Genomic DNA, 123,971 nt, shown 5'->3' with positions numbered 1-123,971 from the left:
TGAACACAAATTGCCCTCTATAGTCTGGGAGTAATGTCTTACTGTCAAGATATTTTGCAGGTGTTACTATAAAAATACCTTCTATCAGAAGTCAGTTTATGTAATTTGCATTTGAAGTTGTTTGGAGTGCAGCATTTGCCTGAAATGTGACGCATGGATTAATAATAGGGTTGCAAATCACAAGTTTCATATTTAAGTTAGAAAATGTGGACAGAAGCTGTAAGAGAGTGGTTTGTGAGGCCAGCAGCCAGTGAACAGCTGCATTCCTGTCTGGAATTTCTCAGGCAGAAGAATGTGCAGATGAATTGCATTGAATTGCTATTGCATGCCTTAGGTGGTTACTAAATGCATCAGATTTACTGTTCATGGGCAGTAATTTCTGTTTCTTAGAAGTCTTGGCTTGCTCACTATGCATCATGTACATATAGAGGTTCAGTCCAGACTTTTTTTATATTATTGGCTAACATGCAAATTCTTTCTAGGCAGGAAAAGTGAAAATGTTCAGGTAAAATCCAGGTCACTGCTGCCTTGCACTGTGTTTTGTATCTCTAGTTCAAATGGTCCTTGCTGTGAGACAGACCTTCTCTGATGCTTTGTGCTGACTGTTTCATATGTAAGTCTTGCTTTTGGTCGTATAATTAGAATTCCACTGTATTGAAGCACTTATTAGCAACATTTTTTTAGTGTGAAATAAATTTTGTTTATCTATGTATTTATCTCTCTCAAGATCACCTGAAGTTAAATAACACATGTATATCTGTATCTCTAAGCTTATTGCTAAGAAGGCTATTAAAAAGGTCTCAGGGTGTTACTCCATCTTATTTTCTGACTTCAGGTTATGTAATATTTGTAAATATACTGGGTCAGTGGGCATGCTTGGATTGTGGCCCGAATATCAATTTGTCTTCCCTTCACTTGAAACCAAGATGGGTATTCTTTGTTAAAATTCCCAGATCACGGTGACTTCATCAGGCCACAGATAAGGAAAAGAACAGCAATGTTACGGCATGGATGTAGATTTTTGATTTATCTAAAAGTATGAGTGACAAAAAGAGCAGCAACCAAAATGTGTAATGGGCTTATCATTTTATGTGTTTCCTTTTTAGTGTGCTGTCATCATTCTGTAGCTTCCAACACAATTTTGCTGAACTAGTGACTGAAAGGTTTGCCCCAGTGCAGTGTGTTTCTTCATCATCATTCTGAATTCCCTCTTTCCTCTGCCGTGGTTCAGAAGGATAACAAAAAAAAAGTTAATTTTTGAGATACAACTTGTCTTTTTCTGGCCTATCCTACTTAGCCCTAGCATCTGTACATTTCTGTCCTTATTATGTTTTACCAAGTCATACCACTGCTTTTTCAAATATCCTGTTGGTTTTCTTTTACATTATTCTATAAAGGTCTTGCAGGTGCTGGAAAATCCAACAATATGTGCAGAACACTGGCAAAGGAGGGCAACGAAGATGGTGAAGGGCCTTGAAGGGAAGTTGTATGAAGAGTGACTGAGGTCACTTGATCTGTTCAGTCTGAAGAAGAGGAGACTGAGGGGAAACCTCATTGCCATTACATCTTCCTCATGAGGGGGAGCAGAGTAGGTGTAGGTGTAGGGTCTCTTCTCACTCGTAACAGTGACAGGACTCAAAAAACCAGGATGAAGCTGAGTTGAGGGAGGTTTAGGGTTGTATATCAGGAAAAGGTTCTTCACCCAGAGGGCGGTTGGACACTGGAACAGTCCAGGGAAGTGGTCACAGCACCAAGCCTGACAGAGTTCAAGAAGCTTTTGGGCACTGCTCTCAGGCACCTGATGTGACACTTGGGGTGTCCTGTGCAGGGCCAGGAGCTGGACCCAGTGATCCTGATGGGTCCATCCCAACTCAGCCTAGTCTATGATTCTATGATAATATCGTCTGGTGCCCAAACAAATGACATTGTTCCTCTTTCTTTAATCTCTCCTCTTTCTAGAAATCTCTGTAGTGTTTCTAGTAACTGATAACAGTGGGAATTCCTGTAACTGTCTGTCCACTTTAGATGATTTAAAAATCCATTTGCCAAATGCATCCATTCACTGCAAATGTAAGGCGTTAAGGATACGGTTGTTAGCAGTGTTTTGGAACATGGAGTAAGTTAAATGGTCTTAATTTCTTCCTTCAAACAAAAATGATGAGTAGAAAGCATCATATGTTAGGTAGGAACTTTATGTAAAATCAGAATAATGTCAAAATTGGTCCTTGGGTCTGTTTGCAACAAATTGTAAAGTACAATTCATTGTACTTCTTATAATTTTTGTCTAATTTTATACTTTCAGCTAGATCACGATGGGTATTTATAAATATGGAAAAAATGATCACATCTATTTGACTAAAAAAAAACTTTATGGGCTGTAGAACATTAAAATGTCATTAGATGTAAAGTAGGCAGAAGTGGATGAAAAAACTGTAAGTGGGCTACTGATACAGTTTAGGCCTTAATTTCATAAAAGTTTTGGAAACCAACACTGTGACTGAAAGATCAAGTTTTCCTACTCCCCTGCCATACCCAGCTTGTTCTTCTCTGCCGAGTTCTCCCTTGTGCTGACTCCAGAATTTTACAGATTATGAGAAGAATTGGCTCAGAAAGAATGCAATAAATGTTAGAGAGAAGGGAAAATGCCTCACTTTTAGCTTGAATTTTTTCTCTCTTTTGGTTTACCACAGCTGTGCTGGATCAAGGTAGGGGCAGAATTATTTCTTTTTAAGGTTTACATTGGCTAAAATGTCCATGAAGCTGTAGCCTTAACTTAGCAAATTGCAAGGAAGGGAATGAGCACCTGTCACTGTGCATCCTTCTAGGGATTACCTCTGATATTGCTGACCAGAAACTTTATATATATAAAATGTCATACCAAGATATTTTCTTCAGGTTCATGCCTTAGTACTCATGTCTTACATCTATTCCTCTGCCCTTTCTGGTGTTCACCATGACCACTTTCCACAAGAACAACAGGGAGATAAGTGGCCTAATCACTGATGTTCCACAGCAGCCTTTGCGAAGTTTAATATTTTTTACTGCTTCTGTGCTGCCTTCTGCACAGCTGTGACAGCGTGTGCTTCCAGAGATTGGTGGCAGGGGTGGCACTGACTGGCTGTCTGCAGGCTGCAGCCACAGCATCGGGTCACACCAACATGGCCATCAGTAGCTTCTCCTCTCGTGAGGTAGTAGGGAAAGGCTGTATTCACACACACATTGAATTACCCAGACCTAAAGGTGAAATTCTTAAAATGTCTGCATAGTAACTTCCACTCTGGAAGGGTCTGAGTTTGTGTGTCCTTAGCTCAGGTGTTGAGTTTTTCCAAGTTAATAGAGACTTTATTGCTAAAGTGGTCACTGTTCACCTGCCTCTAACTTAATCCTGTGTCACCGAAGAGAACCAAATCAGTAAGTGTTTCTTACTAATATATGCCGGCAAATTGGTTGCCTTAAGAAATGCAATTACTGGATTTTTGCTCACAAATACTATCAGAGAAAGAGGTAGGAGAGGCCTTTTCTGTGTCTGTAGAAGTCTTTTGTTCAAGTCAGAGCTAACCATAGAACTACCATTAAAAATATTACAGGATGCCACTTTTCTGTTGAAACTAGGTCACTTTGTATAAAATAATTAAAGATTTATTGGTCCTTAGGGAAAGACTTAGATCTCTAGACTAATGTTTGGGGCTCTCAGTGGAGAAAAATGAATCAGTCATTTGCTGGGAAAGCATTGCAATCATTATAATTGTGTGAAGCCCTGTTACAACATGGTCTTTCAATTGCACCTAAAGATAAAAAAATCGACACCTGCATTATTTTTTAAGAAAACGCCATGGGGATCTGAACCACAAAAGGGGATTTAGAGCTGTACTTAGTGGAGATGCCTGCTGTAGGAAATCTTAGTCACAGAAATACATCTTACTGCCTGTTTTCCGCTGAGGTTTGTATAGAGAGGAAAAAGTAGACTTTCCCACTTGCTGTAGGAGCAGAGGAAGGGCCAGAGGCTGCATATTCTGGATGTTTTGTGACGCTGCAATTGCCAAACCCTCTGCAGATCTACTCTGAAATCATTAATTGAAGTGTAACACAATTAACCATTATCAGGTGGTGCACCTTCCAGCACTTCAGTGTGCTGCCACCTCAAATATTCACAATAACCTTTCCATTAGAAGCCATGTCTATTTTTTTCCTTCTCAGTAACAGCTTCTGGACAGTGTTGGAAACCATTCCCGTTTGTCTCTGAAATCTGCTTAAATGACAGTAACTTGAATGCTGGGAGTACTGATGACCTAAGATGTTTATTTACTTCTGACTGATCTTAATTCATGGGCAATTGCTGCTGTCCAGAAAAACTGCATTTTTTACCTGGTGTGAAACAAGCCAATAATTACACACTTGAGAGAGACAGTGACTATTTATTTCAGTTTCACAAGCCTGGGTGCTCAGTGGTATTCCACAAGTCAAGCACACTATCGAAACCTTTAACTATTTATCCATTTTAGCAAACAAAAGCATTAGTGTTCATTGGCTACAAGCTGCATAGTTCTGTTATTAGTTACTATTCTATCTTCTGTTGGTTAATGATTCTCTCACTTCTCATACTAATTAGTCCACATGCTCAGTCTTTCCCTTCTTTTGGGTCAGGGGGTTTCTTGGCACAGTGGTCTGTGAGTCGGTGGTCAGGATCTGCCCCAACCAGAATTACCTTTTACTCGGTTGGAGCTGATTCAGCAGTTTCTGAGTTGTCTTTATTAGTCTTTTCCTTTTCTTGGGAGTTCTGCCAAATGTCCTTGCAGCCTGTAAATTCTGAATTCTTTGTGTCCGCTATCAGTGGTACATCTTTCTTCCCAGGCTTTGTTAACCTCCTGCTAGGTCTGAGGTCGCTGAAATGTGTCAAGCCCTAGACCTTAACAAGGCAATTCTACTCTCAAGTAATTTGTCTAACACCTGGACATCACTTAGAGCTTTCTTGGTAGCTGCTCTCTGTTTCATGGATTAAGTCTTCCTTCTTGTTGACTAGGCTGGAAAGTAGACAAAGATCAAACATCAAAGAACATCCTTTCTTAAGAAAATTTTTACATATTCCACATTTTACAACACTGGAATAGCAGAAAACCATAATTATAACAAAACATCATGAGTTGTATCAAAAAACAGTGAAAAGTTTAATGGCAGCTTCTCTATCAAGTGCTCCTCATTCATTCAGTCATTAATTTGAAGTGTTTCATATTAACCACATTTAAAAAGACAGTCTACTAAGTGACAACAGTTGGAGATAGTTCTCAACTGTCACAGAAACTCAGAAAGTAAAACAAAGCAGCGTAACACTGTCCTTGAGAGAGGACTTGATTCTGTAATAAATTGTAAAGTTCTCTTTCTGCCCTGAACAGTGAAGCAATTAATTTATTTTCTTTTTGGTACCTAATGTCAAATTAATGGAGCTACCGATGTACATCAGTATCAAATACTTTCTCTGTGAAAGAATATATTTTAGGATTGTTTTGGAGTTTGCTTTTTTTTCCCCTCTAGCTGGGAACATCTCGTGTTTTTACCTGCAAAGCTAGTTGCCCCAGTTGAGTAACTGATTCTAGTTAGCTTTCTGAAATGCAGAAAAACCAGTAAATGTAATTCTTTGCAGGTCTTCAGAAACATGACACTAAAATATGTTCTCTGTGCATAAAAATGTAGCATTTTCTGGTATTCTAGCACTCCTCTCCTTTGAAGCACTGTATTTACTTCAGTTGTATCCTGCTGTAATAATTCTGTCAAGGTTTTTCTTTTCTGCAAATATTATAAACTCCCTGGACTGATGGGGAGGGCAGACAAGATGACTAAATTTTCATTTTCGGTTGTGTGTACCAGGTCACCTCTTCTGGGAGGGTTTGTGGACTGAAAGAACATTAGGTTTTTATTTTTGTTTTTTAATTTCTATTATTCTAAGTGGAACAATTTCTTTATTACTGGTTGTACTCTAAACTGTGGTGCTGTTGATACAACAGAAGGAAGGGATGCCATCCAGTGGGACCTAGACAAACACGAGAGCTTAAGTCCAAGTGCAAGGTGCTGCACCGGGGATGGGACAATACCAGTCATTAGTACAGGCTGCCAGAAGAACTCATTGAGAGCACCCTGCAGAGAAGGACCTGGGGAATGTGATGTAGGAAAAGCTGGATATGAGCCAACCATGTGTGCTTGCAGCCCAGAAAGCCAGCTGTATCCTGAGCTGCAACAGAAGAGGAGGAGCCAGGGCAGGGGATTCTGGCCCACTACTCTGCCCTTGTAAGACCAGACCTGGAGTGCTGTGTCCCGCTCTGGGGCCTCCAGCACAAGAAAGATATTGCCCTCTTGGAGTGGATCCAGAGGAGGCCATGAAGATGCTCAGAGGGCTGCAGACAGGCTGAGAGAAGTGGGGTTTTTAAGCCTGGAAAAGAGAAGGCTCCAGGGAGAGCACCTTCCAGTAACCAAAGGGGGCTTATAAAGAAGAGGAGGAGGGACTTTTTACATGGGCAGATAGTGATAGGACAAGGTGGAATGTTTTTAAGCTAAAAGAATATTTAAATTAGGTGCTAGGAAAAAATTCTTCACTGTGAGGGGGGTGAGACACTGGCATAGGTTGCTGTGAGAAATTGTGGATGCCTCATCCCTGGAAGTGTTCAAGGTCAGGTTGAAGGGGGTCCTATGCAGCCTGATCCCTGCTCATGAGAAGGTGGTTGAAACAAGACGTTCTTAAGTCCATTCCAAGCCAAGCCATTCTGTGATTCTATGATTTTATGATTTTAAGCTTTTTCTAAAGTAGGCAGATTTAAGAAGAAATATCAGTTGTGTATGGAACTGTAGATGGTAAGGGTCACCAAGTATATGCTAAGGGTGGTGCTGACATTAAACTTTGTCTTTTAGGACAAGGAGGAAGACTGCAAACAGACTCCTAAATAACTTTTCTTGTAGAATAAGAGTTGTTACTTCTTAATTTGAATTTTAAAAATACTTTGATTTATACTGTGTCATGATAATGTTGTATCATTTCATCGTTTTCCCCACCTATGATGTAATACAGAATTAAACTGTATTATTTAATGACTTAGAATGGTTCTTCTCCTTCCTACTCCTGAATATATCTTCCTGTAGGCAGATAGTGTGCAGAGTAGCGGCAGGTAGGAGTGATGCTGTGATACCACTTTCTTCTAGCCTGGTGCAGGCAACTGTCCCCACAGTCCATTGGAAAGCAAGGCAGGACTTGCAAGTGAGTGCCTGTAGCTGGGAAGGCCAGACAGAGTCAGGATGTCCCTTGCAAACGAGCACATGCAGTTACGCAAGGCTCTCCTGGTACTTTGTGTTGTCAGGAAGGCAAAACCAGTTCTGTTTCTGTCAGCGTACCACAGCAAAGCAGTCTTTCTGCAGGATGATAAATGACAAATTTTTAATACTTTTTGACACACATGCATTAATGCTGTTGCTGAAGTAATGAAAATAATTGGTTTTAATTTTGTTAGGTGAAATCACGTTATCGTGTAACAGGATTTGATTTAGATGGGAAAATTATATCATGTTACTTCTTATACTATTTATTCATCTGTTTGGGACATTGTTATTTTGATTTGAAGCATTTGACAAAATGTAGGTTCTTGGCTGTGGGTTGTGAGTATATAGATATTCGTCCCACAGTAAATTTCACTCTCTTTCTACACCTGAATTAATGCAGGAGAGAGTTATCTTCTGCTGTGATGACGTTCTGGCAGAGTAATAAACTCTCAGATCTTACAGACAGATACATAGAATAGCATTTTTTTAAATTGCTGGAGAACTCTGGTTATTCTTGTGAATAGTTGGAACATTGATGTATACTATAATTTATAAGGAAGAAAAAAAATGAGGATGCCTTTTGTCCTGTGGTTTACTGGAGTTTGAAGGATGGTTTGTGCAAATACATCAATTTTGTGACAATGAGGCATTTTAGGTAAGTAGTGTAGTCCTTCTATTTCATAACACAAAAATTTCATAGTGATTTTAGAAGTTGGTTTTGTAAGGCAAATGAAATATTTTCTTCATTTTTTCATTAAAATAAATAAATATACATTCAGATTTGTTAAGCCATTTCATACAAGTAATTGTTTTAAACTAAAAGAGGGTAGATTCAGACTAGACATAAGGAATTTATTTTTATTTACAATTAGGATGGTAAAACACTGGCACAGGGTGCCCACAGGGGTGGTAGATGCCCCATTCCTGGAAACATTCAAGGCCAAGTTGGAGGAGGCTCTGAGCAACCTATTCTAGTTGAAGATAGCCCTGCTCATTGCAGGGGGGTTGGACTAGATGAACTTTAAAGGTCCCTTTTAACCCAAACTGTTCTCTGTGGTGCACAGTGTTACTCCCTCACGTACCGAACAGCAGATACCAATAACCAAAATGAAAGGAGGAAAACAGTATTTTGTTCATCTGACTGCATTATCTCTTCCTAGTATTTTTAAGTTTCCCAGTTAACTGCCCAATGTCTTTACATCTCTTAGATCTTTTCCCACCTTTTCAGTTTGTGAAGAAACAAACTGCCTCCTGAGATAAAATTTGAGTCAGATACTCTGTTTAATTCTTAAATGGACTCTGTTGTAGATGCTTTTGCATAATGCCCTTGGGTCCTGTAGTAGCCCATCTGTTTCTCTGGAGTTGTGTAACAGGAAAGTTTGTCCCAGATAGCAAATGATTCCAGGCATATTTACTTCTACTAGGATTGGATTGGATTTGCATTCTTCAAAACACTCTTTTCTGAAAAAATAGCTTTGCTATTCTTGAAAAGCACAGAGCAGCTTTCCAACATGGTTCTGGTGTGTCTCATAGTCAAAAGGTAGTAATTCAAAGTGGTTCAGTGTTCATGTCAGTCACTGAGTGCTCTGAGGTGCAGCAGGGTTTCAGTTCCTGTTCATGGTTCTCACTAAAAGGGAGATGCACTCTTCCACAAATGAATGAAATGCAATTCACTCTTCTGCCAGAAAGTGTTCCTTTCTTGTTTTAAAGATAATTCAAAGCAAAGCACCAGTTCCAAGTATTTTTTTTCTCCAAATACATACATATCCTAATAATTCAGATAACTTCCCAACCTGATCATCAGACTATAATCACAGTGTTTTGTTGACAGATTTCTGAGATAGTTAGTCCCCTTGTAGTTGATATTTTCTAGAAATGCAGAAGGTTGCTCTTTCTTAAATAGTGCTTCAGGTGAAATGAAGTGTAACTGTTTAAAAATAGCAATACCCAACTGCTCTGAATTTCCTCTGCGATGTTGTACAATGACACTTTGTGCAATAAAGTATCATAGAAGTCTATAGCAAAGTTTTTAACATTCTTGATGGAGCCATGAAGTTAATGAAATTATTCGAAGTAGGATTTGTATACTGTCCAAAGGTAGCAGAGTAACCAGGATAGAAAATAGGGTCTTCACTAGTCTTTTCCTCCTACCTGGATTATGTCTGTCTGTAAGAAGATTTTAAATTAAAATAAGAAGCATTGTGAATCAAGTGTTTGGTTTTTAAAGATCCTTTACTGTAGGAATTCAGTTACTTACTCTAATTACCAGTATGATTTTAAGTGACAGAGGACTGTTTTTTACATCCCTCTGGTACTTCTTAGCTTAGGAAGCATTTATTTTTCTTTTTAAAGGATACATTTGGTGAGAAGAAAATCACTTTACAGAAATGCTGTATTGTAATTCTGCTTTTAAAATGTATTACATTTAAGTGTTTCATTTTCTGCAGTCAGGATATTTCTCACGAGTGCTTACCTTTTTATTCCTCCTGCACTTTAAAAGCAATAGAATTGATTATGTCCTATTGAAATACCAACGAAGGCTTTTGGGGGGGGTGTAGGGTGTGGCATTCTGTAGTGCATTCTGCATCTCAGCTGCATGCTGCTGTTCGAGAATGACTTGCCATTCTTGCCATTCAAAAGTGTGTGGTGTTTTTGTAGTACTGAGGTATTGATAGAGTTTTACACCAGTCACCTCAGTTGATTTTTGATATGATTAGGAAAGGCTAGAGGGATGTGACATTGGTAATGCCAAGGCCAGAAAGTGCACATAGAAATACCAGACCAGAGAACTGCTGATGCCTCACCTTGTGTGAGAGAATTGCTGTTTCCACTATACATAATAGCCTTAATTTCTTAGGACAGAGGATGTCTGATGATAACCCAGGATGCTTCTCAGGATTTAATCAGATTAATTCACACTTATGGGAAGTTTAGGGAGCCTTCCCGGTTATGCTGTCATATGTGAACTGTTCGATTACACAGGCAAATTGAAAGAAAACTTGGCAGGAGCAAAGCTGGAACAACACCTCTGACAATAATTATCTCCACCATAAATCATCAATAATGTAAAAAGTCATCAATTGTATGATTTTTGTTGCTGTTATTAGGAAAGCTTACTGATCTTCTAACATTTGGAAACTTAGATTTTTTTCCCTTGGGTTTTTTTTTAGTCTCCTGTCAGCTTATAATATAAGTGTCCAGTACCAGAACAGGGTTTTTTTCAGAGCTGAGAATACTCTCCAGATCTTCACAGGTTTTAAGAAAGAGTTAGAGAACCTTTTGTACTCACTAACATTTATATAGATTTTCTAGAGTTTTCTCAGGAAGACCAAATATAATGAGAAATAAATACGTTTAAGACATTGGAGAATAACAACTAAGAAAATACTACACTCAGTCAAGCAAAGTAAAGTTGTCAGAAGACACGAGACACCTAGTCAACATATTTAGAGATTTTGTTATTTAGGATATTTTTATTTGTCCATCTCTACCAAAAGAGGTAATTTACATGCATAAAGCAATCACAAAATAAGTTCTTATTAACAGCAGCCTTAACCTGACAGCTCTATGTGTAGATGGTTACAGGAAAATAGGAATAAATCTGCACAGCTAGTGAAAAGGGGTAATAATTAGACAAAGTATTCTAATATATTTAATAGAACTCCCTTTCACATCTTGCAATGAGTGAAAAGTCGGTAATGCTGCAGATACAAGTGTATTATGCGCTATCAGGATCAGTAATGCAAGAACTTAATTGAAAATTAGCTTCTGGTGTAAAGTGGAGCTTCTGAAGAGTTGTGAGATGAATGCATGCCAGACACTGCAGGAGGTCTTAAATGTGTGACTTGATTCTTATGGTGCTATTATGAAATAAAAAGAACTCACCATGTCAGGGGGCAGCCTGCCAGTGAAAAAGCAGACTGAAAATTATCTCATTAACCAAATTCATCAGCACCTGTTCTGGCACTTTTGGAGCAATTTTTAAAGCAAAGAATTAACCTGACTGGTTGGTTATTGTGGTTTCTTTGCCTTCAGGCTACCCATCTTCCCAGTTAGGAAAATCCTTATGCTCACAACAGCTGTCTGTCTTCCCCACTAAGCAAATCAACAAAAATTGTCCCCCCTAAACTCTTTTTTTCATCAAAGGGATTCCAGTTAGAAGTGCTGTGGAAATCCAAGAAACCAAGTCCATCTTGAATTGCAGAAATGCCGGTTGTTCAGTTGGTAAAATCCTTGGCAATAAATAATCTGTCAAGGTGCAGTGTGAATCTCCTTAAGCTTTTTGTTAGTTTGAAACACTCCGCTTTTTTTGTTACTTCTGTAGAAGTCCATTCTATATAATGTTTTCTACACAAAGGGAATTTTTTTTGTGTGCACACAGAAATGCACTTTTTGTTTAATAAAGAGAATTGGGTTTTTTTGATGTGTTTTTTTTGCTTCTTTCTTTTCAGGGCTGGCAACTAGTTAGGGAGAGCAGGAGGTACAAATGTGTGTTATGTGTATAAGGGGAAATAGATGAAATAAATTATTTGGGAAAAGATTTCAGGTTTTGTTACTGGCCTCTAATGAAAAGATGTTCTTATGTATTCCTAAATGCTACCACTTCAAAATTCCTATAGGAACTTAATATTTGGGGTCGGGATAAGTGCGTACGTGTTGCAGTGTAGTTCAAAGATTTATGGGCTTTTTATGTGGAAGGCTAGGTTTGTGATTTATGTTTGCACTGTATGAAGGGTAAGTGATCAAAGTATCAGTTATGTTTTTCTCTAGAGTACTTGTGACCTGATTATCCTTCAGTCATGCAATTCTGGTGCTTTAAATTGAACATCCTACCACCTGCACTGTAGCTGCAAATAGTAATTTGAACTCCAGAAAATGAGGTGTATATTCCTCTTGTTAGGGGATGATTTGTTTCCCTAAAATTCCTTTGAAGATGGAAGATTTTGATGCCTTGCCTTGCTACTTAGCAATGTTATGACTATTTTATATCCTATCTATAGCCTTGTAGGGAATACTGCAGTCTCCTAACTCTTTTCTTCAACCAGCTGAAGTTTGCAACTTAAGCAAAGAGATCAGCTTTAGTTTTTTTAGCTTTTTTTTTGTTTGTTTGTTTTAATTCTGCTGGACATGAGGATGAAAGCTTAATATAGTGTTGTAGATCTGTATGAAACCAGTAACTTAAGTATACTAGGGAATATATGCTGGTGCATTAAAGTTTCCTGGATACCACTGTTAGCTGCAAATACTAGCAGTGAGTTTGCTGGCTCTCACAGGACTGTCCAGGGGGACTTTCTCCTTTTTCTCCTTTCCAAATGGTAGATACTTTCACACCCTTACCTGCTCTCTCTCTCATGCTATCCTCCTTGATTTTAGCTATTTCACCAGCTCCACATTTTCTTCCAAGCACCACTGCAGATTCAGGAGTCTTTTACATAGTGGGAGATACAGGTCCTATTAAGTCAATGTATCCAAAACTTAAATGGCAACTTAGCAGAGATGCTGTATCTCTATTGCTTTATGGTCTATTTAATGTTGATGCAAGTTGTGCATGAAGATTGGGGACTTTTATTTTTAAAAAAGCGCAATTCTGCAAGCAAAAATATTAGCAAAAACGATATTGAAGAAGTAGCTAAACTTTTATGAAAAAGTGATATGATCTAATGATATGTCAGCAGGTGTGGGGTTGAAAATACAAGTAATTTGTTTTTTCGCTGGTAGCCCATAATCCTCCTCTGTAAAGAAAATGAAATCTTTGTAATTAATTCTTAAAAATTAGAGAGAATGGAATGGACTAAGCCTCAGATGTGCTCTGAGTTTTCAGGTTTTTTGCTATGAAATGGTTTGAGAGCTAAAAGTGTTCTCTATTTTTGACAGTGAGTTATACTACATCCCAATGTATGCCTTAGATTTTCCTTTGGTCCCAAAGACAGACTTTATAGTCATTGGGTGAGTTTATTCATAATGTGAAAAAGTAGTTAGAAATAAAATATGTTATCTTCAGACAAAAAAAACATCAACATGCCAACTTCTGAGACAGATTCTGAGTACCTTTACACTCTTACTTAGTGTTCACTGTAAAGTCTAACGGGATATTAAGAGAGGAAAGTTGAGGCAAATAAGAAATTCATGCCTTACCTCAAGCAAAAGATGGTGTTCCTGTAAAAGGCAGTATATATGCAAAAAATCATAGTCATGTTAGCCAATATCTCCATTGTAAGCCCCCCCTACAGTCTCCCTTTCCTAATCCCACCTTTCCCTTTTACCCTGTATCCTATTACCCCCAGTGTATTCCCAATCCGTTTTTTCATCCATGGTTTCCAAAAGTTAGGCTTTCATAATAAGACTAGTAGCAGTTGTTGATGATGAGATTTAAAGGGATTGTCCTAGTTCATTCTCTCACAGACTACTTGTATAATCTTGGGGAGGTTTTAAATTCTTTCTTTGCCTCAGTTCCCTATTCAGAGGATTCCTCATAGAAAATATAAGCAATGTCTTATTTTTTTTTTTTATTTGTTTTGTTTTGTTGAACCTTTCAGGAAAAGATCTATATATATATTTACATGTATATGTATATTTAAAAAACCAAACAACTTTTCACAGCTTTTCTCTCTTCAGTTCTCTTCTAGTGAAGTTTCAAGGTGTTACGGCTTAGGATTTCAGTAGAAATAGAGCGAGAGAAGCTATGAGACCGTGTGGTTTATATAAAAACTTGTATTTTTGGGTGATGCGATTTATGATAATTTTGCTGATTCTAATTATTGAGGTATGTGAATTGTTACTCACCTAACTGCGTTCATATTTTTTCCCCCATCAGCTCTGGCAATATGAGTTTTAAACTGTTCTGAATTTTTCAGAAAATTAAACAGCCTTGATAAATGTCATGGAGTAAGAAAAATGATGCCTTTCCTTAGCTAAGAATTTTCTTAAGCTTTCAGTAAGAAGTAGTTCCAGTGATCTTCAGAAAAAGGCCTTAAGGTATGAGTGGAAAAAACAAGGTGTATCAAACAGGACTTTTTACTCCTACAGCTTTAAGAAATCCGCTGTATAAATTACTGTCAAATTGCTTTTGCTTTTCTCTTTTGTGTTTTTTTTTCTATGCATTTCAACATGACAACTTGACATGATAATACAAAGATTGTAACCAGTCTTTAGGTAGTTATTTCATCCCTCCTCTTCCCAAAGTGTGCTTTAATGTCCATTATTATTTTTTTAAAACTAGAAATAGGCTTGTTCTCTATTCTTATCTAGTGAAAAAACTGTATAAAGAGTTTGCTTAGAAAGAAACTGACAGCACAGTTTTTTTCAAGTGGTACTTTTAAGAGAAAATTAAAACTTCACTTGGCAAAACTCTTATTTGTAAGAGATGTTCTAAAACAAAACTCATAAATGGTCTTCTAATCTCTCTGTCATCCAATAACTTATATCTTACTAAAATAATTATATTTATGGAAAATAAGACATAAATTAAGGTGAGGTTGCTGGGTTTTTGTTTTGCCTTTTTTTCTCTTTTAGTACAACACTGAATGTTTGCAGCTGAACCACTAGAATACTGGAAGCCTGTTCTTGCAGTACTGGCTGTAATGCACAGATCCTTAGTCTAATACCTGCTCTTAGATAATGACCAGAAACATGATGTTTCAGAAAAAGAATCAGAAACCTTAAGTCAAGTTTCATTGTAATCTTGAGCTGACCCATTTTTATATTTTTTTGTAATAATTAAAGAGAAGTTATACTGTGTAATAATGAATTTTTTCTTAACACGTGGTGTATCCTGAGCGTTGGTAAGCTGAGTCTGAGGTAAGAAAGAATTAAAGGCAGGACAAGAGTATGAGACACTTTCCACTTGCTCTTCCATTCTCCATCCAGCTCTTGCAGCTTAGTGGTTTTGTGTACTGAATGTGGTATATTTCTATTTAGGAACCATCACTGGATTGTTTTTCTGCAGAAATGTGTCCATTCTCCCTCTCAAACCATATACATTTCTAGAGCAACAGGTCCTTTCAACTATTTTCATTACATTGCTTCTTGTTCCTTGAAAAGCCACCTCCCTTGTTTTTTTTATAAGTCTACACCCTACTGTACTTTCTTCCTAGAAGAGAATGGCCTGTTGATTCTTAAACATCTATATGAATATCCTCCAAACTGCTTCTCCTCTGAGCTGAAGAGCTCTACAGAGATTTTTCTTGCATGGGAGCTCTTCCATAATTTTGCCGTGCTTTTCCTCATTTGCTTTGTTATTATGTTTATCCCAAGGTATCTGCTGTTGGATTAGTAGCCAGTTAATGTCAGAAAAAGTATGCAATGCTAGATGATCTTGGTCTGAGCCACTATGGTTATGCTTAAATTCTTCAACAGCCTGTGCTCTTGCCTACCATTGCATATTGCATAAACAATACAGCTGTTGAATCTGTGAGTAATTTAGAAAAATATGCTTGGAAGAAAAAAGTCTGGTTCTCCCACCTGCAGTAAAGTTTACCAAGGTTTATATTTGACAAGAATTCTTCAGGTGTTCACTGAATGCTCATGCTTGGGCCAACAGTTTAATTGACCAGACTGTTACTTGGATATTACACAGATTTCGGTCAATTTTTAAAGACATAGTATCCTAAATTGAATTCTTCTGACTTACTTTGCTGTGACAGAAAAATTTCTAGGGGATCTTTTTGGTGTGATAATTCTTAATGAATGTTGGTAATTTCTTTCTACCCTTTCTGTCTACATGTAAATGGCAGTAATGCAGTAAGACTTCTGGCAAGTTATACACAGACAACAAAGATCTGCAAGCTGTTCGTATCAGAAAAAAAAGATGTAAGATTACCTTTGTACTGTTTTTTTTATTCCTGTTGCATATCTTTCCAGTTTATGTCTTCATAGTGAAGATGCAATGTTTGTTTGGCTGGGGCTGGTGGAAGGAAGGGAATCCCTTGGACTCTGTGTACTTTGCATTCTGAAGCACTTCCAAACCTTTTTTTATTGTTTGGTATGTTGCTTTTTTGGTGGGTTTTTATTTTTTGATTCGTATTGAAGATCCTATAATGTCTCTTTTGCATTTATTGGCATTACTGTCGAACTGAGATAATTTCCTTAAGTTCAGAGCTCTTAGGCTTTATTGTGTAACTTCTGATTTTTAGGATCTCTCAATAAACTTTTTTCTCTTCAAATTAATTTTCTTCTTATAATTTGAAAACTAATTTGACTTAGAGCTTCAGGTGAGAAAGCTGCCTTAAGTGGTATTATAGTTATTAAAAAACAATGCTGTGCACCATTTGTTAAAATCCATTGCATATTTTAAAAAATACTATATAGTCTATATACTTAGTATGAAAATTCAGCTGTGTGATTTGACTGTCATACTTGCTGTTTTGACAGCACTCTTCTTTATATACCTGTGATTTGTTGACAACTGAATATCGGCATTCATGTGATAGAACTTACATCTTTCTAGTCATGCCCTGATGTTTCAAATGGCAATGTCTGGAATTTCCTTCAATATTCCAGATTATTTTAGAAGTCTGATTTTGGATTTCTTGAGATTTTTGGTTTAAAAGGCTATTTTTGCTTGTGTTAGAGACATTGTGGCAAGAGAAAGAAAATGAAGGAATTGGATGCCTGTACCACAGTTGGTACCAACGTGTGATGATCTTGCAGATGCCAGCTGTGAGCATTTTATTTTTCGTGTATCTATTCTTATACATTACTAACCTTTTTGGTCAGGGCGGAGTGGTTTTTACTGCTGCAGTCTTTGTAGGGGTGGTATAGGTTTCTACCATTCTCTCCATAAGAAAGAAGCAGAGCTTGATTGCTTATTTATTTATGTTTGTCTCTGCAGTTTAGAGACTAAGGAAGACCAAAGTGCTGCCAACATTATTGGCAGTATTTGTCCAGCTTCTCCCTGTCTGTTATTTTAATATCCAAATGCAGACATTTCATTTGCCAAAATCTTAGCTTTGAGCAGTGAGGAAGCATTAATGTCAGTAGTAAGTACTCAGATTTCTTTTGCATGTGGTAGATCCTTGTTGATCATAAGATCAGGAGCTTAACTTCTATAATGTTTCTTGTAAATGAGGAGATAGCTTTAAAGACTGAATTAATTACCTGGTTCTTTTCAGTTGGGTCTCTGATTCCCAAGTGTGTCTCAAAAGCCCCCTTTCTCCCTCATGTATATTAATAGAGAAACATGTTCTTTGATTAACAGTTTTACAATATGGGTTTCCTTAACAAAGATCGATTTATCCAGGCAGAAGTGCAGTGTGGTCATAAGATATACTTGTAAAACAGAGGAATATATAATAAAAGATGAAAAAGAAATCAGTATGGTGACCTGACTGATACACCATAATCAAGCTGTGTCATAAAATGTGCAAAAGCTGTTTGGAATTCAGTGTTTCCTTCTAATACCAGGAAGTAATACTGATATATAAGAAGCTTGGAAAGTGCAAAGTTGCTGTTAATTTTCTTTGTAAATCATGAACAAAGCAAGTAAGGTACAAAATCAGATCTTTCAATGGACCTTTTCTGTTTTCATTTTTTATCATGATGAATGCATGACCTATGAAAGTACCAACAATTTTCAAGTCCTTAATCCATGTATAAAATGCACTTTATGAAGGCAGATCTGTCACGCAAATGTGCTACTTCTCAACATGTCAGGTCAGTCCTGGGTGCTAGAGGATTTGGTTTTGGAAAGTCTTGAGTATTACCAAGTCTTTTGTAGTGAACAGGAGTTTGTGTTCTGTATCAAAGCTTCTGTAGTTGGACTGTAGAAATTTGCAGTTAGTTGAACAAACACAGCATTTAAGTATTCTCTTCAACCAGTGGAATTTTGCCATTTCCAGAGCAATTCCAGTTAAATTAGAACTCTGTGTGTGCCTATTTTTTTGTTTTTTTCTTTTCAGAAGTTACACTGCTGACGAGCTTGAATAATTATAGAGGAGTCAGTAGAATACTGATCAATTAGTTATTGTATAATCTGATACTTACAGAGCAGATTGTCTGTGCTGTCCTTGAACACATAACGAAAAATCACTGCTGATGCTTGTGCTAATAGGCCCACCACCATTTAAGACGATGTGATAAGGCAGGTGCTTTTTGAGTTGAACTACATACTGAGATGGAATACATTTTTAGCAGTTGTTTCAGTGGAGTGCTTATCTCCTCCTCTTTGCACTCTGCCCATGTATGCCCAACTATTAAACGTTCATGAGCTCTTTTGTCTGTGCTAATCTGCAAGGCTTAAGAATAACATCTCTCAAGTGGCTACACTGGAGCAGGATTTTTTTTCTTCTTCATTTGTATTTGATTTTTTTCTATTCAGATGAAGGATAAGACAGCTGGTTCTGACCCATCTTCTCTAAGACCTATGACAAAGTGGTGTTTTTTTCAGCAATAAAGCTGTAGAAATGTTTTAACATTTGGTTTTGTTAAAATGTTTATGGTGTATTTCAGAAGTGTGTGAAAAGTGATAGTTGTTCACCACCTAGGTGTTTATGCAAATAGTATTGTCTTCTCATCTCCCCTATCCTTTGACTTAATTGGCGAATTAAAATGGAAGGATAACGTGATCAAGTGTAATGATGAAAAAAGGTCAGTGAAACAAAGTGATTTGTGTTTGGTCTGTGGGTGTTCCCTTAGGCTAGGTTGTAGTAACTGCAGGTCCAGTATATAGTAGATTAATGAGGACTAAAGGAAGGCAAATACAGTCTGTGTTGGTTGTCTTGGAGGATACACTGTAGAAGGTCGGCAGGGTACATCCTTGCAGGTTTACAAGACAGACTGACTAAAGCCCTGAACAGTCTGGTCAGACCTCAAAGCTGCCCCTTTGAGCAGGAGGTTGAAATAGAGAACTCTTGAGGAAGCCATGCTTTCATCCTACCCTGTCACCTGGATAACCAGGAATTCTGTCCAACAGTACTGCGCACTATTAACCCTCCTGGCTATCCAAGCAGGTGAACACTGGTAGTACCAAAAGAATAAAAATAATCTTCTTTAATGATTTTTAACCATTTATCTGGTTCTATAATAGCAAACTTGACTTTTCCTTTCTACCCAGACCCTCGCACTGAAATAATCAGTTGATGCAGACCTGGTTCATTCAGATGGAGCCAATACAGAAATGCAGGAATCCAGCATTTACCCCAGGAGCGTTCTTCTTGATCTGCCCACTGCAGCTGTCGTGGTCTGGCGGGACTGGTGGTATCCAAACCAAATTACTAACATGAGGTTAACAACTCTGACAAAATGTTCCCTGCATTGTTAAATTGAGTGGAAGAACTGTGGTTTTTGTGCATATTCCTGTGAAGAGCAATGGCTTAAGAATAAAAAGTACATTTGATACAAAGTCAGTATTGTCAACAAGTGGTTTTCATTTAGTAGCTTCCCACTACAGGTATTCAACACCTGCTGCCTGACACCAGTTGTGAACTTTGAGGTGATTACCTGTCACATTAGGAAAACTCAGTCTTGCCAGAGACTTCCTGGAAAAGAAAAATGCAATAGTCCTAACGCCTGTTGGTGTCTTGTATCAGAGCAAGGTGTACTGTCAGAAAAACTGGAATTAAAAATGGGAAGGGAAAAAGAAAGACAAATATCCCACCCACCTAACTGCTTACTCAGTGGTTCCTTAAAAATGTGCCAGGATATGTGAGCACATCTATTTGCATGTATTTTGTATGTCATATGCAGCTGTTTTCAGAAGGTGTTGAAATTCTTGCTTTGCCCATGCTGTTTCCATCTTGATTGGCAGCTCATCAAAATATAAATAAGTAGTTCTCAGTTGTTCTGGTGTTCTGTCATTTATATGTTAATAGAATTCAAAAAAGCATATGCAAGGATAGGAAAACGTAGTGGATTTTCTGCCTCATTCGACAGTTAGTTCAGGGGGTAAATTTAAATCTGATTTAAAGTTTAGTTCTGTAGGTGTGAGGTACATAATGACATTCTATTTCTTGATGAATCTTAATCAGAAATTATTAAAAACAATTTAATGGAAACCCAAGGATTTTTAGTTGGTTGGGGTGTTTGGTTTTTGAGACATTCTTAATATTTTGAATTTAGTGAATACTTCTAGATTACTTGTTTTAGAAAAGCAAGATTTTATTTCTTGTGTAAGGTGTGCAAGCCCAGGTGAGTAAAGATATTTGGTCATAAATTAAATTGTTGAAACCATTGAGGAGACAATGTGTGGTTTAGATTGGAATTTGGTACCCTGGCTGATTTCTCCCCGTAAAAAGAGAGAAGCCCTACTCTGCAGTGCTGTGTTTAAAGCATGCACAAAAAATATTGCAAGTATGGTAATAAGGCCAGTGGAGTGAACATTAGATCATGGCCCTTTTGGAATGCCTTGAGAGTCCTCTAAACGATCAAATGATCTTAGCCTGGCATTTAAGTGACTCTTAAATTAGTGGAGAGGCATTCATGCCATGCAGAAATAAATTTATATATTCATATTGCTTTCCCCTCCATGCCCCCCTGAAAAAATTTGTAGAGGAATAAAAAATGGATTTGGACATGGTTCATTGTTCTTAGCAGTAGGATGGATAGATAAAGCACCACTATGTATTTGTTCATCTTGTTCTTAATTGCCTGCCTGATGGAGATGGCTTCTCAGAATGATTTAATAGGTCTTTTTAGGCTGCTTCTTTCTAGGTTCTCTCTCTCTGGTTAGCCAGTCTGATTGGTTTCCCTGTCTCCCTCACAGTATCAATCTCATCTTACTCCTTGATCATCTGCTTCCCAGTGAACCCAGTGAGGATTTTATTCATTTTTCTCTTGGTAACAGCCTTTTACAGATACAAAGACCCTTAACGCTTCTCTCTCTTCTTTTATTCAAGGTTAACAATTCCAATTATTTTCAGCCATGCCTTTTAGGCTGCTTCTTGTGGCCTCTATCTAGATGCCTTAAATGGCTTATTTCTGCACAAAATTGGATGCAGTACTTTAGGCTGATGGTAATGAAGGGAATCACCTCACATGTGCAGTTTATTCTTGAAAGATGGGAATCCAGTTCCCCAGTACTGAGCCCTGGGGAACGCCACTGGTGACTGGCCCCAGCTGGATGTAGCTCTATTCACCACCACTCTCTGGGCCTGGACAACTGTTCCAGTGCACCCATCCAAACCATGAGCAGCCAGTTTCTCTAGTAGGATGCTGTGGGAGACAGTGTCAAACACTTCCCTGAAGTCTAGGGAAACTGATGCGTGGCTTCATTTTGGCTTTCTTTGAAAGGAATTCCAATCTGGTGTCTTACACCCTACTGGCAGTCAGGTGAGAAATGGGAAAGCTGGTGTTAGGACTAATGAAAAAGATGTTTAGTGCCTTTGCTCAATATATTTGTTGGTTTACAGTTACCTGAATTCTCTAAGAATGCTCTGTTGTGTGTGATGCTGTGAGCAGTGGTGGGGATTTCTGGGTTGGAAAGGGCACTGAGGGGTGCTCCCTGAGCTGGGCAGCTGCCTTGGACACAGGGCTGAGGCTCAGGATGTTTGCCCAGAGTGGTGCCCTGCAGCTGACATTCACTGAAAAGTGCTAATGGTCCAACAAAGCCAGCAAGCTGCTGTGCTTAATACAGTTATCATCTGTGCTCTAGATTGGACTTTAATTAAATTTCTTAATTAGGCCAAAATCCAATAAATCTAGAAGTAGTAATTAGCAGGAGCCAGCTGTTTTATAACTTGTTATCCTGTTTTTGTAGTTTAGACAAGATCTGACTTGAATAAAAGTTGTTCTATCTGCTCATGTTGTAAAAAAAATAGTTACTTGCTTCTGTTGTTTTAATCCTTGCCTCATTTTGGAGGCCATAATTATTTAAAAAAAGGCTATAAATATAGTATGTTTTGTAAAGATATGTTTTGTGCTATATTAGAATACTATGTATCAACTTCTAACCTGGATTTTTTGTTGATTTACACATTCACATTACTGATTCATCAAGTGTCTTTTTATATCTTAGAAATCTATGGTGCTGGTTGTGAATAAAGACCTCAGTTCTAAATGTTCAATCATCAATTTTCTCAATTTCAACAATTTGTTACTGGGATTATGTAAATACTACTTAGAAAGTTTTCAATAAATCTGTTTCTTAACAAGAGTAATTGGAGATATTCTTCAGGTTTAATGCAATCCTAAAGAGCAGTTTAAGGGGGCTTATTAATTTTCCCATTTTTTGAGGGTGAAATTCTCAGAACCCAGGGTTCCAACAGGGGCTTCCATTTTATTTCATTCCTCCAGCCTGTGGAATTAGAGCAGATTGCACTGAAATTTCCAAATACAATTACAAAGTTTCATGGAGCTTAGAGTAACAAGTAGTGTATGCATAGGAGAATCTAGCTGTGTCTATGTAAGTCATTTTCCTCCCTCTGCAAACATGGTCATTGCTTGTGCCTGTACTAAGTTATATTTTATAAGCATCAAAACCAAATGAGAAGGGGTAATTTATCCTATTGCACCACAGCAGGAAGAGGATCTTGTGAAATAAAGTGATAATTTACTTTCTGTAACCCTTGGGGTGATACAGTACCGATTAATATTGATTATCTTATAGGTTAATTTTATTTTTTCCCAAATGCTGGTGTTTGGCTCGATGATAATTAGATGGCTATGTCACACATATCATATCCAATAAAGCTTGGTCAAATTACTTTTTTAAATTCTAAAAATACCTTTGGGTTAAGTATTCAGTGGTCTGAAATTAATTAGCTTTGAACTCATCCGATCTGAAATACAGTGACATTTCATACTTAGCAATATTTTAGTATAAAGTTTAATTGAATTTTGTTTGTTTTACAGCAGCTGCTGTGCTTTCAGCAAACAAATTGTGTTAGTTAAAGAGTATTGTGGGAGATCCCACAAGGATTTAAAAAAGCTTCTAGGTGAACATTGGCTATATGATAGAATAGATTTAGTGCAGGTTTTCTTGAAGTGATATATTTGGAAATGAAGAACTGTAATGTCTGTTGGATTTTAAATCATAATGGATATGTGCAACCTAGTGAACAGCTTCCTTAGAAGCCTTTGGGCTGTGCTGAAACAAAAAGAATGAACCCAGCAATGTGACCTTTAGATGGTAGGCAGAGAGTGGTAATTAGGACACCACCACATAAATGCTGATGTCCACAGCATTTGTCCTCTACAGGCCTACCTTTCAACAAACGAAATCTGTGCCAGAAGTAAAAGTTCAAAGTATACATCTTCCCATTTTAACCCCTTAAAGGACTTCTAAATGACACATTACTAATATGTTTTAGAGAGGAAATGTATAAGAACTGCCATATTGGTAAAAGAAAAATCTTGGATGTGTGTATGTATATATTTAAATATTGATATATCTTTATATATATAAATATATATATAAATTATTGCTGTGTAGATAAGGACTATAAGCCAGCTTTTGCATGGCTTCTTCAATATATTTTATCAGTAACGTGCACTTCTGCTGATGGTTGCACTTTCCTTGCCTTTACTGTTCCATTGTGCCTAATAAATATGGATACTTTGATGTAGTAGCATGCATATGTTAGTTCTCTTTTCTAGCATATCTTTGCTGACTCAAGCAGCAGCTTATTTCATCTGCAACTTTATTTACTGGGAGGTGCTTATTTAAATACACAGTAAAAAAATGGCTGGTATAAAGCTAAATGATTTATCCAGTGTGGGAAAACCAAAGGAAGAAAAACCCAAAAAACAAAGTTGAAACCAGACAAAGAATTTTTTCTTTATATTTCTGTTCAGTATTTAAGTTAGAGGTAGTAAGTAAGTGCCCAATTTTTTGACCAACCTGGTCTAGTGAAAGGTGTCTCTGCTCTTGACAGGAGGGTTAGACCAAGATGATCTTTCAAGTCCCTTCCAACCCAAAATGCTCTATGATTTTATGGTTATTTTATGCTTTCCATTAAAGATGGTATTATAAAGAAGGTGAAAAATAAATTATTTTTCAACTGTCCAGAAAACAGATCAGGTGATAGTATTGCAGATAATTTTATTTGACATAAACCGTCTTAACTGAATTGTAAATAAAAAATACTTGGTACAGTGTGTTTGGTATTGCAAAGAATTTCGCTTGATATTTTGTAACATAATGTTAGAATATTAATATTAAAATTAGCTTGCTATAGAGGAAAGAGGTTTGAAGCAAATTTCTCTTGGAACTCGACTTTAAAAGGGGAGTTCACTTTGCACAGGTCTGGAAATGACAAAACAGCTCTGGGCTGCAGTTAGGGAGGCTGGATTTGAACTTCATGAGCTGGCAAAGTAAAAGAAGCTGAGCTCTGTTAATGCAGTCAGTGCAGCAAGGATTTTAAGCTCAGCATATGTCACAATAATGAGAACACCCTTGTGGGAAATTAGAAGCAGGTTTGTGTCTGTTTCTGGCCCCCATACTGGTGTTGGTTCACCACAACACTGGTGTTCTTGAAAGGTGGGTATTTTGCGCATTTGTATGAAAAGGTCTCTGAAGTGCTGAAGGAAGTGTAACAAATGCAGGAACCCCCACCCCACCAGGGTATGTCCTGTATGCACAAAGCCCCTCAGGCTGTCTCCTACCCATGTCACCCCTGTGGAACATGGATGTTTTACTGGGATATTGCACATTCCAGCACAAGTTCTTCCTGACCCTGTGAACACCAGTGTAATGCTTTGGTGTGGTTGCTGTATCTGAGGCTCAGACCAGGGTGTTATGCATCCCAAAAGTGAACTTTTCCTGCCAAATCTGTAGCCTTTCTGGCTATGTCAGTTAATGACAGCATCCTGTTTTGGTGTACATCATATGTATTGCTGTGTGTATGTGAATTTTTATATATATATACAGGAGAAAAATGTGTGAGGAGAGGAAGGAAAAAGTATTTCAGACACCAGGCTTTTGGAGGTGCATTTCTACTTTTAATTTACTTAGTGGAACAAGATTAGTTTCTCTAATGTATCTTGAGAAGGCCTTGGCAGCCATATTTTGAGGACACTCAGATTTTCACAGCTGGTATTTTCATCTCTTGCTGGGGAGGCTAGAAGCAGAATTTGGTTATGTAATAGTGAAGGCAAAGCTCTGTCAAAATACAGCTTAGTGGATTCCTGTCTGTCTGTTCATTAATCACCAAAATTGCTCCAGCGTATTTTTCCCAATTCTGGTTGTCGATGTTTACTCCTCAAGAGAGCTCAGTGACTTTATATACTGGCAAGGCAATGTCTGCAGGCAGGGCCACTCACCTAGCCTTTGTTAAATCCAGCTAATGCCAGTGGAAGAGTTAGTCAAGGTCTTGGGCATGCAGCCTTTTAATTGGGTCTGAAACACAGGAGACCCACCTTCAAATGCCAGCTTATACTGAGTTAAGAAGACCTGTTCTGACTTTAATTAGATATATGTCAGCCAGAACATCTCTAGAAGAAAATGTATTTAGTACTCATGGCATACAAAAATATTAATGATCAGGATAGGAAGAAGTGGTGAGGTATTGTCTCCAGTAGGAAAAAGAGAGTTCATTCTCTGTGGAATCGGAGAATGGCAGAGGAGATGGGGCAGAGGAACAGTATAATCTCATATATTAAAAGAAACATATATTGAATTTGCAGGCTTGGTGTCAATAGTCTTGGGCTTTCCTTTTGACATGTGAGGTGTGGCTTTGGTGCTGCTAGTGGAAAATTAATTATGTTGAAGAACCGAGAATGTCAAAAGCCTTTGCTCTTTCTGTGCATAGGAGTAACTGGACGGTTAGTGTTCAGTCTTAGGGACTGAAAAATCTGTGGTAGATAAATTGCACTTACAAACATATATTGGTTGCCTATTTTAAGAAATCACACTATCGCTTTGCATCTCTGAGTATCTAAATACTTCTTGACTGGAAAATGCATTTTCAGTAACAGCTGCAAATTGTGGATGTTGTGAAGTGTGCCATTATCAGACATGAAATCCTCACAGCAAAGACCTCTGAGGAATTCAGCTGGGTAAATAACTGGACTGGAATTAACAGAGAACTAGCATTTAGCAGCCATCATGCTTACACATTACAGCACTCCCTTACAGTGCTCTTGGCAAAATGGCTGGAGAAGGATGTCACTTCATCGCTGGGTAATTGTTCTATAAAGGCAAGTACATGGAGAGCATCTGAGTTGATTTTTTTTCCTCCCATCCCCCATTACTATGATTTTAATTGGAAGCAGCTCTTTGTTCATGTAAAACTAGCATGAGGTCCTTTACTGAAAGATAGTGATGTCTTTGTATCAAACAGTGCCTGTTTCAAGCTGTTACACTTTTTTAATTGAACTGGCTGAGGTGTCTGGGAGAAGGAAACTTTTACCATCTCCTCCTGTGTTTTACCATCTCCTCCTGCGAATCACTTAACATGCTGTCTCTGAACAGAAAAATATCCCATTTATGAGTAGGTGGAATAATAGGCTATCTGGATTCTGATACTTATTAAATACTAAGTCTTTGTCAAAATCTGCAAGAGAGCACTGAGAAGCACGGAATTTGAAGCTTGTGTCATTTTTATTATCATTCTGAAATCTTTATTGTGCGCGCAGCAACTTGTGTGCCTCATAGAGAAAGTGTAGGCATTTGTAACTTTGCTGTTAGAACTGAAGCATTTACTACTAATAGGCTACAAACCTAAGGTCACTGGGGTTGCTCAGTTTGTGCCTTAGCAGAGCTAATAGATGCCGTGGGGTTGGGAGTGCAGGTTTCCTGCTGACGCTGAGCTGCTGCTGACATCGAGCGCAAGGCTGGGCTGCCTCGAGTCCTTTCCACAGTTTGTAGCTGAGTCACTGGGTGACCTTGTGTAAACCTCTTCCCTTGGCATGTGCTGCCTGCAAAGGAGGAGCACCAGCAATGACCTGCACAGTTATTCTTGGGTGAGGAGTTCAGTGAAGCTGCACATTCAATGTAAATGATTCGTTTTGTTTCTTGCTTTATTAATCTTATGATAGGCAGTGCGTATTGATAATAAAAAGGAAGATGGGGATATATGTGTTAAGGGACAGAGAGGAGAGAGCTGGGACAGAGGGTTGATAACGTCTGAAGACAGAGTGTCAAATGACCTTATCCTTGGCTACCTGATTTCAGAGTATGTGCTAGTTGACCCTGCAACACTGATTCAAAATTAAGAGGGCTGTGTTTAGAAAGCAAAAAGAGTAATAGGAAAAGCCACTGGTAAAATTTAAAAATGAAATTTCTCCCAGCTTAATGTTACTTCTAACTTTTGATATGGCTTCTTGTATGCATGCACGTCTGTTCTTAGGAATATACATATAGAAATAGAGATAGGAGCATCATGGTGGGCTGTCTCTGTAATGGATCTTTGAGATCTCCCCCCTCTTGACAGATAATTTTATGCTGTTCAGACAGAATATATTTTAGATTTACAGATATTTGATCTGTTTATATACTGATCTGCCTTTTTTTGAACTAACTTCCCACAAATTATTGAGTTGAAAGTGTTTGTAAACAGAGCAGCCCCTAAAGCCAGGGATTTGTCTAAAATGAATGAAAAAAATTAAAGGAAAGACTGTTTGATCCTATAAGATTTTGTAACATTGTAAAGCAAAAGCTTATACTTTTCCATGTTTTCACATGATACCAAATTCCAGCTGGTAAAGATCCTTGGCACAGCACTTGGCTTTCATTTGGGTTGAAATTTTAAATCTACTAATTTAAAATCTTCCCTTACTGAAAAACATATTTTAAGATTTCCGATAGCTCTAAGGATCTGGCTTATAAAGGGAAGACTTTTATATTGGTAGGCTTAAAGGACATAATTGCACATGGATAGCTTTCCCCCCCGTTGCTGCTTCATCCTGGTCATTACTTATTGAGAAAGTTTTTGTATAACTATTACATATAAGCACAGTGTAACACAGAGAATATAGATTTGCCTAATTCTGCATGCAAAGGCTACCCTATCCTGCAGTTTGCACACCGTATTTGTCACATAAAATCTAGTAAACAGTGTAACTAACTTTTAAATGTGTTTTACGGTTTTAAATCAAAGGTACAAGCAAGTCGCACTCACGGTCTTCTGAAACACATGCTCAAGAATTCCTATTGCCTCCTACTTCAGAGAAAAAGAGAAAGAATAGGAAGATTTTGCTTTGCATTTACAATCCAATTAAAACAGCAAGGTGTCAGGAATGATACCAGTTCCTCTGAAAGCACTGTTTCAATCATTGTTAGGCCCTCCATCTGGGAATTGTGGCATAGCAGTCTGCAGCAAGGCAGAAAGAACAACACGGAAAGAAATTTGAATTGTTGACCTAATTTTGGTAGTCTACTGTTGCTGCTAACGGAAGTTGAAATGATCCCAAAGGGTTCCCTATTATGGGGCTGCCAAAACAGAAAGATGTAATGTAAAGGGGGCAGGAAAGTGAGTGATTGCTTTTTTATCTGTCATTGGTTCTAGTATCGAAATAAAGGTTCTGTGTTTTGTCCACCAAAGATATATTTTGCAATAAAAACAAGAGATGAAAGCAGATCAGGAAAGTTTTCATCAGTATTCCCTGATAGCAATGAAAGAAGTATTTGTAGGCAAGAACTCTCTGCTTATCATGTCTTTGATTTCTGCTATATTAATTTCAAAGGTGATATTAAAAATAAGAATTAAGAGAAAGTTTCTGAAGTCCTTACATGCTCTTTAAGTTTGTTCACTACATGAAGAATGGAGATGGTGGTTGCACATTTTGCAAAGTGTGTTTTGCTCAGGATATATAGAATAGTCTATAAAAAGGTCATGCCACAGTATTTTCCTGCTGACAAGTCTTTGTGCTGAAAGGGCCTGATCCGTGCTATTTCTTCCTTGGGCCACAATGCATTCACATTGAAGCCTCCCTTTAGATTGTCTTTGCTTTCAGGGGACTGTTTTAAATACCTCTTTATTTCTTCTTCTTCTATTTTTTTTTTCTCCTTCTTTTTTCTTTTGTCCCAATCTGCTTTTGGTGCAGCCACAGCAGAAGACAGCACATTTCTGGTTGTACTACTGTGTATTAGGCAGAGACTGAATGGGTAAAGGAAGAGAGCAAGTGTAGTATATTGTTGCTGGCATGTTCTGGCTGTTGAAATGTTAGGTCTCATTCATGAAGGGCTGCATCTGTGCCATGGTTATTTATGTGTAAATAAATTTTTTGCTCTATTGGAAATCCCAGGGAATCTGGTACCAAAGTAAGTATCAGAGTCTTAGAAATAAAAGTGCAGGGGCAAGAAGGGGAAGATGCCGTCTCCTTGCATGTATTTTGGATGCCTGACAAATAGATCTCTTACTGAACAGTTGTAAATCAAACTATTATGGATAGAAAGCTTTAGAGTAGAATACAAGGCATCATAATAAAATGTCCTAGGTTTTTTTTAAAGAAATATGCCTTTTTAATCTTTTTGAACATTTGGTTGTACAAATGAACCCCTTCCCTTCCTCATCTAGCTGTCAGTTAGAATAACTTCTGACAAAAAGCCAGCGGTAATGTACATATTCCCATTACAAAGCATTTGCCAACCGAAATTTCTAGCAACTACTGCAGAGAACTCACAGATGTGTTCAGCACTGTTTTCCCAAAGAAATTGCCTTTTATTTGGGTCAGTCTTGTTTTATACTTAGTCATTTTGAAGCCAAAAAGCATTGTTTTCAAAAAGTCTTTAAAATGTGGATCAGCTGTATAAGGACATAGGGAGAACTTCCAAAACATTCAGGGAAACTGTTTTTCTATTGCCATATGCCAGTGATGGGATTGCTCTTTTTTCTGCTCTGAGGATTACAGTTAGACCCTGCCTGTTCCTATTTGAGGTGTGCAGGACAGAAGGAAGGTTTAGTACCACTCTTCTACAGAACAAGGTGTTCTTTTGAGATCCCCACCTCACCCCTTTAGTCCACAGAGCCTGCATATGTGGACTGTACACAACGTTACCCCAGTTGTCAGAGGAATTGTCCTCAGCTGTTCTTCTTTCTAAGAAAAAACCTGAAATATCTGTCCACCTTAGTAGTTATTTTTTAAACCTTCTGTAAGTAATGCACTCTGTTTAAGAGTTGAAATGGACTGAGATGTCCCATGTGAACAGATCTGGCTAAAATCTCTGAGAACCTGAGTGCTTTGCCTATTTTGGGAATCTGAAGGAAAGGGTGGAGGCTGGCATCAGTGTTTACTCTCTTACCTTTAAACTTACCTTGCTCTCAAGATGCGATGCTAACTGACATGATGGAGGTAAAAGTGTGAGAAACAGAACTTTCACTAAAGATTCCATGTATTACAGTTTGTGATTAAAAATCTGAACAATCAATCTGGAATACTTTCCAGCCTTTCCTAGCTATTTGGGAAATGTTGACAAGTATTGCAAGTCATTGCCATGTAAACAGAGAAAACCCTTCATTTTTGTAATACTGTCTTTTGCCTGGAGAGCCATGATATGATAAAGAACATAACTGAATCAACTTTCTTTATTTAGCATGTGCTGCCATAACTACAGGATATGAACATGTTGGTGACTTCATTGCACTGAGTGAAATTACTAATGTATCAAATGTCAGCTCATCTGTCAAGTTATTTCTATCATAGTTTTGGTTCTTGGAGGTTTTTTTGGTGTGTGTGGTATTTTCTGAATTCTGAATGAATTTGAACAGCTGTAGTTTATGCTCTATTTGTTTGTATATGAACAGATACATTTCCACAGTAATAGCTTCCCCTCTTTATCCTTCCTCTCCACCATTAGAAATAGATTTAGCTTAGCAGTTACTGGAAATGAGAAATTAAGTATCCAATTATTTTAAGTTATTTTTGTATTACCATAGCTTTTAAGAAGCTATAGGAAGATTACTGAAGGATTATTAGGTTGTAGTTTTCCAGGGGTTGCTGGTAATTCGTTGTGAATAGCACTCTAACAACTCGTACTGACTGGCATAATTAAATGTTTCAAATTTGCCCCAGTTTTTGCAAGATTTATTGCTAATTAATCTTCTTTTTTAATCTCACTGGTATGTTACGCTACTGAAACATCCACTTTCAGAAATAGATACTGTCATGTTACTATACTACTTCTTTTTATATGCTCTTATTACTGTAATACACAGGTTCTAGATCTCTGTTTCATTCTTCTCTCTGAACTTTTGTAAACACTGTTCTTACGTAGTGTGGCCAGCTTGCCAAAAGTATTATTAAGATAGTTTTTATTTCCAAATTTATTAGAGAATTCAAGTAAAACTATTAATCTTAACTACAAGCTTTTTAGGATCTAATAACTTACCCTTTAGAAGAATTGGTATTGCAGAATTAGTAGCTATGCTAAAGGATAAGTACATTATTCAATGTAGACAAATTACCCAGATAAATTTTGAATTTGGAGCTGTACTTTTTTGTCCTTTTTTTTTTTCCTTTTGATTCCTGTGGGTATTGGTTTGTTTTGTTATAATCTTATTGGCCTGATTGCTGTCTTCACTTACCTTTTACAAGTAAATTCTTGCTTTGTCTTTGGTGTTTTTACATTGCATAATATGGGGAAACGTTCTCTTTCTCTTTTATTCAAATGTATTCAGATTGCTAGCTGAAGGCCAGAAGAAAGCAGCAAAATGTTTTATGTGGAATAACAATGTTGGAATATTTAAGAATAGGGCAGCTCAAAAAGGATTAAGCTAGGTTGAAGTGAGACATATCTGACATCATAAAAAATAGAGGTTCTTGGCCTGAGGAGGTTTGTTACTATATAAATAAATTGAATTCCTCTTTTCCAGTGTTTTGTGCTACTTAAATATGCTGACTAAGCTGTTTCAGCACTTTGATCTGCCATGATCTGGCCCTAGCTGTACTTTCATCCTTTTCAGAAGTATTTCTCACAGCCGTGAATTTGGCCCTAAGGAAATGAGTATGCAGATTTCCTTTCTCCATTAAATACTACCTAGATGCCTGTCTTTATTGAACAAATAAACTAGTAAATTCCCTGAGGATTTAGGTTTTAAGCCACTAACAACACAATTCACTGCATCACCTTAAAGAAACCCCTGGAGAGAAATACAGTATTTGCCAGCAAGGAAAATGGTTTAGAAGTTATGTTTTTGGGACTGGTACTGTTGGATGCAATCCTGATGTATTACAAGTGAAATACAGTTTTTTGTGAAGATTTGAACATTGTACATGATAGTAGTTATATCCATCATGTTTCAGTGTTGTTCATATGTGCTATTCTGTCTGGCTTCCAGCTCTCTTGCCCAAAAGGCAGAGAGTTTGACCTGTTCTGTCCTCTGCTTTGGAGACCCCCGCATGGCCATGTCTGCTTAAGATAGTGCTGAAATCTGTTTGCCTTGTTCAATTCACTTGTCCTCAATCTCTAACACAAAGGGTATACCCTGAAAAGATTTAGTACTGAGGAGACTTTACTCTCTTTTCACTCTGCAGTGTAAATAAAGGTGCACTTAAAGGTGTTTAGAGACTCTAGGAAAATTGAGGTAGATGATACTCATTAAAGAACTTGAATTTCTTCCAGTCATTAAGCTTTCAGAGTGATATTTTCCATCAAGATAGCTCCATAATGATAATTTTATTTCTGTAAATTTTTCTGTGCATGGGAAATACCAATTCAAATTAACATGCAGTGAACATCAACAAAAATACAAATGCTTTTGTTGTTTCCCCTTGTGAACAAAATACACTGAAATATTATAAAGAAATATGAAGTAAGACAATATCAAGGCCTTGTCCATTGTCTTTTGATTGTTTGTTTTCAGAGAGGAAATTGTGATCATTGCCTTCAAGAACAGAATTCAGGTTTTCTAAAATTCAGTCTTGTCCTCCTTTCAATATGACGCATGATAACTTCCTTATGTAGGTATATTTTTGGTATTTATAAAGATTCACAGCATTGGCCAATCCATATGTGAAAATTTATAGGTGGCCACCATGACAGTTTAGGCCTGTATCCCAAAACCCAGTAACTTGTGTTGAAATGGAACACAAATTTAGTGATAGCTAAGCAGAGTTAACAGTCTGGATTGACCTCATCTGATTGCCAAGGAGCTTAGCAGCTTCCATCCTGCTTTCACTGAGGACCATCCAGCAAAGGCCACCATTTCGTATGCGTTCTTTATGGAAAGAAGATGCCACAGTTGCAATTTTGTATGATACTTTATTCTGTTGCATTTTGTTACCCTGTGTAAATATATTTCCGTTGCATTGCTACCGTCAAAGCTGTTAATCAAATCTGATTTGTATTAAATCTCTTCTCTTTTGTTTACCAGATGATGTCACTAATACTGCTCAGGAAGCCCTCCTTGCTGATGAAAATGAGAACGTGCCAACAGGACTAGGAGTTGTGGTGTGGAGAGTCCCAGAACAAACACAGCTCGTGACTTAGCTACTAGTGCTGCTCATTGTTCATCTCTTTAAATTAAAATCAAACACAACTGCCTCAGAAACCCGTGGACAAGAGAAAGGTACTGTGCATTGCCAGCATGTTGGTTGGGTAGGAAGAGAATGAATCTGCCATACAGATATGATGCTATCACTTTATTAGAGACAATATCATTTGAAGCTTCAAGTCTGAAAGTCTTTTTGTACTGTGAGACACTTTTAAACCCAACCAGATCTTGCAGTAAAAAAAATACCAAATCTATATGAAGCTTTTGTCTTTTTGTGAGGTGCTTTGGTTCTCTTTACAGAGATGCTTTCTGGATTCACTGAACAGATTCTTGGTAAAAACATTTCCTTACTTGTGTTTTCTTTTCTTCCTTAATTTTTTAAGTTGTTCCCTCCCCCCAGTGGCATCTAAGATGTGCAGTACAGAAGGATGCTTAGACTCTTATATTTATCATATGCTTGCTAGCTTGACCACTGTGTTACCTCAGTTATATCTGTCACCATTAATAAAGAAGAAGGGCTTTACTTACTTTGGTCTGAGTCAAGAGAGCTAAGCTCCTTTGACAGACATTCCCAACCTTCTGTTGACTTTTATGTGTTTATAATATGCACATGTCTGGGTATTCAGCAGGGAGTTATATGTGCCGTGCATAAACCCCAACACAATATTTTGTTTGCTTCAAGGATCATCTTGAAATTACTTGTTTCCTCCTATTAGAGAAGTATGGTAAGGATGACAGTTTAACACAATGCCTAATTTTTTGTTTTTTCATCTTGTGGTAGTCCTGCAGTGATGACAGAGTTGTAAGGATTAGAAATATTAGGAAATAGTAAACCCCCACTGTGTGTAACTGTCCTTTCTGCAGAAAAATGCCATTGGTCCCTAGAAAAGACATTTTTATCTAGAAAGATGTTGAGAATATAATCAAGGTTTGCCAGAAAACTTTAGTACAAAAAGAAAAGCAAAGCAGCCATAACCCAGGAAATACCCTTTCCCAATGGCTATTTTGTAGTTTGCATATTGAAATTGTTGTATCTTTGCTACTCACAAACTTTTCTTGATTATAAATATACCTTGTTATATTTAGTATAGTGCACAGTGAATACTTCCTTCTCAGTTTGGAATAGAAAAGTATGACACTAGATAAGGCAAATGCTATGGGAAGTGACAGCTGTAGAATGCATGATGATTAATGAAAAAGTCACAAAGAAGGAAAGAATAAAGTAAAAAATGCAGGATACAGAATAAGTCTGAAGGCCCATCTGTTTTCTATGACACTCAAATACAGCTACTAGTTCATTGTAGTATCTTTGATTTTAACACTTCAATGAATTTCACTGTAGTATAGTCATCATAAAGCAACATATAAAACCTGAAGAAGTATGTCTAAAACAACTTAATGTTTGTTAATATAGTTAGCTTTTACTATAGGGAATAATTACTCTAATTTGTAATTTCTAATTTGTAAGTGAATTTGTTTTGGGGGCAACAGATAAACTGATGTGACTCCTAAATTCTCTCTTCTGTACCTGGGAGGGTACTTCATCCCTTACTTCTGAGTGAGTTTAACACTTTATGGTAAATGCATGAGGAGCTTCAGTCATAGATGTATCTAAAAAAATTATCTCCATATCTGCTTAATAATACCAGAAAGTAAATGATGCTGATTTTGAAAATAATTAAAATGCTGAACTCTAAACCCATCTGATGAGTATTGTAACTTGGCTTTCTGTGAAGGTGAATGTATTTTAATTTTTAAATTTTGGAAGAATGCTATTTAACTATTATTTTCCCCGTTGTCCTTTAGACTGTTTTTTTCCTGTACGTCCAAACAGTTGAACATGGACTAAAAATTTGATTTAGACTTAATAGTTTGTTTAGCTGACTCTGCATAATAAAAATGAAGTGTTCCAAACATGAGTCTTCAACAGCCGATGTATTTTGGAAAGTGATTTTTTCATGTGCAAATTATCTAAATCTATCCGAATAGTTGGAACTGGCTTATGAGGATTTGAACAGTGGGTTTTCATCTTCTGGATTGCTTATGCTCATTTGCCCAATGCTACAGGAAAAAATTCTGCCTGTCTGGTTCCTGTTTCTCTTATTTGATCAGTCATATTTCTTGCATATCAATGTCTTGTTATTTGTCTAGACTGTTCCTGATCTCTTTCAGCTTGCTCCTCAGAATGGAAGTGTAAACACAAGCAGTCACGCAGGAGTGGTGCTGCTGTATCATGCACTTGTGAGCTGACACTTTGCTTTAGAGAATCACTGGCTGCTTCTATGAAAATTTAGGATTGCTGCAACATGCCTGGCCCTGCAGTAGGGCCAGGCACATTTTTTAAATGGCTCCTTCTTTCTTTTGCTTACTGATCATGAAATCTTCCAAAGATTGATATTTTTCCCCTTTCTTTGAATGGTGAACACTAAATTGAGATAAACTTCAGTAGTGCCCTCATGTTTCCATTTTTTCATAACATCGTTTGAAGAAACAATCTGTGCTGACTAATCCTCTGTACAAATATTACTCATGTTCGCTGCCATGTGATTACAGATCCATTATTCTCCAAACACAGAAAACAAGTACTATAACATGCTTATGTCTAAAGAGTTTCTCTTACTTGCAAATGTAACAAGGTAATACATTTGGGTGGCTGATAGCTGTGCAGCTGCTGGCAGAATTCCCACACATGTTTTGCCATTAGATAAGTCTGTGGTTGGTAATGGTCATGTTGAGATAAGGGATGTTGCACTTAGTCATCTGAAAGTAATCATCTATGTGCTGAGTGTTTGCAAGAGGTCTTAAAAAGAAAACTAAAAAAACTTTCCTGATACCATGGAAAGGGCTCTCAAATATATCAGACTTGCTGTCCAGTATTAAGCACAGCAGATCTTCAGTCTTCTACTCCTTGTATGTTCATAAATGAGTAGGAATGGGAAAAAAAGGTATGAAGTGTGAGAAACCTGCAGCCTATGTGGTGTGCATTCAATAAACAGTAGTGAGAGGCCATAAATTTGACGGTTCTGAAAATTCCTTAGGATATATCAGTTTTGCAATACCTGCTGCTTTTTCTTGATAAATATGCTTTCTCTTGGTTATGGTTGTCTTTCTAGATTTTTGTTTGTTTTTCTCAGCTCCTCAATTAAATTAATTTGTAATGTCAATAGCTCCAAGTGATGTTTTGAATATTAAATATCTTTGATAATGGAATTTTATTATGGCAGTATATGTATGCATGTGGAGAAAAGCCTGTTTTATGCATAGAATTGTGTAAATGTTGATTTCTAGTAGAAAAATCTTGAAGGACACTAATTTTAATCTCAACACCTGCAACTTACCCTGTCTGAATGAAATCCATCATGTGCACATATGCACATACTATATTTATACTGGTGTGCTGGATGTTATTACAACACAAGACAAAAATGTGAGATTTTGTAGTAGAGGGGAGGGGGAGAGTATTTGGGCATTTCAATTAACTTCCAACAATCAATGGAAGAATTAAAAATGCACACTCTGGGACAGTGAAAGGAAACACATAACCTTTTTATTTATTTGTGAAGACTTGCATATCTCAAAGAAAACATCTAGTAATTGTCAATTCTTAATCCCTTACAACATTTGGGAAGTGTTAGTGAAGATCTTTTTGATGTTTCCAGATGTCTATTGCAAAAAAAAATAATAAAGAGTATGTGTTTGTAGCATAGCCATTTGAATTGATATGCCCTGGGAGGCGAATGAGCATGGTTTCACTTAAGATCTCCCAGTTTTCACCTTGTTCACTGAAACAGGCAGCATTTCAGCATTTCTCCTTTCATGTACAAGGGCAATGTATGCAGGTAACAGCTAAGCCTTGATTTACATGTAGCTTTCAGTTTTTCTAGTATAGGTTTGCTCTGTAGGAGGTGAAAAATTGCAGTGTTACTGCCATAGCCATACTAACCTTAACCTTAAAGCAAAACCTTATTCACACTTTCACCTAAAGTTTAGGGAGATGATGTAGAAAGAATAGTTTTTGGCAATACCTATTTCCATATTTTTCCACTGAGTCTTCATTAAGACTAAGTTTGTAAAGCCACTGCTAGGACCCTAAATTTGAGGCTTCCCTCTGCCACCTCTTTTAGGGGACGAGGTGGGAAGAGGAACAGAACTGCACACTAAGATCAGTTCATAGCAGAAATTATATGAACATACTTTTACACAACTGGATTAATAGATAGGATTGCAGCTGTATCAAAATTGCATGATTGAATTGCAACTTGAATAAAGATTTTTGTCCATGGTCAGACACGATTTACAGAACCATTTAGACCTTCCAGAGGATAACCTTCTTTGCAGGAACCATGGCAGAGAAGGAGGTTGTATTCTGAAGCAATGAAGCATAAACATTTTTCTCTTCTTTTAAACATTGGGATTTCTATAGGTGACACGTCTTGGCTTCAACTTTATGCAAAACACTGTACCATCTTCACAGTCTCCTCTCTGAAACAGTGTTGTGAAATGAAGTCTTGATTTCTCAGTGAAGGAGAGATGTTATATAGGTAAAGAGAGATAAGGATGTTTTCTTCAGAGTGAACAACAAATCACTTTTTAATTCCCCTGAGTATCCAAATCAGCTTGACTATGACAACACTCAGCAGTTCAGGATACACTGCTAGTAATGCTGTGCCCCCATAAACTGGATACCCCCATAAGTTGCATACTCAACTTGCATACTAGAGAGCTCAAAGTTGCCTGTGCAAGTATTCTGGTTCTGTGTAACATTATCCCAAATTTAGAAAGATTTTAGGAAGCTTTATTTCCATAGATATATAAATGCATAAATTAATAAATAAATAAGTGTGCATTGATTAATTTCTGAGCTTCAGAATACTTTGGGACAGTCTAATCTGGACAACAGAAAGTATCACAGTCTATAGTGGTGTGTCACAGAGTATTTCTGAAGTTCTGTATTTATATCTACTTGCCTGTTTCTCTCTTTTTGAGGTGAACCATGACTAAATGTGTCTGCTTTTTAACATTCTGAGGGATGCTATCCTTAAAATTATGATGTTGATATATGTATCTGGATAAATATATTTTTTGCAAGTCTTCATGGCCACCACATTCAACTTTAAGTATCTTCAGGGAGCACATTTGTATTTCTGGTGGCCAGCATGCCAACAACATTTCCAACAAGTCTGGAATGGTTTGAATCAAATTTGCTGGCAGTTACTAGGAGAGTATTTTATTTGTAGTCTTCTCACGGTGGTGAAGCGTTCTCTATTTGTGGGTATTGGAAGATGGTTACAGAAAGAAAGCCTTTAGTTCAGAGTTTCTCTGTGCTTTTCTTGTGCTTTGTCCTGTTTGTCTCTGTCCTGTTCAACCAGAGAGAGAGAAAAAAGTTTGTCTCCAGGCTCTTGCTGTGTTAGTATCTAGCTGTGCTTTTTACTGTCTGTAGTTTGAAGCCCTTGCACAGCTTCTTTTCAGAGAGTTGAGAGAGGAAAGAAGCTACTGTCTGGCTGAAACACTCAGTTTAAATATTTTATCCCAGGTGATGCATTTGCATCAGCCAGTTACCAGAGTGACTTAAACTCTGTTCACTGCAATGAGCATTCACTCAAATACCAGTTTTAAATTTGAAATACCGGTTTTACCTGGCTGATTGTCAGAACACTGCTGTGAGAAAGTTAACAGATCTTCCGAGGGAATTGCAGTTTTGTGGGATACTAAATTTGATGATTCCTGCCAAAAAAAATTGCGAACTCTTTCTATGTCTCATAAGTTTCATTTCTCATAACCAGTATGCAGTATCCAGTCTCTTATTTCACGATACTGTCCTCAGAAAATATTTCTGATAGTCTTTCTGTAAGTGCAATGCCCACTTTACTGAGAGATTAAGTGATTTGGTAAAGAAAATACAAGGCATCTGTGACAGAACTGTAGGTGGAACCAAAATCCATCAAGCCTTAGCCTGTGTGTTGCCAATAAGATAATAATTACTATCCAGTTAGATTTGAAATTAGATTTGGATGTGGGGCTCAAGATCACTGAAGTTGAGCAGGAGTCCTTGATGCAGTAATCAAACACAAGGTTGAGGTCCTAAATTCTTGAGCACAGATAGGTACTTTTTTGGGGGATTCTGTGACTTCAAAATCTAAGCAACAGCACTGCTAGTTCTGTAGTGTATATATTTACTTTGATCTCTGGAGTTAAGGAACTTGGCAAAGTGGAGCACAATGGGAGCTTTGGAAAAAATAAAGCATGTTCTTTTGTCACTCTTCCTGTATTACTGGAATAGGCTGATATCTTCATTTTGGCTAAAAGTTGTGGTTCTAATGAGAAGTTGTGTGAAAGTTGAGCCGCCCCTTGGTAGGTGAAGAAGTGTCGTAATTCTTTTTTGTGCTGACTGATGTGCTCGTGCTGCTCTGCACAGAGCTGTGTGATTCTTCTGTGCTGGAGCAGTGAGGTGGCAATGTGGGCTGTGTGGCACAGTGTGAGGTAGCTTGCAGACTTAGTAAAGGTAGTCAACAGCATAAAATAGTTATTGACATCAGAGACAGTGGAATGAAATCATGCCTCCTCTGCTTCACCGTTCAGCTGGTAACTAATACCACATCCAGAAGCACCTTTTCTCCTCCATACACCTACCTGACCTCTCAAGTCTGTCCTGTTGATTTAAAAAATAATAAATATTCAAGATACAATGAAGTGTTAGGTTTCTCTCATTGAGGTTCCTCCTCTCTCTTGAGTCACCAAATTGGGAATCTGAACCTCTTCCCCCAAACCTGTCAGTTGCCTTGTACATTTACTACACAGCTGTCATCCCTGAATTTTTAATTTTTCTCATTTCAGGTTTTAGTTATTCTAGCTCTTTACAATAAAATAGCAATAATAATAATAATAATAATAATGATAATAATAGGTTTTAAAAAAACCTAAAGGAAGCTTCCTGCAAAAATCAGGTGAATAGCTAAACAAAGCTGGTCCAGTATAATCCAAAAGCCTAAATTTGACAGATTGATTACATCTGTGGGGTGTCAGTAATAGTCAATAAAGATATTAGAATCTGTCTCCATATTTGCTATTTATCTACCCTTAACTGAGAAATGCTATAACTTGCCCTTTCTTCCTCGTTCTATTTTTGCTCTTAAATGTTCTGCTTTACTGGGAATGCTGCTCCTCAGTGAGGAGCATAACACCCAGGGTACAATGAGAAGGTCCAGAGGCTCATGCACTGTGCCAGACAGCAGGCACTGGGTCTGGGCTCCTGTCCATGCTGGAAAGGAAGGAATTGGCCCCGACATCAGAGGAACAGCTCTGCTTAGAGCTGCCTCTCTGGAGTTGCAATGATCCCAGCAGCCTAAAGCACTCTGGCTGTGTAACAGAGCTGAGTTGTGAAGGTTGTGGAGGGAGGGTTCTGTAGTATCATTTTTAGTTGAGTTTGAACTTTGCCTTTCTGTGTTAGTGTCTCTTTTATTTTATATGTATCACAGGACTTCTGTTTGTAGCATTTTGTCTTTTAATAGGGCTAATAGAGCAATTTTAATGATTAATGATTTGCTAAATCTTTGGAACAGTGCTAAAAGTTAAATTGGGTAAATGTTAATAAAGAATATACATTCAGTGAAGCCAGTGAATATGTTTTATTTACTTGAAAATCCTGGAATCAAGCTCACATCTTGCTGAGAAGGGATTCAGGTTAAGTTATCAGTAACTCCTAGTGTATGAAAATGTTGTGTAGTGCAGAAGGGAGGTGCAGAATCCCTTCCCTTCCTCCTGCTGTGTCCTTTTCAGCTCAGAAGATTCTAAATCTAAAAAGATTCCTTTTTACTTGTGATAATTCCTTTTAAAGTAAAAGCTAGTTTTTTGGGGTTTTTTTTTGGTGGGCTGCTTATGTCCTTTCACTGGAATGAAGCTTTTAATATACTGGATGCTATCCAATTGCATGCAGTAATACCAATTAAATAAAAATTCTGTGTCACATGGTTGCTACTAGTAGGCACACACACATTTGTGTGTGTGCATAGGGTCTAAGTGAGTTTTATATACCTTTTTTGTTTTGTTTTTCTTTTTTATTTTTTTTGTGGTGGTATGCAGTGACTTGGATACATACTTTAGTTCCATGTGTTTTAACAGATGCATACGTGTCACAGGCAACCGATTCACTGAAGAGAAAATGAATACATTGGTGAAATTAATTCAGGAACTTGCCAAACTAGTTCTGTTAACTAGTTCAGTTCTGTATAAGGATTTGGAAGTCAGTGGTTCATGGTGAGAAGTTAAAATCTGGGTACTGATTCCTGAGAGCTTTGGGAATTTTCTGAAAGACTGTGGAGTGACAGAATCACAGATTGCCTTTGCTGAGATGCCACTGAAAAAAATACGGAAGCAATTACTAACCTGGACAGAAGATCCAGTGCTCATCCTCAGGATGTCACCTGCTGTGGAAATCTGAGCAAGTGTCAGACTCATGGTACGCTGTAATCTCTACCAAGGAAAGCTCAGTTCCACATTGCTCTGCAGGATTATGTTACTGTGAGGTCTTTTGGCAAAAAACCAATTAAGAAATGCGTATAGTTTCTTGGTGATTGCTTTCCATATTGTTTGACCCTATAAGGTGTATTCTTACTAAAGCAAGAATGGCTCAGGACTTTAGGCTGTGAATCTGAAAAAATGAATGTGGAGCTGTTAGTTAACAGTAAAGATGTTTCTGTTTTTTTCCATCAAAAAATTGCAAGTGACATTTACAAAGTGTTCCACTGTAAGGAAGCTCTGTATTTCCATAAGTGGGCTATGATTTAAAATAACCCTCAAAGGTTCTACTGTTACAGAAATAGATCTGTCTTTGTAGGTAACTAACAAAGGGGTATCAGTAAGGTGACCAGTCTACAATATACTTAGAAAATTATACTGATAATTTGTATTTAGATTTTTTGGCTGAGAAGAGTGTTATTTTACAGTCCTGTAGAGGTTCTTCTGCTTTTATCCATTCAGTCGTGTTTTATTACATAAAACTGAGAATTGAAGCAGTAAATGTAGGTCATCTGAACCTTATGAGAAATGTGCCTTGGGCAGCTATGAACATTGTCTTTCCCATACAGTAACTGGTTGATTAATGCTGTTTTTTAAAACTATAACAGAGGTGAACTGCAAGTTACTTCTGAAGTTAACATTGTACCTGTGTCAACTGCATTTACTATTGTCAGATGCAACAGTAATAAAATTTATTTTAAACTTCTTGAATGTACAGGATTGTGCTATGCTGAGAATGTACTTACATCTTATATTCACAAACACAGTGAGGGTTATGGGTAGCTTGCACCAGGCTCTGCAGAATCATAGAGAAAGGTTGAAATAAAAAAAGGTGAAGTAAAAGGGCACACTATTTATGTGGAGGTGTAGTGTCTAGATGAAGAAGCTTTATTATTTCTCTCCAGTACCGGAGTTACGGCTTGATGTTTCAGCTGAGATGACTCATTGACAATTTCACTTTCCAAAAATTTTATTGCAGCTGAATAATGTTGTTGAAGCCTGAAATAAGGCTGGAATGCAGAATTTTGGTTGATACAATTTAGTAAATTTTTGGTGTTATCATGTTATCCATATTTATTACTTGATTTTACTGGTGTACTTACTTTTCGTATTGATTACTGTTTGTTAGTGGAAGACTCACTCTAAAGATACAACCCTCTGCATATTTTTGTGTATTTCATACAGGATCATGTTTAAAGACTTGCTTTTCTTTAAATGGACTTACTTTTCAGTAGAAAGTATTGGGTTATTTTTTTCCTTATTCTTTGTAATCAAAATTCTTTGACATTACACTTTCACATTTTTGCAGTACTGATTTTTCTTATTTTTTCTCTTCAGTTTTATTAATCTTTAACATCTAGAATCATCGTATAGCAATTAATCACATAGTTTAAGGTCTTATTTGATAAAATCAGGGAAGAGATTGAGGTACTGATAAAAAGGATCGTTTAAATATGGTAAGCAAATAGAAGAGAAATTGGAAGTTAGGACATTGTTCAGCTGATTGGTTCTCTAATATGTTAAGAATTCAATGGATTTCCCAAAACACCTATAAGAGGAATTGTGTTAAATATTTTGATCTTTTACACCCCAGTCCCCCAGACTATTGAACAATTGATTCAAATCCAATCAAGTTTATTTATTTTGTTGTTTTTCTTCAGTGACAATTGCCCCTATACTTACCAAGTAAAGTGAGAAACTTGGTATGTTCCAGAGACTGCTGGAAACGTGACTTGTGCTTTAGAATCCATTACTCTTTCCTGTCCTTTTTTTTGGTGTGAAATATAAAATACATGCAAATGATTCCAAGATTTGCAAGAAGTGTGTAGAACTCAGAGTGCAGGAAGTGGCTATTTTTATACTGTATCCTGGTGGCGTCATGAATTTGCCTCTCAGCAGACATATGGTGAGTTAATAAATAGGTTGTTGGTTGAAACGTCTGCATCAGTAAAATTTTGTTAGAGTGGAGTATTCTTTTCCTTATTTTTTTCTCACTGTGTTTACAAGTTGTTTGGTGGGGGTTTTGTTTTGTCCTGACCTTTATCCAGACGTTAAATATGGGTAGTCAGCCAGAAGGGAATCTAGGCCCTCACTGGTTCTGTCCCTTTCATTTGGGAAGGAGAGGATGTACTCTCTGCTTCAGCCCTTGTATGTCTGTGCTCTGTGCCTCTCTGAGTATATAGATAGGCTTTGTGTTGCCATAGTTCCTGCTTTTGAAATAGGTAGGCTGGAAGATGTATCTAGGGAAGAGTGAAAATGGAAACTTTTTTTTATGCCCACCAGTGCAGCTTGATGGGTGGTTGTTTCTTGGTTTTCTGTTTTGTGGGGTTTTTGTTTATTTGGTTTGGGTTTTGTTTGGTTTTTTTGTTTGGTTGGGTTTTTTTGTTGGGGTTTTTGGTGCTTTTGTTTTATTTATTTATTTTGTTGGTTTGGGAGGGGGGTTGTTGATTCTTTTTGTTTTGTTTTGTGGTTTTGGAGAGTTTATTATGTTTAGTTTGATTGGGAGGTGGTGTTTTTGCTCCCCTCCCCACTCTCCTTCCTTCTGTGCCTATAAGAGAAGAGGGTGATTTTCTTCAGGTTCTGGGTCTAAGCTTTTATTTTACTTGAATGGTACACTTTTCAAATGTTGCAAGTTAAAGGAGAAAGACTGAGAGCAATGCCTTGAGAATTTTTTTAATTCTAAAGAGTGCTTTAAAGAGTAATTCTTAACTCTCTAATTTTTAAGGCTAATTTGAGTATTAAATGTAATTTGAACAGCTTTAAGTACTGCATATTATATTTAGAACTGCATGTTTTCAAATGCAGACAACAGAATGGTTCTGGTATGTGATTGTAGAACCATATTTTTTCAAGTCTCTGGGTGATGGTAACTCTGTGACAGAATATGAGCTTTGCAGCCATTGAGAGTTATGCCTGGCCAGTGCCAGGCATCCCCTGATGTACATAATGTAAGTTTAAATATTCACACTGAATGGCGTAGTATCTTCATGATATACTTGGGAACATGCTACAGTCAGGGGAAATGGTTATTACTGAACAAAATATACGTGGTAGCTCTGTTTCTGGATGTTGTCCATATTCACATTGAGCACAGTTACTTAACTTTTCTCATTTTTCTTATGGAGAAGCAAACGCTTAAATGTTGGGGTTTTTTTTCCAAACTGTAGTTTTAAAGGGACAGGGCAGGATCTAGTGAGGTTAAAATTCATGTTGCCAGGCCAGTGAGGTATGGTTTTGGTTTCCTTAACTAAGTTAATTGTCTACTGAATTAAATCATACATAATTTGGCTACATCAGAGATTTTGTTCTAGAGATGTTTTCAGGAATAATTCCTTGATAGAATCTGAATAGCGCAGATAGCCTTTGAGATAAGGAACAATTAATTTCCATTTTCACATTGTAAATACTGTGTAATTATTATAGATTGGATTTGCATATCTATGTTTTTTTAGTTATTCTTTACAAATTGTCCAGGAAAGTAACACTAGCAACTGATTTTGAATTCAGATTCTCCATACAGTTAAGGATTTTGGATGAAATACAGTGGTTTAATATAGTTTTAGACTTTAGTAGCATAGAAACTCCATAGATTAATAGCATGAAATTCCTTTATTAAGAACAGTAATTCTTCACATTTCTTCTATTCATTAAAGAGTTGCTTTTTGTAATTTACCGTAAGAATGTTCCTGATTTGTTTTTCTTGAATCAACTACTGTGTGTAAAATCACAATAGCACCAGTGTTTGTTTTGTAAGGTAGTTCTTTTGTAAGGTTGTTTTTATACATAATAAAATTAATATGTATTTAATTTCCTGTTTTTCATAGGTTATGTATTAAAATGCTCATATAATGAATATAAGGAACAGATACAATTTTATTGAATAGGATAACTTAATAGATTGTTATATTTTGAAGGAAAGATACCTGATATTAGAGCAAAACAACTATTTTGCTTAAGTTACGTCAGCAAATAATTGGTAAAGTTCATTTTTTTTTAAATTGCTTTCTATGAATGAAAGAACGCAATGGGAATATCATCAGACAGACTGAGACTTGGTGTCCTGAGTTCTGTTCACTCTTCATCTGATTTGACTTGTTATTCTGAGCAAGATATTTAATTCACCACCTGTTTACCAGTCCTTGAAGAGGAGAACAAAACTGAGCTGTTTAGTTTGTCACACCTGAGGTATTGGTCACTAACCCTTTAGAAAGTATGTGCTAAGGAATGCACGGGATTCTCATTCTAGTACAATTTCTAAAATAACTCCCTGGCAGTAGTAGGTTGGACAGAGCAGCTTATTGTTGAAGGCAATTTGATAGCAATTTTCGTGGAAATATAATACTCCAGTAATGTTGTTCAGTTTTAAAATAGTGACCTTTCTGCTTTGTTGACAATTTAATAATGAAATTATGTGGATATTTAAAATGAGCAGAGGACATGGCTTTGGAAACTAGTTCAGCATTGATAGCACTTGTTCCTCAGTTTGTTCTTGTGGAGCACCAGGTTAGAGGAAAGCAGAGAGGAAAAAAGGCACAGATTAATCTTCTATAACTACTCATGAAGCAAACTAATAATGGGATTTCTTAATTATCGGAATTAGGGTTCTTTGCTATTGATATTCTCTTTGAATATTACATAAAGCTGATTAAAATAATTGAATAGTTTTTAAGTTTAGAGCATGCTGGGAAATGAAAACGAAGTTAAATACCTTCTTGTTTCCATTATAGCTTTTCAAACAGTATCAGTCCTGAACATGAGCAGGTTACATATATGATATTTTAAGCAACATTTTACAGTATTTTTCCATTTTTGTGATACCTTTTTAATAGATGCTGAGGATGTGAAATGTGATGATAATTATGGATAATACAATTATGCATTATAACTGATACATTAGGGAGATAAAGGCTTTCTTCTTACTACAGGAAATAAACTATTCCCACTGAAATACTACCTCAATTAATTTATGGTTTTCTCTGTGCCTCTGTGCCATGGTTTTCCCATGCTCTGGGAATCCTGAGCATGGTTCTAGTCAGGTCTTGAATAAGATATAATTTCTGTTTATATGCTATATTCACCATAACTGTAAACACTTTTATTTCTGTGAACATCTGAATACAGTGGATAGAGTTTAGAGATGGTGAAATAATTGTGTAACTTCTTACCTGTTTCTTTCAAACTCTGGTACATTATGCGTTATAGTATAATTCAAGGAAATTCAGTGTGCTTTAAAAATGGATGTGAAGTCTCATGTTTGATTCTGATCAATGCTGTAGCCTAATTCTGTTCCCACCACTTTGCTTCTTCCAGGCCATGAGAGACTGCTCCCATGATGGCAGAGATTTGTATGAAAGGTTTTGTTGACCACTGCACGACTCTTAAATGCTAAAAGCAGAAGGCACTAGCTGGTAGCTCAGTGTGGAGCAAACATTTTATTTTAAACTTCAAAAACAATTATGTCAAAGAAAAGTCGTGCCAAGGGAGAGAAGTCCGACATGGAGACTGAAGCACTGCAAGCTGCTAATGAGGAGCTGCGAACTAAACTAACCAACATCCAGATTGAATTTCAGCAAGAAAAGTCCAAGGTATTTGTCTGTCTCTATTTTGTGATCATTCTTTTAACAGTAGCACTGCTAGAAACCATGAGTTTGATGCTAAAATCTGTTAGTCATAAAAGAAAAAAGATGACAGAGGAGTGAGATCAGAAGAACAACTGATAAACTAAAACTGATGCCAACTCTTTTAGTAGTGTGCAAAAAGAAGCAAATATCCCAAACACCCAGACACTGAAATGTGCAATCACAGCAATACAAATGGCATTATCTTACTGAAAATCACATGTTGTAAAAAGAATCATTTTCAAAACCAAACATCAGCACCTTATTCAAAGCATGTCACTTCAAATGCCTATGAAGAATATCAATTAACTGGGAACTGTCTGTCTAGGAGTCCTGATTTGATGTCCTGAGGTTATGTGTGGCATCATTCTGAGCTATTCAATGATGCATCTGATTGTTAATGAAACAGATCCACCAATATTTGTCTGTCTAGCATGTGTTCAACAGGTATTTGGGTAATCAAGAGGACACATAGGATAAACTATATTAATTCTTCAAATACATTCATATTTGTAAAGATTAGCATTTCCTTTTATATATTTCCATAGGTGGTTTACAATATGGACAAACCAGTAAGGTTATTTCTATTCTTTTAGTTTATTAAAATCAATTAGTGCATTTGAATTTGCACATGGCAGTTCTGGAGATTAATCCATGTGCAGGTGAATTTATCTGTGTTTGACTGGGGATACTGTAGTTACAAGAGTCTCAAAAACTTACCAAGTGGAGCAAGTGTGCACTGAAAATGTATTCTCTTTATATAACCTATCTTTGTTCTAGCCTTTTTTCTTTGTATCAGTGTAAAATGCGGAACACCTGAATAACAGCATTTCTGTACATTCTAGTTTCATTAACATCCTTGTGTGATACTCAGCTTTGAAAGGTCTTATATTTTACATTTTAATTTACAAAGTAAACCAAAAAAACCACGAACAAATGAACTTATTTCTTACAGAGGAAAAGGAAACCATAAAGCCTTAATTTTTGTTTGAGTGATGCAATAGGTTCAGAATGTACCAGTCAACTAAATTTGTGTTGCCTTGGAATTTTTTCTTCTTCACAGACTAAGGCAAAAAGCCAAATCTCTTATGGGTCAGGGGTATTGATGAATGAACAGATGAGTCAGGGGTTTTGCTACTGGCTTCCTCATTCACCTTCTCTTGCTGTTGATTGATATAATGACAACAAATTTTAAAACAAGTGGCACAAACTAATTGTGCTTTTTAAAACCACATACCATGAAATTTAGTAGTGACTAATACCCTTTATAATTTACTGGTCGATAAGTTGTATTATTTCACTGTCATTTTTAGTGTTTCAGTGTTTCTGTTTGGAGACCTAAGAGTTGATGGTAGATTACATTACACTAGTAAATTTTCCTTTTTAGTTATCTTATTTCCTATCTTGTTCTGTATAACTTTATATGTAGAAATATGGATGTGAATTTTATTATGCTTTTTAAAATTGAACTTAAAAGAGCACATAATTATAAAGTTATCTTACACCTTGGACAGAAGAATGAATTAATTTTGCATCTTTAAATAACTCTGATTAAAAAAAAAAATTACATGAACACTAGAAAGAGTTTAGCCCTGATACACTTCCAGTTTTGATGCTTTACCTGTAATAGCATCAAGTTTAACTCTTGATTCAACTAAGAATGAGGTGTTAGTACAAGACGATGACAGCTGCAGGAACATCTTCAATAACTAGACTTCTTACACTGTAGTCAGTCTAGGAAGATTTGCTTCAGTTTGGTTACTTCACCTTTCTTCAGCTTAAAAATTTAATATTTTCTTGTGTATTGAGGTTGTTACTGAAGACAGATCTGTGTATTGTGCACATATGTGTGCAGAGAAATGGGTGAGCTCCACATATGTAATCTGTGAAAGAGGAAATTACAGCCAGAGTGATCTAAAATCCTACTAAGTGTACATTGCAGTGTGCTGGAGTGCATTTCTGGGAGGATGCAGACGGGGGAAGAGATGGTCAACCTCTTTCCCTCATCTTTGCTGTGGTGCTTGCTCTAAATCATTTAACTAGAATTGAATGTGTAGTTTATTTCCCAGCCTCCTCCCAGTCTGTGCAGCAGTTACAGGATACCTTGACTGGCAAGATGAGTAAATCAAAGCCATAGAGATTTTTCCTGTTTAGATTGTAGTTCAAAAATAGTAACAAAACCAAGAGAAATTATTTCTTGGTATCAGAGAAGTAAAAACACTGTACCTAGAGAATTCTTAATAAATTAGATATCTTTACTGGCATAGAGGTAAGAATGAAGTATTGAAGCTGCTAAACAGACAGCTCTGTGACCCGTGGGACAGTAACTGTATTAGGGAAGGTAACAAACTCTTGTGGGGCCAATTTATTCAATTTAATTTTCCTAAACTATTTTTTCCCTCACGTGTATGCCTATATTAATGATTTGTCTGAGAAGGAACCTTCTAATTGATGAGAGACATCACAAATGGAAATTAGCCTTAACATACTTTAGCCTGCAGAGTACTGCTTTCTCAGAAATAAAATTTTACCCAAGAGACATTCAAAACTTTGTACATATTTTCCTAGTTCATCTTGTTTCGTTGGTTGTTGATCCACTTAAGGAAATTTCGTCTGTAAAGTTGTTCTAGTGCATGTTTATGCAATACCTGATCCAAAACTGTTGTTTGCAGGTCTTTGGATGTGCATCATTGTGGATCTTGCTGGTGGTGTTTTGGCCATCAGACACACGAGTAGCTGGGTTCTTGTATGTTGCCTAAGGGGTGAAGCAAAAGTTGTGGCCCTGCCTTGGTTCTCCGGTACTGTCTCTTGTTTTGGGAACACCTGTTTGTTAGCTTTGAGGAGCCTGTTGGATATAGGATGTCCTCTGGGACTGTAGGTTTGCTGCCACCTATGGAGAGCCTGGAGAAGGAAATGCATGAACTGAGCAGGGGCTCTCATACTACCCTCGCTCTGATAGTGAAAAAGCTTTGTTGGAAGACATCCAACCTTTGGGTAATGAGTAACAAAAGGAGTTGACCAGAGCGCAGAAATTATACTTATTTTAAAGTGAGTGGAGACAGGACTCCCTCTGACTGAACCTTAAAGTCCAGTGCTATGAGCACAAGGAGTTGCTGTGAATGAGCATGGTCTTGGCAGTCAGCTCAGTGGTTTTATAAATGCTTGTGCTAATATCCATGAATATTTAGGAACAAATATTCCAAAGTACCTATTCCCACTGGGATAGCTAGGAAAAATTAGAAGGTAGTCTTCTGATATTTCAAGTAATACTTTGTTCTTGATATCAAGGTATTATAGCGTTGGCTGTCACTCCATCTTCACCAAGTTCAGTTACTGCTTTTAAATATCCATATCCTATTTGTAAATGTACATTTGTAGGCTTCAGATCACATCTAGTAGTTAAGATAAATGAGATGTTTCATCTCAGTTTCCACTGTATCACCTCACTGCTAGGAAGGGGAGTGATAGAGCAGCTTGGTGAAGCTTCATGTGTTTTAGTTTATGGCCACTGCTCCTTATTCTGTCATTGAGCACCATCCTCTTGATACTCTTTGAGATATTTATATGTATTGACAAGGTCTCCTCTCAGTCTTCTCTTCTCTAGAGTAAACAGGCCCAGCTCCTGCAGTCTCTCCTCAGAGAGATGCTCCAGACCCCTTCTCATCTTTGTGGCCCTCCACTGAAGCCCCTCCAGTAGCTCCTTGTCCTTCTTGAACTGTGGAGCCCAGAATTGAACACAATACTCCAGATGCACCTCACCAGGGCCAAGGTCATTGATAAACAAGTTGAATAAGACTGGACCCAGTATTGATGACTGGTGCTCCCCAGCCTTCAGCTGGATTCTACTCTGCTGATCATGATGCTCTGAGCTCTGCCATTCATCCAGTTCTTCATCTACCTGGATCCACTGTCCATTGATCTAACCCGCATTTCCTGAGCTTACTATAGGATGTTATGGAAGACAGTGTCAAAAGCTTTGCTGAAGTCAAGGTAGACAGCATTTACTGCTCCCCCCTCATTGACCCATCCAGCCATGCCATTGTAGAAGACTATCAGTGGTCAAGCATGTTTTACCTTTGGTGAATTCATGCTGACTATTCCTGATCACCTTCTCTTACATTCAAGTTTGCAGTTCCTGGCAAAAAGCAGTGTGGAGAGTATTCGTCCTGTGATTGACTATGGTGCCACAAATTAAAACTCCCTGCAGTTAAATCCAAGAGAAAAAAATGAGGTAGTCCTGAGTAATTTCTTATCATAACATTTTTATTGGGGCAGTGGTTTGGTAGCACTTGGAAATAGATATGATTTAATAGGCTATTGCCTTTTAGAAATGCATAGTTTTAAAATTATTCCATTGACTCTGGTCATAAAGCTGAACTATTATTTTTCTGTCTCAAGTGTGCAAAGCACCTTGCCATAGAAAACAGCACAGATGCAAATATCCAAGGGCAATATAGTTATATTGTTTTAAAGGAAATCCTGCTTTCAGGCACTTTTTAGACATAAGGAAAGAAGAAGCAATGATGCTTAGCATTATTTCTTGAAGAAACGAACTTCTTCTTCTATGACAACAATATTGTATCAATGTGCACCAGTTTTTAAAGTTTTAATTTAGAATGGTAGAAAAGAACTGTTTTATTGGTGCCCTGATAGCCTGCTGGACTTTGTTTCTCTATTGGCTTCCTTTCTTCGATAGAACAGCTTTCTTCATGTAAAAAAAACCACAGAAAGAGTGCCGGAAATTAAAAAAGAGAAATTGCTTTAAAATTTAGGTTCATTTTGAAAGTGAGACTCAGACATATGGGAAAATGCCACACTACTATTTTCATTCAGTCAGTTGCCCTGGAAGCCAGACGTGTGCAGAGCTGCACAGGATGCAGGAGAGAGGGACTGAGGGGTGCAGGAAGGACAGCTTATGGCTTTCAGGGAAGATCTAACAGACAGATCTAACTTTCCACCTTCTCTGACAAAAAGTAGGAGTAAGAAAAGACTTTTTAAAGACCTTTAGAATTGGGATGCATCTCTTTTTTTGTGGGTCATGAGGTGTGATAAGCATTTAAGATGCTGTGTAAAAATCCGGGGTTTTTTGAGGGATTCTAATTCTTCTTGTTTAAATTGCTCTTGCTGAAGCTTTTAGGTAAAATTAGTAGTGATGTATGATACCACTGTTACTTTGAGTGGTTAATAAGTGTTCCCACAGACAGCAACAATGCATATAGGTGTTGCCTTGCCTTTCCTTAGTTCAGTGAAAGATGAAAAAAATTGTGCAAGTATGCTAATTTGTATGACTCAGTGCTCCTCCAAAATGTCAAAATCTATTTCTCATTTATTGAAAATGCTTTTAGGAAGTTATGCTCATGAATGTGTTGTTTTGAAAACTGCCTTTCAGTTGTATGCTTTATGTACAATATGACTAATTTAAAATTACTGTAGTTCTGGAGGTATATTATCTGTGTTTGTATGTGCCATTATACAGTTTGTTTCCCCAAGCTGTCATTACTAGGTTTCATTGCTCAGTTTAATTTCAATTTGCTTGGCTCATCAGTAAGGCAATAAGTAAATAATGAGTGTTGTTTCATTTGCGAATTTATCTATAAACTAGTGTGTTTACTTCTGATAATAAATAGGTAAGTGACTTAGCTTTGTTACAGCATCATGGAGTGGTGTTGCTTGGAAGGTACCTTTAAATATCATTTATTCCAACCTCCCTGCTGTGGACTCCCCTATGGAATTGGGTACCCTAATGCAAGCACTGAAAATCACTGCTATCCACTGTAGGCTTGGAACTCAGTGTCGGCCCACCAAAAGAAATGACACATGGATATATCCTGAAGATAATTTCCAATGGCCAGATTTACCATTTGGGGAAAAAAGCCCAACCTCTATCTGTCTTAATAAAGATATGTTCTCAGAATAATCCTGGAATAGAGTGACAATATCGATAAAATCTACTTGTGACAGTGTTTGATTCAGAGCTGCTACCTTTTCCACAGCTGTAATGACAGTGCTCTCCCAGGTGGTGTTTAGTCATCAGTGCATCTAGGTTACTCTCATTAAAATGTAGATACCTTTCCTCCCTCTCCTGCTCTAGTCTCTTTCTTTCTTTAAATCAAGGATAAGTTTGAGTTGGTTAATTCTCAAAGTTGCTGTTCAAAATAAGAGGATTGTAACATCTTCTGCATAGGAAAATTCTGCTGTCCCAGCTGTCTGAAGACTTCAGGTCAAGTTGTGATGGGTTTAACCTGACTGGACACCTATCTGACCAAGTTGCAATTCTGGCTTAATTTAGTGTAAATTAAATGTATAATGGGACTACAGATCACAGCATTGTGTAGCACAGATAGAAGCAGATGTGGCAGTGACTAACATTCTGCTGCTTGGTAGCCTTCTTTTACCATGAAGCACTGTTTGGTATGTAATGTGTATTGTCACTCAAGGTTAAAACACAGGGTTTTGAAACCTCTGCATCTGATAGAGATTTTGGCAGTCTCTGTAAATGGGGATAGTAGAAAGATGTTACTGAAACTATGAATGATGAAATACATTATAGCCTTTCTGGTATACTGCAATAGACAAGTGAGTCTTCTTCTTTTTTCCCCCTTTATTCTGAATTAACACGTAATCCCGCATGGAAAAAATATTGCTTTCCATGCAGCCTGCTGAGCATCATTTTATGATGAGGTTTCATCACAGTGGATGTTACTATAATAGGCTGTAACATTTTTCCACTACTCCTTCCCCAACCCTTAAGAGTCACTGGCCTATATTTTCTGAAATGTCTGGGGACATGAATAGTCTCAGTTGTGGGGTGAGATCTGAGGTCCGTTGAGTAGACTTGATTGTTCAAAAGGCCAATTCTTTTGGCTTATCTAATAAGGACTTCCCCATTAAAATAGCTAAGAAATTAAGAAATCCGAAATAAAAGCATTCCCAGCATAAAAAAAAAGTCTTTTCCCTTTTTGATTAATTTTTCATCTTGTAGAGCACAGTGGAGGGGTTATGGGTGCGAGTAGCCTGGTGTGGTTGGTACAGGAAATAAGGAGATAACTAGATGGTGTGTTGCTCAGTTTTATTTTATTCCCTAAAACTGTGAGAGCTCATTGCCAGTTGCACACCCCTGTAGCAGATTCCTTAACATGCACATGGCCTTTTTCCAGCCCTGGTTCTCTACTTGTTTACTGGAGAGAGGCATGCAGTCTTTGCTTTTGAATATACAGCATTGGTTTTTAATACCAATTTAGAAGCAGCTTCCTTGGTGACTTTTAAAAGTGGAGTGGTGCATGCTAATCAGTATTTTTTATTTTGTTCCAGGTGGGTAAACTGAGAGAAAAAATCCAAGAGGTTAAGCAAGAAAGGGAGCAGGAGCAGCATAAGCACACTGCCTATGTTTCTGAACTGAAAGCCAAGCTTCACGAGGAGAAAATGAAGGAACTTCAGAGTGTCAGAGAGCTACTGATCCGGCAGCATGAGCAGGAGGTGGCAAGAATGGTGAAAATCAAAGATGGTGAAATTCAGCGTTTGCAGTCAACAGTCAATGTCCTGCGGGACGGGGCGGCTGACAAAGTGAAGACGGCGCTGCTGAGTGAGGCAAAGGAGGAGGCTCGCAAAGCATTCGACGGGGAACGAATGAAGCTGCAACAAGAGATCTTGGAGCTGAAATCTGGCAAAAAGCAGCTTGAAGAAGCTCTGAACAACATTATGCAGGCGGACAAAATGAAGGCTGCGGACCTGCGTACGGCTTATCAGTCCCACCAGGATGAGATCAATAGAATAAAGCGGGAGTGTGAGAGGGAGATCCGCAGGCTGGTAAGTTCATTAAGTAATGCTGCTTATTTCACTTTATAGCAGATATTGATATATTGCTGTATGTGCCCATAAATACCAAAGCAGCCTTTGGCAGTGGTATCTTCCATCAGTACCGTTTGCTACAATAGGCCACAATTTCCACTGCTTTGTCCTCCTTACAGCAAAGAAGAACCTTAGGCTCCATAGCCTATCCAACATGGTCCAAAGCTTTGTGTCCCACCAAATAGAATACAAGTCAGCCAAGACTTGCCAGGATGAATTTTCTCAGCAGATCAAAGAAATAAACTTCCCCTTCCTAGTTGTACAGCTATACTCCTGGTGACCAAAACAAGTCAGGGATTGTTCATTTGACAATGCAAGAACGCCTTTGTGAGATGGCAACATTAAATTCTCGTAGAGTTTTTATGTTTAAATCGGAGGAACCAGTTGTGCTGAAACAAGACAGTCTCTTTGCTTCTTCTGCATCTTTATCCAGGTCATTCAATTTTAAGCAAAGTTGCCCTTTCAGAATTTCCGTATTTTCTCTATAGCAGCAGCAGCAAAGTTAGGGCCTAGGACAGCAGGCTTTTTTCACACTTCATAAACCCTAGGACTTCAGCACAGATGGCAGATTATGCTGTTTGTATAAAATCAAAATCCAGGCAATATTTCCTGTCAGTGGGTGCCCCAAATTATTCAGCTTTGTAAAATGTAAGGAATCTAAGATGGGCTGTACACAGCAATACATTTAGAACGGTCTTCATCAAGTGACACTTCTGTTTGATAATGCGATATTTTCTATATATATGTATACATCTATTTGTTTATCTGCACAAACTAGCAGTACAATAGCTATGCAAATAAAATCTAAAATTACAATAAGCATAATGTTTATATTATGTCAAGTAGTACAGACTTTGAATAGAACGAAACATCAGTTTCCTTAGGAAAATATCTTGTCAGTTTGAATTTGCACAGAAATGACCTCTTTTTTCTTGTGTTCCTTAGGAAAAATTATGGTGAGGGCAAGCTACAAACTGTAATATCTGTTTAATGCTGGTGATTTTCTGTCTGAGACAATGAAAGCTGTTAATGCAGTAAATATTTATGCTTTAAATTAATTGGATGTTGATCGAGTCTCAGGGGTATCATTTCGTTCATTAATTAAGACCACTGCAAAGACTGACAGTGTGGAGTTTCTGCAAACATAGTTTCTTTCATATTTTGTTCTGTATTAGAAAAGTAAAATTCTAAAATCATGGCTATGAAGTACAGGCCATTATAAAAAGTGTTAAAGAGGAGAGAAGGTTGATACATTCTGGCATGTGTTTTTCTGGAGGATATTTTCTAAATGAATTTAACCTCCTCTAAGAAAGGTTTCAAAGGAAACACTTAACTCTTCACTTTCAAGAGTAGAGGTTTTCAGCCTACTGTGGTGCAAAGGCGATAAAGAAAGGCACTCTTTTTTCTATATGGCACAAAAAAAATCCGGTGAAGTCATTCAAAATTTTAATTGTAGCCTTGCTGGGCCTCGGTGACTCAGTAGCTACATCTAAAATGGTGGATGTATTGGGAGAGTGTGTAGGTAACTCTTGTTTCCTTTTCCCAGTGCCAGAGGAAGCCTGCCCCTGGTCTCATGGGCTTTCTCAGGAAATGTTCATATCTTCCTCCAAGAGCCTGATGCTGCCTTCTAGTCCCTCCATTTCTTTCATATGATGAATTTCAATTTTTTCCTTAAATTCAGTGGTTTGTGGGGTTTTTTGAGAGAAGAGTTTCTTCTGGGAATTCTTAGGAATTTAGGCATTTGTTGTTGTACAGGGCATTCTTTAAATCTGGGACGAGGTAAAAAATACTGCGGGGTTCCTCTTTTCCTTTGAGAGAGCATGTGGGATTATAGAATCTGATCACTGGCATATTTCCCTCTCTCCTCTCCCCTCCATTTAATTAGTTCAAGGGATGCTTGCCTCAATTTAAGATTAACCCCACCAGCTCTGGATTTGGGGTTCTTAGTTGGTTTCTACCCTTGTGGGATGAAATGAGAAGGATGTGAAAGGCAGTGTTACTAATATTAGCACAGTTCTGTAACTGAGTTTCAATTAATGTGCTCTTTTGTATGTGTGCAGTGTTTTATGGCACTATTAAGAAACCAGCATCTTTGGGATTAATGACCTAAATGGGCTGGCCATAGTGTAATTCAAATTCAGACAGAGTAATTCAGGATGCAGTCTGATTGTCTTGTCAGACTTGGTTGATTTATTTTACATTTCAGATCACAGACTACTTTTGAGAATGTATTTTTTATAGATATTGCAGCTAGAAAAAAGATCTGTATTTTTGCCATTAACTTTAATAGCCATGACTAATCGAGTAAAATCTTATAATTCTTGGCTGTTATCAAAAAGTAAGTTATGAGAAAGGAAAACAGCAAAATCCATTGTCTGTGCATATATGGATACAATTATATTGACCATATAAACAGCTATGGTTGTATTGTACAAATGTCAGTATTTTAGAAATATGATTAGAGATTGTCTTCATGATTTTGATTTGAGCCATGAAAAATACCCAACAAACCTCAACAGAGACAACACTGAATGGGTCAGGTCCTAGTGCTTAATAAGAGAAAGTAAAATATGTATTTGGCAAAAAATATAACACACTTTTTCTCTGTGCAGTATGAAATGATACTGGAATTCGTCAGGTCCTGTAATTGAAAATGTAACAGTGATACAAATGTTTTCATTCATTTAAGGAATGCTAATTGCTGTGGATTTTATTCCCCCACCCTCCAAGAAAATACACCTTTGTTGTATAGATGCATCGGCATAATGTGCTGGCACCTATGAAACCAGAAGTAAAAATAGATAGTAACAAACTGGAGGGACAAATGAAACAGATGTCTTGAAAGTAAAGAGGCACCTTGGAGAATAAGATAAGAAAGCAAGAACAGCTATTAATTATTTTTTTCAGTCCCTATTTTCTGAGTAGTTGAGTCTGAACAGTTGTGTTGTTCCATGTACAAATGTACACAAAATAGCTATTTCAGCCAATTTTTCTTAGGCCTTGATTAAGCTTGCCATTTAACTGACTTACTTGGTGTTAAAATTAGATTTAAAAATCGTTTTCAGAGGTAAGTAAAGTTGCTCTTTTTTGCCTGACAATCCTGAAATAGCCTGTTCACATTGTTGGTGATCCGTGGAAACAGACCAGCCTTATTCTGTCATCAGCACAGATGGAAAGGAAGGCATGGCTATTGACTATAGCGTATTTGTTAGAGGTTACATTCATTTTGGGACAACTTGGACACTGTTTTTAAGCAGGCCTTTACATTGCAAGGCACATTTCTCTAAGCACTGTTTTTGCAGTGGTGAGATTAATGGACACTTTACAGTGCTTGCCTTGGAAAAGATATGCAAGAGCCCAGTCATTAAAAGGATATTGAATTATGACAATGATGTCACTAATTTTTAGTATTGGTTATATAAGAAAAAACCTTAATGTTTATTTTGTCAACACTTAATACAATATTTGAACACTTAATATAATATTTAAACTTTGTAACAAACAAATGACACTTGCACCCTGCATTTTGTGGTGTATGTTTTAGTAAACATTATTTGTTTTATTGGAAATATCTTTAACACTAAGCCTTTTACTTATTTTACAGCTAAATACCCTCCTACCCTATTAAAATCTTCACACATACGGTCTTCCTAAATATTCTTAAACAGCTTGGATTGAATTTAATTGAAATACTTCACTTTAATATAAAATAGACCAAATTTTCTTAACCACAAAATCATTATGAAAGATCACACTGATTGTATTAGATGCACAGTAAGGTTCCTGTTTTAGAGGGCACACAGTACACCAGATGAATTAAATTTGCATATTTCAATTTTATTTTCAAGTAGCCTTATAAAAATTGTCTAAAGAGCAATGTGACAGTACTGCACATTCATACTTGCAAGGCAAAAAATCCTTTTGCTGACAATAGAATCAAAGTAAAAGAAATTGTTTGCAAGGAGTGATTTTCAGAAGTTCCTGATCAGCCATGATTTATGAAGACAGATGCACTATTTAAGTGTCCTTAATCTCCTTAATCCTAATTATCTTGCTGCATAAATAAAAAACTCCTTCTAGTGTGGAACACTTCTTCTGTCTGGTGTTAGCCAAATAAATATAATGCAGGACATGAAATAATAGAATTTGAGCTAACAGATTAAGCAATTTTTAAAGGTAGAAATCCAGGCAGTTTCACTGAAACTTCTTGTCAAGTGAAAAACCCTTTTACGGAATAAGCTCATGTACCTTTTATATTGATTTTTTAAAAATACTATGATTGCAGCATTGTGTCTGTGTGTAACATAGCATCTAATGATTTGAGTGAAGGCTTCTGACAAATGTCTTTTCAGAATTAAGAATTAGGTTGTTCCAGTTCAGGACAACCAAAATTTCAGCTCACGTCCTTCACAAATTCATATTTTCTAACCTTGCATAGCTCTTAATATGCTTCTCTAAGTCCTCAGTATGGATTATACTAATAAGGTGTCCATAGTCTTTAGTATTATTTAGCATTGGGAGTATAATACAATTGTGGAAAAATTTTGAGGGTCCTCTCCAGGTGAGCTGGTCCAGTGTCCTGCTCAAAGCAGCGCTGCTTTGAAGGTTTGATCAGGCTGCTCTGGGCCTCCTCCAGTCCAGTTTGAAAACCTCCCAAGATGGGGTTCAACAGTGACAGCCTACCCCAAAGCCCTGTCACTGTGAAATTTCTTTCTTCTTTTGATTGTCACTGTTGTCCTTTTGCTGTGTATCTTGGGGAAACATGTGCTTTGTTCATCGCTGTATTCCCCTTTGGATGGCTGAATGGCTATCTGCTATTGGAATGCATCCTGCCTGCTTCCTTTGGTTGGCTCAGCAAGCCTGGCACCTTCACTGTTCCTTGAATGCTGGATGCTGCAGCCCCATAGTGGTCTTACTGGCCTTCCTCCAGTTATGTGGCACTTAGGCCAGTTTGTCAATACCTTCTTTTTTGTGCTGGGGAGCCCAAAAGTGGCTGCGGTACTCCTGGCGTAGTTTCACGTACGCTTAATAAAAGGCTAAATCTTTTTTGGTACACCCCTCCTGGTTTGGCCCAGTATCAAGTTAACTTCAGTCATTGCAAGCTCTCACCACTGACCCATATCCAACTTGCCCTACAGGACACAAAAATCTTTCATTTTGTCTTTCCATTTTTCCTCTTTTCTTTCTTCCCATTGCAAAACTGTCAACTTCACTTGGCACCCAACTGTTGCAGGCACTTGAACTCTCTCAGGGGCAGGACACTGTATCTTAGGCAAACTTTGTGAGGGTTTCTTGGCTCATTTCTCCAACATGTCAGAAAGGTCCTCTGAATGATGTTCCTATCCTGTAGTGTGGTAACAGCTCCCCCAAATTTGGTGTCATCCACAAATTTGGGGAGCAGTGCATTCCATTTCTTCATATGGGCAATTGACAAAGCTGTTAAAATGTGTTATTCCCTTCAGTTTTTAAGGGATAAAATTTTGATGAACAAATAAAATACTTCTGTGTTCTAAGAAATTCAGCAACTATTTTTCAGTAAAATGTGAAAAATAGTAGAAGCAAAAGTTTAATGCTCCACCAAATCCCAAATTACCTACTGATGGGAACAGTTTTCTAATAACATGCATGTTCTCCTGCATTCCCATTACTAGGATTTTGCCATTTTAAGGCAGTGGAATTCATATCTTTATGTTACTTTTATCCCTGGGGTCAATGTAGAGACATTTGTCTCTGAAAATTCTGGAGCAGAGGCACAGTTGGCTGTTGGCAGAGGCACTCCCTGATCCTCTGCTGGCCTGGGGAGAAGGGTGGAGCCTGGATTTTCTCACTTCACTTGTGCAGTGGCACGTGTGCATGAGTTTTGATTCCTAACCGAAGTCTCGAGTTTTGAGACTGGAAAGCTGAGCTTTGAATCATCCAAGGCAGTCGTGCATGGCTCGGTAGAGCTGTAGTGTGCTTCTTCTCGGCTGCTTAACCCTGCATGTATTTCACACACAGCTGCTGATATCAAATTGTAGGCTCTTCCCTGGATTTTGCCATCTGTTTGAGACGCGTGTTTCAGCTGCATTCCAAGGCTGAGCTAATCTGCAGCAAAGACCCACCACCTCCAGCTTTGTAGGACTGCAAATAATACTTGGCTTTCCATCCTCTGAAGATTTGTGCTTGTTCTCTTAGGAGCTAACTGGGCAGCATTCCAGCCAGACATTGTTTTTCCCTGGATCAAGTAGATCTAATGAAACCTTTTTTATAGTGCAGGCTTAGCATTTTGTGTTTGTTCTTAATATTTTCTAAAAAGTTAGGAAGGTCACAAATTTGACTTCTGTATCTCCTTACAAAATTTAGAACAGTATTAAACCCCACGAAAGTTACATATGGTGTAGCACCCAGACGAATAATCCCCTGAAGTTTGTATTTCTTAGCTTTGCTACATTTTTATGTTTTTGACTTCTTGTTCATTACAGCTCTGTCAATGAACACTTGGGATAGGTAATAGGAAAAATCTGGTAGTTGAGACTGTAGTTGGCTTTTGAGAAATATGTGGGAAACCTCTTTTCAGTAAGTTCTGGGATTTTCTGCCCATATGATGTTTCTTGTGTAATTTATCAAAACTTCAAATGAGATTTACACACTTCAGAAAAATATTTGGGAAACGCTGGTGGAGGAAATTATTGACTGTTGGTTTAGAAAAATTACACAAGAAATTAAGACTAAGTGCTATCCACCTCTGTCTGTGACTCTTATTTCTCAGCTGAATGGTTGGCATCTCTTGTCCCTTTTCTCTCTGTTACCCAAATAAGCAGCAAGCATTTATTTAAATAGCAGATGATGTCTCTTGTAGAGATTACTATGCACAAATCTGGAATATTTTAATTCTTCTCTTCAGGTGGGCTTTCAGCTTGGGATATTGTTGTTAGGTCTCAGTGTCCCTTTATAAATGTAAAAAATGTTAATTCCATTTGGTTGAATCTTTACCTGGGTTTTTTTTGAGTAGCATCTTCTTTTTGTTATTCATAGTAACCAGCAATTCTTCTGTCATGATAGCCCTATTTTCGGTGTCAGGCACTTAGTATAAAAGTTAATTAAATTTCTTCTGGAGAAGAGCACTGTAGAATTATTTTCTGCAGTTGGCTAGAAGATAGCTTTTACAAGGATGGCTAAAGAGGAAGGTCTTACACTTGGCAATGCAGCAGCTGGCTTTTTCCACTTTGGAAACTGAATATGTCATTGCCTTGATAGATGTGGCTTTTAATTCCCTGGGAATTTCTTTTTCAACTTCATGAGAGGCTAAAGTTCCCCCAAAGGTTTCTGAGTTTCTTTCACTGTAGCTATTGAAGTGTGGCATAATTAGCAGGGGATGCTTTTTCCAGTGACTGGCTTGGTTCCCTTTCATGTTTGATAAATATTATTAAAAAGACTCATTTCTGCTCGTTTCTTTTAGCTGTAAGGGGGCAGTTACATACCTGTTCTTAGGAACCTGGATAATTTTGACACAGGCTATAAATGCTAGCTCTTCATTGACATAATGCAGGTTGTGTCTCTCTTCAGCATCTAATATTTGACAGCACAAAACCCCTAAAGAAATGATACTTAAAAAGCTCTAATTTTAACCAGGAGCTCCAGAGTTAGTTACACTACTCAAGGTGATCTCTCAGTAATTTGCCTGTGCAGCTGCTTGTGAATGATCTTATTTTCTTTAAGTCCTCTTTCACAGGGTATTTCTGCTACTTTTCTTCTCAAGACATATGATTGAAAATGCCTTCTAGCCTCGTGTTGCTCCACTGCCTTCCTACCACAGACTTTTTGTACTGACTTGAACCACCCTTAAATGCATACAGAAAAATAATCAGTGCTCTAAAGTACTTTGAAATCCATGCAAAACAGAATGGGAAAGAGTTCATGTGACTCTGTTTTGCTTTGTAGCTGCAAAAAGTGGGTAAATTTGTTTTAAACTGAGAACAAATTTGAAACCTAAGCAGGCAGTTGGAAGGAATTTCTGGGATTGTATATTTGATTTAAACAGTATGTGTGAGCCCAGTGCATGATTGGGATGTCATTATGCTAAATAGGTTGGAAGAAAAGATGTTATCTCTCCTTTGTATCTATCTTAGTGAGAGGTCTCAAATGAGTTGCAGAACAGGCAGGAATCTGTGAAAACAGTGGTGGGAGTTAGTGCAAGCCAGGTTCCAGTTGCCACTTGTTGGTCCTTCAAGTACAATGCCATGGTAGAAAACATGAAAACGCTTCTTAATCTGATCTGCTGAAGGGCTTCTGTGCCTGAAAGCTTTCTTATCAGCTCTGTCACTCAATCTAATAAAAAATACTACTCTCTAAGACCATGTAGATTCTTAGACAGTCGGCTATGACAGTGTTGCTTCCACATGTGCTTGATTAAAATACCAAGCAACAGGGAACCTGGATTAATCCGTTTTGATTTTCATTTGCCTAAGGAAAGATATGCTTCTCCCCACTAAAATAGAGACCATAATACATGTGTCTAATAGACATACCTAATGCATGCCCAATTATATTAGGTTTTTTTCCTTTATGCTACCAACTTTTTTGCCTTCATGTAATGAACTGTGGCTCCAGTGGGGCAGAACTGGCATGGAGACTTCGTTTGATCTTTTACAATTATTAGAATATACAGTACTAGGCTAAACTAAAGTTGTCTTCTGTGGCAGCTTATGTTCAGTTTAAACCTAAACCATGTCTCTCTTTTTCTTAGTAATGTACCTCCTCTTTCATTCCCTCCTGGGCCCTTGACCGTCTCTCCCACATGGAACTGAGGGAGGTTGCATTACTGTAAAGCACTTCTCTTCCTTTTTTTCCCACTCTGCACGAATTTGTACTCTCTGTTAAGAAAGCAGGCAGGGAAGATGATCAAATTTGCTCTGCACCGTGCAAGGCTGAAAAAGATAGTAAGTCTTTGGGTCAGACTGCAGTTGTAAGATGTAAGAAAATTGATACATTAAAAAGGTTGATGCAGTTACATTGGATAAATATAGGGTGTAACTGTCCTCTTGAAGAGAGCACAATTGTATTGACCCCCATGCTTCTGAAGCAGAATTTGGAGGCATTCTTGGCTGCAGTTCTAGTCATGTTTATCAATTTGTGGTGAATTTGTTGCCTAGAAATTCTTTGTTCTGCTAGTTCGTGGTTATAAAAAATGAAACACTGTTGCACTGTTCTATGTATTTGTGTGTGTGTTTAAGAGGTTCTCTAGTGCATACCTGTAACTTAAAATAGAAACCCAAAATAAGAAAGGATCTGCAGTCATTGCTATTATATGGTATCAATGTTTCAAAGACTTTTATGATTGACTGAGACATGGGGCATTTGTTGTTTTCAGAAAGATTTGCCACATGTAGATTTTTTTATGGTAGGGAAAAGAGTAGTAGGAAAAGCAGAGGAGAATTATGCCTTTCCTTAACCCCCACCTCAAAGCCATGCTCTTTCATGGCGTTTCTTTCTAATTTGTGTGAGCTTGTGTGCTTTGATCTGTGGAAGTGTGGGAGGAGGGTGACATGGGCGTGGCTGCACTGGTCACATCTGTTCCAAAGGATCAGTTCTGCGGCAGTTCAGCAAGTAGCAGACCTACCAAGATTGTTGCTTTCCTTTTTTTCTTCCAGCTTAAACCCTATGACACTGCATTTCCCATTAAGTTGTGAGAATATGAAGAGTATGAAAATGCTCCTAATTGGGTATCTGAAATTAGGGCTGTTTGTGTAACCTTGGGTCTTCTTATTGAATGTGTGCCTTGCCTGGTCAAATTCCTGTGTCAGTTATATGGATGTTCAGTGTGAACACCTGTGTCGTTGAAAGCCAAACTGTCCACAGTATTTAGTTACATGACATTTTTTCCTCCCGAGGGCTCCCTGATACATCAGTGTGCATGACAGATAGCATTCAGTAAATGAGGCAGCTGCTTAATTTTTGTCATTGTTGTTCACTGCACAGTCCCTCTGAAACCCTGCACGTTGCAAATTCTTCCATTAACAAAACTGCATTCTTTTCTTGCAAGTCCTTTTTGGCATACTTGGAAGTCTCACAAATGTGAATTGACACACTGGGAAGTATTGGTTTTGTTTACTGTACGAGGAGTTGGGACACAGCAACTTTTCTAAATCAGGGAAGAAATCTCCATCAGAACCAATCTTCATCAGTTCCAGTTAGAACTTCAGAGTCATCTAGACCAGCTTATTAACTTCAAATCTGACCTTTTTATCTTTGATCATGGTTCAGCCAGGCCATCTCCTGCCAGTCAGGTTCTGTAGACAAACTAATTTTCACGTTCTTTGTAGCCTGTGAAAGGATTAAGGCAAGAATCCTGAAGAAGCAAATTGCATCCAATCATGTAATCTCATTGTGTTAATCCTGTAAATCACTTTGATTGAGCTATAAATTACTTCTGCAATTCTTGTGGACTATAATAAACAACAAATGTATGATTTAACAAGTTCATGATTTTATTTTATTTTTTTCAAGTAAGGTTATAATACTCTTACTTCCAGAATTCCATGCGTTTATGTTGGCCAAGAAAACAGTTTCTTAAACAGAAGGAAATACAGCACAGTTCAAATAAGTATATTGTTAATGGCTAAAATTCTTGTTAAGAAATCTGTTTCTACAGTAACTGCTGCAGATTGTCACTTCCTTAAGCATTTGGAATAGTACCAAAGTGAATTTAACACTGATGCTGCGAGGGACAAATCCTATGAGAGCCGCAGTAGATCACTGCGAGCAATGTGCTTTATTTGGTGTGGAGATGTATGAACACACAGTTCAGTAACCAGAGAGGGTGTTTAAGAACTATTTCTTCCTACCCTTTATTCTAATGGTCTGTGTGCACTTATTTTTTCCTTCTACACAAAGGCTATTCTTCATTTGAATCCTATAACAAGGGCGCATAAAATACATAGGTATGCTTAAGATTTTAAGTTTAAATATTGTGCATGTATATGCTACTAATTTTAAATGTCTGTGAAGAGATTCACCACACATGATTTTCACTAATAAAGAGGGAGTCAACATGGGGCAAATGTGTGGGGCTCAAGCTTTGAAACAAAACCCAGGTGAGTTTCAAAGGGTGTGTTGTCTTTTCTTGTACTAGCTGTGTTTCTTCTCTAAAACAATAGTGAAGAGAGATTTTTCTTCTCCTTTTCAAAGTGTGTATCCTCCGATGAAGTGGATATTTTCAGTGACTATGTATTCTGTTTCACTATGTTTGCATCTGGTTTTGTTTGTCTCTTGAGTTGAGACTGGACCAAGGAAACTCATGATCAAGCCAAGGCTGAAACTTGTTTAAGGACAGAGAAGAAGACTACAGAGGAGATGTATTTTCTTTTTGGCAGCCACAGTTTTGGTGCTGGTGTAATTCTGAGATAAACAGAACTTTGTTTTTGCAAGTTTGTGTTTGCATGCAGTGAGCACTTGGGGATGTTACAGAAACTCCCTTCATGCATTATTTCTTTCCAGATGGACGAGATAAAAGGCAAAGACAGGGTGATTCTGGCTCTGGAGAAAGACCTTGGTGTCCAGGCAGGCCATACACAGAAACTGCTCCTTCAGAAAGAAGCTCTGGATGAGCAGCTTGTCCAAGTGAAGGAGGCAGAACGATACCACAGTAGTCCGAAGAGAGAGCTTCCTGCGGGAGTAGGGGATATCAGCGAACTGATGGGAAGTCCGGTAAGAAAATGGTGTTTTTTCCAAATGTTCAGCTCTGGATAATTGCCTAGGTGTTCACATTGGTTTTGTGGTTACTACTAGAACCAGTTAATGGTAAATGGCCTGGTGCTGCACTGTGTTGTTTCACTGATTATTTAAAAACTCCTTAAATTGCAAAGAATGTTGAAAAATATGTGGATATAGAACTTCTAGAATTTACACTGTGATCTTCAGCTGTGAACCCCAGTATTTTCTTAGTATTTCATTACTTTAGGAATATTTTAACTGTTAGAAAATAGGTACTATACTTCTCAAAAACTGAGCCATGTGATTTTAATCTATGTCCTTTACACTGGAACTATTTTAGCTGAGAGTAAGAAACTGGTGAGAAGTAGCCTGCTGTATGTGGAATATTATTTACCTAGATGGTTGGTTTTTTTCATTGTTAAACTTTAGATGCATTTCTCAAGATGCTGTTCATGTAGCATTTTCACAGGATGTTGTTATTTAGTGTTTCAGTTAATTAAAGTAAGTTTTCCAGACACTGATGTACGAGCCTGTTTTAAATTTGCACAATACACTTGCTAAGCCATGATATTAAGCTATGGATAGTAAAATATTTTTTAAAAGGTAATTTTATAAATCTTTATGTTTTTGATTAAAGGAGCAGCATTTGGATGAACGAGATGTGCGGAGATTTCAGTTAAAAATCGCTGAACTGAATGCTGTAATAAGGAAGCTGGAAGACAGAAACACTCTCCTAGCAGATGAAAGAAATGAACTGGTAAATTAATTAGTAATAACACAGATGGTGACTGGGAGGGCATCTTTATGGCAAAAGATTTAATGTTGGAAAGTCAGTGTTGTAAATAATTTACAAGTTAGTCCTGGTTGGCCTCAGTCAATTATATCTAAATACAACAGAGATTTCTATAGCAATTAATCTTGTAACTGTAGAAGACATGGATGGAATCTTTCCTGTTCCACAAAAATAAAAATTTAGAAATTTTTTTTGGGGTCATAGTAATCAAGTTAACTCGTATATTGCCTGTAGCACTGTGTAATGATGTTGTGTAAAACATGCATAATCCTAATTAAATTGCTGTATTCATCCTTTTGAAATTTGTTTCTGTGACATGGTTATGCCAGCTAGGAGTTACAAAAGCTTTCTTGTGCTAGTGATGAAAAATCTGCCATTTCTCAAGGGAAGTCTCTTAAGTAGGTGAAATTATCCTGGGAGAGGGATAGTAACTTAGGAAAGAAAGGATATGACATGAATTTTAAGAATGAATTTTTTTAGCCTTTATCACGACTTAATTGCTTGTACTGAGGTTAATGGTAAAACTCACATTGACTGCAATGGGAAGTGAATTTCACAATAGGAATTTTTATGCATGTTCTGTAATGCCCTAGTTCTAGTGGCAGTAGAAAAGATTTTTCATTCTAGACAGATGGAACCTATATATCTGATTCTAAAATTATGCGGAGGGCTGAAGTGGTGCCATGTGTCAGTAGTATACATGAGTGAAACACTGACATCTTTGTGAAACATTGACATCTTCCTCCTTGTTAATCCTTTCTGTGGGCCTAAGTAATTCAAAACATCCCTGAAGAATGCTGAAGTATTGTAATGTATCCTTCAGTGTCCCTCTAGATGGAGGGCATGTATGACTCAGTCAAGTGCTCTTCTTGATTCTAGATTCAGTGGCATAAGAAATATATTTTGAAATAGATGTGGAGCAGGTTTTATATTATGAGACAAGATTACACATAAAACCAGTAGTATCATCAAGGCCATGTGATTAAGCACTGTGAAAAATAATTTTCTCAAGAATGAAACAGAAAACCAAATACTCAGTGAAATTATCTCAGGAAAAAATTATTATCTCTTTCTCCTTTCCAGTTAAAACTCATTAAATTTAAAAATCTTTTGACTGAGAAAAACAGATTTTTTTTCAAACAAAACAGCTCCTGAAGTAAAAACAGTGAAATATTGAATATGCACAAATGCTAGAAAGAGCAGTAATTTGCTTCATGTAATTGTCTAACATAATAAAACCACAGGAGCAAAATTGAGCAGCTTGAAAATGTCAGCAGAATGCTGAGATTGAATCTGTGCCCTCTGGCTGACTTTCTCATTGCTCTAATTATGCATTAGGTAAAGGGGTTTTTAAACTGGAGGAGGAAGAGTGTCCTCCTCATAAGGGATGGCTAAATTGGTGGAAACAGCTTGTCTAGAGACCTAGTTAGTCATAAGAAGCTTATATGTATTGAGATTAGTTTGTGAAGAAATCCTTTTATGGATCATCGTAACTGTTTGCCAAGCAAAATCCAGTGACCAGATTTAGTGCTTTGGCAGACAATGCAAAAATGTTACATCTTACTTGTTTGGACTCTTGCAGTTCTTAGTTCAGCAGTGGTGTATATCTCAAATGCCATTTAGCAGAAGAGCTAAACTTTCTGAGTTAAGAAAGGCAAGTGAAAACACGCCTATTTCTTCTTTCCTTCAAAGGTAAACTTAAGCACAGCTAACTTTGTTTCTTTGCCATTGCAGCTGAAACGTTCTCGGGAGACAGAAAGTCAGCTGAAGCCTTTGGTAGAAAAAAATAAGAGGATGAGCAAAAAAAATGATGATATGTTACAATGTATCCAGAGAATGGAAGAGAAAATAAAAAATTTATCAAGGGAAAATGTAGAACTGGTAAGTGAGCTTCTCTGGTAAGTAATCATCTCTGACGTCATGTTATAAGAACACATTGCACACAGTTACTTCGAAGTGGAAGTGCTTGTGAGGCTTTTATTCTAACACAAACACATCAGTCTCCACAGTGGGATGGTGCAACTGTCAAATGCAGACAATGCAGCTGAATACTCATATTCTAAATTCAGAGTGGCATGTGCTTTGTGTTGTATCAATTCACACTGATTAAGGGAAAGGAGAACAGATAGATAAAGTGTTTTTGCAGGCTGTAAAAAGCTATGACTAAAAATCAGCTTTAATAAATACTCCTTTTATGATTAGAAGTCAGAACTGAATTTGAGTGCATGCACTATGCTAGATCATTGAGTTCACTTATCTGCTAATTTTTTCTCAGACTGTGCTCTTTGATTCTGTTTTAAAATACCTTATGTGAGAGATTAACACAGAGGCATATAGAAAGTAGGGGTTTTTTTGTTGAAAGAGGCGTTGTGTTGTAGTGGAGTATGCACTGATGAGTTCAAAGAATTCTTGGTTGCTACATCACACATGAGAATTTTTCTCCTGTTGCAGCAAGACACTTTAAAACATTCTTTATGTTTTTATTTTTGTAGAAAGAGAAGTTGTCTGCACAACCAGCACTGAAAAGGCACACGTCTTTAAATGATCTCAGTAGCACACGAGAGGAACAAGAAATTGAATTCCTTAGACTGCAAGTCAAAGAACAACAGCATGTTATTGATGATCTCACAGTGGTAATGTTTATGACTGGTATACACATGTGCATGCACACACATCTATAGACAAGCTAAAGATTTCAGAGAAATGTTTTAACTCCAGTTGTAGTGGTGATACAGAAATAGTTCTTTGGTGTCAAAGGGTTCTTGTTATTTCTCAGGTAGTGAATAATTTTTTTGGAATGTGTATGAATCTTTGTATTAAAAATATTTACCTATTATGAGTTGCTCGTGAAGAAAAGTGCATCATCAGCCCATTGACCTTACTTGCAAAACTGGCTGTCAACAAAGGAGGAACTTGAGTAAAGGACACTTTCCAAAATGTAATAACTAAAATGTGTTGGATGCAAATCCTGGTGCAAACCCAAGCACTCCCTGATCTAGAAGTTTTCCTAAAAGAAAGGAACATGATGGTGTTAATTTCAGCTGGCTAAGCATCTCTAGCTGAGCTGGCCATGCAAGCTGTATTTAAAACAGATGGGAAGAACTCTGTGTGGTTCATCAAACCAAAGGTAGCAGCATGGTTTAGGATCAGAATTGCACAGCTGCTGCCCTCTGACTCCAAAGGGTTCTTAAGGTGATGCTCGTAGATGTTTGCAGTGTTTGATCAGGAATCCTTCAAGCTGTGTTTGATGAGGAATCTTTCAAGTTGTGTTAGAGGTGTCTAGTGCTATTTAGTGTAATTTGTGATAAACCCTTCTAGTGCTGGCAGAAATTATACATAATTTCTCAGAGACCCTTGCCATTCAGGAGCAGCATCTGGAACTCAGGCAGACTCAGACATCTCAAATGGGCACTACTGACTGCTACAAAATGATAAAAAAGAATTTAAGAGCGTTCTGTCTAAATAGAAAATTAAACAATTGGGTACATCATTGAAAATAAAATAAAAATAGAAGTTCTAAAAAGAAAAAAACAAGGAGGTATGTCATTGCTGTATCTGGAACATTGTCTCAATTCCTGGCAGTTCCTCTGTGATTTTGACCCAGGATTTTTCTCTGAAATCAGTGCCAAAGTTTGATGTCTGTGTGCATTCTCCAGTGTCACAGTGTTACAAGTACTAGGATGTTACTCAGATGCTATGATGTAGGGCTCACAGAGCAATGCTGCTTTAGTAAAACTGCATAGGCAGGGATGGTGATAGGACATTAGATGTGCAGTATATGGCAGATACAACCTCACTTACATTTCAGTGTAAAGTGGGAATGAAAGGAATCTCTTTTTAATGTCTCAGCTAGTGATATGAGGAAATATATTGTATCCTGACTTTGGTCAAATAATATTAACTTGTGTTTAGTGTGAAAGTAAAATAAAAAAATAATCTAAAATATTGTTTCATTTTTGCTTTGTTTCCTATTTACAGATACTATTCCACTTGCAGAAATCAGTTAAATTTTTAACTAGGAAACTTCTTTGGTTCTTAATACAAACTAATTGAGCCTTTGCCTTCGATGTGAATGCAGTGGAATTCTGTGCATTGTTGTGCTTTTGAGCTCTCTTTTCTGGCCCAAACCACATGTCTACAGACTACAAATGTATCATAGTTACAAGAATGACCCAAATGTCCCATATCTGATTAATATAAAAATCATCAGCTTAACTCCAGCTGAGACCAATATGATACACAGAAATAGGAACAGTAGTCTTAGGCAGTAGGGTTGCCTGAACTGATTCACAGTGTCATCTGTAGGGTATCTTTGATGCTGTTGAAACCTTGTCAAGTTGATTTCTCTCACAACAGTGGTGTTCTGGTTAGTTCTTAAAAGAAAAGCTGTCAAGGTAAACTCAGATGACTGCAAAAGATGCTAGTGGCTTTTAATTGGCGTTATTATTGTTCTGGTAGCTCGATTTATATTGAGGCAGTAAATTAAGCTGTCTTCTTACAAACAAGATTAGAAACAGGAAGGACTGGGATTTTGGAAGTGTTCATTCATTCTGGAGTGCATTTGTTTGAATACCTGCCTGGTGTCCAAACAAATGTTAAGGCACAGTCCCTGCTTTAACTGGAGTACCCTGGAGGCAGGATACCCCAGTTAAAGCAGGGACTGTGCCTTAACTAGGTATCTGAGAAGAGAGCACTTTTCTTCGACAGTATAAAATTCAACTGTCTGGTTTTGACTTCAGCTTAAAATATTATTCTGCAGCTTGAAATACCTACACCATTCTACCTTGACAGTCATTACTTTACCTGATTTTTTCAAACCATGTGTGTTCAAGGTGCTATGTAAATTGTTGTACTTCGTTATTTTGCATTTACCAAAACTTAATTCCTGGAACAATGTGCTGATAAATAATTTTATTGTGATTTCTACTGTGAGCTTCCTATTTTTCCGGTTTCTGAACTGAATGCAAAGCAAATTACTAAATAGAATAATTCCATGCAGTGAGCAATAACTGCTAAAGAAGCACTTGGAACTGCAATCTGTCTTTTATAAATAGAGATGCTGCAAACAAAGATACAGAGCTAAGGAAAGAATCAGAAAAAACCAAGAAGACAGAGCACCTGCCTCCTGTGTTGTTGGGGTTTTTTTGCTTGCTGCTTCGCATTTTTTACCTTCTCTTCCTCCTCTTCTCCTTTGGAATTTAAGGCAGTGTTCTTGGATTTAGACAAACATAAATCTTGCATTTCCAGTCATGACCTCTTTGTGTTATGGTATAGTTTATTGTGATCTTGCACCAAAACTGGAGTAGAAAAAAGACACCAACTAAGTTGACACAGACTGAGAGTGCCTTTGGATTTGAGACTTTTGCCCTACAAGGATAAGTCAGATGTAACACTATATCTGCATATGCATGCTTGTATATCAGAGTTGTCTGATATAATGACTTTTAATTACTAAGACTGGACTCATTTTTGGCTACTGACCTGCTTCTTCAGGATGGTTGAACACTGGAGCGAGACTTTGAATTCTGTTTCCATAGTGAGCTTCTTGGTAAAAGAGTCAAAAGAACTGTCAGAAATCTCTGCTCAGTACTTAACAAGGCCTTTTCTTGCCAACTTCCCATCAAATGCGTGAAGTACGTGGCTGAAGGTTTGTTTGCTAAAGGCATAAGGCTGCAGTGCAGTGTGGTGTAACATGGTGTTATTCAAAAGGATAAAGACATCGTGTTAGCTTTACCACAGGCTTTAAAAAGATGTTAATGATATTTCTCTGTGTTAGACATATCTAAGTATAGTTTTAAAACAAACCCATACCAAAATGTTCTCTTTCCTTCTAGGAAAGAGAACGGTTATTGCGGTCTAAAAAACAGAGGAGGAAAAGTCTGAAGCCTCCAAAGGTGAGCAAACCTTCGGTTTTTCATGCATTTCTGTTGCTGTGAACAACACCTGTTTCAAATACTGCCTGAAGTTAAAGCTCTACTTAATAAGTAAAATCCATATAATTCTTCTACTTACTTTGGTGAGTTCTTCATTTTTTTAGGGTAATTCAAGTGTTTAGTACTGCACACAAGTGATGTTGTTTCGGGGTTTGTTTTAAATAAACAAAAAAATTACACTTCTAGCCACTGTAACCTAAATATTCAAGTGGCTTGAGGCATAAATGATTTAATGGCTTGAAACAACTAGGATTTCAAAGGAAAAATATTCAGTCTGTTTTAAAGAACATATCCCCTTCAAACTTCTCATACCAACACAGAGCTAAATCACAATTAAAAAATAACTATTGCTGGAGATGTTACTAAAATAATATTTCTGTATGTGATATATAAGTAGTAAGACAATTCCAACTGTTATGCTCTAGTAAATTTTCTGCTCTAGAATACAAGGTTCAAGAGAAAAATGCAGATTATAAAACCAGAAAATTTTTGCTGCAGAAAGTACCCTTAAAGTTTATTGTAATATGTGCTTAAAGTAATTTGCTGAATAATGTTTTTTGTGACGTTAAACATTAGCAGCCTGGAGCATGTGTGTGGGAGGTGGGAAATGGAGTAAGAGGGGAAAAATGGAAATGAAGAGTGAATGTATCATTATCATCTATATGGTATCTTAAGATACATTCTGTCATAAATGGGTGCCTTGTGTCAGTGTGTTCTGCACAGTCTATTCCTGGTAACCCCCAGGTGGTGCTTTTTTATTGCTCTGCACTCTAATGCCTATATTCTGAAAGATTTATCCTTTGGGACTCTCTGTTTCACTGGTAGTTTCTTCAAATTCTACTTCTAATAATGGTGTGTCTCTTGCATAGGAAAAAAGAAAAAATCAGAAATAGCAATAGATCCTGACAAATATATTTGCAGCAGCTGTAAACCGTTCTTTCTTGATGTAGTATAACTGGAAGTTTGTGGTTTGAGAGCAATTTTAAACAGAATGCAAAAGTGAATATATATATGTATGTAACTTATACTGTACTTTCTATAGTTCTCTCTTAATTATAAGCCTTTATCTGTCTGTAAGTTAAATGTGTAAGATCATTTGCTAAATTGTAAAGTTTCTCATGAAACAAAACTAGTTAAGTCAATTTTTAGGTGTTGGTAACTGGTGATGATAATTTCCATAGGCTGAAAACTTCAATAAATATGCATTTATGTCTTAAAAATATTCTGTGTTAGTAGAACTTCAGCTGACATGGGCTCTGTACCATTCCTATTTTGTCTTGAGCAACCTGATGCTTTGTGGTCTCTTCCTTATTGACCAAAGCGAGTTGAAAAACATGAGGACGGAGAGAATGGGCATGATACCATTAAAATTTTGTGGCAATGCTATTCTTTGTTTGCTAAGAGGGCTATAATGGAGGGAATTCTGCAAAGTTTACTGAAAGGATTGTATGCATATGGGCAGCAGAGATAGTTGGGGTGTACTTCTTCCTTAGGGTATGATAAATACACCAGAAAGAACAAATTAATCAGTCGCGGACATTTCTGCTAGAAATTATTCCATCCCCTGTCCATTAGCTCTTCAGTGGCTGCAGTGACCATTTGAAATTCTATGTGATGCTATCTCCTGAAAGGACAAGCAGGACTATGAAACAAAAACAAGTGAAAAAAGAGAAAGTTGTGAGAGAAGAGTAATGGGATTTTATGTACTATAGTAGTTACAGCATATATACACACTAGTTAATATAGTTAATACATAGTTAATATGTAACTGTATTTAAACTTTCTAAATGACCTAATTCCTTAAGGAATGAAAGAAGTAATCAATAATACTACTGTCTCATTACCTGCCATTGGATAAACCTGTAGACTACTCACATTTATATGCAGTGTTGGCTCAGAGTTTAATGGCTGTTGATGTTAACTTCTAAAAATCCAATCCTGGCATACAGGCTGATTTCCTTCCAGGCCACCTGTATGGTCCTGTGAGGATCGAAACCTCAAAGGAAGCTGTGCTTCCCACAATTTTCCAACAGTTTTTAATTTAAATAGTATGTAGAATGGAGTGTGTACTCAGATGAGTTTGGATTTTACCATCTTCAACCTCTCTGTTTTTACAGGCTATATCAGGAATCCAGAAAATTGTAGAATTTATTTAACTGAGTGTTGAAAATGCTGGTTAGATGTCACTAATGGACATGAGATACAGACATCTCACTCTGGACAAAGTGGTAACATTAAGTGGTTGGAAGTAGATATCTAAATAGGACATAAGAGTTTTGTCCTAAAATTGCCTGTTTCTCTCCACAGACTCTAAAGGCAGCCTAAGATGAATTGTTTTATATATAGGCATGCACAGCATAAGTCTATTTCTGTCTATTATCTGTGCAAGATTTTTATCTCTTAAAGATGATAGAACCTATTTAGAATAGTAATGAAATTATGTGTTAATCTCTCCTAACCAAACACTTGGAAAAAGAAATTACTGGTCTAAATCTTTGGCTTTGCTTTTCTAAGGTTTGTTAAATACAAAACTAGCATTAACACAGTTTGGTTAGTGGAGTTATGTTTATTTCCAGATGTTTCCTACTCCTTGTGACAAAGTGAAAGAGGAAATAACTCATGAGAATGAGGTTTCATGAAAGTGGTCATATAAGCTCATTCTGGACAGTATAGAATGATTCCTTTTTTGTTCTAATAACCAGGAACATGGTGCACAGGGTGAAGATTTATACTCATCCTCTTGCAGATTTTCTTAAAGGGGTGCTTGTACACTCCAGCTTCCTTCATTCCTGAAATGGTCTTGACTGCAGAGAGTCTGTGGTTGTTTTCTAAAGAGTCTGTGGTTGTTTCCTAATGAGTATTTTCCTGACAGTTTGTGTTACCTGGAACAGAATCCATGGCATGTCTTTCTCCATCTTTGGGACATCTTGTGTGAATGATCTGCCAGGCTGATCTGGTAGCCTTTACAGCTCTGAACATCAGTTCAGCTGAGAAGCTTTTGAAAATCTTAATTTTATTTTTTGGTTTTGTAATTAGATGTCAGTGTTATTTCTGGAGCTTTGTAGGCATACTAGGTTACTGTTGCTACTGTAGCTTTCACTGAGCACACTTTCAATTCCCAAGGGGCAGAGGAGTCCATGGAACAATGCTGGCAAGTGGTTCAGGCTCCCTGAGGAAAGGAGCAGCAAAAGGCTTTATCACCTCTGTGCTTGCAAGGTGGTTGGAGGAGTAATGTAGCAACCTGATTTTTCCATGGTTCTTTTTTAAATTTTCTTTTTCCAGTTTTTCTTGTGAAATAACCAAGAAACTTCAGAAACAGTATTTTTTATGTTTTGTTTATTTTTGACATGTGGAATGGACTTACATTCATTCCATGATGGATGGAGTCATGCATTTGAAAGTAAGACATGTTTACCCAGCTTGTTTGGTAACTGCAGGACTCTATGGATTTGTGCCTTTTTTAAATTTTAATAAAGGAATTGTATTTGTGGGAGTGGAAAGCCTGCACACTGGTGTGATGGAGTTTGTATTTCTTGTTTTATATTTTTCTTTTTTTCTCTGCCTCTGTGCTTTGGTGTGTCTGTATTTTTCTGGCTGCCAAGAAATGACATATAAGCACGAAGGTAAGAAGTTACTGACGAGCACATCTGATGGTGTTACAAGGAAATATATCTTGGATCATTTTCATCATGTTCGATTAGGTCCCTGAAAATGAGATATTTAAATGTAAAATGAAACTGCTTTAGCAACAGAGAAATCAGATTATACTGAAATTTGCATATACTGTAGTCTTTGTGTCACTATTAATTTATAGTATTCTAAACTCAGATGTTTACTGAGCACCATACTTCAGTAGAAGCACTAATACTTGAGTTACAAAGACCTAATGCATAATTTTACTTTAAAATTATGTGAAAACATTGCTATAAATCCACATGAAAAATACTTGCTATTAAATGCATGACATTTAATAGAATTCCAATCAGAATTTTTCGGCAATTTACATGACTATTTTCTCAGTTAAGAAGTTGTGATTTAGAAATAAGAAATGTGCAAATCAATATAAAGGAATCTCTAAGTTGTTAATTGAGAATGTTCCCATTTTTGAAAAAGCTTGAATGAAACTTGAATAAACATAGTTTATATAGGTACAAAAATCCAGTGAGTATTGTGCATTTTTATATACTTTTCAGAAACCATTGTGGTTCATCTTTTGAGCCATGATTGGAATCTTCCTTGGAGTTGATGTATTTATTGATGCTTCCTTATTTATTACAGTGTTTATCAACTGTATGACTCACATGTCTTTTTTGTGTGGAATGTTTTTTTTCTGTCTCTACAGCTGTTCCCTTGTGAATTAATTTGTTTTGGTTTTGCTGTGAATCAGTTCTTGTAGCTGGTTGCTTCAGGTACTAGATGATCAACAGTAAAACTGGCTATTTTGTAATTATGTCATGAAACAATTCATACATGTACAAGTAATATACAATAATTAAATATTATTAATATTATCTCTGTTACTATGGAAAGTATCTGGTCCACAACATGGTATATATACAGCTTCTCTAAAAAGGAAGGAGTCTTAAAAATAACTGGTTCACTTGTAACTCCAAATATTATTACAGGCAGTCTTTATAGCATTTAAAAGTTCTGACTTTTAACTCTCCTTTAAGTGTTGGGGTTTTTTAGTGTGATGGGAAATACTATTCTTTCTTTTTCAGAATTCCCTCACATCTAATAATCAAGTGGTTTATTTATTGATATATGCACATGATTTTCCCGTACTTTTGCTACTAGTGAAATGTTTAAATGCAGGTAGTATTTTTCACAAAAAAGGCATTGCTTTAAGTATCTTCTCCAGCCTATATACTTTGATTTAAAATCAAAATCACTGTTGTTATGCCAATTTGTTTTCACTTCCTGAAAATGTGTGGGTGAGTGTGTGCATGCAGGATTAAAAGAAGACACATATTTGGCCTGAGTTACCTAAAAGTGACTGTACAGCAGAGGTGTAGCAAAAAATCCCATAGGTATGGTAGATTTTATTGTCACTTAAAACTAAGCTGCTGCCGACCTCATGGTACTGTGTTCTTTGTGCCATATGATAATAAATTGGAGTTCTGCTCTCCATCTTTTAGAAGTCCCTTCTACCAGCCTTTTCAAAGTCAAGACTTAACACTTACTTTATCAGTCTTCAGACAATACAGTGCATTTTGGTTGAACTTTGCTCGAGTGTGTTTGTCATTTTGAGGCCAAACACCCCTGAAGGAGGAGGCATGAGGAGGGTCAGCTCATCTTTTGGTCAGTCTTTGGTTGTCTGAGTGGCTTGTCCTTGGCTGGGATCCTCCAAAGCCTGTGGTGGTTCTGAGCCCCATCCACAGGTAGGCAGATATGGGCAGAAGAGCAGGATATAGAAGTATCAACATGAGAGTGCAGTTTTGGTCTGGGTTTACTCTCAACATCTTTGAGTGAAACTTATCTGCACTGCAAAGTGAGGATATGGCTTGCATTATAATTTCTTGAGTTTTGTTTACCTGCAACTATCTTCTTTACCTCCATAAAATGTACCTTCCTGTTTATGAAACTGTATCTGCAAATCAGTTTGGAGTCAGGAAGGTGAGTTGAGCTGGCTACTCAGATTGCAAATTTGTCTTCCCTACAACTTGAAATAGCACCATTTCATTGGCTCTATTTTCAACCTCCAGTATTTATTTGTAGTATTACTAGATGGCTGTAAGCTGCAACCAGTATTCAGTGAGGGAAAAAGCTGGATGGGCCATCTCCCAAGGACTAATTATACTTTGTTTTTTATGGTAAGCCTTTCTACTTATGAAAAAGAAGTCTGCAATGGTTTTAATTCAAATATGAGAAAATATATTAGCTTTCTGGATAAGTCTTTGTATTTTTAGAATAGAGCTTAAACCTATTCCTTGTGCCCTTTGTTTTGTTAAGTAGGGCAGAAAGGTGAACTGGTGAAAGGATTAAATTATCCCAGGGAATTGTTTGTCTTAAGCACCTTGGACATAGCTCTGCCTGGTGGAAGGATCACAGTGCTTCCTAAACAAGTGAGGAATGAGTAATGTCTTTCCAGCACTGTAGCACCATAACTGTGATCTTACGAATTCATGAAGTGGTGGTCTAGTAGCTTGCAAAAGGAAAATTGTTTCCAAAGGTTGTTCAAAGCTCTTTGCCTTTTGTGCTGCATCATATTTATCTACATGCATATGAATAAACATAGTCTGTTTAGAAAATATATGACTTTTTGGGTTTCTGAATGAAATTTTTAAAGTACTGTTTGAAGGATTCATCTTAAGCAATTGAGTGATTCAGGACATGACCTTGGAGCTGTCTTTGGCAGTTTGAGTGGAATTAGCTGTACTGTGAGACTATTATGGACTTGTTCAGCTTACGAGTGATGAGATTGGGACCTGGCAGACCATGGTGACCAGGGCTGCAGACTGTAAATGGAGAACATGGTGTCATGCATGCAGGCAAAAAGTCACGCCTACAAGCTTGATTTTTGGTACCCCTTACAGAGTATTTTGACTGCTGAACTGTGTTGAGTCGAAAGAATATAGTGAGCATTACAGGGTTTTGTGAGAAAGAGAAGGTAGTATTTACGTAGATTTACTGGAAAAATAAGGTAGGTAAGAGAAAAACTGCAGGGAAAGGTAAATATTTGGAAATAATAATGAGATAGGGCATTACAAATAGAACCTTTCAGTATCATGAATTTTAAATTGATAGATCACAATTCCACTCAGGCAGTTTGGCTCTGCTGAAATACAGGCTTCATGGTGTTCGGAATTAATAACAGTTGATAACTTTTTTAATCCTTGTGGCTGTTTTACTGAATAAGCTATTATCTTCTCATAGACAACCTGTGATTTATATTTGAAAAAAACCAAACAACAAACTGTGACATTAAGATCTGTGCTTCAGTATCAAGCAGTGGCAAAACATACAGAAATGGATAGACAGATCATTCTTCATCTTCTTACAGCCACCTCTCTCCACTAGCCTCCCTGTCTAGGCTGCTTCATAACCTGACTCCATTTTTCAGCAACACCCTTTTAAAAATATTCTCAATTTTCTTGCTTCTCTGAAATTGTGTTGGATTATTAGAATACTTGTGTGGTGTAAAAAGTTATGCTTTCTATTGATTAAAAACAGTTGAAGACCTGTTTTTTCTAGTTATATTTATAAGCAATTTTTTTTTAACAGTTGAATTTCCATGGAAATTTGCTGCTTTCTCTATGTTTATATAAAAAACCTCACGTTTTTCACAACTGATACTGTACTCTTCACTAGCTGCTAATTTTTTCTAAGCATGCATTTAATTGATAATGGTGTGTAAAATTTTTAAAGTCCGCAGTGAAATGCTTTTTTTCCCATGTCATGTCTTTTTGGTTAGACATAGTATTGGAGAAAACTTTTTGAAAAAAAAATGAGAATGATGATATTGAAAAAATAAATGGTAAGCATTAATTTATACTTTCAAGTAGGGTTTTCCAAAATAGATTTTTTTTTCTTTTTTTTTATTTTTGCCATCAGTATGGACAATTAAATTTTTTCCACATTGGTCTCCCAAATATCTTTTTTTCTTTTGGTTGCACATCTTACATGTTGCATTGTATTGGCTTGCTTTCTTCTGAACAGGTACTGGAATTCTCTACTGTGGATCTTGTAAGATTTATGTGATTTTGGTAGTTAGGTTTTATAGTTTTGCTAAAGCATTGTTCTGTTGGCATTTACCTCGTCTCTATGCTATGTGCAGTTTAGTTCTTGGAGGTTCTTACAGAAATGATTTTGAAAAAGTAGCTCATTTAGTCAGAGAACAAGAGTTTATAATGGAACATTTCTTTCTTCCTAAATGCTAAAATAATCATCAGAGAAGACCTTCGTTACTGCTTACTGGGTCATTGGGGCTTTTAATCTGTTTTGCTAGTAACTAAAAAAACTGAATTTTTCAGAGGCATGTTGTGGAGACATTTTTTGGATTTGACGAAGAATCTGTTGATTCAGAAACATCTTCTGTAACTTCATACAACACAGATAAAACAGACAGGACACCAGCAACACCAGAAGAAGACTTGGAAGATGTAAGTAGAAACTGATTCGTTCTTCTTTCTACTTGTTGAACTATAAATACAAACTTTTATTCAACTGTTGTACCACGTGAACTGTGAAAGATTTGGCAGAGAATTCCTTTGGGTTTTTTCAAATCTGGTAACATATACACTTTGCAGTAAAAATTATAAGATAATATTCTGTCTGACAAATTTGACAGATACTGGGCTGAGAAATAAAATTGTTTTTCTCAAACTCTTTCTTATTAGTCAAAAGAAAATGAATAGGCACATTGCTTTGCCAAAAGCCAATACTTACTAGACAATAGTTTGCCTTTCAACCTTATAATTTATTTGACTGTTTTGATACAATCAGGATTTTCTTTCTTTGCTCACAATGCTCAAAGAGACCTTTGCAATTCATGAAGGCTTAAATGATCATAGGTAGTGAATACTCAGTGACATGTGTTGTCTCAGCTCTGTGATATACAGTGCTGCTGGCCTGCTTTGGAAGATTGCATGTGTGAGGACAAAGCACGAATTAAATGCTCTTTTTCATCTTTCTTTCTTGTTCACTAACTTCTGCCTAATACTCCTCAGTCAGAAGAAGCTTTTTTTTCCCCCTAGGTTTAATATCTAATAATATTTTAATCTCTTTTCCTTAGAACTCAAGTTCCTGGAGCAAAGATTAATTAAAGTGGGGGACATTTCTTGTCCTCTGCAGTATAGGAAAGACCTTATACGTGTTAAAATCAGTGACTCAGAATTCAAAGAAAATAAAGACTTTGCAAATACTTGATATTAAAAGAATAAATTTAAGAAAATACCTTACAGTTTTTGAAATGTAACCTCTGTGTCAGTGTGCTTTACCCTGGCATTGTAGGGAAAAAGTGTAAGGCTAGGGAAGGGTGGACTGCATGAGAAATAGAATGAACACCTCCTGAAGCTGCTGCGGCTCTGCAGTTGCTGAAGACCATGTTGCACAAAACTGTTTCCTCTCATCTTTCCCTAGACAGTTTTCCCATTTCTATACATTGCTGCCTCATATGGTAACTTACACTGTCCTTAAATTGTGTGGTAGACACAGTTACTCATCATCCTTCCTTCCTTTCTTTTCCACTTGATTTAGGATTTCATACTTTTATTAAACTTTGAGATTTAGTATGAGTTGCATTGCTTGTTATGTTTGTGAGTCTGTCTTCTATACAAACTCATTATTATATATATTTATACAAATCCTCTTTTTTCCTCCTCTTCATTAAGAGCACGCCTAAAGAAGAAGCTGAACTCAGGTTTTGCCAGCTAACAAGAGAGTATCAAGCTTTGCAAAGAGCATATGCACTGCTCCAAGAACAAGTTGGTGGAACCCTGGATGCAGAGAGAGAAGCAAGGGTAATTTTTTAACTGAAATGCCTTCGAATCTGAAATAATAGAAAAACATGAAGCAATTTGTAATAGCAGGAGGTATCTGCAGGTCAGTGAGATGTGAATCCCAATGAGGATTAGAGGGTATCATCAGTAAGGTGACACTTTAGATATGTCTGGTGCAATCAGAACAAAGATGTCATTATACTTTGTTCTAGCGTGTATAATATATTAAAGATTTCTGTGCTATGAAAGTGATAACCCACTGGAACCTGCAATTTGGATAGTAACATGATGGATTTTAAGTGAATCACAGGGTAGATTGTTACAAGTACTTAGGTACTTTCATCATATGAGTATATTAAAAATCTGACCGAAATATGAATCAAAAATCTTACCCAAATCTTAGTTCTGGCCTACTGAAAAGCAGTTTTTCACACCAGAAGTGGGGGCTCCTGATGGACACCAAGTCGAACACGAGCCAGCAGTTAAAAAAACCCTCACCTTCTTCCCTCTACAATTTCCCCAAACCGCAGAAATGGAGAAACATATTAAATACTGTGAATTATTACATGTTACTGCCTTACTACTTTTGGCCTTCACTGTACTGTGCCACTGCAGTATATTGCTAATAATGCAGAAGGACAATGATTTTAATGTGTTTAGAAATTACTGGTGGGAAAGGATTCAACCAAGCTAAACTTCTTTTTGATTTTTTTTCTTTGAAATAATAGTTCTTATAATAGTAAAATTACTGCTTTATGGCTTCATTTGTAGAGTTCTCAGCATCTTACAAAAGCCTAGTCAGTTTTGACACTCTCTTTTTAAGTAGGACACTTAGCCAAGGAAAGCAATAGACTTTGGAGATCACTTCTCAAGATAGAATTAGGATGGGGGGAATAATTCCATCTACTATTAGAGTAAGATTTCTGGGGCAGCCATCTATTTGACAATTATGAGATGCCATTTTATATTTTCTTTGCCTTCATGGGCTTTTTAAAAATTTATTTGGCAGGCATTTGCAGACTGTACTTTTTGTAGACTTGGAAATTGTTGTTATTTCTTTTTAGTGGCATTTTGGGTTTTTTCTTGCATCCCTGCAAATCCATCTCTTGAGTGAATCAGAAACTAGCTTTTTGCATGGTTTATTTTGGTGGGATGAACATTTCCTATTACTTTTAGATGACACGTAAGGTAAACAAGGATGCAAAGATGAAAAGATGCAGGAGGAAATCCCTGTAGGAATATTTAAACTGCTTGGGTGAAAAAGTATCTGAAGCGGGGGGGGAAATTGTAGCTCAAGGAGCTCAGTGCCTGAGGGTCTCCAGAAACATGCTTTATTTTATATCCTTTTTTGTTTAGTACCTTGTAGGATCCAGTCCCTTCTAGGGCATCACTGGACTTAGGGAGTAATACCTACTATAGTGTAGTGGTGAGTGTAGTAAGTGTGTAAATGAGGAAAACTGACCAGTGTATGCTCTTTATGGGACATGTAAATTATTTCGGGTCAATATATTTTATTTACCTAAAGGCCTTTTTCAGTGCTTAATGCAATTCTCTTTCTCCCTTGTCCCTTTTCCCCCAATTGCCTTAAATTACTAAAGCTTATGAATAGTTTCTTAGAGCTCTTTCAGTTCCTAAATTTATTTTTTTCTTCCCCTGGTAAGAACTTTGTCACTGAATATGTGATGTTAACATCTTTTTAGGCTAGGAAGGAAAAATTCCGTTAAACTGACAGCTTCAAATATTTTTTAACATAAACACAAAAGCAATTATTTTATTGAAAAACATTAAAAGCTGACTAGACAGCCCATAAAGTAGTAGAAAATATCTTTACTTTTGATTTCTTTTTTTCCCCAGACTCGTGAACAACTGCAAGCTGATCTTCTCAGGTGTCAGGCAAAAATTGAGGACCTGGAGAAAGCTCTAATCGAGAAAGGACAGGTAAAAGGCTCTCTCAATGTCCTCTACCACATCATTTTCTGTGCTGCATGCAGTGGTGCCCTTGCCATCTTCGTTGCTTACTGGTGTGTTGGTATGAATGATGCAGCTTAATTGCCATTGCAGCAATAGGGTGCTTAAATAAAGGAAAGGGTTTTGCAGCCTAAGAAAATGTCATTACAGACTCATTTTCTAACACATAATACACTAAAGCATAGTATCAAAATAACCATGTGTACATGCACATTCTGTTCCCATTGTCATTTGGTGAAGGCCTTTTGCCTCTTTTCCATTTTGTTAGTATTTGTTATAAATTCTAGTAAAACAAATTTTCTAGATTTGTACTGGAGAATATTTTTGGTGTGTACCGAAGAAAAATTAAGAAAACCCCTTAGCTTTTAGACACACTAGAGATACGAACACTGAGCCTGTCAGGTTACTGGAAGCCACTTGTGGTGTTACTCTCCTGGGTTTCAAGTCTCAGAGGAGCCCATTGCTTACAGATTCCCAAACCATCACACAAAGTAAAATCAGGCCTTATGCTTCAGTATATATAATATATGTAAATACTCACCAAAGATGTATCTACTGATGCATATTTAATATTGTCTAGGGCCCTCAGGAAGTCTGATTAAGAGTTATGAGCATGCATTTGCAAGTTGTTCACTCGTGTAATTGCTAGAACACACAGTAGGAACTGGGGAGATGTTATTTTATGCTTTTTTTATTTGAAATAAGAATTTAAAATTGCAGGTAGCTTATAGTAATAAAAAAAGATAGCACTAGCTATAGATTTACATTTCAAAGACTGATGATCCTGTAGCAATGAACACAACCAACCTACATATAATGCCAGATGGATGATAACACTATTTTTATGCTTTATTCTTTGTAAGAAAAATTTTTTGTAAGATTCTGTAAAAATGCAAATTTTGGCGACCATATTCAAATAAAGGGCAAAAATAATTTATGCTAGCTTCCAAACAAATTTCAATTTGCTTAGTGAATTCCATGTAAATACAATATTACTAAAAATTGAGAATATGTTATCAATCCAAAAATGATGGCCCACTGAACTTCTGGAAGAATAAATGAAACCAAAGACCTCTCAAGCATCTACTGCTGCTATTTTGGTGTGTTGATGAGGAAGATGTTGTGGGCAAATTGCTGTGTAGTTGAAAATATTAACAAAATAGCTGATTGTTAAAGTGCGTAATATGAGTACTGTATATGTAAATAAGAGACATAAATTTGGATACCCATGTAAGGAATTACTTCTGTGATTTTTCTTCAGCGTGTTATCTCAAAAAGGTATCTCTGGAAATTAGAATTTAATTAGTTATCACTTTGAGATTCAGAACCACATTTTCAACTTCATATCTCTCCGTAATCCTGAGAAGGTGAACAGGGATGTGACAAGGAGCACTGTGATGTTGTTTCTAGTGGGCTGGTTTGTACACTGAGCATTAGCTTTCCACAGAGGGGATCACAATGTCTTCCTTGGAGCTCTAGCACCTGCTTGGTTCTCCTGACCTGTTAGTATTTACACTCAACAAAATAAATGGTTGTGATGATAAACTGAATTCTTTGTGCACTATGTGATTTTTTTAAAATTATTATTACTTTGTCATTTAGATGGTCATGGTAGTGATGATGATTTAACAATAATTGTGAAGTGTTCATTCTGGAAGCCAGTCCCTAAAGTGTGTTTGTAAAGGAAATAATGAATCAAAAGATCCAAATGTATTATTCCAGAAAATTTTAGTCTTACTTTACAAGCTTTAGGAAACAGAAGTAGCAAAGACCTTTACAATTTCCCTGAAGTCAAATTCAGAGCATGAGATTAGAAGCTTATTGTTAAAAAATTATATGAAGCTTGGTTTATAACAATTTATGTGTAATTTCAAAGTAACTGTCAATGGCTTTTGTTAATCTCTTTTCTGGCTGGACCTGTCAGTATTCCCCCAGTAGTAACACAAAACTAATAATTCAGTTCTGCAAGGTACATTGAGGTGCATGCATAAGAAACTTTCTATTAAGTGAAGAAATTATTAAAAAATATTAATAAAGGTAAATAAATCTAAACATATTGGAGTATATAATGTGCCAGATGGATGAATGCTCAACTGTCTCACTGATCTGGTGTGTAAATACAATTCTGCTGGAGTTCAGGTTTCCTAAGGAAGTGTAGTTGGACTCCATCAAGAAAGACACAGAAATTTATTATCAGTAGAGCAGATTGATCTTTATTTTCTGCTTGTGTGAACTGGAGTAGTTGAAGCTGCAGGTCTGACATAGCTGTTGAACCTTACCATGTGGGTATGTTTACCATATCCATGCATTGGGATATCCACCCCAAGTCTGTGTATGCAACTCTTTGTTCATTCCTTGACCTTAGTAAAATGCTAGTTTTCAGTTTTAGTTTTACTAAACTAGATACCAGATTTTTATTTATTTATTTATTTCACTTGCCTCAAAAATTCTTTAAAAGTGTTACGCCTTTTCAGTAGTCATTTTAGTATGTTATACTTAAAACATCACAACCATGAAGAGCTTGTTTATTACATGAAATGCATCTTTGTGTATGAGTGGAAAAAAGAGAAAGAACAGTAGAATATGAAATTGTAGTGGACAGTAGGTAGAAAAACTAAACTTTTTTTAAAAATGCTAATTGGAGTGAATGTAGTATCACAATACTTTAGACTGACATTTCAAGGATATTTGATGGGCTGGGATATCCAGATTTCATTGATTCCTTGTGCAACATCAATGTGCAAATACCTTCCTGAAAAAGAATGTATTGTCCTTAATACTTTAGTGAAGGCATTTAGATTTTAAATAAATCATGGCCTGCATCTAGAAAATAGTTTGATCTAGAATTAGCATGGCATATTCAGTGTTGGATAGTGTTTTACTGAACTTTTTAGAGCAGCATGAGCAAGGTTATGTAAACAGTTTTCTCTACAGGAAAAACAAGACCTATAATCCATTAAATCTGAATGTCCAGCTATGCCTGGCCATGAGTTTTTGTAGCTTGGTTCTTTAAAGGGATATTTGATGAGGCCTCTTGTAGCCATGGGAAAACCTAAAAGGAAAGAAGTGTTTTGGAACAAGTGATTAGTTAGAAATACAGTTTCCAAACTGAGTATACAATCTCTTGCATCACTTCCCTTCCTCCACAGCCTTGAATTTCTTGTCACAAGCACTGTGTATTAGCCAGATTCTCAGAATTTTAGCAGAGGGTAATTAACTGTACATTGCTGAAGCTTATTTTTGATCATTTGGGATAATTAAAGGGTTTTCTTCCCTTACTCTTGTTGGATTTGCATTGCACCACTTAAAATGGGATGATTTTGCAAGAAAGTTCCCAAACCTTTGCAATGGAAAGCAATAGTTTTGAGTTCAGTTGAGTAAATAAATTTTTTTAAAATGACATAAAGTATATAGCTGTGGTGACCCACAATTGCTACATGTAAAGATTTTAAAGTACATGCTAGCTGGAACATAGCTGGAACATACTAGGAAACAAGAGACTGCTACAGGAAATGAAAGAACTTTTATTTTCACTGTGGTATAAAATGCTGTACATCCTTGAAATAGTTATGATAGCTTTATTTTTCAATGCATGACTATTTTGTACTTGAATGTACAATGACATCTGCAATCTTCTAATTATTGTGGTCATTCATTTGTCTTGTTTAGTGAAATACATGTATTCTTAATCCTCTTCTTCCTCACAGGATTCAAAATGGGTAGAAGAAAAGCAGCTGTTAATTAGAACAAATCAGGAGTTGCTAGAGAAGGTATGTGGGTATACTTTCACCGTTGCTGCCCTTTATCATAAAAGAAATTGAACGCACTAAGCACTATAAAATCAGCATGAAATTGCTTTATTGCTCGCCAGGAACAGAAGTTCAAATAAAAGGCTCTGGTTAAAGTACCAGTATGCCTTTAGATTCTTCAGGAATCGAAGCTGCTCTTTGTTGTGGAATTACAGGTATAGCCACCAGTAGATCCCAAGCTGGCTGATGTTTCTAGTTTCCACAGAAACACAGTTACACAACGATTATTATTGTCCTGACCACTAACAAAATTGCCTGCTCCCTTCAACCTTTTTATAGTTTTTCCAAATGTTAAGTAATACTGATTGATTTTATGCTTATTATATTAACTCTCCGAGATACTCAGAGCTGAGCATCTGCATTGTTCTTCTTTGATAGTGGTGGGAAAGTTGGCTTTCACTCAGGAAATCAAAGAACTAATTTTGTTAATTAGTAGCTTAATATTAATATAATAGGAATAAGATAACCAAATAAAAAATCATGACTAAAAGTAGCTACAGCCAGGTTTAATTTATTTGGACGCCTACATGGACGTTATAGATGTTAAAGTACATTATGTAAAGTACATTGTGTTACACTTCTTTTTAGTTTCATACAACGGAAGAGATTTCCCAGTTAAACTAGACAGTAGACCAAAGCTATTAGTTGGCATAATTAATAGCCAGTATTGAATTTCTACTTTGTCATTGTTAGTGCCCCAAGGCAAAATTCTGGCAAATTAAAAAGTAGTCATTAAAACCACTCTATTGTTGTCTTTCATATACTGTAAAAATTAGATGTCTAATTAGGCAAAGACAGTGAGAACAGTCTACTCAAATGTTAATGTAATTCAGTTTTATTTGCTGGATTTTAAAATAAAACTTCTACTGCTTAACTTAGTTAGATACAATATTCATATCACTTTTATGTTACTTCCAGATTATTACTCTAAGAGAACATTGACCATTTTCTGCTCACAGTTCTCAGAAATACTTTCTGATGTGATGTTCCTTTTTATCTTTCATCTATCGATGTGTAATGAAAAATGGAAATAATGAACAGTTTGTCTAAACACGTGGCTTGTAACTCTTTGCAGTATCTTTTTTAGTGCTTACAGGGTGTTACTGTGTTGTGTTTGTCTCACAGATTTACAGAATGGAACAAGAAGAGCATCAGCTGAAGAATGAGATGCAAGATGCAAAAGACCAGAATGAGCTGTTAGAATTCAGAGTGCTAGAGCTTGAAGTAAGAGATTCTCTCTGTTGCAAACTCTCAAATGGAGCAGAAATTATGTTTGAACCCAAGCTGAAATTCCTGTAAAGATTACTGATGTCTGGTGCATGTTTAAGGGAAGTTGCTTAGGTATCTATTTTTTAAATGTTGTATCTTGGGATAATGAAATTGATGCCACTGCCTTAATGTTTTGGAGAGAATGCTCACTAATGTTTATAAAGATGTAATATAGCTAATATAAATCGCATATAGTTTGGTTTTCATCTAATAAAATATTTTGTTTTGCAATATTTTGCCTTTTTTATTTGTTTCATTTCCATAACTGCTCCTTTCCTGCATGTAAAATCACTCGGTATGTATGCTACAGCCTTGGCTGGCATTGATTAAATTAACACACCTTCTCACATCTTGCATGCAGTGATCTGACTAAAGATCTGACACATCCATTACATCAATGTATAACTGATTTAAATCACATTGATTTAAGATTGACAACATTCATATGAAGTAAATTTATCTTAAAAAGAACACATTTTGGTAACAGCTTCCAAAGAATTCCTCTTACTTTAAATCCATTTTCTCATGGTTTAAAGTGGTCAGGGACTGGAAATAATTGGCTTCAGTCAATGAAAAATGAGAAAAAAACCAAACCTCTGGCAATGTCAAAGAAAAGTGGTGAAGCACAAATACAACTTCTGTATGTGAAACTAATATGTTGCCTATAGCAAACATATTCTATATTTTACATAAATGAAATAAGTAAATGTATTTGTTATTAACACTTTGAACATGTAGCTTGTGATTACAGTAAAAAGCAATGGTTCTCATCCCCTCACAACCTGGGCTCATGTTGAATTAATAACACTAAAGTAGCTGTGTGTGATGCACAGTTGTCACATGGTCGTATTGCCTGATGACACATTGTTCAGTTTCAAAGATCACCAGCATTCCTAACACTGCTTAGAATACACTCTTCAAGAAACCTGTCATTGTCACTCCTCCATTTTTATCACCCAGCACGTTTCACCAAATATCTTGGCATGTGTAACTTCTCTGATAAAGATGAAAATGTCATGTCTTCCTGTTATGTGGATGTTCTTTTTGTCTGACATTTCTTAATCTTTTTTTCATCCTTTATCAACCATATGTTTTGATGTCGTAGCACATTATATTCAAAATGATGAATTTAGGCTATTAGAATTTCAGTAGATGTTCAGAAAAATAAATATGCTTTCTAATACATATCTTCATATTTTATTAAATAACTGTAAAGTAAAATATAGAACAATTTAGCATTTGAATTGGCAGTTGCACTAGAAACTGCTTCCTAAAGTGTGGGTGTTCTTCGAAGTAAAACTATCCAAAAAAGATTTCATAGGAAACTAACAAATATTCTTCAATACATCCTTCATGAATGTATTTTTCACATGGAAGAATCACATCAAAAAGAGCTCGGTGTGTCATGTCAAGTTTTGTCATGTGCCAAAGCTTAGAAAACTTCTTTCACAGAATAACAATGGAAGTATTTTTGTTTGATTGCAAGAAAAGACTTTTTCCTTCGTAGACAAGCATGTAGACACAAATGTGACTGACAATGCAATGCTTTAGGAAAACCATCAATTCTTCTGGTAATCAGGACAGTATTTTTTAGAGCAGTTATTTCAGATGAAAATTAGGTAAAGTATAAAACACAATCATTTATTTATCAATTAAAGCAAGCAAGTTTAGGTGAGTTGAATGCAATAGCAACTGATGAATTTTTAACAGTATCTAAAATCCTAACTGAATTTTGATAAGAATTAAAGTTCTGGTTTTGGTTTACAACAGCTAAGTCATTATTTAAGCCCATTTCAGAATTAGACTCTCGATGTAGATATTATCTAAAATAAAACCTCTGAGGGGGAAAAATGCATAGACTATGGAGATTTTTTTTTTTTTCTCTCTACATTGTAGTTTCAGATTAGGTTTAAACTAGTTAATGAACAAGATTTGCCATGCTTTGTAACTTGCTTAAGTGAATGGATGCAGCCTGCCTGCCGTATCAATTAAAGCACCTCCTTTGTGATTTAGAAAATGGAGTGATACATGGATGGTCATAGGAACTAAAATATTTGTAGTAGTGCTCTCTCTCAGTGAGAAAATGAAAGCTCATGTTGCCACAGTGTCCCCTTGTAATATGGAGATGAAATCTGGTGTTTCTTGCTCATGTTCTCATGGCCAGAGAGAATTCAGAGTAAGATCCAGTGCCCTGGTTGCCCAGAGCCTTCAGTCCAGTCATTTTTCACAGGCACATTAATATTTAATTTAGGTAAAATTGCTTGTTTATTATTTTATGTTGTTTCTGCCTTCAGAATAAATAATAGGTTGGTATTTTGAAGAAATGCATGGAAGTCATGTACATGGACTAGATAAGTTTTAGATATACTATAGCTTTAGATAAAAGGAAATTCATAATTTTTCGTTTTGGCACAAATAACATCATAACTGTAGAACAGTGCTGCCTTTCAGCATATTCTGACATCCTGGGTTGTGCAGTGAATATGAATGGGGATTTTAAATGCTCTAATAGGAAGAGACTGTAGAATAAACAAGGAGCAGGCACGCAGGTTTAATTATAGTGAGAAAATCTTCAATAATACTATTTCATGATGGAGTTCAGGTTTTTTTTCTGCAGATTCTTCTTTCTGAATTGTTTTATTGTTCCATGAAAAAAAAAGTAGTTAAATAAGGTTATAATCAACATAAAAACCTGCAGAGTGTTTTAGGGCTGCAATCAATTAGGGCCACTGTTGCAAGGGTTCTGCAGCTGGGGAGCATCAGGTAACTTTGCAGAAACTGTGTGCGTGGAATCAGTTGGCAGCTAACACTATTTTTGTATTTAGCCAAAATTCTTCAAATATGGTAAAAGTAATAGGAAATACCATAGATTTGGAGTGGGAACAGGAATCTGCCTTTTTAATGTAGAAGTATGTTTTGTAGAGGTGGGGAATAAATGTCAATGTATAATCACAAATGTTGTTTCTAAACAAATCTTTCCTCAGGAGAGAGAACGAAGATCGCCAGCATTTAATCTTCATATAACCACCTTCCCTGAAAACAATGGAAGTGCACTTCAACTGTTCTGCCATCAGGAAGGAATAAAGGTATATGCAGAGCACTACAAACAGTTGGATGGCTAGGAACCTTTTTTGAATGACCAATCTAGTATCCAGACAAATGGTTTGACACTTGCAGGAAGAAAATGTGAAAAAATAAATTTAGTAAGAAAAGATATTTTTAACTGGGGAAACGGTTTCATAAGAATATATTCTGGTCATCTGTCAAGAGTTCCGCAGTGAAACTGAAGGCTGGTCAATCAAGATAATTTACATTTGGTCTAGGGAAGAATGTGGATGTTAACGTAATTGTCAGGCTTGCTGCAGTACATGGTTTGTGATATTAAATGTCTTCATCTAAGTTTCAAAATATGACATTCAGTTCTTATTTTACACTCAATTTAGTGAAACCTTTTGTTTGTTGAATGAATATGCTTAAGTTATTTGCCAAGGATGAGGGCCTTGAAGCACGAGGTGCCTGATCAAAAACTCATTCAGATAGGTGGAACTCTTGTACAAGAACAAGATAAACATCAAGATCTCCCTTGATGAGCTTCTGATATAAGGAGGCAAGAAGTACTCTCTTCACTCCTGTTCCCCCACAAACAGGCTATTTATGCAACTTGATTTTCATGCTAGTTCACTTAAGATTGAATTCAGACTTGTGTTGTCAGTAATGTTGCACAACAGGCCAGGGTAACTTTTCTACAAGTAACTAAAGTATAATCTCAGAGCCACGCACTAGTGATATATGGTCGTATTTTTAGTTGTGCTTACAAGTCCTCTTATAGGAGGCTTGTTGCTATTCAGTTCTTTAATGAGCACAGTACGATCTCTAGAGGAAATAAACTGAAATTGTTGGCTGCATATATTTAGGAAGCTGCCTAGTTAAAGGATGATTCTTACCTAGAGATTTGGTTGGATACTTATCCCTCAAACCACACCAAGAGTCATCCATTAGCATATTATCTACAAATAGAGGCAGACCTGCTTTTAGCTTATCTGTTTTTCTAATCTGCATGTTGGCTGTAGCAGGTACAGTGTACCAGAATCCATAATTCCTATTTTTTTCCATTGTCATCTGGGATATGCTTTAACAGGTGGGTTCTTTTCAATCTGCCTTTCACTTTGTTTACCTGGAAGGTGGGGCATTCACCTAATATGGGCAGAGTGAAATAGTTGACCTTTTATCTGTTTTCAGTGTTTTTCAAAGTTACTAGCCATCAGTAGCAATTGTAGATTCCAGCATGATGCAAAATCTGATTCGGTTTCTGATTCTTCCTTTATGCGTCATATGGAAATAAATTAATTAGAATGATTATTTCTGGCTCAATAGATGCAAGAACTTTCATGTCTTAGTAAATTCCATTCTTCCCTAGTGTTACTGGTGGGGTAAAGAAGTTAGCGGGTAGCATTTGGGAACACCCCTGAAGTTTTTGGGGAAGGAGGGAGGGAACTTCTCAGGATAGAACAACTTGAACACAACACATGGCCCTGTGCCATGTGGGCCTTTCCTAAGTGCTGAATATGAGTAGAAGTTGAGGGTGGCAGCATTTAACAAGGCTCTTTTGCTTTATGTATGTGTATTAAGCATTTTGGACTAACACAAATTGGTCTATTCCCATGTTATCAAGGCTTCCTGCCTTCAAATAGCATGGCTGCATGCAAGCTGTCAGTGGAAATGGTCCCTGGTCCATGTTAACTTGCAGACCAAACTTGGGATAGTTCAGGAGAATGTGATTACTACTGGTTAAACAGTTCCATGACCCTTTCCAACAACTTTTTAAACTTAAATAGAGTTCTGGGGCCAAGGAACGGACCCTGGAACAGTGTTAAATACAGACATCATGTGATTTTTATCAGGAAAAGGTTCTTCCCCAGAGTGTGGTTGGGCACTGGAACAGGCTCCCCAGGACAGTGGTCACAGCACCAAGCCTGACAGAGTTCAGTAAGTGTTTGGACACTGCTCTCAGGCACATGGTGTGACTCCTGGGGATGGTGATGTACAGGGCCAGGAGTTGAACTCAATGATCCTGATGCATCCCTTCCAGCTCAGCATATTCTATGATCCTGTGATTCCATGAATTTATTCCTCTCTCTTTTGAATCAGAGGAGTGGTTTTCTGTATTTCAGTGGCTGAGCCTTAATAAGGATGGGCTGTTTGGTTAGTTATCTGAGAGCTGAGTGGCAGCAAAAGGTGGCTTTCTAATCAGAAAGATGACTGTGAGCTAATAATATTTACAGGAGCATGTTCAGCCCACTGTGCACATTCCCTTCTGCCACTGTAAGGCTAATTTGAATCTCCACAGTTTTGTTTAACAAAGAAAATAAAAAGCAAGCCACCCAGCAAACCTTAGCAATTATTTGTCGTGCTCTCTGTCCTTTTAACTTCTGTAGCTTGATGTGGTTGGTGCTCCACTCCAAACAAACAAAAAAAAGTTTTTTAAGCCCTTTATCTTTACGACTTTTAAGCCTGTTTATCAGTTTTAATCTTTCCTCCATGCACATTAGCCAGATGATGTGTGAATGATACAGGGACATTCTGCCCTCATGCACAGACATCCAGGTTGCTTGTCATAATTCAGAGTGATTTTTGGTTTTGTCTTTGAAAGTATCAGTAACCCTTTTGTAATTGTGATGCAAAACTAATGTTTCACTTACTTACATTTGAAGTCTTTTAGGATGCAGAAGTGGATAAATGATACATAAAATGTAGCATACAAAAACTGTTTCTCACCTACTTCATAAAAAGTAAGTGTTGAACATCTTTTTCAGGACGTGAATATATCTGAGCTTATGAAGAAGCTAGATATTCTTGGAGATAATGGGGTAACAATTTTTACTTTTAAATGTACCTTCAATTTCATGGTTAATTTAAAGCATTTTTTTCCCCACAGCAAATACTGACATCCAAGACAATGCACAGGATGATTTTTATATGCCTGTATTTTTATGAAAAATATGAATGGTTAGGAAATGCTTTTACAACATGAAACTTTTTAGTTAAACTGGTGGTTGTGCAAGGTGTATTTTTTTAAGGTAGGATTTGGTCTTGACTGAATGACATGGAAAAAAAGTACTGTAATAGGCAAAGTGAAAAGATACAAACCAGAGGTCAAAGCCAGACCAAGTTGCTTGTGAATTATCCCTCCTGAGTAGTAATAGTAGCACCTTCTGCTGTGAAGGCTATCACTGCCAGGAGTGGATTTTCTGGGAGAAGGGCAAGGTTACCTGTCTCCCCTTTTTCCTCTTTATTGCTAAATACAATGTAAAATCTTGGTCACATATTTGGGGCACAAACATCTGGGGAGCTGAGTCCAGATTATCGCTAGGTTTAACAGATTGATGTCTTTATAATACTACTTTAAAGTTCTAGATTTGCATGTTATGTTGCAAGTCCTGTGGAGGTTTCTATGATACTTACTCTTCGCATTGTTTTCTTTAATTGGAAGTCTGAAGTGCATGAAGAGGAGATTCACTTGCTTAGTCCAGTGAACTGGCAAAAATAGGAAAAGAATTGCAAAATCCCTGACTGAAACCACTTAATTTTCATTGAATGATCTGTTTCATTGAATGATCTGTTGAAAGTGTTGTGGGGCTGGTATGCTGAAATAGAGTAGAACTAAGCACCCTTGGTTTAACTTTCAGTACTTTCAGTCATGGGATCCTATTTGGTCATGTCTATAATCCTAAATGTTATAACTGATTTATTTTTTAAAGTATGGTTAAAACTTACTGCTTGTGTTAAAGGATGAATTTTTAATCCAATTTAAAATGCATCTTTTTGTGTTTTAGAATTTGAGAAATGAAGAGCAGGTTGCAATAATCCAAGCTGGGACTGTGCTTTCCCTCTGTGAAAAGGTAGAATTCAATAAATATTTTTCTCTGCTAAAAACTGACCATGTCTTCTAAGATACCTCATAACTTTGCCAGGGAAGCACGGCTTTTCTGTTCAGGTCATCTGAATTGGAGCATGTATTCATCCTTACATGAATGTTGGGATTGTGGTGTCTTGAGGTAAAGCCAAACTTAAGAAAGAAACCCAGTTTAAAAATAAAAACATGTTTTGGAAATATTCCCTTGGCATAAAATCCACTTAACACAAGAGACTTAATTCAGAGAATTGCTGGTGTCCTCAGTGCTCTGGGAAGAGATGTAAGGTGCCCATGGTCCGTCTTGGGCTCATTTTTGTGGATGACTGAAAAAGCTCACAGTAGTCAGTGGTCCTTTCCTCTGTAAATCAGTGGACATAGAGAAAAAAGTAGTTTGCACAAGATAAGTAATCAATCAGGTCACTCATTTCTGTATGGCTAGTTCTTTACTGCCAGAGAGTATTATCTGTATATGAATAAGGGTGACATTTAGAACTCAGAAAGACTTGAATATTTCTCTGAAGAAGATCTGTGCATCCTTTTCATGTGTTTCTATTAAATCTTTCCTGATGTATTGTTGAAATTCAGAATCAGAGATTTTAAATTAAAATTTGAGCAATTTTAATAATTGCTTTAATTGATATAATTTTGATAATCTACTTACCTAAATACATTAAAGTAAATAATCTACATTAGGTAATTTAATAATCATTAATTTAAGTAATTGCTATAAGCAAAATAAAAATGGGGAAAAGAGCTAAAATCCCTGTGGTTTTCACTGTGTTGTGGCATTAAAAGAGAAGGTGATGATTTTAGCACTTTACATCCAAAACATGAAAGTGGAAGAACCCTACTATAAAAGGCTAAGATATAGCATCCTAAAAACACATGGTTGTGTCTCCTGTGCCCCTTGGTTCCAGAAAGGCTAACAGGCATAGAAAGATCAAAATAAACATTTCTTTTTGTGTATTGTTTGCATACCTTCAAAAAAATTGGACCTGTAATTTTTGCAAACAGCCCTTCACTTGATTGAGGGTAGCTGTGAGAGATGCTCAGGATTTCCCATTTCCATTGATTTGAAAGGTTCAGAATGCTCACGGTCTTGCTGAATATCAGTGGTGAGGCTTTCCTTAGGAATATCTTCAGCTTGTCACTGTTGAAATGAAGAAAACGAAGATGGTGAAAATAGAATCTCTGGGCAATATGGTGTTCCTGTTAATTTTTTTCTGTAGAAAGCTAACCTGCTAAAGAGATAAAACAAATTTCTGTTTTCATTCATCAGTCGCTTAAAGTGGAAGGTTCAAAATGATGAAGTAATGAATTCACATTTTGTTTGTTTGTAAACGTCTATTTGAAATTTCCTATCCAGATCTTTAGGGAAAAAGCTAGTATGTCATTAATTCCTTTGAGTCTGAGCCCTAGTGAATTCACCAAAACACTAAATTAAAGGAGTTGATGTACAATGGTTACCAAAAGATTTAAAGCAGATATGAGTAGTCCAGTGTTAGTAAACAAGGTATTTGAGGAAAGGGATAATTACCAGTGGCAAAGCTGTGGTTGGTTTGAATGGGAGCTGGTGCTGCAAAAAGAAGCATTAGTCTAAAATCTGCTCTCTGTAAGCTAGTCATGGGCCCTTATTGTAGACCAATAGGGAAATGAAATGAAGCAATTCAGAACTGACCATTCCCATCCATTCCAACAAACTTAAATTGAAACACTAATATAATCCTGGTGATGGTTAGTAATTAAGCAAGAACCTTGTATCCATGCATTTAGCTATTATGATGTGTAATTTTTACTTTTGGAATGCAATGGCTGTTGGTCATTCTGATTGTTTTGAATGTCACCATAATGATAAGGGATTCATAGTAGCAACAAGAGCTTCCACCTGTCTGTCTGTCTGTTTTATATTTCCCTCTACATTACCAAAGTTTTACAAGGGAGCCTCTTCCCATAATGAGTGCGGCAAACCATGCAAAATTAAGTGCCGAGTTTTCTATCTTGTCTTTTGTTTAAATTGCCCTCTGGAAAAATGCAGGACTGGAGGCCTGAAGTCAGATGATGGTTTCACAAATCAGGCCAACAGGCATTTGAGTAAGAAACAATCAGGTTGGTTTTGCATTCTTGACCCAAACCTATGTTGTTTCTTGAACTTTACAGGGAAAAACCCCATTTAATTTACTGTAGGAAAGCAACCTCCACTCGTTAGTCTTCAGTGTGTCTCTGTAGTCCTCCATTCTGCCTGTGCTCTCACAACCTCTTTATTCATTTAGAGTGAATAGATAGCATGGGGAGGAGCATATGCCTGGAAGTGTTGGCAACAAACTTGCAAAATGTTTGGAGAAACTTTTTCAAAAGTTCTGTTCCTTTTCTATTTTTTCCTCTTCACACTGCTGTAGTGGTTGAAACAGATAGAGGGAACAGAAGCTGCACTGACACAGAAGATGTTAGACCTGGAGAATGAAAAGGTAAGGAACAATAGCTAAAAGTATAATTCATTTAGCTAAAACTCATCTCAAGGGAATGTGTATATATTTCATCCCAGGCTGGTTTGCTGACTTTCTCTGGTTAACAGAGATGGCTTCATGGTAAAATCAGCAAGTGGTTTCTAGAATAATCTGTTGCTTGTATTCTTTGGGGTGAGACGGAACTTCCAAATCTATATAGAATGAAAATAGCAAAATATATACAAATTAGGGCACAAAGGTGTAACTGCAGAGCACATTAACCAAACAGTGTGAAACTGTCTTTGTGCTTTCTTGTGTATTAATTTTTTGGGCAGCAGGAGCATCTTTTTAGTCTTGGGGTCATGCTAGTAGAATTGGCAAGGGTATATCTTTGCTCTCTGGTACTCAGCTTCTGGACAAGCTGTCAAGACCTCTTACTCCAGTTGACCTTTCTTGCCCCCTGGTCTTCATGCCTAAAGACAGAATGTTTTCTCAAAAACATTCTTCTCTCTTGAAGAACAAACTGACCTTATTTTTCCACGTTGAACAATTTTAGAAGGAGTGCTTGGTTTTACTGTTTTACCATGCATGCTGTGCTTCACATCTTCAAATGGCTTTCCAAACACTGATTAATCCTCACCACACCTTTTACAGGTAGATAAATAAGCAGCATTGCATTCATCCTAAAGAATAGGACAATGAGACAGGGAGGTTAAGTGATTTGCCCAGGGCCACTGAAGAAGTGTGTGTTTGAGCCACAAACAAAAAAAGAAGTGCTCAGACTGTGTTCTCTGTTGAGTGTAACCTGTCATACTGATTGTACTTTAACATAGATAAGATACTTTCCATGTGTAGTATTTCTTTATTTTTAACTCTTGTTTTGGAAAAATACAAAGGCTTGGGGAAAGGAAAGTGCCCACAAATACTAGATTCTTTTGTAAAAAGCATTGGAAAAAAATAGGGGGTTTATCACTTGATATGTTATCTTCCCCCTTATTATCTGTGATGTTTTCAAGCCTTACTCAGGACAGCCCTTGCATCTATTTGTTTAGCACAGCAATCTGGGAATCTGCATCCCTAATGATTGACTCAATGAGTTGCAAAATTATATTCTAGCATGAGACTTTTAGAAAGACGGCACTGGTTTAGTCATCCTTGAAACGCGTGTTGAGAGTCTGAGGTCCTATTCTTGTTTTCTTCCCTTTTGCTTTCTGTGGGCAGCTTTTACTATGCCTTTTGGAGACGTAACATGATCAGGGCAACTGCATTGCTGTTCTGGGGTCTGGTGGTAGCTCTGACCCACTTTATAGTCTCAGACAAATCAATCTACCTCTGTGGTGTCAGACACCTGTAAGAAAGTCAGGACCAGGCCTGTCCTTTGCTGTGCACTCACAGTGCATGGTGGTGTTTCATCCTGTACCTCAGCCTTGCAGTTGCTGTAACCCATCCATGTCAGAAAACAAGCCACCTGGGTAGTCAAGGTGGCATTCAGCTGCATAAACATGGTGTCTAATGCCATATCACATTCTCCAGAGTTCTGAACTCAGAGTTCTGAACTCAGAGTTCTGGAGATGTCCACAAAGGGCTGAGAAATAGGTCCTACAGGACTTGTTGGAGGCCCTTTCCCTTCAGGACCAGTAGCATATTTAGAATATGTTGGAGCAGCAGATTCTGAAATGGCTATCATAGCAATAGATGCCTATCTGTTGTCAACCAAATTCCAGCCCCAAGATCAAGGCCTGACTTAAACTTTGGGTTTGCCTTCAGTACTAATGAATAGGTAATTAAAAGAACTCCAAGTTTACAAAATAAATTAATAATAAATATTATACTTCTTATACAGAGAACAAGTAGCACCTTGTTCCACTGAATTGTCTAATACTGGTCTTATGTGTTGCTACAGTCACCAGTTCTACACTGAAAACTGACAGAAAAGTTGTCAGAAGTCCACATATATGTCTGAAGGCAAAATTTGGCCGAATAAGTGACTTTGAGGCAATCCCATATCCAGTAAAACTAACCAGAACAGCAATGTTTGAATTTTTTAATACTGTTAATAAAAGCTGCAATTAGTGATCTTAAGAACCCTATGTATTTAATTTGGCATTTATTCTATTGGTTGAGGAAATGCAAAAGTTTGTTGATTAGAAGAAAGAATGATGGAAAATATTAAATTCAGTCTAAGAGCTTTTCTGCTTTGGTCTAGTACTAATTCTTTTGGGTGTGAAAACCTGTTTTGAAAGAAAAGCTAATTAAATTAAGTAACTATTTTATGTTCTATGTACTATCATGGAACCTGGTCTAGGGGAAGGTGTCCCTGCCCATGGCAGGGGGGTTGGATCTAAATAATCTTTGGGGTCCCTTCCAACCCAAACCATTCTATGATTCAAAACACTCTACAAGCTTGATTAATCAGTCAACCATTTGAATGTCCACTACTCGCTTGAAACATCATGTTTTGGATACTGAGTTCTGCTGAAATCCCAGTCTGTGTGGGGTTTATATATAATAACTGTGAAAGCTGAGGAGTTTGATTTTTAAGAACAAAAGTAAACAATCCCTGTAAATCTTTGTATTTTGAAAACTTCTCCAGCTCTTCAGCTAGTCACTCAACCTCTCTGGGCATCACTTTACCTGTTTCAAGTTGGCCTTCTGCCTGTACAAGCTGAGGACCAAGTTGTTACTTCAGCTCCAGTAACACGTCACGGGATGGTGGTGCAGAATCCAGCTGTGGCCCTGCCTGTTCGGGTTTCCTCCCTAGAAGAACAGATCAGACAACAGCAATTAGGGCTTTCCCCATGCAAGGGTGATGCATGGGATATTTTCATAAAGTGCCCTCTTTTGTGTTTCTCTTTTCCCTCCCTTGGCCTGCCCTGTGCAAGTTACAGCTATTGGACCAATGCATGTACATCCCCACTCACCTTTTGCTGCTTTGTGCACTTCTATCAGGTCCAGGCAGGTTTGTACTCTGGTGTAGAGGTCAATGCTTTCTAGGTTACTTGTTAATGTGATACACATATTTGAAGTGTTAATATTGTAGATTTGGTATTCCAAATATCATTAAGATGAACATGGTCATTTGCTGTAGGTTTTCTTTTGCTTTCAAGTGGAAAGCTTGCATAAAAATGATGGCATTTATGATTCTTTATGAATTAGGATAAAGAACAAACACTCCCTTGTTTTTATTATTGCTCAGGACCTGTTCAGTAAACAGAAGGGTTATTTAGAGGAAGAACTCGACTACAGGAAGCAAGCTCTGGACCAGGCATACATGGTAGGAAAAGAACAGTCATTAAACTTTCTGTTCGAACAGATTTGATAAAATGCAGGTTTGGTTTTTTCCTTTTAATTACAAATAGGTCTCTTTTTTACCTTATATTTTTTTTTCTGCCAGACAAGAAATCAACTATTTCTTAAACAAAAATTTAGGAAATGGATTGTAGTACTTACAAGTGTAACATTTTTGCATTGCATTTTTTATTCTGTGAGATGCAAACATCTTGTTGATACATCTGGAATGGGAAAGGCTGGTTTATGTATGAACAAAACCATGACTGGTAAAATACATCAGAAATTACTTCAGAACTTTTCCAGTATTTTTTTCCTGAAGCATTTGTAAGTATTACTGCTGCTAACCTATCTTAAATCAGGAATGCCTGTTCTTCCTATGTGATTCCTTCCTGTGCAATCCTATCCAACCTTACCCTTCCTGGTTTTCAAAAGGTAACCTGCGACCCTGCCTTTTCTCAGGATAAACAACAGCTAGGAATTACCCAGGAATTGGTAAAACTGCACACACAACTTTGCTAATAGTGAGACTTCGGGAAATGGCCTGAAGCACTATTTATACATTGTAAATGTTTCTTATGTGGAAAATGCTTTCAGAGAAGAAGCAAGGTCTAGTGCTCAGAGCCGGTAACAGAGATAAAAACAAGCAGGCACTATTTCTAGCACTGTGACCTTGGGCAAGCCATTTAACCTCTCTGTGCAGCTGTTTATGCATCACTAATATGGATGGAATTACCTACCTCACAAAGGTGTTATGAGGGCCAAAGGGATGTGGTCAGATGCTCTTGATCCAAATATTGTTAGTCTGGATGCTGGTTTTTGATAGGATCATACTAAACCCAGTAATCAGGGAAACACTGCCATGATGCTGTTCTTTTGGGAGTATAGTTCCCCATGTGAATGTGAAGTTCTCCTGTGTTCTCTGCTTTTCAAAGTACTCCAGTTTTGGTCAGTACATGAGGATCGTGTTAGGAATCTGGCAGGAAGCAGGAGATGGATGAGGGATTAGTGTATACAAGTGTTCCTCCCTTCATTGCTTATGGCAAATTGGAACTAAGCCTAGTCAGTACATAGACTGTGAGCCATGGGTGTCAGGTCAGTAGGACCAGAGAGAGGGAAAGCAAGATTTCTGTTCACTGTTTTTCCTTTGGTTTTTTTATTTTATAGGATGGTTTAACAATTCAGTTGCAGTAGAAGGAAATCTGTTTTAATTAAATTTGTAATGTTCAGCATCAGGATTTGGAGTTCTATCAGGTATTGATTGCAGACTTATCTTCTGAATCTTTCTTAAATGGAAGAATCAATCCTTTGGTAGAACAGGACCCATCTCCTGGGTGTCAGTCCATGCCGGGAGGATGCGTGCACTCTGTGTGGAATGCTTCTCACTGCTCACGCTTGCTGCTTTCTGTCTACCTGTCTGTGTCCATCCTGCCCTCCTGCCTTAGCCTTTGCTTGCCAGCCTTCTCCTCTAGCTGTTGGTGGGTCGTTTGCTTGCTGGATTCAAACGTCAGCCTGTCTGTGTGTGATTTGGGTTGCACTAGAAAATCCAGGAGCTGGAAGCCACCCTGTATAATGCCCTGCAGCAGGACCCAGGCAGGCGGGCGAGCGAGTCGCTGACGGAAGCCCAGCGGGAGGATTTGCGAGCGGCGGTGGAGAAGGTGCGGCGGCAGATCCTGAGGCAGAGCCGTGAGTTTGACAGCCAGATCTTGCACGAGCGGATGGAGCTGCTGCAGCAAGCCCAGCAGGTAATCCTGGTTCTCTCTCCTCCCCCTTGGTGTTGGTGTTACCTCTGTGGTTGCCGCCACTGCCCGTATGACAGCATCGCTTCACCCTCACCTCGTGGAGTTCTGTTCAGTCTGGTCTCTGTACAGCTCCCGTGCCAAGGAGCCGTGTGGTGTCAGGACCTGGTTGCGCTGGGCATGGTGCACACAGAACAAGTCACTGTCTCACCACAAGGTACTGTTGCACAACCTTTCATGTGTGAGCAACCACACAGTCTTCCACAGGACTCCAAGGGGAGCTTGTTGCAAGTTTAAGGCCTAAATTAGAAAAAGTCAGAATGGAAGGTTATTAGAGTGTAACACTGTGGAAGGAGGAAGGGAAGAAACAGTCGTTACAGGAGTCCAAGTTTTTTATTTTTTCCCCCTTTTTATTTATTTTAGCTATTTATGAACTCTTTTAAATAAAATAAAAAAGATGAAGTCCCAGGAAATCTTTTAGGAGGCCGTTTACGAGCTTTCACACCTTTAAATTCATTCAGAAAAGCCTCGTCTGTCCAAACTGCTTTCTTAAGCACAATTTTTGACAGCTTGAATTTGGCAAGGTCCTGGCCTATAGAGGTGTGATAATTATTTAGTATTGGTAGCATTGCTAGCGTTTCTGTGCAAATAGTCAGTGAAAGAAGAGAGCTGCATGTCTCAGGGTGTTAATTACTACAGCAGAAATAATTGTTTCCAAGGATTTTGGTTCTCCTTCATAGTAGACTCTGGAAGTTGCAGGCAGATGTCTTAGAACTTGAGTACTGCATGGCTACTTTCTGTGCAAGTCTGAAATCACATACTGTAAATGCTATGCAGATGTGTCCAGAACACTGTTGCTATTTCAGGTGCCTGACTCAGGTTCTGGGGCAAGAACTGCTTTTAGTTTAGTCCGGGCCTCTCTCTGTTCAGGTTGGCTTTGTAGATGAATATAGAGGAAACTAATGTAATGTGACCCAACACTGTTGTGATCATCTCCTGTCATCCTGCAATGGTGGGAAGTGCTTATGGTGGCAGTGAGCTCTGAGCTCCAGGAAGTCTTCTGTCTCTACTCCTTGACTCTGTTCCATTGGTTTGGAATGTGTAACACTGAGAGCAGGAGATGAACTTGTTTAATGACCTATTTTTAGTCATCAGCAATGGTGCACAGAAAACAGGAGAAGGTAGGTACCAGCTGGCACTAAAAGTGTCAGAAAGAGACAGTAGAGTAAATATATTAAATTTGGTAAATAAGCATGGAGCCAGATGCTGTTAGTTTAATATTATTAGTGTAGCTGAAAATTAGTGAGAATGGAGTTTTTTGCTAGCCTCTTAGGCAGTCCAATTTCCCAGCCAGACTGTTGGTGTTTTACTCAGAACAATAACACAGTGCTTTTCAGTTGGGTAAATATTGTTTGTCAATGACATTTAATGGGTATGAATGACATTGTGTGTTGAGTAATGCCTCACCTAAATAATTGACAATTTCAGATTTTAACATCAGACTAGATATAGGTTGGTCCTTTGCTTTCACCAGGAATGTGGTTTGACACTGTTTGAAGGACTGCTATTGGATAGAGCCTTTTTGTGGCCCTTGTTAGAGTATATTTTCAGGGGACCTGGGCAGAGCTTCTAAGTTGAGCTCATGTAACAGTGGCAAATAGAAAGGAAAAAATAGGAGTAGATTTGTAAAGTGAAACAGTTGTTCCAGAGGACTCAAAATCCGTATTTTGTACATATCTGGGATTTAATTTAGATTTTGTTCCAATTTATTCCATGGCCTGCTTGCTATCAATTAGAGCACTTTATATGCACATCTGGAGCACATCTGTTAGTCCAGTTCATGTATTCACAGACTGCTTCACAACACAAGGTTGAATATAATGAGTGCATAGGAAAACAAAAATGCTAGCGTAAACATAGCTTCGTTAGCCATGGATGTTTATGTACCTGTCTCCAGATCCATTTTATAGCACGTCATTAGAGTTTTGTGTTGTGCCCATCTCATTAGACATGCTAGTGTTACAGCCCTGCAGGACATGTTAAACTGAATTCCACTGCTTAATAAGCAGCTAAGTATTTTAGTCATCTATTTTTAACACACACACATGCATGCCCGCTCCCCCCACACATACTCTATTAAACAGGGAAAACAAAGGCAAAGATGCTAGTTAATTTGCCTGGTGTATTGGAGGGCTAGTTCTCACTGGATTACTGTCATCTCACTAGCAAACGACAGAAGCTGAATGTTACACAAATGAAACCATACTTGTGCTGGCAGAATCCTAATGAATGGATAAAGCTGCACTAAGTAAAGTACATCCCTTTCCTCATATATTTATGTCTGGGAGAAGTTTTGCTGACATTGTGACATCAGCAAACACCCATTGCACTTTGTTCTGGCAAAACTGTGGTCTAGACCTGGTCATATTTTACAGTCTGCAGTGCCTCTACAGTGTGTGCAACGCTTCTTCTTCCTCTGCTGGAGTGGAGGTTACAGAGAATGATAGGACAACAGGATGGACCTGCAAGGCTTCATACAGAGTCTCCTTTCTGCAAACACTTTCAAACTTCCCCTGAAACAGAAACCATGTACTAAAGACTCCAAATTCTATGAAACTTGGGAAGTTCAATCACTTCTAGAAGGCCTGTTTCTTTGCTTCCATTACCTTCTGGTCTGCCTGATACAAGGGCTTCAAAAGAGCAACTCTGCTTATCTGGCAGGCTGGCAACAATCTTCTCAGAGTTTCTTTTCAGAGTTTCTGTATCAGACACAGAGTGGGGGTTCAAGGAGATCTGATGATGATGAAGGAGTTCTCACCTTCTGCCTGTAAATCCTCCTGACCGTACATGCAGGGTGCAGAAGTGGTAAGGCATGTGGTGAATGCTGTAGGTCGGTATGCAGGGTTTCGTTATAGATTAATTGCTTCATGCAGGGACTTTGAGGATTTAGCTTGTGAGGTGCTGGTTTTACAGAGCTGGTAAATGTCCTTCCCGGGGAATGACTGTCTGGAAGGGACAGGGATGGGCATAAGGAAATGGGTAAATTGTTGCCCAGGTGTGAGCTTGTGCTGCTTTATGTGTTCTTCTTTGTCCAGATACAAAGCTTGAGTTCTTAGCCACTGGGTATTAACTTTGTTCCACTGAAATAAATATATTTTAGGATGTTAGGCTCTGTATTACATTGGTAGATCTGTTCTTCTTGGGCGTATATAGCCTTACATTATTATTGTTCATTAGTATATAAATGGAACCATTCATGTATACCCATTGTTCATTAAGGAAACCAGGCCTCTGTGGAGCCAAATTAGACAGACTGTGAGATTAGATCTGCTTGCTAAGGCACACAACACTTTTATTAAACCCAGAGTGCAACATGCAGGTCTGGGGGACAGATCCTCAGCTGAAGCATGTTGGCAGTACTCCCTTTAAGTCAGAGAGAGTGCTCTGATTTACACCATCCTCTCTGTTTGGAGGAGGTAAAACATGTTAATTAAAAATCTGTCATGAGCAGCTTGTGATATTTGCTTCCAGCAACAGGGCATGTGCAGTTCAACCACCACTCCTGCAGATATTGCCATCAAAAAAGTCTCATTGTGCTACACTGCTATTACAACCTTTTGTAAATCAGTGTCTGGTTTATTTTTAGCAGGACTTCGTTTAAAAGTAACAAGTGTGCTCTAGTCAGTGCAGTGGCATGACTTCTGTGCTTTTTTTGAAAATATGAAGGTCATTAGCAGTCTCTGTTGAGAAGGGTTATTTTTTATGTATATATTTAAAGTCATTTCTAGAGAGAGAGAAAAATGTGTTGTGTAGCTATAAAATCCATCTCTGGGAAAAGAGAGAATAGAGAAATATGAAGTGTTTCTGAAGTAGTGGTGTCAGCTTCCTAATTAAGCAAACTCAAAAAAAACCCAAACAAACACCAAAACGCCCCAAATAAAAAAAACAACAGCAGCCCAAAAAATACTAATACAGAAAATCCACACAGCATCATGGTTAGTTCACCTTAATGTATTGTAATCATCTTGTCTTCTAAAACTTGTAAATATTTAAATGTCAATTACACCTTATATAAATCAAACAAAACCCAAAATACATTCCTGTTGGTTTTACTGCAGCTGCTTCTGGAGTATGAAACTGGGGAAATTCATCAGGAGCAGGCTTTAAACTAGGATTGATTTATTCAAATTGCACTGTTGGCAGTATTCAAACATGAAGAAAATCTATAATAGAAATATAATTTATTCTGATTTCATCTGAAGTTATTTTAAATCCAAAAAAAGATAGAAAATCTTTGAAGGATAACAGATTGGCACACACTCAGTTCCAAAAATGGTTGCTGCCAGTCAGAAGGTATATGAAAGACAGATTTTATTAATGTAGTCCAATAATTTCCCAGAGCAGTCTTGCCTTTGTATAAAATTGTAAAAAAAAAATAAAAATAAAAGATATGTTAGTTCATTGTGTCATCAAAAAGTGTGAAATATTTTTTTTCCCTAAGTTGCACTGTAGTACCATACTAAACTGAGTGTTTTATTCTAACTTGAGTTAGAATATTCTTGGGTGAAGCTCAGTTTTACAGAGTAAAAGAAATCATTACTTCTAGACCTGAATATAAGACATCTATGGACTTCTGAAGTCATCCAATTCCAGCTTTAAATAGTTGGAATATAGCTGTAAAAATTTTAACTATGGCTTCTTGAAGCCATAGTTAAATATGGGCGTTTACTCCCATGACCAGATTGCATTATTCATCAGTAATAAGAGCAGAAATTACCACTTTATTTGCATGTTTTACTAGAAGAAGGCAAAGCTTTAGGACAGAGCAAGTACTGACCTCCATGTGTCACTGCCATAGAGAAGGATTCACTGTGGGTGCGATGCCTTGGGCACTGCTTTTCATGGACACTGAGGAAAAGTCAGAAGCATCAATGTCTTTTTATCCTGAAATGTCAAAATATCCCTTGAAATTGAGAAACAACAAACTAATTTTCTTCACTAAGTTTCTTAGTTCTTTTTCTGACCAGCAGTTTTTTTCTGAGGGCACAGTTCTTCTGGCTTAAGGGCCAAACAAAGCTATGGCAAGTGCCATTGCTCCATGAGTTCTTCCTGCTCTTTTGTATATGGACAACTTTTCCATATACAAGGAGAGTAGTTTGTGTGCAACCATAGGGTTGGATGTCACTATATCTATATGGTCATATTGGCTCAGCCATTTATAACATATATTTGTTTGGGGAGGGGGGCTGTTGGTGTTTTTTTCTCACCCAAGGAGAATTATTAAGGCTTAATGTTTGACTGGGAAGGCTTTTGGGGGAGGGAGACAGGGAGGGAGGATGCCGTGCTCAGTGTACCTCATTGATAGGCATAAGAAGGTGTTGTCTTAAATCTGCCCTCTTTGGCACAATGCTTTGTGACAGAGAACACAAGTTAAAGACAACTCCTCCTCTGCCATGTTGCCTTGTGCCAGAGAGCCTGGCTCAGTCAAAAACTCACAGCTGTGTCACACAGTTTAGAAATCAGGTAGAAGTGTTACTATGAACCTTCCTCTAATAATAATTGGGGAGGCTCAGATTATTTTTCCTCTGAATCTACATAGATTTAATGGTGTAATGCTTTTATTTTGAATCTGAAGTGTTAAGGTGCTGGCTGTTTGCATACAATAGGAGGAGGGGTACATAGAGCAACCACTGATTTTTCTTTTTTTTTTTTTTTTTGCAGTTACTGATGCTTGCTTAGTATTAATGTTCTGTACTTTTTTGTTCAAAGCGTAATAGATTTCTGTTGATAATGCAATTTTTGTATTCATTAATCACTCTTAAAAGCATCTGATACCACAGCTGTATAACTGTCATCAATATTCATCAAGCACATCATGACTAGGCTAATCGTGGTTGACCTGTGGTATTGATTTGCCATGCGGGAGTGAACATGGAGTCTTTCACGGCATTATTGCTGCTATAATGACAATATCACAATAAACTTCTGTAATTTCCCACAGCTGACATGCATGGCAGATGAGAGTTAATTTTAGTAATTCCTGTATGTTCATCTTACAGTGTTTTCTTGTGTACGTTTTCTTTATAAAGTCTTCAACTGCGTCTGCTCTGCATATTGCCTTAATAATGCTACTTGTCTGAATAAGTCATGATAGCAGTACTGCTGTAATACCTAAAAAATGTATCTGAAAGGTCTGCTCTCTTTGTCCTAAACAAGGAATGATTGAGGTTCTACTCAAAGTAAGAGCAACTCTATGCCTTGCAATAATATTAGCATCAAGAAAACTCTATCTGAAATTTGAATGCTGAAATCCTCTCATCTGAAATCCCGTTTCTTAGAAAAAGCCAGTGGGAGCTGAGGAAAGGCAAGCCTAAAAAAGAAAGTGTGTGAAGTTTGTTACAGAAATTAAGGAGAAGTGTATTTTCATATGCACAATGCATACATATATCATTATAATTACCTACATGGGAATTTGCTATTTAAATATCTGAATGTAAAATAATCTAAATTTAATTTTAAATAAATATTACATTGTGCTTCTGGTTTTGGTTTTTTTCTGCCTGATAATGTGTCTAGGCTGTCACAGAGTCAGTTTTAAGATGTTGAATGTGTTTTGTCTTCTGAGCTCACATAGACTTAGCATAGCCATTCTATGTAAATATAAATATAGTATGGCTTAAATTAGTTTTTCGCTAATTAAAAGCAATAGGACTGTTGGTATTCTTCTATTAGATATCAATTTATGTTGTTGCATAAATTAAAAGATTCTCAGTGTTAAAAAAGATGAATCAAATTTACTAATAAATACTACATACATATAGTAATTTGTATCAGATTATAACAGTTATTTGGGGCTGAGTGCATTTATAAAATTCACTGGTTTACTACTACAAATATGACTGAATACATATGCTGAGAAATGCATCAGTGCAGCTGCTAAAAGGTTCATTCTCCTCAGAAGGTCAAATAAAGAAACTAAAAATGCATAATAAAGATCAAAAAGAACAATTCTCCTACATCAGTACCTATTAATTGGATAATAATGGTTGAGACTTCAGAACACAGAAAAGAATGAAATTTTTACCTGCTGTGCAAACAAAAATCATGATGAGAACCAGAGGGGTACAGTATTATCCAAAATGATCTATTATTATCATATTCAACTGGCTGAAATGTACATTAAGTTTTTATTCATAAAATAAAATAAGATGTCAACAAAAACAGCTTAAGCTGATACTGTTGCAGTGGCATTTTTTTTTTCCTTATGACCATTATGCAAAATCGCATTCTAGGAATATGGGATTAAAGGGAACATTTGGATTTCTGAATAAACACCCCTTCCAGTAGCAGATCCAAGAGCTTCGGTAATGCATATGACAATTGCCTATGCAAATTGTATTGTTAAAACACGACAGGCTTTTAAACAGCTGTTAAAATGCATTAGATTTCAAAAAGCCCAAGAAAATAATGTGTTTATCCATCACTTTAGTGATTTGAATAATAGCTAAAGGCAAGTCAGTTTATATTCATCTTAGTTTAAATTTATACATGTAACACAGTTATGCTGTTCACACTACTAAAGATCCTACATACCTGTGTCTTAACAGTGATGAGAATCTTCTTAAAATAATGATATAATGAAGCAATATTGATTCTTCCCTCTGTCAGATTTATAAAATATTCCCCATGCTAAAATTTGCTGCAGAATGAGATACTTTCTTGATCATAAGATGGCTTCAGAGATTCAAAACATGGTTCATGTCAGATATAGTCTGTCCACAGTGCCTGTCCTGTGAATGTACATTAACCTGAACCTTTCCAACATTTCAGGGCCAGGCTCTAAGCAGCTTAGCAAATCCTTCTTTGTCTGCTTTGTGCTAAAATTATCAAATTGTTTTCTTGGATTTGCTGGTGAATGTAAATCCAATAAGAGCATGTCACAGGAACTGTTAAGGTGATTTCTAATGCCCCTGATTAGTACATTCCTGTGTTTTCATGAGTACAGTAGCATGGCAGAGAGCATATTTTGCAGCTAGATGAATTGATCTTCTTGGTGTTACTGTCTGTAAAACAGTACATTCATATGGATGGGCCCTTTACTTACTTATTTAGGGAACAGGAACATCAGTTCTACAGTTTGACACCTAAATGAAGGATTATGTGGTCATCATTGTCTGAAAGATGACATTTGTCACAGAAGTTCTTTTCCTGATAGATTTTTCCCCATTTTCCAAAGCTCCTTGAGGATTTGAAGCCATCCAAGATGTTGGTTCAGGACAGTGAATGTCTGACTAGTGCTGTGGGTGGAGAGAACAGAAGGCTTAGATGAAGAAGTCCACTTCATCTAGCCTGCATCGCTGTCCAATAGAGAGAAAATGCAGGAATTCTCAGTCTGTGTTCGCAACTAAAAAGGCAGCTGGGAGATCAAGTCAAAAAACCCCCCCAGAATCCATGAAAGGCACCATGTAACTGTAAAGTGACACAGTCTATTTCTCATCAGAACTTGAGGTAGCATTGAAAGACAAGTTTAATCAAATGAGGAAGTGCACACATTTTGGTTGCTTAGGGGAGGAAATCTGGACCTGGCATTTTAAAGCAGTGGGACACTTCAGTACATCTTAGATCAAGCTTCTTTCTTTGTATTGCTGGGGTTCCTCCCATGTCTAACTCTCAAATTTATGACAAGTCATTACTGTGCTGATATATTGCCTCCAGTATAAAAATTATAGTTCTGAGACTGCAGTCCAGGGCTCACTGAGCTCAGCCTAAGGATTTCCATTTATTTCAGTGCTCCTTTACAAGGAGCTTTATTAATGGGAATGGTACTTGATGTAGATGGATTATTCCTGTTATAACACAAGCTGGGCACACATACTTCATTCTGTTCTGTTCTGTGTTCTGTGTGGGAATGCCATTAACCTTCTTTTTTTTTTTTAATGGAGCAATATTTTCATTTTGGCTAAACCACAAGCTGAGTCTTCTAAGCCTGTGTTACTGAAATTTCTCTGTTAGTGAAAGTAGAGTAATATTTCCAGGCATCATCCACCCTCATGCTGCTTGCATTTTGTCTAAACTTTGATTCCTCAGACATCCCAGAGATACGGCTTGAAATCTTGAGGCTGCAGTATAGCCACAGGAGCCAAAGCATGCTAAATTTACAGAAGTTTCCCTTTTGAAATAATTAACTGGCTGGTTCTCCACTGGCAGTGTATTCATATGATTTCATTGGACTCTTTTGTCTTTAATTCAGTTTTAAATACTGTTTTATCCCTTTTGTTGCACCCTTGTACAAGGGAGTAATGACAATTATCAGTCTACATCCAGGATTATCAAGCCCCTTGCTGAGTTTGGATGTACTTAGAAAACAAAAACCTCTAGAGAAAATATCCAGCTGTCAGGAAGATTGAGCTGTAGGTGCAGAGACACCTGAATTAGTCCCACCAAGGCCAGTTCAGGTATCATACTGCCTATAAAGCAATGCTTCAAGCAAACTTAGACATTCCCACTCTGTAGGAAGGTCAGACATGCTGGGAGTAGGAATTTGTAGTCCCATCTTGGTGTCTCAGTCCTCTGCTACTTGAGAAAGGAAGAGCTGACTTGTCTTAATTTCCCTGACAGTATTGGAGGGCACTTGCCATTCAAGTTTACCAAAGAGAATTGCTTAAGTTAGTCACTGTACTTGAAGAAGTGGGTCCTGTTTCCCAGAAAAATGAAGTTTCCATCACAAGGTGAAACGAAATGGAGGGTCATGAGCATTTATGAATGCCATGAGGAATCTTCTGCACATTAGGGATCTTCTGCTGAAAAAAATTCAAATTTCTTGCTTTTGGGGCAGTTTGTGTTTGGTATCTCTCCAGGAATAAAATTGGAGAGGCCTGCAGTCAGTGAACATATAATTTATATAACTGTGGTTGACTGATGGTAAACTTCCCTTTTGCGACTCTGTTAGTAACATAATGTCCTATGTAGTGCTTGCCATGTTAGGGGCAGTCTTTGCCTGTCTTTGCATGACTGACTTCCAAAGAAAATGTGTACTTTAGCTGCCTGACCCTTCTGGCTGTGCTCTACCTTACCTTATTGTTAGCAGTTTTAGGATGTTACATCCGTGCCTATGCCTTTGTATATGTGCTGCATGTGTAACTACTATTAAGAAGAGTTTTATAATGGAACTTAAAAGTCTGTTCAAATCGCAGTTAATTAATGAGTAAGGCATCTTTAGCATCTTTTTTCTGTGGCTGTCTGGCGATGCAAGTGGATCTGTGAGCTGAGCCACACTCCTGGCAGAGCTGCAGCTGCTGCTCAGCATAGCCTGGCCAGCAGAGCCATCTGCTGATAGCTCCGCACTGGGAACGCCCTCAGCCCCGGCTGCACCACGGCCGCTTGTGAGAATTTACTCAGAAGTAGCAAACTTCATTGCTAGTGGAAGAATGATTTATTTATCGAGTAGGTGCCTGCCATACTGAAATGGGGGCTCATCCAACCTGCTTTTGAAACTCAGGGAAGCAGCATGCAGGTGAAGGAAGCTACAGGGAGTATTTGCAAAGGTACCATCCATGATCCAGAACTTTTGTGATGAGATTTTATGTGCTATTTTAATAAAATCAATGACAAATTAGTACTCGTTATTTTCTCAGGTCGGTTTTGAGTGCAGGCAAGGTGGACAGTGTTAGGAATCCATCCCTTATGTTTACATCTCTCTTCCATGGTTGCATTCCCATTGCCCTGTTTCTGCCTGACTACGGCTCTTTGTTTGCCTACAGTAATTCCATTGTATGGCCCCATGATTTGACAGCACAGTGTTATTCTCATGAATTCTGGCAGTCCCAAAAAAGGTGCACTCGTGTGACTGAGGGGCAGCTGTTAGCTGCAGGAACACAGGAATTGCTAGAACCCAGCACAGCATTGCTCTACATTGTCCCTAATCCTGGCTCTGACTGTAACCAAGCTAGGGACTGTAAAGGAAACACAAACACTGTGCTGGATTCAGGTTGCCTGTCCATATCTTCTATACATCTCTTTTTTAAAAAGGAAATAAAAGAGAATAGCCTGTGGCTTTCTTTTCAGCTGAGGCTTATCAAAGTTCTGAGAGCAAAAGAGTCGATTTTGTTGCTTCCTCGCTTTTTTTTGTGCTGTTGAAAATATAATGGATTTACTCTGCAAGGTTCCTGTAAGCCATGTCATGGGTGGAGCTGAATGCATCTTTTATAGCACAGTTGTTACAACTCTATACCACATAGCAGGAAAAGCTCAACTTAATGATCATCAATTTATACCCTGAAGCATAGAAGCAGGTAGAATTTCTTGATAACAATGAAATAGTTCTGTGTGATTTGTTGTCACAGTCACACTTTTGCAAACATAAACAAATCAGAATATACTGAAAGCATCTAATCAAGTGTTGGAATCTGAGAGAGAGTCCACAGCTTCTTGATTGGTAATTCTTGCAAATGAAAGGAACAGTAGATAAAGATGTAAAGGCTTACACTGAATCTCAAACAGTCCTGCCTTGGTCTTAATTGGTATCTCTAACTTTTGTGTAATTTCCTTCTCGGTAGTTAAATATAGCCTTTGACTGATGAACATGTCTTGCTACTTCTAGAAGATACTTTTTTGTTACAGCTATGATTATTGCATGTATCTTACATGTATTTTTAAAGTTGTATTTTGGAAATTGTCATCTTTGTGATCAAGATAATGCAGTAAATGCATATAGGTACAATAGGGGAAAGTGATTATTTTTATGTGTTAAATACTCTATGAAAGTGTAAATCTGTTGGGTTTTTTCCAGCCAATATATTGCATATACATGTATGTATTTTTAAGGCTCTCTCTGCAGTTAAGTGGAAATAAATGATTAAATCAGATTTTTCAGGATATATAAATAGCTGAAGTAGGCTGGTTATGTCCCAGTGCTGTCCCTGAGCAAGCAGAGGATATTGATGGGAATAGCTACACCCACTTCATCCTCCTGGATAATCCTCCAGGGGAAAGCAAGTAAACAACTAGGAGGAGACAACCCCAAGCTTTGATACCTGATGAACAGTTCCAGTCCAAGGTTGTGTTTTAAGACAAATTTTGACCTGTCTAGATTTGAAGTCTTTCATTTCTGTAATAAAGAAGTTAGTTACAAAATTTTGCTCGTTTGCAGCAAAAGTATCCTGTCACTGTGATTTCCACTCACATGAGAGGAATAAAAGCTATTTAAACACCAGTCACCTGCCTTCAGCATATTACCCTTCAGCAGAAAGTCTGGAGCAGTTCCATATAAAAATTCATGCGTGTAAATGTTTGCCCTCCTGGCTGTATCCATGCTGTGCAGTACAGCAGCAGTGCCATGGCCACCCGCCAGCCCAGGCCCAGCACCACGGCTGTTATCAAAACATTCCCAGGCACAGTTTAGGGAGGTGATAAGCAGTACAGCACTACAGCAAGCAAGGAAAGGAAAAAGTGGCCACTACTGACTCTTAATACACAGTCAGGTAATCAAGCCCCATGGCAAAAACAGGAGCCTGCTGATTACTGGCTGAACAGCACTAAGAGCTGTGAGGTCAGTCTTGTACATCCCAGTCAGATCTGTTGTTATCCCAAACCCTTCAGGCCCCACACTGGGCACCAAACAGAACTGCTGTGGTTTCACCCCCTTCAGGAGCTGGGCCCTGCACAGCTGCTCACTCACTCACTCACTCACTCACCCACCAGAGGGATCAGGAGAGAATTGGAAGAGTAAACTAGGAAACTCACGGGTTGAGATAAAGACAGTTTGATAGGGAAAGCAAAAGCTGCGTAGAGAAGCAAAACAAAGCAAGAAATTAATTCACCACTTCCCATGGGCAGGCAGGCGTTCAGCCATCTCCAGAAGAGCAAGGTCCATCATGTGTCATGGGAACTTGGAAAGACAAATGCCACCATTCCAAATGTCCCCCTCTTTCCACCTTCTTCCCCCCACTTTATATACTGAGGATGATGTCATATGGTCTGGAATATCCCACTGGTCAGTTTGGGTCACTTGTCCTGGCTGTGTCTCCTCCCAGCCTCCCATGCATCTCCAACTTCCCTGCCAGAGTGGAGTATGAAAAGCAGAAGAGGCCTTGGCCTCTGTGTAAACCCTGCTCAGCAATAACAAAAACATCTCTATACTATCAACCCTGTGTTCAGCACAAATCCAAAACACATCCCCATACCAGCCACTGTGAAGAAAGTTAACTCTACCCCAGCCAAAACCAGCACAATTTGCCTTACTGATACCAATCTAGTTTTGACCTTTTTTTTGTAGATTTTCATTGCTAAGAAATTCAATCCTGTATGTATTCCCTGTCAACTGGTACGTTGTCTTTGTATTTTAACTGCTTTTTGGGAAAGTGTATGTTTCTTCACCTTAAAACTATTCTCTATCTTTCATCTCCTAAAATTTAACAATTATTACAGGAGGGAATTGGAAAATGGAAGCCTCAGCCCTTTTTTTAGGACTGTTCTGAATAGTTGGAGAAAATAGCTGGATAGCTATAATCTTGAAAAGATTAAAAATTCATAAGGGAATAATAGCATCTCGATTTTTACTTGATTAACAGAATTCTCAAATCCTAAAAATGCCATCTTACCCTAATTAAATTGTTCTTTTAGAGAGAAACACTTGCTGCAAACCCTGAGGTGAGAAAGCAACCAGATGTTCGGTGGCTTTTTTATTTTCATTTTTTTCTGAAGGCAGACTCCCAGGAGTTATTGAAAAATACCTTTACATGATAATCCTTGAAGATGAAAATGGTATTTAAAAATCCTCGTTCTCTACACTTATCTCACTACAGTCAAATTTTACCACAGAGCATAGCACAACCCCCAGAGAACTGAAGTCTCTCACTCAGGTCTGGGATGTGGTTATAAGTAGGAATCAGCCCAACTGAAATGAGTAGGAGAGAAACAGGAGTCTCACCTGAGTGACTAGAGATCTTGGGGGTGATTACATCTGCCTGCTTCTCATCACATGGTTTTTTACAGTGGTTGTAACATTTCTGGTGCACACAGTATATAAAGATGATCACTTGAGATATAGGCTTGAACAGGGAGTAGACGAAGTATAAATCAATTCAAGTGCAATAGAGGAAAAGTGAAATTAATACATCTGTGCTTGGGGCATTTGTGATTGTCAGCAAAGATGCATTCACTTATGTCACATGAGGGTAATCTGGTTCATGCAGGTTTGTGTATAATCTGGGGAGATCTTTGAGCACTGTAGTATGATATAGTGTAGATTTTTATTGACTTACTCTTAATGTATAATATTCAAAGCAGTCATTTAAGCAAAATCTTCAATTTTGAAACAGGAGCAATAACAAAGTTTTTTTGCTCGTGGCCTGTCTTCAATATTTGTGTGGAGTATGCCCTAGGAAAAGGGAACTGCAGGGTTTTGTGTACCTCATTTTTGGAAAAGTTCCAGGTTAGATTTGTGATTTTCAAGCCAAACTCTGTGGTTCTCCAAACCAGTCTGGTCATTGGATCAGCTGCTGCCTCACTGCAGCTGTCTTAGGCTATAATGAGTGTGGAGCATTTACCCCTATTTGAGGTCTTTGAGCTGAATGCAGGTAAGCAGCTACCAACATCAGTTGACACACACAAGTTTGTAAGTAATGACTGGATATTGTTTTGAAAGAGATACTATTGTTCAAATCAATTTGAGAGTCATAAAATAATTTGGGAGTGAGGCAGCAGCAGCTACATTAGTTTTATTTGCCTATGCCATCCATGTTAGAGGAGATGATAATTTGTCTTTCCAAGTTCAGGAACTGTTAACAACCGTAGCTGTTGTAGGCCAGCCTGAGATTGGGTAGTTAATCCCCAAAGAAGGCTCACTGCATAAAGTTGCTCTTTGATCACCAGTGACTCACTAGTTAGTAGGAGATTTCAGGTTTCTGCCTATAGAAAAAAATTACTTATACCCTACTTTATCTGTAACAAGTACAATATACTGAAAGTGTAATTAGATGCATCTAAATTGTGTAAGACCCCCAACATTAAAAGAAAAAAAAAAAAAAAAAAAAAAAAAAAGAAGTGTAACTTACAGAAAGAAAAAAAGGGGATATGTGATATAGAGAAGAATAATATATGTGGACCCAGCAGCAGTCATGTTTTTGAAGAGTCTTTCTGAAACTGAGCAAAAAAAATGCTTAAAAATATGGGGAGCTACAGTGAAGGAAACATTCCATCTGGCTCTGGTGGGAGGTGACTGGTAATAGAACAGAGCTGAGTCTCTGGGTGGTATCTTTGTGATAAACTGAAAATCTGTGCATTCTCTGTTTTCTGGTGTAGCCTGACTATGCTAGAAGCATGGTTATGTTTTATAGGAAAAGAAAACAAAGAGTTAAAAGGAAATGTGATATTGTAATCTGCTGACTGTCTAGGTAAGCAGAAAAACTCCTGACAGTTGCAGAGAAAAAGAATTTTGGTGCAAAATGGAATTTTCTGTGTCTATATATTAAAATTATGATTAATGAGTGGTGATGAGTAGACTTTCTGGTAGTAAACATGATTTTCTGAACATGCAGCTTGTTTGAAGTGCCATGGTGTCGTGGAAACATGGAAAATTCTGCCATGGACATGCCTAATATAAGTGTAAAGGAAGCAGTACATTAATAATGGCCATTTGGTTGCTTTATTTTTAACCTATTTCTTATCATTTTGATTCATATGCTTTTCAAATTAGATATAATAATGTGTATTTTGCTTTTTCTGTTCCAGCGAATTCGAGATCTAGAAGATAAAATAGAACTTCAAAAGAGGCAACTCAAAGAAATTGAGGAAAAGGTAAATACATGTCTGGGCAGTACCAATGGATTTTTTTCCATACAAAATGGTTTTTCTCTGTTGCAGTGCTGTTAATAGTACTTAACCTAATATCACAAAATCTATAAATTTGAGTTCGAGTCATTGCTGCATGAAATGCAGCTCTGTCCCATATCTGCTCAAAATAATTTCCTATACAGGATTTCTGTCAATTACAGGAGGGAATCAAGGAGAGACTCTAGACTGGTAGAAGGAGGATTTGTTGTGGCTTAGATCAAGAAAGAACAAAGATTTGTCTCTGAAAAAAATTGTTAACTCAGCCCTATTCTTTGGATAGCATTGCTTTGCAAAACTTTCAAGTACTGAAAAATAAAACAAGATTAGTGAGGTGCCTGTGAAACACTACAATTAGGGAGTATTTCTTGCTTTAATATAGAAACAAGTTAATATAATGGATCCAAAATTATTTTTTTAAGACTCTCTGATCAAGGCTTCAGACAGCAAATGAGTTTATGTCACTGTGGTTCCTAAGCAAGGGATGGCACAATCCCATTCGTGGACTCTGGGCTCAGGTGTTTCCCAGGCCTGTGGAGTTTAGGCTGCTCTGCAGAGCATGGGCTGATAGTGGGTCTTTCTCGAGGCCCCAGCAGAGTGTTTTAGTCATGTTACTTGGGCTGAACCAATGCCTGGATCCCAACAGGAGTCACATCATCCCAGGTTCATTTTCTCCAACATTTATGCATATGTAATCCTACGTAAACCTACTGCTGGGCTGAATGGAGACGTTAGTGGAGTTTTCAGTAATTGTTTTTTTTCTCTTGGGAGGAGAATGGGATAAAAGAGTAAAAGGAAGACTTTTTCAGGACTCTGAGGGGTGTTGAAAGGGGTCCATGGGGTTTGCAGAACAGAGAGAGGCTTTGGGGAGCAGCTCACTGGGTGTGGAAAAGTTTCTTCCTCACCCTTCTCTGATCTCAGTATCCCTTCATCTGCTTTCAGGATGTGGCAGTCCTCCTAGTTGCACTTCTATCAACTATTCCAATTCCCTCAGCATCTTCCTTGGCCCCTTCTGCTCCCACAGTAGCTGTCTCCCTTCTGCTGTACCTTGTCCTGCACTTTCCAGGCTGTGATATCTGTCTGGGTTTGTGGAAGAGCCAGGAGAAGACCCTGCAGAAGCTGGGCTGTCTGGTGGTGTTGCTAATTATCGCTTTACCTCACCCCAACAAGGTTGGGGCTGCTCTGTCTGCATCCATTGGGAAAGCAGCAGTCCGTGTTTGCACTAGCAGAGAAACACAGGCAATATTCACCCTTAAAAGGGCTCTTCTGCTGCCTTTGCCCTCTTCTGCCCCAGACCACGTCTATACCTGAAGCTGTTCCTGCCTAGCAGACAGTGATGTCTAACTTAACTCCTCAAAGCAAAGAAATGTTGAGGGATAGGCAAGACTTGTACATATTAATTATTTCAAATATTACTGTTTATCCACCTATTCTAAAAATTCAACATCTCTAGATGAATTATTGCCAAAATGTAAGCCTTCAAGGCATTGCCATTACAGTTTACAGAGTAGGTATTGGATTAGCTGGACTGATAATTTTGGAAATGGAAGATAGCATTATCTCTGCTGGCTCATCAGCCAGATGGATGCTGAAAAGCACTGGAAAAGAAACAGCTTAATCACAAGCTTAGCAGAAAGCTCGTAATGAGTTAAAATTATTCACATCCTCTTTGCTTTAATGTTACATTAGTAAGAGACCTCAAAAAAGCTTCATTTCTTTCTATTAACCTTCAACTTCTGGATGGGTGGAGGGCTTCCTTCTATCTCTATTACATTTGAATTATTTTTTTCCCTGGGATTAAATCCCATTCTGAATTTGATGGCCCAAAGGACGATTGTGTTGTCAGGGAATTAATGAATGATATAATTTTACCTCATTGTTCTTCTGAAGGTTTAAGGCATTAAAGGGTGCAGACTGACACCTACATGCTGCTGAAACTGAGCACAGTAATTTCTCGTGGAGGGAATTCTTATGCTTTTGAAGGAACAGCAGCGTTTATAGCTGAGTTGCATTGCTGGTGGTAGCTAAGGGCAGTGTACCACTTACTGTGTCATGAGTATGACTTTTCATTTTCCTTTAGGAGTAGATTCAGTTTTTAAGTTTTGTGTAAAATTCTGTCAAATCAGAATATAAGGATTACAGTATTTCTGCCCTATAGATTCTTCAGCAAACTGTTCTGTTTCTAAAGGCTATACAAAAGAATGATATAAAATCTCAGTTTTAATCAGTGAGTTGATATATTAGGAACAAGTGCTGTTTAAATACATCATGCTCTTCTCATAGCTGATTCTCTGCTATTTCAGTTGCATTTAGGTTGTGCCCTTGGCTTGGTAAGTCTTAGTTCAGGAAAGCTTTAGCGTGTGTAATTATAAGTACTTCTTTAAGTGTATCACAAAGCCAAGCCTAATATTTGTGAAGTTAAAAAATCCACAGATGTTGCCACTGTAAAAATGTCCTCAAATACTGATTTTTTTTACTGCTTTTTAGAGGAAGATTGCTATACTGTGTCTTTCTTTCAGATCAACTCAATTAATGATGTAAGACTAACTGCTGTAATGTCATTGGATTTCCTATTACATATCTTACATCTTCTTTCTTTTCTTTTTTCCTCATTTTCTTTTGATCTTATGTTATAGTTTTTGTTCCTTTTTTTGTTTTTTTCACTAGCATTCATTCTGTGGCCTTGATGACACAACTGAGCCGAGACGTGTGGTTGGTATTCTTTATATTTCTTTGTACTCAGTTTTTGACTCCTAGGTTTTGCCATGTTTTGGGGATTGTTTGTAAGACCCTGAAACCATGAGGAAGGGCATCCTGGTTTTGCCTGAAGAAGAGGAAGAGTCACCTATAAAATCCAACTGGGATACTTCCCTTCCTAGATTTCTGCAGAAAGTCATTGGGTTTTCAATGAGAAATGATTTTGCATCCAAAGATCCTGACTGCCGTAACTGCAGTGAGTGCTTTCCATTCTTGCAGAGCAGGTACATTTTGTCTGAAAGTCCAGTTACTGCTGTAGGATACTGCCTTCTGTCATGCTGGATGGAGAGGTAGAAAACAATGTTTGGTTTAAGTTCTGCTGTCTAAGAAGCCCTGTGAGCATAACTACCCATGCAAAATAAGGAGTTCATTTCACTTCCTCAAGATCCTTGAGGCCATGAGATAACTTAGGAAATAATAACCATTTTTCCCTGTTATGAGGTGATTTGAAGGTTGCAATGTGACTGACACAACATGGAAAGGGTGAGGATAAAAAACCTCTGTGCCTCTCCCTTGA

General features: G+C 37.4%; 1 protein-coding gene across 1 annotated transcript; it reads left to right on the top strand.

The window, feature by feature from the left end:
* Positions 1-47,572: 47,572 nt before the first annotated feature.
* On the top strand, positions 47,573-123,384 carry JAKMIP1 (janus kinase and microtubule interacting protein 1; the record flags this gene model as incomplete). Its single annotated transcript, XM_082282374.1, has 20 exons — positions 47,573-47,701; positions 55,046-55,540; positions 67,058-67,267; positions 67,911-68,030; positions 69,801-69,947; positions 70,559-70,699; positions 73,901-73,960; positions 81,973-82,101; positions 83,332-83,460; positions 85,294-85,377; positions 89,115-89,177; positions 90,342-90,440; positions 93,470-93,571; positions 96,299-96,352; positions 97,319-97,384; positions 99,795-99,863; positions 103,039-103,116; positions 104,672-104,875; positions 120,599-120,664; positions 123,334-123,384. 20 exons carry the CDS (start codon positions 47,573-47,575, stop codon positions 123,382-123,384), a joined length of 2,496 nt encoding a protein of 831 aa, XP_082138500.1.
* Positions 123,385-123,971: the final 587 nt, after the last annotated feature.

This window comes from Coloeus monedula (assembly GCF_965178545.1).
Source record: "Coloeus monedula genome assembly, chromosome: 5".
Classification (NCBI taxonomy): Eukaryota; Metazoa; Chordata; class Aves; order Passeriformes; family Corvidae; genus Coloeus; species Coloeus monedula.
The sequence above is the reverse complement of the archived record's forward strand: the minus strand, read 5'-3'. Positions and strand labels throughout refer to the sequence as shown.